This window comes from Podarcis melisellensis (genome assembly GCF_964234715.1).
Source record: "Podarcis melisellensis genome assembly, chromosome: 8".
Lineage (NCBI taxonomy): Eukaryota > Metazoa > Chordata > Lepidosauria > Squamata > Lacertidae > Podarcis > Podarcis melisellensis.
Window position 1 is genome coordinate 67382400 of NC_138540.1, and position 144179 is coordinate 67526578.

General features: G+C 46.6%; 1 protein-coding gene across 6 annotated transcripts; it reads right to left on the reverse strand.

Annotated features, from left to right (window-relative positions):
* Positions 1-22873: 22873 nt before the first annotated feature.
* Positions 22874-69167, reverse strand: LOC309375291 (mitochondrial peptide methionine sulfoxide reductase-like). 6 transcript variants are annotated; one of them, XM_081920962.1, is made up of 7 exons: positions 69026-69138; positions 59834-60107; positions 48036-48104; positions 47262-47381; positions 39581-39685; positions 32611-32717; positions 22874-23597 (listed from the first exon to the last, which is right to left on the reverse strand). In XM_081920962.1, exons 3-7 carry the CDS (start codon positions 48076-48078, stop codon positions 23439-23441), a joined length of 534 nt encoding a protein of 177 aa, XP_081777088.1. In that variant the 5' UTR covers positions 48079-48104; positions 59834-60107; positions 69026-69138; the 3' UTR covers positions 22874-23438. The 6 variants fall into 6 exon arrangements, with proteins under 6 accessions (XP_081777088.1, XP_081777086.1, XP_081777085.1 ...); XM_081920960.1 differs by lacking the exon at positions 59834-60107 and having other exon boundaries at positions 69026-69167; XM_081920959.1 differs by lacking the exons at positions 59834-60107; positions 69026-69138 and adding an exon at positions 59506-59662.
* Between the last annotated feature and the right edge of the window lie 75012 nt (positions 69168-144179).

Genomic DNA, 144179 nt, shown 5'->3' on the forward strand with positions numbered 1-144179 from the left:
TATTTTAATATGTTTATATATTTTATTTAAGAATTCCATAGAGATGCTCTTTTGAAAATTCAGCATTTCCCAAGAAATGACCAGGATAGGTAGAGATTGTGGCCATGCTGCTTTCCAAACTAGCCGAGCGAGCATCTGGCCTATGAAGGTGGGAGATGGCAAGCAGTGTCACCCACTGGGCTAGGTGCAAGTAAGAAGGGAGGTGGGCTTGGAGTTGGCAGTGGGATAGTGTCTCATTTGCCTCAATGGACCAGCTGGCATCACAAAGGCCATCCCCTCTTCACTCACTCTTATGCTGATGAACCTAAAGAGAAATGGTGCTTTTAATGAGGCGACAAGGAAATCACCCTGATCATTTGCCATGGGACAACAGGAATAAGTTTTGGGTTTCTCTCAGCCAATGGGGTCATTGAACCCATGGTGCCAGGGAGAAATGGGCCATTAGTAGCCCATTTAGGCCAATTCCAGTGCTGCAAAGGATGCAGAACAAACCTGCATGGACTTTTCTTTTTTTTTAGAACAGAACAAAGTTTGCAGGGGAGGGGAAAGCACTTTTTGAGGTCATCCCCCCCCCCCAATATCTCAGCAAATGAAACTCATTTGTAAAAATGTTACATGGAAAAATACGAGAGACATTACACATACTTCTGTAAAACAAGAAAATATTTAATAAAATTGGCAATAGGTCAAGTTTGTGTGTGGACTGGGTAGAAGACAAACAAACCAAGACCTCAGTGTGCATGGGCTGTAGACTAAAATATGGACTCAGATGAAGACACACACCACAAAAAGAAATAAGTTTTCCTTTCACCTTCTCTCTGCCATTGTAGAAACCTGCCTTTAACAATTGCTTTATTTCAGCAAGCTTATTCGGTATTTGTTTAACATTTGCTGATTTTATCTGCATATTACAGATCATTCTTTTGTATCATTTCATTACACTGCTTGGATATTTTATTTATTTTATCGAATCATTTCTACTTCTTTTCTAAATAAAATAAATAAAAAGGCAATGTGTATGGAGGGCTGTGGGGTTTTTTTGGTGGGGGAAGCAAATTCAGAAATCAGTTTTTGGTACAAAGTTCTTATCATGAGCAGCTGGATTGGAAATAGTTCAAGGAGAAGGAGAGCCAAAAGTTTCTGGTTTCTGGTTTCTCTGTGCAGCTGATGAAGAGGCCCTGCAGTCCCATCTGTTCTTCTGTTAGAGGCAGCTTCAACAGTGCCTTGGGTTTCAGAGCACATGCAGAGTTCCTTGTAGAAGAGAGGGAGAGAGAGAGAGAGAGAGAGAGAGAGAGAGAGAGAGAGAGAGAGAGAGAGAGAGAGAGAGAGAGAGAGAGAAAATTCTTGCATTCTCCCTGCAGCCAAATGGAAAACGAGAGATCAGGTGTGGCAAACCCTTTACTCTAGTTGCTGCTGGGGACCCACATCTTCCTACAAATAGCCCACATCGACACTCTGGGGAGTGGGTGATAAAGTCTTTTGTTTGACAACAATCCAAACTGATAGCTTGCAATTTTGCAAAGCAGCTTAGGAAAGGTTTATTTAAGGGCAAGGGGAGTTTGAGAACTTCCACCTGGAAGAGAGCAGCTCAACTGACTGTAACACTTTGGCATCCGCCTGACTCCAGCAAGTCTGTTCTGCCATCTGGAACCCATATCAAAGACAGCCAAAGGCTCCCGCTGGAATGTCACCCTTCGAAAGGGGGCTGTGCCCTGCTCAGTCTGCAAACAATCTCCTGCCCCAATCCAAAGGGCTGGGCGGATGGATGGAGAAAGAGCAAGCCTCAACTAGAGGCTTTTTAAAGACACTTCCCCCCCACCCAAGACAAGGTATTTCAGAGCAAAGAAGGGGATGTCCGTCACAAGAATATACATATAACTGTTTGGCATTAAAGCTAGAACCGGAATGAAAGCCAATGTCATACTGAATCACGCAGCTGTTTGAGCTTGCCTAGACATAGGTCACTGGGCAAGTCAGGCATCCACACGGAAACCAGTGGTATAAGTGAGCAGTTATGGATCATCATTATACAGTTGCCTGTCTTACAGCTTAGCTATGAAATTATATTATCTGATTTATATTATCTGTAGGTTCACAAGGCAGTACAGCAGTACCGCAGAAGTTGAACGGAATCCATTCCGGAAGTCCGTTCGACTTCCAAAACATTTGGAAACCAAGGCATGGCTTCCGATTGGCTGCAGGAAGTTCCTGCAGCCAATGAGAAACCACAGAAGTCGCATCAGGCGTTCGGGCTCCAAAGAACATTTGCAAGCTGGAACACCCACTTCCGGGTTTGCGGCATTCAGGAGCCAAAACTTTCAACTCGCAAGATGTTCAGGATCCAAGGTACAACTGTATATGCAGTGCTTCCCCCCCCTAAAAAAAATTTAGAGGTACTCCCATTTTGACTCAAGAAAATCACCATGTTATAGTTCAAATCAGGAAAAATAAATACAGTAAATGGTCGAAAGTACAAAGATTCACAAAATGTTTAGGGGTATGCATACCCCTGGATACGCCCCCAAAAAAGCACTGAGTATATGTAACAATAATAACAATTTTTTAAATCTCAGGAAATCCTATGACACAGCAACTGCAGTTCCCTTCCCTGCAAAAATCCTAGGAGTTGTCGTTTGTTAGGGTATAAATTGCCCACAATTCACTACCATAAAGCAGTGTGTTCAACATGCATTCCTGTTAGACCTTCATCTTGTTCTTGGTTGTTAGCACCATGCTCTCCTTTCGGAGAGGTAAGCCAGGACTGACCCCTCAACACCTTCCACATGTGCCGCGTCAGGAAGATATTGGGCATCGCATGACAGGACAGAGTCTCAAACAAAGATGTGCTCTCCCAATTTCACATTCCCAGCATGTTTGCAATGCTGTCTCAGAGACATCTATGCCGATTTGGCCATGTCCACAGAATGGTAGATGGCAGGATCCCCAAGGGAGCTGGCTTCAGGCATCACCAGGTAGACCAACTCTGCATTACAGAGATGTCTGCAAATGTTTCATGAAGGCTGGCTACCTCAACCACACCATGTGGGAATCCTTTGCAGATGACCACAGTGCCTGAAGAGAATCAGTCAGGTTGTATAAACACAGCAGCGGCCAGAGGAGGAATGGCATTTGGGAGGAGCGCAGAGAGAAGTAATGCCGTGGTGCATCTACAGCAGCACAACCACACACTGTCATCTGCCCCAGCTGCAACAAAACATGTCTTTCCTAGATTGGTCTCTACAGCCACAGCAGGCGCTGTAACTCTCTAACAGTCTGACTTTGCTCCCATTCTTCCATTATCTCCCAAGACAGACAGATGCCGGCAGCAATAGTTCGTTAGTGGGGCTGAGCGTTGTGAGGAGGTCTCTGTTCCCTTCTCAGAAGGGCTGATGGTTAAACCACTCTTGAGAATTGTAGCTCTGTGAGGGAAATAGGGGCATCATAACAACTCACATCCCCCTGAACAAACTACAGCTCCCAGAATTCTTTGGGGGAAGCCATGACTATTTAAAGTGGCATCACAGTGCTTTAAATGTAGGGTATAAATGTGACCTCTGAAGCACATTGGTAAACATAACATTTCACTGACAGCAGTCCTAGGAAACCTTGTGCAAAATGCTGCAATTGCATGTGTAAGCAAGGTAAAACTTCTCCAGATCGGTTGAAATCAGGCAGGTGATCTGGATAAGCTCCCCTTGGATCTTCTTTAGATTTCACTGTGCTGCCCCAGATCCTCTGCATGTCAATGGAAGCTGATTATCCACACTGTGTTCTTTCCTGCTCCCTGTGGAGCAAAGGTTCCCAAATTCCAAATGCTGTTATTAGGGAGGCCTCTAGTGGAAAGTCGACGATACAGTCCAGTGCAATCAGACATTTGGACAAACTGGATAACTAGAAATGGCCTGGGAGGACCTGTCTGTCTCCTGCGATGGGCAGCATGCCTTGAAGAGAAATAAAGCGTTTACAACGCTGATTCTCAATTGGGACCCACCATTTTGACTGTATGGGCAGATCCACACCATACAGTTAAAGCACATCCAGCACACATTTAAAGCACATGATTCCTATCCCCCCCCTCCCGATAATCCTGTGAACTGTAGTTTGTAAAAGGTACTGAGAACTGTTGCACTGTTATGGGGAAACTACAATTCCCAGGATTTTTGGGGGGGGGTTGATCATATATTTAAAATGTGTGTCTTGTGTCTTTTCAATCTGTGTAGTTGGTCTACCCCCTGCATCAATGGAGGTTTCTCCACAGGAAACCTACTATACAGCAATGATTCATTTCTGCACCTGCCTTAGTTCAGTAACTAACAGAAACACACAGAAAGAAAAGAAATAGTTTAAGGGTTTTTATTGGGATGTGATGAAGTGTTACCTGCCTGGGGGTGAAGATGAAGAAGAGGAAGTTCTCACCAAAAAGAAAAAAAGGTGTTTTAATATGATATCAGTGGTATGTGTTAAATATGAGAACTGAGTGTGTTTTGCCCAACAACAACAACAACAATTTTATTATTTATACCCCACCTATCTGATTGGGTTTCCCCAGCCACTCTGGGCACCTTACAGCATATATAAAAACATAGTAAAACATCAAACATTAAAAACTTCCTGAGCTTGGGGGGTCGCATATTAATTTGTGTACATCCTGTCCCAGACACCACCTGTCATTTAAGTGCTTAATAAGCACATAACTTAACATGTCTAATTCCCCCACCTCATTTGTCAAAATGCACATTATCAGCTTTCCAATAGCACAATTTTCTTCCAACGTCACACTTTGTGTCTAATAGTGTTCTAAATATCTAGCGTACACAACTAGTTAGGGGGTCACTTTACCTGTCATAGGCTCTGGTTCCACCTCCTATTGGCCACCTGGCTTTTACTCTAGTAGTTCCAATAAGTGCTGCCTGCCACAGATTGAAGGGGACACTGTGGAAGTTTGCCCAACATTAGTTGAACGGCATGTGTGAACAGTCACGAATGAGTTTACCTGCACGCACTCTACTCAGGTGACCCTCCCCCTTCACCCCCTCTTTTCCCCATGGCAGACAGTGTACCTGAGGCATCCCTGCACAGAGAAAAAAGGACTTTTAGCCTTGATCACACATGGGTGTTCAGTGCACGAAGAAAGTAGCTCTCTGTGTGCCTTTGTGCATGGCGGTGGAATCGCCAGAAAGCAGCTTGCATGACAGCCCGTCAACCCCTGCTCTGAAAGGCAAGGAACCTGCTCCCCCCTCGGCTTGTGGGGACAAGGCCCAGGCAGCGGAGTGAGCAATCATTTCCTCGCACCTGGGCAAGCGCTTGAAAGGTGTGTCATTAGCAAAGTACTAATTACCCTGAGAACCTTGAAAGGGAAAGTGCAGGCAGAGGAAGGGAATGTGGGCTGGCTGCTTCTCCCTTGGGAAAGCGCTGAGTTGCCAATGTGCTAGTTTCAGTTCTTTGTATTCGATTTCCCCACCAACCCCAAGTCCTCCTTCAGGTCCAGTGGCCTGAGGCAGCAGGCCTGCGCACAAAGCAGGTGGGAATCAGAAGGGAGGATCTATGTTGCGGTTGTTGCCCCGGGGGTGGGGGGCAAGCTGTTCCTTTTCTACAGCCCAGGAGCAAAGCTTGCCATTAGGCATTTATGCTTTTGCCTCCCACCCCCCTCCAAGAAGGATGGGGCTTCTGTGCCTTCAGCGGTTGCCTAAAAAGCAGGAATCAAGAATGGTGAAGTTTTTCTAGGCCCGGCAATGCAATGGGGTGGGTGGGGGAACATCCCCTCTCTTGATGATCAAAAGGACTGTAATTTATTAAGGGTTACCAGGAATTGTTAGCTCTGTGATTCGCTACACTGTGCAGAATTCTTGAGGGAAAGGATGTGTTTTGAACATGGAGTGTTATATACAGTGGTACCTCGGGTTACATATGCTTAAGGTTACACACTCCACTAACCCAGAAATAGTGCTTCAGGTTAAGAACTTTGCTTCAGGATAAGAACAGAACTTGGGCTCTGGCAGCATGGCCACAGCAGGAGGCCCCATTAGCTAAAGTGGTGCTTCAGGTTAAGAACAGTTTCAGGTTAAGAACCGACCTCCGGAATGAATTACGGTAAGTACTTAACCTGAGGTACCACTGTACGGCCTAATTTATTTTCGTTTTATTAATAGATATAGATATACTGCTTGACTGCAACTCGCCCACAAAAAAAGTCTCCAAGTGATTTACAAAAAATAAACCAATGATGAAAGTATAAAACAGACACAACAAAGTTATCATACTTTCATTGTTGTTGTTTCACATTTTCGGGAGAAGAAAATGCCAAGGAATAAACGCTACACAAATCCAGAGTGGAGTCCCTAAAACGGTCGAATGGCACCTTGTTCGCCTCCTTCTGGCAACTCCTGCAGCCAAGCTGGTGCCAGATGTATTGCTCTGATTTCCTTTGGCCCACATCAGTGAAGCTGAAAAACCGGGCCTTGCCATCTGGGCAGCCCAGGACCTCCATATACACTGCCCAGGCTTGTGCCCCGGGTAGGTCACTTGGGTGTTGCAAACGATTGTATTACTTTGCACAGCATTTTCATTTTGGTAACCCAGCCTGGGCTTTTGGGGTAAGAAATGCTGGAAATAAAAATATTAATTAAATATTTAATTAATTGGGTGACTGGGTATAGCTGTTGCACTGTGAACGGTGAGATCCCTTAGAACTGGGACATACCATCTGGTTTGGATGCAAAGGCTCCCGGGTTCATTCCTGAGCATCTCCAGGTAGGGCTGGGAACGCCCTGGAGAGCTGTTGCCCATCAGCCTAGACAATACTGTGTTAGACGGCCCAACAGTCTGACTCAATATAAGGCAGCTTCCTATCTTCCAGAAACTGTAATGGCCCAAGGCAGTCTCCCACCAAGCCTCAACCAGATCAGCTTCGCTGCAGCAAGTTTGTGGCTTCACCGTGACTTCAGAACATGCCCCAGGACCAGTCCTCATGCTCCAGGGCCTGCCATGAACTTTTGCGATGTTTTGCATGCAAACTGAAGGCGGCAGGGAAAAGCTCGGAGAGCAAGATAGAAACCCTCTGGGGCTGATGAGTCATCAAGATGGGCCACTTCCTGTGAGTCAGCACACCTGCCAATGCAACGCCTCTTTGACAGGGCCTGACCTTGCCCCAGAACAAAAGCCTCCCCACCAACCATTTCTCATTTGCATATGCTAATTCAATTATACACCTGCAGTTTTATCACTCTTAATTACTGTGAGTCAAAGGAACTGGAACTTTGTAAATCAAGATCCCTCCAGAACAGCAATTAAAAATATAAACAAAACAAAACCCTGCGCAGACTGGCCTGAAGATAATTTTTGATACTGCTGACATGGTAGGCAATGCGCAGGGCAATATATAGCATAAGATATTCACAAGGCATTCCTCATGACCAAACTAAATGATATGACAGCGACCTATGACTGCTGTTGTCAAGATCCCTGAATCTAGCAGTGATCCCTTCACGACCTAGGACCCTCGTACCTATGGGACCGCCTCTCCTGGTATGCCCCACGGAGGACCTTAAGGTCCATAAATAGCAACACCTTAGAGGTCCCGGGCCCTAAGGAAGTTAGATTAGCCCTCAACCAGAGCCAGGGCCTTCTCAACACTGATTCCGTCCTGGTGGAACGCTCTGCCTCATGAGACCAGGGCCCTGCAGGATCTGATTTCTTTCCACAGGCCCTGTAAGACAGAGTTGTTCCGCTTGGTCTTTGGCTTGGAGCCAATTTGATTCCCTCCCACTCTTCTTTTTTTCCTTTCCCCTCTTGTGATGGAACTCTTATTTGGGGACTTCCCTGGCTTTTTTCTGGCCCATGTAGGACCAGTCTGGAAAGTTAGCCTTGGTGAAGACTTGATGTTTTCATCCCCAAAAAAGTTTTTGATTTGAGTTTCCATTGAAATGAGGCTATATTTTAATATTTTAATGTTGTATTTTAATCTTGTTTTTAAGTTGTATTTCAATCAATTTGTTTTTATATCGGGTGTTAGCCGCCCTGAGCCTGGTCTTGGCTGGGGAGGGCTGGGTATAAATAAAAAAAATTATTATTATTATCCAGGCATGGAGTTGTAGACTGCAGGGTCACCAGGTCAGATTCACAGCTCACAGCTAAGTGCAGAAAAGATGGAGACCAATGCACCTGAGTCTGTTGGACAGCAGCACCCAGAGGAACCTCCTAGACCACCAGGGCCTATGGGACCAGAGCCCTGACCCTCACGAGGACCTTCCCCTGAGGAACCAGGTGCCTCCTACTGCCCATTATCAGATTGTTGTTGCAGGGAGAGCACCAGGAGGGAGGCTGTGGGGCGGAGGAAGAGTGTCTGACTTCAGTCCAGGGGGTTGGCCCTTTAAGGCTCTGCAGTTTTCTAGAAAAGGTGTGTGTGTGTGGAGGAGCTAGACTGGAGATTCACTTAAAAGGCCGAGTCTGCTCCCAACTTTCTTTGGAGCAAGTTGCTCACTGGGAGCTATCCATGGTCTAGCAACGTTTGACCTGCCTCCAGCCTTGCTGCTTTCTCCTTGGGATCCAGGACATGATGTTTTTTTTTTTGTTAAAAAGCAGCTGGGCTGGGGGAAACTGTTCACAGAATCACGGAACATGAAGGTGTCTTAGGGGTCATCAAGTCCACACTACTGCTGACTGTCACAGCTGTAGTTTAGGGTGCAACCTCAGCATCCCTGGCTGGCGGCCGTTTGTTCTCCTTCAGTTGCTCCACTGAAAGAGCAGCTTGCATCACTAGGAGGGGTCTCCTCATACTCTGCCAAAATCTTCCACCCTGCAGTGCCAGTCTGTTGATCCCTGCCTTGCCCTCTAGGGCAACAGAGAACAAGTCTGCTCTTGTTTCCCACATGACAACCCTTCTGATAAGAACAGGTTTCCTTGGGAGCTAGTGGGCTCTCGTTTGCTGGAGGCCTTCAAGCAAAGGGTTGGTGGCCATTGGTCAGAGATGCTGTAGTTGTGTTCTGCAGTACAGTGGTACCTCGGGTTACATACGCTTCAGCTTACATGCGCTTCAGCTTACAGACTCCGCTAACCCAGAAATAATGCTTCAGGTTAAGAACTTTGCTTCAGGATGAGAACAGAAATTGTGCTCCGGCGGCGCGGAGGCCCCATTAGCTAAAGTGGTGCTTCAGGTTAAGAACAGTTTCAGGTTAAGTACGGACCTCCGGAACGAATTAAGTACTTAACCCGAGGTACCACTGTACAGATAATTTATTGAAAGGGGGGGTGGACTAGATGACATCTAAGATACCTTTTAAAAAATTGCATTGGTAGCCCATTTTGGGTCTGGGATGCTCAATTTGTCTCTGTCATGCAAGACAATACATTTGCAAACATGGATATACTTGCCGATAGATCCCACCACTTGTTGAATGGGCACTGATGCTGTTCGTTTCCCCACAAACACACACACACACACACACACACACACACAAGATGCTCCAAAATGTACAGGAAGACAGTGTTGATCATGTATGTTCAGTGTAGCCGACTTGACAAGAGAAAGATGAATGGCTTGTGCTTTCTTTTCCTCCGGTGTTGAAAGGATAGCTGAAGCCCTGGCTACACATGATGCAAAACGCATGACTTAAATCTGCATAAATCTCCTTTAAAAGAAGCGACAGCCTCTAAACCCAATGGTATGTAGGGAAGAGGATCAGGATCAGGACCACAGCATGTGGGTAGGAGAGGGTCACCCACCATAGGCCTGCCAAGGCTACTGTTTGCCCTAAGAAAGCAAGCCACACATTGGCACCAGCAGGACCTTCTCTAATAGCCCCTTCAATGAGAAGATTAGAGCCGGCCCTGTCATTAGGCAGAGTGAGGAAGCAGGTGCTGAGTTATTTTTATTTTTATTATTGTTTATGTCCCACTTTTCTGCCAAGGAGCTCAAGGTGGTGAACACGAGTCTCTTCTCTTGCCCGTTCATGGGGATTTGAATTCTGACCTCCCAGGTCCAACCCTCTAATTATTACACCAAGCTAACTTTCATCTTAAGCGCAATTGGGAATTCCCCTCTGTGGGAGGGCAGAGCTGGCAGGGCTGGATGACATGTCTTGCCCATCCTGAAACTGCAGTGCCTTGTCAACAATACTAAAGTAAGTTTAAAATGTCAAACCAGTTGACCTCTGAACCTAGAATGGGGGAGGGTGTCATCTCTTCCTTTGCCTCAGGTGGCAAAATGTATTGCACACTGCCCCAGAGAGGGAATTTTGGTTGTGAGACCATTATGTGGGAGGAAAAGTTTCTTGGGTTTTTGGGGTTTTTTTATGCAAACCTGAGGGATGGAGGAGAAAGTTTTGTTTACATTTTAATGAGAAAGTGCTTCATTCGCCCTTCTCAAATCAACTCACAAACTGAAACATAGCTATCCTAAGAAATCTGTACTTCTCAGAATTTTGTGGTGTAGCTCTCCGGCCAATGATGTAGTACAAATATTAGTATAAAATACTTGTGAAATGACATACAAAAAGCCATCCTCCTGGGGGAAATTGCTTGTAAAAATATGTACAAATGTGAATAATTTGCCCTCAAATGCTAATGAATTTCCATCAGGATTTTTTTTGTAATGCACGCCATTTTTTCAGAAAAGTAGAGAACTGAATTTAAGATAGGGAAAATGAGAAATGTAGAGAATGAAAAACAGCAGTTTTATCCATCCTAATAATAGGTCTCCTCTGCCTCGTATTTAGAGGTTGTTAAAAGATTCAGGGCAGAGCCACCCCATATATTTATAGCACATCCATTGCACATTAAGATCACATGACTTCCTTCAAAGAATCCTGGGAGGTGTAGTGCAGTGTTTGATTGGGTATATCGGGGCGACACAATCTTTCAGGTATCCTGGTCCCAAGCTGCATAGGGGTTTGGAAGGGCTGTAGCTCTGTGGTAGAGAAGCCGGCATCTCCAGGTAGGGCTGGGAAATATGGCTGCTTGAAACCTTGGAGAGCTGCTGCGAGTCAGTGTAAACAATAATGAGCTATATGGACCAATGGTCTGACTTAATACAAGGCAGCTTCCTATGTTTCCTAAAACCAGCACCTTGAACTTAGCCTAGTGGCTAATAGGCAGCCAAAAGAGGGTGGGTATAATCTAACCTAGGGACGCGGGTGGCGCTGTGGGTAAAACCTCAGTGCCTAGGGCTTGCCGATCGCATGGTTGGCGGTTCAAATCCCCGCAGCGGGGTGAGCTCCCGTCTTTCGGTCCCAGCTCCTGCCCACCTAGCAGTTCAAAAGTGCAAGTAGATAAATAGGGACCGCTTTATAGCGGGAAGGTAAACGGCATTTCCGTGCGCTGTGCTGGTGCTGGCTCGCCAGAGCAGCTTTGTCACGCTGGCCACGTGACCCAGAAGTGACTCCGGACAGTGCTGGCCCCCGGCCTCTTAAGTGAGATGGGCACACAACCCTAGAGTCGGACACGACTGGCCCGTACGGGCAGGGGTACCTTTACCTTTTTATAATCTAACCTAGGGATGTGGGTGGCGCTGTGGGTTAAACCACAGAGCCTAGGACTTGCCAATCTGAAGGTCGGCAGTTTGAATCCCCGCAACGGGGTGAGCTCCCGTTGCTCGGTCCCTGCCCCTGCCAACCTAGCAGTTCGAAAGCATGTCAAAGTGCAAGTAGATAAATAGGTACAGCTCCAGCGGGAAGGTAAAAGGCGTTTCTGTGCACTGCTCTGGTTTGCCAGAAGCGGCTTAGTCATGCTGGCTACATGACCCGGAAGCTGTACGCCGGCTCCCTGGGCCAATAAAGCGAGATGAGTGCCGCAACCCCAGAGTCAGCCATGACTGGACCTAATGGTCAGGGGCCCCTTTACCTTTACCTATAATCTAACCTCTGCATAACCTTTGCACCAGCAAATCGGGATACATTTTCAATAAACGGGTCGCTTTGAGGAACCAGGATGCAAAAATAGGTGCGCCGATTACTTGGAAAGCTCTGAAAGCAGAAACTGTTCCCCTGGAATGCATGGTCACAGAGGCATGGTGGTGTTTCAGCAAAACAAGCCTCACTTGAACCCAGCCCAGAAGCACAATCCTCACTTTTAAGATGTGCAGCTGGGGACTTGTGCTTCAGACAGGACGTGAGTAGGTGGCAGAGACGACAACATACCTAGCCGCTCTCGGTGCCGGAGCTGGGTCGGCGGCTTGTTAACAGCGAGCAACAAAGCTTCTGGGGGAACGTGGGTGGAGAGGAGAGGAAGGGTGGCCCGGGTGTGGGTGTCGAGATCAGGGTGAGCTGCAGGCTGGTCCGGCACCAGGTGAACCGGGATGGGGTAACGTGGCTTGCAGCAGGAGTGGCAAACAGGACACCGCAGAGATCAGATTACTCACCTCCAGCTGCGAGGCACAGCACAGCAGCTAATAAAAGACCCGAAATGCTTCCTGTTGTTTCCTCATTAACACCCGCCCACCTGACCAAGCATGTCCCAGTTGCAGCAGGGAGGGCAGAAAGCACACAAGCCAATGATGATAAGATGACAAGAGAGATGAGGCAGTGGGGGAAGGAAACAGCTTTGCTACCAGATGCTTCTCCTTCTCTCGACCCAGGTGGCCCAAAGAGCCTGGCTGTTGGGTCGTGTCAGTGGCCCATCTAGTCCAGCCTCCTCCTCTCACGGTGGCCAACCAGATGCCCAGAGGAAGCCCACAGGCAGAGAGCAACTCTCCTCACTTGTGGCTCCCAGCAACTGGGTTTCTGACGCCTGTGGCCTCCAACAGTGGTGGCAGAACATGGCCACTGTGACAGGCCCCTCCTGTCCTGTTGGAAGATTCAGGACAGATAAAATAAAATCCCTCTCCACACAGAACAAAGTTAAACTATGGAACTCGCTCCCACAGGAGACTGGGAGAGCCACCAACTTGGGTGGGTTCAAAGAGGATCGGACAAATTCATGGAGGAGAAGGCGATCAATGGTTGCTAGCCATGTGGAAGTTATGCTCTACTTCCATTGTCAGAGACATTATGCATCTGAAAACCAGGTGCTGGGATGTACAGCTGGGCAAAGTGGTCCTGCCTGTGGGCTCCTTGTGATTCAGAAGGTCTATTCTTACATTTTTTTCTAAACTTGTGTGTGCCTGAGAAGGCCTGGCACTGTTACCTTTTGGGAAGGCTCTCTTAGCTACTGTTTTTAGGCGGCTAATTGGAGGGCAGGATTTCAGCTAAAACGATTAGAGGAAGTCAAGGGCCTTGTGGATTTTATCACATGCTAGACATATGCTCACATTAAGGCTGGGGGAGAAATGTAATTCGGTTAGCATTTGAAGGTGAACTACCTTATCTGCACTTTCTGAAGCACAGCCATCCTTCAAAGTCCGCACCTCTCCAAATTTTGCAAGGGAGGTTCTTTGGTCACGTAATGTGCGCAAAAAATGCACGTGCTTCAGCAAAATGCACATAGAAGTGCATATCGTATGAAAATAACATAGGAAGGACATCATTTTAGGTGAAACTGCTCTGCAAAAAAATGTGTATAGTAGCCAAAATTCCATACAAAAATTTGTGTTAGGAAAAACCCACACAAAAATGCTGGCAAATTTCCATTTCTTGTTTAAAAGAAAACCCCTTTCCTACCAGATGCTTCTCTTCTCCCCCTCCTCATAAAAAACAGGATCCTTGCTTCTGAGTAGTGGTGTAAAGCAGGGATGGGAAACCTTTGGTCCTCCAGATGATGCTGGACTACAACTCCCACCCCCCCTGACCATTGGGCGATACTGGCTGGGGCTGATGGGAAATGGAGTCTTCTGGAGAGCCACAGCTTCCCTGTTCCTGATTTACAGGACTGCAGGGCTGTAATCCCAAATTTGTTTTTGTTTGTTAATAATGCTTCTAGGCGACCCTTTCTCTTTATAGAGATAGATGCAACAAATAACCTCAATGTAACACAATGTAAAGGTGAAGTATACAAGGGAGTAACACACACAGAGCACGGTTCATTTTTACTTCTGACTGTCCATCTGTCCATTTCAGTTTCACTCCGTTTCTCATTTTCCAGTCTTCGGTCCTCCAAATTTTCTCATCAGTTTGTGATTTTTAAAAACAAAGCCTCATATAAACCTTTTTAATTTCTCCTCACATATACCTTTTTGTATGCAATTTTGCCTTAATAAATGCATCTTTGCAAAGCATTTCCTCCCAGTACATAGCTGTCAGCTTTCAGATTTGAAAATAAGGGATCAGCAGCCTCTCCTGTCTGGGGACTGTCTACGGGATATCTAACAATCTGGGAAAGCAGCGGGAAGCAGCAGGAAACAGTGCTGGAATAAGGGAATTTCCCGCAAAAAAAGGTTGACAGCTATGTCCCAGTATAATGCATTTTTGTATGTTACTTTCACTAACGTGCATTTCTATGCACACCATACCTGTTTTTGCATTTTTGTATCCATTCCTTGGCTGGAGAAAAGTATCACAACATTCAGAGAAGTGAGACTTTTGATGAATGGCTGCACATATTGTTTCAGAAAGTGCAGATTAAATAGGTTTGCCTTTAAGCGAGAACCGGGTGGAATTTCTCCCCCATTCGGTCTTCTGAGTAAACATGCGCAGGGTCGCATTCTCTGTGGGCTTGCAAAGAGCTCCGCTTTGACTCAGCATTTCAGCTCTTGCGAAGCTTATCTTTCCCCTCTTAAAACGTGGGTAAGTCGTTTGTCCAGGAAATCCCAATCATGAAAAAGCACGTGAGATAAAGTCGATCAGAAGGGAAGGAAACTATGCAAGAGCAGATTCAACAGCAAAACACGGGGAGGGTAATAGCAGGTGCTGGCTCCCCAGTGAGGTAAGAACATAAGAAGAGCCTGCTGGATCCAGTGGTGTAGCGTGGGTTGTCAGCACCCGGGGCAAGGCAAGTAATTTGCACCCCTAACCCGTGGATTTGCACCCCCTAACCCTACCCCCCAGATGTTGCGCCCAGTGCGGCCGGCCCCCCCTGCACCCCCACGCTACGCCACTGGCTGGATCAGGCCAATGGCCCATCTGGTCCAGCATCCGGCCCTCAATGTGGCCCACCAGATGCCTGAGAGAAAGCCACAAGCTGGATTCAAGTACAAGAAAACTCTCCTCTCCTGTGGATTCCAGTAACTGGTATTCAGAAGCATTTCTGCCTCCAACCATGGAGGCAGAGCATAGCCATCATGGCTAGAAGCTATCAGTTGCCTTCACCTCCACAAATTCATCTAATCCTCTTTTAAAGCCATCTAAATTAGTGGGCATCACTGCCTCCTGTAGGAGCGAGTTCCATAGTTTGACTTAAGGACTTAAGACTTCCCAATGTGGTAAGCCAGGCCTGCTGTGTTTTTAAGGCCCTTTTTATATATATTATTTTTTTACCAACCACCAAAACACAAACAGTGAAACCCCCCCAGGCAGCTGATACACTCGGTATACAATATTCAATAATATAAAGGTAAAGGTAAGGTAAAGGGACCCCTGACCATTAGGTCCATTTGCAGACGACTGTGGGGTTGTGGCGCTCATCTCGCATTATTGGCCAAGGGAGCCAGCGTTCAGCTTCTGGGTCATGTGGCCAGCATGACTAAGCCGCTTCTGGCGAACCAGAGCAGCGCACGGAAATGCCATTGACCTTCCCGCTGGAGCGGTACCTATTTATCTACTTGCACTTTGACGTGCTTTCAAACTGCTAGGTTGGCAGGAGCAGGGACCAAAGCAACAGGAGCTCACCCTGTTGCAGGGATTTGAACCGCCAACCTTCTGATCAGCAAGCCCTAGGCTCTGTGGTTTAACGCCACCCGCATCCCATTCAATAATATACATATTCAATAATATTCACTAATAACATATTCAAATCAACCATATGTACACTTCTATATACCTTAACACTCCTCTCTCCATAAGGTTTATTTAACTTTTAACACTTGAATTGCCCCAAATTGTTCAAACCTACCCAAATAATTCAATATCTTCTCAAACCAATCCTCTTTCTCACTGACCTTAAGCCCTTTCATTCTATGTATCTTCACAGTTAGGTATTCTAAAATTATAATATTATTCGGTTTATTTAAGGCCCTTTATTATTTTGCAAACAGGGCCCTCAACCTCTGCCCCAGGCCTTGTTTTGATGGTACCACTGGACCAAGGAAGGACCTTAAGAGACAGCTGGAAGCAGGCATTTCTTTCCCTCCCTCCCTGCCTGACTCACGCAGTTCCTGTGTGTCCTGAGCCACCCTCTTGCACCTGTTTCTAAAATAACTTCCTGCAGTGAATCACCTGCAGGTTCAAGGCAGGCAGATTGCTCACTCCACTGAACTTTGAAATAAAGGAGTTCACCAGAGATCTTATCAAACGGTGGCTGGAGCCCATGGTGCTCTGGGAATGTGGACTGTGGATCTGGAGACTCCTGATGTGTCCTTCCAAACACTGCAGCAGCCGTGGGGATGATGATTCATCACAGCAAATGGTTCAACAACATCACCAAGAAGTATGTCCACTGGCTTCTAAAACTGGCACTGAGTTGAAGTAACTTAGGGTCACAACCAATGCTATTTTTACTCAGATAAATTCGCTCAGATTTGAAAAGAGGTAAACTCTACCGTGGGAGCAGGGCCAGGGCGGGAGAGTGATAGAGTCCTGTCTGGTCAAGTTGCATGGGATCAATTCCAATCTGTTATCTCCGAGGATGTGGACAGGCACCCGCCCTGTGGAACGCCCTCCCATCAGATGTCAAGGAAATAAACAACTATCTGACTTTTAGAAGACATCTGATGGCAGCCCTGTTTAGGGAAGTTTTTAATGTTTGGTGTTTTATCGTGTTTTTAATATTCTGTTCTGTTCCCCAGAGTGGCTGGGGAAACCCAGCCAAATGGGAGTATTATTATTATTATTATTATTATTATTATTATTATTATTATTATTATATTTCCTGCTCTTTCCAGCTCACAACAGTCCCAGACAGCATGGACATGATGAACATAGGTCCAATAATTCAGTGGGTCTACTCATGAGGAGAACATGAAAGCTCATACCAATAACAAACTTAGTTGGTCTCTAAGGTGCTACTGGAAGGAATTTTTGTTTTGTTTTTGTTTTGACTATGGCAAAGCAACACAGCTACCTACCTGTGAGGAGAACTTAGTTAGCTACCTCTTAGTTCTTCAGAAATAAATCCAGGAGGGGGGGATCCTATTACAGTGGTACCTTGGGTTACGTACGCTTCAGGTTACATATGCTTCAGGTTACAGGCTCCGCTAACCCAGAAATATTACCTCGGGTTAAGAACTTTGCTTCAGGATGAGAACAGAAATTGTGTGGCGGCGGTGCGGCGGCAGTGGGAGGCCCCATTAGCTAAAGTGGTGCTTCAGGTTAAGAACGGACCTCCGGAACGAATAAAGTACTTAACCCGAGGTACCACTGTATTATTATTATTATCACTGGCTATCCATACACTACCAGGCCAGTATCAAAGTTACCGTAATTCTGTTAAATTACAAGGCCTTCACAAATTGGGTCCATGATACTTCAAGGACCTGCCAGTCACTTACATCCCTGCCCATTCATTGAGAGCTTCGGGTCAGTCACTGTTAGTGGTCCCCCATGGCTCGGATAGATGGTTTGTACTCTCCAGGAGCTGTGCGTTCAGCCAATTTTATGGAATTCCTTTCCAGTCAAGGTCAAGAAAAGGCCCCTCCCTGTTGAACCGCTGGTACCTACTGAATACTTTTTTAAATTCCAGAAGGCATCTTAACTAAATTCTGTTTTTTTACAGTTTTAACTTACTTTGATTTTCATTATTTTGGTGTAACTTGCAGGGCTGGCCTTAGATGTATTACTATGAGAGGTTAAAAAGAATAAAATGGCACGTGCGCCCCCCCACCCGCCGCTCCTCCTCTGCTGTGCACCCAGGTTCACTCACTGTCACAAGCCTGTGGGTGCACCTCAAGGCAACATACAATTAAAAAGCAGTAAACCTTCCAATGCACTGTAAATAGCAATCAAAAACGGAAACACAACATCGCTAACCACTTAATACAAACAATAACAACTCAGAGACACACAAACCATGTAATCACCACCGCCACTAAAATTAATCAGCCAGACTAAGCAATACCAACAGCACTAACAAATGAAAGATTTAAAAATTATTCAAAAGGCTGAGAGGGAAAAAAGGTGGTTAAGTTGCCTTATCTGGGGGGGGGGGGAATTAGCTTATTCATTCGCAGTGCCCTGCTCACCGTCACAGAAAAATCCGATTGCTTATGGATATTTGTCCTGTTCATTGTTGTGAGATCTCTGATTGGCTGGAACGGCCCCCTTTGCCTATACCGGTACAGCAGAGCTGGGGAAACATCTGTGACCCTTCAGATGTTAATGTTGAACTCCATCTCCCATCGGCCCCAGTCAGCATGGCCAATGGTCAGGGATGATGGGAGCTGGAGTCCAGCAACATTTCCACACCACTACCATAAAGTGAAAAAAGCAGCAGCTGGGGGGGCACACGGAAACACACCACATGGAAGAGAAAGAATGCTGTTGCATAGGATGGGGGGGCAGGTGAATATCTGCAGAATGCCTACCCAAGCCAAAATGTTGGTCCGTACCCCAAAACACAAAAATAGAATTTGTAACAGGCAGCTCTAATAGCTATTCAGCTGCTTCCCAGTTCAGAGCCGAAAGTCATTGTTTCAGGGTAACCCTGGTAGGTAAAGATTGTTGTTTAGTCGTTTAGTCTATGACCCCATGGACCAGAGCACGCCAGGCACTCCTGTCTTCCACTGCCTCCCGCAGTTTGGTCAAACTCATGCTGGTAGCTTCGAGAACACTATCCAACCATCTCGTCCTCTGTCGTCCCCTTCTCCTTGTGCCCTCCATCTTTCCCAACATCAGGGTCTTTTCCAGGGAGTCTTCTCTTCTCCGGAGGTGGCCAAAGTATTGGAGCTTCAGGATCTGTCCTTCCAGTGAGCACTCAGGGCTGATTTCCTTCAGAATGGATAGGTTTGATCTTCTTGCAGTCCATGGGACTCTCAAGAGTCTCCTCCAGCACCAGAATTCAAAAGAATCAATTCTTCGGCGACCAGCCTTCTTTATGGTCCAGCTCTCACTTCCATACAACTGCTTCCCAGTTCAGAGCCAAAAGTCATTGTTTCAGGGTAACCCTTGTAGGTAAAGATAACAGAAAGTTCATGCTAGGTCCTGACTTAAAATACAGGTGGTGACTCCATCTGGAATTGCCAGCAGCTGTCCAGGACTTGTTTGGATTTCTCAAGGGTTTCAAGTCATAAACGCACTATGCCTTTGCAACACCTTATTTTATTCAAAGAATTATGGGCACTGTCGTTTGCCACTCAGCTAACAATTCACAGCAGAGGTGGATTTAGGGGAGCCTCGGGGGCACCGCAAGCATGATGCAGAATGGAAAGTGAGAGGTATTGGGGGTGCTGGGTTTTGGTGTTGCGCAGGGAACCACTGAAATTTGAGACCCCAAGGTCTGCCACTGTTCACAGCGATATTTAAACAAGAGCCATCAAATTGTAGAATTGAAGGATCATCAAGTCCAACCCCCTGCAATGCAGGAATATACAGCTGCACCAAATGGGGATCAAACCTGCAACCTTGGCGTTATCACACTTTAACCAACCTAGCTATCCAGGCCATTAGGGCAAATGGGGTGCTGCCCCACTAACCTCACTATGCCCCGAGGCCAACTTCCTCCTCCTCCATCTCAGTGTTGCCCTTGTAGAACTCAGCAGGGAGGATGGCGACAAAACTAGGGTTTAGTTGGTCCTGGAGCCACCTACTGTTGGACTCCGAGCCTTCTGCCCCTTGTGTCCCAATGGGCACCAGTCACAGATCAGGTGTTTGTGGTTTATGACCCCATTTTGCATCATCCATTTCACTTTTGCATCATGTCCTGCCTGAAAAAACCCTTTCCCCTTTGCATGGATTACTTCTTTCTCTTTCATTCTCAATCGGCAGATCGATGCTGACCAGGAGAGGCTGATTTGGTTATGCCTTTTTATTTTTATTTTGGTGCATGCAGCACGCTCTGATTAATGTCGCAGCTCCCCCTGCTGGCAGCCTCATGGAACACAGCTACAAAGGCAGGAGAAAAAAGAGGGCAGACCCAAAACTTTTGAAGGCAGAAACAGTATTGGAAGAAGAACAGGATATAACCAGCTCCCCTTTATACCACCATGAGCACATCATCATGAACGCACAATAAAAACAAAGTCTGTAGGGGCCCTGGGTATGTTTGCGGGGGTCAACATTCTTTTCTAACTTCAGCTATTGGGGGGGGGGAACACTCCTATGCTGTTGTTCTTTCATACTGAGTTATCATTCTTGGCACTCTGGGCTCCTTTTCCAATAGAGAGGCAGGACAAAAATAAGTTTGCTAAATAAATACGGGGACATACACTGAAATACTGATGTGCCAGAGTGTTCTGTATTTCTTCTATTTGTTTAATTAATTATTTTTAAAGGACAGCCTTCTAAGGCTGCTTATCATTAAGGGGGGGTTAAACTGAATTCAGTGGGATGTGCAACACAACCCCTTGCAGGTCCCCCCAGGAGCAAGTCCCACTATGTTCAGTGGAGCTTGGGTTAACTGTATATAAGAAGGCTGCCTTACTGAACTCAGTGGCAGATCAGTTTGTTTTGCATGCAGAAGGATTTAGGTTCAATCCCCAGCATCTCCAGGTACGGCTAGGAAAGAATCATGTCTGAAAACGCAGAGCCACTGCCAGCCAGTGCAGGCAGACCTGAGTTAGATAGGCCAATCATCTGATTTGGTTATAAGGCAGGATCCTGTGCACCTCAATTCTTTCCATGTTCTAAAACGGGTGTGGGTGCTTGCTTCCATGTAACCCAATCCTTTGCATGTGGGACACATGGGAATTAAATGTGGCTCCCATGTAAATTTATGTAGGGCTGCAGCCTTAGACATATCCCCTCCCCACCCCCCACAACACATGCTTCCCCCCACTAAATGCATTTATCACTGTATATGTTGACACATGGATTGCTTTACAGCTGCCTGGCTGGTGTTGTTTTTTTTTTAAAGCACCGCTAGTCACTGGAACAGTACAATTAGCATATGCAGATGAGCTACTGCTCCACTTCTCCCCTTCCCCCTCAATTCTTCTGGAAGCAGTAGCAACTTGAAAAAAGGGCCTGTGTTGCTAGCAGCATTACACTATGATGTTTTGGAGGGTGCCGAAGCGGGAATGTTTCCCCCCAGCTGTGATCTACTTTGAATTCAGTGACAATGCAACACAGAGAAGAGCCTGTATTGGCACCAGTACCACCATGAACATCAGAGGGCACTTCCAAAAGATGGAGATACTATGAGTCCCGTCCCCCAACACACACAAACAATGCTAATAGCTAATCTTTGAGAGAGACTCTTCTCTCAATCCCACTACACGAACTGAAGACATTTAAGCAGTTGATTTGTGATGTAGTGCCATTTCTTCAACCTTGGGTCCCTAGATGTGGGTGGACTACAACTCCTATCGCCATTAACCATTGGGCTGTGAAAACAAAGTGGCGTTATAAATGGTCCCGTGGCCAATCAGGGGACAGGTGCAGAGAGGAGCCAATCAGAGCCCTGTGGGTGTGGCATAGCCTGCCACAGCCAATGGGTAGAAAGAATGGGAAGGAGAGACACAGGGCAGCTGTCTCTCGCTGCAGATTGGTGAAATGAGGAAGGAGCTGCGTAGCTGCGTTCAATAGCAGCTGGCCTGTTGTGTGCCCATAAGACACAGCGGAGGGAGAAAACAAGGCCTTGGCTTTAGTCACAGGTCACAGATGTGGAAAATCCTGAATAATATTTCATAGTTCCAGGTAGCCTCTCTAAGTCACGGTGACCTAAAGAGAACGCTACAAAGGAAAGCACAGGATAGTATTTGATGCAAAAACCATTGCCGAAAGTCTCCAGGCTTGACCACAGTAGCAATTAACATGTGTTTGAAACTCCTGGAACCTAAATTTTTGGCCCATCATCCACATGACAGCTTCCTTTTGAGCATTCAGTTAAGAGTCCCTGGGACAATACGAAAAGGGGAAATAAGCCTACCTCACTGCCATCAGTGAGCTGGACACACTGTAGTGGGGCTGTTTTTGTGGGCTGGCATGTCAGAACCTTTCCTGCTTCCACATCTCCTGCTTCCTCTATGGCTCTTGTCTGTCTTCCAGTAGTTCTCCCGAAAACTTTTGGTAAGAGTCAAGAGTTTCTTTAAACACAACTGCACTGTAATTGGTTTTTTCCGCTGCCTACAACCACCTACTTACATTGCAGGCTGTCTCGGTTGTCTCCAGTAGAGCTGAAAATGGCTTCTTACTGGTGAGGGCCAATGGGATTGTGAGCATTGTGCCAAGGACACCCACCCTTTTCCTCTCTCTGCCCCACTGGAGGGCTGCTCATTAGCAGGCTGTTGGTGGAATCATGCACAACACACACACACACATCTATGTTGCAAGTCTGGGTGCAACTCAGCTTGCAGAAGAGGGGTTTTGCATGGGTTAAAACAGACAATGTTATGGACTTCCAGATTCCCAAACTATCCCTGCACCTTTAACCTCTTGAGCTGACCCACCTCTCTCTCGCTCTCTTTGATGTTAGACTGATGTCCTCAGGTTACATCCTGCTTACAACTTCCTCTTCCTTCTTCTACTTGAACCTCAAGATAACAAAGAAGCAGGTATGGCTGCCCTTCATCTCTAGACTAGAAAATTTTCTATCCAAGTTACAGATTTCCTACAATAAACAACTTTATTGCTTTCTTAGCTGCAAGCACCTCTGTGTGAGCAATGGCACCTGGTACAAAGTCTGCTCTCTAGCCCAATTGTCACTAGCCAAATGCTGCTGACTCTGCATACAGGAGGGTTTCAATAGGTAACTGGCCCAGTTGGTCCCAATAATGTATTTATTTTTTAAAAAACTCAGGAGTCCAGAAGTGATGGCAGTGCTAATGGAAGGGCATAGAGAACAACACACAGCCCCAATCCAACCCAGCCAGCAGTGCCCAACTGTTGTGGATGGGAAACATCTGCAGAGAAAACTGGAGGCACTTGTGTGCGGACAACCAAGGTGCGACACATGTGTTAATGCCTCAGTGTGAACACAGCCTCAGAGCAATGGCAGTCTCGTCTTTCTGCATTGGCCCTCTCTGAGGCAGGAGTGGACATCTGAAGAGGCTGCAACCAGGAAGAAGGCACCACTTTCCTATGTGAGGCCTGTATAGGTGGGTAGCTGTATCTTATCCAAGGCACAGGACAGGCTGGCCGTTGTCTGCCTGCTTCCCCAAATCTTGCAGCATCCCACAAACACAAAGGAAGCAAAGGACAGCCCCAATTGCTAAATTACAGCTGAATTAAGGAGGATGCTAGGCTGCTTTGGTTTCCATGGCAACTGCTGAAGGGTTCCGATCACCATGGTTCCCAAGAACACTCCCCTCTGCAGGAGGTGGGCTCTCATTTGCCAATGGGGCAGGCAACCCCAGTGCCTTTCAGGCCGCAAAACCCCTCTGGGTTTTTGTGCAGGTATTGCTGGTGGTAATCTTCAGCGTAGTAGAACTTGCCGGCCTCCTGGATCTCGGTCGTTATCCGTCCCCTTTGCTTCTTAGACAGCTCCTGCCAAAGGACGACAGTAACAGAAGAGACATTCAGATAGTTAGCACTCCCAGCAGGATGGTTAGAGCAAAACGCAAAGCACAGATAGGTAACATGCGCCCTTCTAGGTGTTGTCAGGACTACAGCTCCCATCATCCCTGACCAATGACTGTACTGGCTGAGGCTGATGGGATTTGGAGTTCAACCATTATCCGCAGGGCCATAGCTCACTATCGCCTAGTACACTGACAGCAACCTCTAGGATTTCAGAAGGGGATCTTTCCCAGCTAGGCCTGGAGATGCCTGGATAGCTCAGTTGGTTAGAGTGTGGTGCTGAGGACACTAAGGTTGCAGGTTCAATCTCTGTATGGGGCAGTTGCATATTCCTGCTTCCTCCTCATGGTCTCTTCCAGCTCTATGGATCTATGCCGGGTACTGGAACCTGAGACCTTCTGCTTGCAAAGCATGTCTTCGACTAATGAGCTATGTATGGCCTTCCCCCACCTGCCTGCAAGATCTTTAGTTACAAGTCTACGCCACCACCGCCTTCGTAGCATCCGTCAAATTTTGGAAGCTTGGTGCTGGAGATGTAAAATATCAAGATGCTTATGCTAATTTCACCACGCGTGAAAAGAACACAAGTTTATGGCCCACGTGACTGTGAAGGTGGCTGCACTTGGAATACTGTGCACAGTTCTGGCTACCTCAGCTCAAAAAGGATACAGGACAGCTGGAAAAGAAAAGAGGAAAAAGCAGCCAAAATGATCAAGGGGATGGGAGTGACTCCCTTATGAAGAAAGGTTGCCACGTTTGGGACTTTAGGGAAAAGGTGACATGACAGAAGTCTATAAGATTTAGAATTTATGGGCACCAAATGAAGCGGAATGTTGGGTAGACCAAAGAAAATGCTCCACACAGTGTGTAATTAAACTATGGAGCCTGTTCCTCCTGCAGGTAAAAGGTAAAGGTAAAGGACCCCTGGAGTGTTAAGTCCAGTCAAAGGCAACTATGTGGTGCAGCACTCATCTCGCTTTCAGACCAATAGAGCCAGCATCTGTCCACAGACTGCTTTCCGGGTCATGTGGCCAGCATGTCTAAACCATTTCTGGTGCAACAAAACACCGTGACGAAACCAGAGAGCACGGAAACACTGTTTACCTTCCCGCCACAGTGGTACCTATTTATCTACTTGCACTGGCATGCTTTCGAACCGCTAGGCTGGCAGGAGCTGAGACAGAGCAACGGGAGCTCACCCTGTCACAGGGATTCGAACTGCCAACCTTCTGATCGGCAAGCCCAAGAGGCTCAGTGGGTTAGACCACAGTACCACCCGTGTCCCTGATTCTCCTGCAGGAGGCAGTGATGGCCACCAACTTGGATGGCTTCAAGAGGACTGAGCAAATTCATGGAGGATGAGACTGCCCAATGGCTGTGTTCTGCCTCCATGGTTAGAGGCTATATGTTTCTGAACACCAGCTGTGGGGAACCACGGGAGGGGAGAGGGTTTTCATGCTCAGGTCCTGCTTGAGGGTTCCCCACAGGCATCTGGGTTGCCACCTTGAGAAGAGCATGCTGGACTAGATGGCCCTGATTGCCCTGATCCAGCAGGCTCTGCTCAGTGTTGGTCTCTGGGCACCCACTGGCATGTGGCCCTGGAAGGTTATCCAGAAAGGAATGAGTCTGGAGAGGGTTTCCCGCCCCTGCAGTAGATGGAGGGCAGACAAGACACAAGTTGTTCCCAGAACACATTTTCAGTCAGTGAAACTCACTGCCACAAGGTTGGGGTCTGGTGAGAACAGAGGAAAGATGAGGCTATCATGGCACATTTAATTAGCTGGGGTTTGTGCATGGAATCTTAAGTTAATATCATTTTTAATCTCGGTGGCTCCTGTGCATTTTGGGTTTGTGGATTTGTTACATGATTGATTCTCCTGCAATCTGCATTAATTGAGTTACTTCTCGGCCTGTCACTTATGTTTTCACATTGCCTGGAAATGTTATGATCTAGTAATTATAAATTGCACGTTTTGATGAATTGCTTAATGGATTAATGCCTAATATTTTTTTTTTATATGTCTGTCTCATCTTATTACAAATTTGTGCTTTAACTACCAAGGTCTTGTAGACTAACATTATTTTTGCATTGTATACAGTGGTACCTCGGGTTAAGAACTTAATTCGTTCTGGAGGTCCATTCTTAACCTGAAACTGTTCTTAACCACTTTAGCGAATGGGGCCTCCCGCTGCCACCGCCGCTCTACCGCCGCACGATTTCTGTTCTCATCCTGAAGCAAAGTTCTTAACCCGAGCTACTATTTCTGGGTTAGCGGAGTCTGTAACCTGAAGCATCTGTAACCTGAAGCACCTGTAACCCGAGGTACTACTGGATTTTTGTCAGTTTAATGCAAACCACCTTGAACGCATAGGGAAGGACGGACTTTGGCAAAGTGAGGTGATGATCAGTAACTCCAATCGCTTTAGAATGGGGTGAGGAACCTGTGGCCCTCCAAATGTTGCCAGAGAACAACATCCCACCATCCCAGTCAGGCTGAGGCTGATGGGAGCTGGACTCCATCAATATCTGTGGGGGTCTCAGGTCAACCACTTTTCCTTTAGAAGGTGATTGGACAAATTCAGGGTGGATGGGTCCACTGAGAGCCTGAAGAGCACCATCACCATTCTGGTAGCCCTTGCAACCTATGGTAACTCACTCTTCAGTGCCAAATTTAGGGTGGTGCTCTGTGCCCTGCTTTCACCTGGGCAGAGCAATAGCTGAAGGTTTCAGTCAGCCTTCAAACCCATGGCTGGCACTACCACTCTGCATCCTCGGGCAGCTTCTGATGCCCCAGCAGAGCCTACTGGCGTTGACGCCTGCTTTGAAATTGCTCCCTTCCCTCCCAGCTTACCGCAGCTGGCCGCCATTTTAAATTTCCCAGAAATGCCATTGTGGATAATTAAAATGGCAGGCAGCTCGCAGCCACCGCCTGCCACAAGACCACAGAACGACGGCGGCGGCAAGCCGTTGCCCACCACTTCCATCTTGGGCCTCCCTGTCAAGCTTGGAGACGCTCAGCAGCACTGAAATTTCTAGGCGAATTCTCAAGCAAGGAGGTAGGAGGAGACAGACACTGTCAAAACGAATTACTTCCGTCCGATGGGCTTAGGAGGGATTGGCCTGCTTCCTCCGGCATCTCCTCTACCCTTTCCCCTTTAGCGATAGAGGTAGCGAGCCTCTTAAGCCTTGGTGCCAAGTACAGCTTCCCCCTCTCCTCCTAGTTGGCGGCCTTCACATAGGGAGGTGATGGTAAGGAGGGAGAGGAGAAGCCAGTGGATGTCTTCAGCAGTGGTGGGAGGGATGTGCATCACGAGAAACGTGGAGTGGGGGGAGAGGGCGGACGCAGCCCAGCTTCCCAGCCATCTCTTTAAATGCAATTAAAGATGCTGCCCACTTCAAAGGCTCTGCCAACTCTGGAGGGCTTCCAGCCAACAACACTGGGCTGCACATGTTTTGGGCGGGGTGGGGGGGGCGGGAGTGCGTAACAGCTGAGAGGGAGGCAGGCGAGGAGGGAGGCGCATGGCTCTCCAGGGCTCAGAACAATGAGGCTTATCGCAGGCAGAGTTAATTCACAGGCATCACGGATGGTGCGTGCAAGAGAGCCGATAAGACAACACAGTTAATTAACTGGAACCCAGCTGGGCCTGGTGCTGGCAGAGAAGCTGCAGCGGGAAAAGAGCAGCGGAAAGCAGGCTTGCAGAGACAGAGAGAATGGGCAGGGTGATGTGGGTGCTTGTGGATGTTACAGGGGTTATAGATCCTAAGGAATTTATTTTATTCCTCCCCCCGCCCCCGCTCCCCAGTTCTCTCTATTAGCAGGATGGGCATGGGTGGAACTAATTGAAAAGCTCACCTCTTTGATCTCCAGCCCCCAGGAACTTTCCCTCATCCAGCACTGCTTTCTCTGCAGCACTTTGGGAGGTACATCCGTTCCCATACAAGCATCACTAGGGCATAGACAAGGGATGGGGAACCTTTAACTATTGAGGGCCACATTTCAGGATGCTGATAGCGGGTGGAGATGAATAGAAGTGGATACATCCACCCTGCTTGCTTGCTGGCTCTCTGCCGCCACTGCTGCCTCTCCCTACCGCCTCTGTGTGTGTGTCAACCCCCCCCTTTCTCTTTCGCTCTGCCACCCACTTTCTCTGTGTGTCACTGACTTTCTCTCTCTGCCACCTTCTCGCTCTCTCCTCCCCCCCAACCTGCTTTCTCTCCCCCATGCCTGTTCTTCCTCCCCACCCCATGGGCTACCAGGGAAGAACAAATTGCTCTTGTCTCAAGCCCAAACTAGATGCTTGCAGAGGCATTTCCGCCCCCACCCCAATAACTCCACCCATGTTTGCCTTTTTCCTATCTCTCCCCGCCCCTCTTGCAACCTTTCTTCCCTCCCTCCAGACTCCTCCTCTGAAAAGAATTAGGCCAAGGGTCCCTATCCTTCTTATAAAGGGTCAGATTTGAAAGAAGAGCCCCCCACTGGACCATATCAAAGAATTGGCTAGTCAGCATTCCATTCCCCACATTAGCCAATCAGATGCTTCAAGGATGCCCACCAGCAACTGGTACCCAGTGGCATGAATGCAGGGCCTGCATTTATGTATCACAATCAGTTTAGAAGCCTTGAAATCCACCAATCAAACAATCCGTATTTTAGCCTACACAGAACACACCCTAAATGGCGGGGGGGGGGGGAGTGCATCACTATTGCTATCCTGGAACATCCCGGAGCAACTCTTTGAACCTATGCAAAGTTCCCATTCCCACCTGAGTGCTCCTGGTGGCAGCTAAAAATGTTGCTGGTTTGCCCATCACTCACTTATCTCTTACCAGCCACCAGGAAAGATTGCTGAAGAGAGGCCCTTTATAGCATGGGTAGGCAAACTAAGGCCTGGGGGCCGGATCCAGCCCAATAGCCTTCTAAATCCAGCCTGTGGACCATCTGGGAATCAGCATGTTTTTACATGAGTAGAATGTGTCCTTTTATTTAAAATGCATCTTTGGGTTATTTGTGGGGCATAGGAATTCATTCATTTTTCCCCCTTCAAAATATAGTCCGGCCCCCCCACAAGGTCTGAGGGACTGTGGACCGACCCCCTGCTGAAAAAGTTTGCTGACCCCTGCTTTATAGGGAGTAAAGAAGCAGCATATAAATGACTGCGATAAGCCCTTGTACAATTAGGCACTCTCAACAGCATAATGCACCACTGGTTCAGACACCAAAGCAACCATGTGGGTGTGGGGGCGCATAGATGTGTGTGTGGGGGGGTGTATGAACCCGTGTATCTTGCATCTTTACCCCAAAGCCAAACAAGGTTGGCTGGTGGAAGCAAGAGGTTTCCATGCCCCCTTTATGCCGAACCACTTAAAGATCCGTGTCTTTTTCACCCAAGCAGCTGCCAATGGGAAACACAGATCCTGCCTCCATGCTGCTGCCTCTGTCATCAGCATCAGTTACCTGCTTTGGTCATCTTTTGAAGACACACCTCCTGCTGCAACCTCAAAAAGCATTTTCTCTGAAAGCTGGAAAGCTTTATTGCTTTTCTGGACTTTACTGCTATCCCTAGTGACTTGTAACGATGCTTTTATTGTAAATTTTGGAAAGATATGTGCGTATGTGTGTTTTAATTCGCAGTACACCGCTTTAGAATTTTATTTTATTTTATTGATATATTAATCGGCATAAAGATGGTCTTAAATAAGTAAGCAAATGAGAGCAGGGTTGGAAAGGCGCCCCCGTAGGAAAAGGCAATGCTATTGAGGCAGGATCCCAGGTGGCTCTGGACAGCAAGGAAGCTCCCTGCCCTTGGAGCTATTAATAAATGCTAAGATGTCTCTTCTGCCACATGCAGGCCTCAGATGAGCAAAGCTCTAGGGGCCCCTCCAGGGAGTAGGGAGCAAAGTGCCTAGTATTTAGGCTCCGCAGAGAACAGAATATATAAATAACAGATTGTTCCTAGAGGCAGCATGCTGTCCCACTACCCTCTGGGATGGGGGCTATTGAATATTTTCTCCCTGGTGGGGTATATCTTAGCATGACTAATGGGCTGTTGAAAGCAAACCTGCCATCAGTGCAGAGCTGAGCGACATGTCATATTTGGGATCACCAAGACGGAGACAGTTTCTGGTCTCAAAGTTATGCTGCTGAGTAGCCAGAGACACATACATACAAACACAAGCGTGAAAAAAGAAGATATTCTGGATGCATCGAAGAGTAACCAACCTGTTATAGCTAGGGTTAACTCGGTGCAGCCCATTGGCACTTAGGACATAGCTGTCAACGTTTTCCTTTTTTTAAAGGAAATTCCCTTATTCCGAATAGGATTCCTCGCAAGAAAAGGGAAAAGTTGACAGCTATGACTTAGGAGCATAGGCTTGCCAGGATTTCAGGCAAGGGTCTCTCCTTTCTACCTGGAGTGGGGGGTATCAAAGATGCATCGTATTAGGGAAAACCTGTTTGAAAAGATGCATGTGTTTGGCAAAACCGCACACAAAAATGTGAATATTTAGGGCAGGGGTCAGCAAACTTTTTCAGCAGGGGGCCGGTCCACTGTCCCTCAGACTAAACTTGGGGGGGGGGAATGAACAAATTCCTATGCCCCACAAATAACCCAGAGTTGCATTTTAAATAAAAGGACACATCCTACTCATGTAAAAACACGCTGATTCCCAGACCGTCCGCAGGCCAGATTTAGAAGGTGATTGGGCCGGATCCGGCCCCTGGGCCTTAGTTTGCCTACCCAAGGGGACATTAAACTGGAATTTGCAAGCTGATGTGGAAATGTGGAGAACAGACCTTAAGATTGAAAATATTAAGAAACTGAAATTGACGGATTTGTCCATCTGTAGTCAGAAACGTCTCACTGTGGCTCCACCTAGGAAGAAGGAAGCTTCCCAAAGTCATCCAGGATGCCCTTGATCTCACCTCTTCCCAACAGCCCACAAATGTGGAGTTTCTTTGCTCACCAGAGGCTGCTGTCCAACCAGCTCTGCCTACAACAACCCCCTCACCAACCCCCTGCGCCCCATCTATCCTCGCACACCTCCCCCCTCCAGTTCAGGCACACGCCGACGTCTGCCCAGCACGTGAGGATTCCAAGCAGGGTTGCCCTTAATTGCCTCTGCAATGGCGGCCGGGGGGTGGGGTGGCAAATGGCTTACGGCAATGAATCACATTGAAAGGGGCGGTGGGTGGAGAGGCTACACCTGCCTGTGCCGCTGACCTTTGCACCCTAGCTGCCAATTGCCGTGGTGGCAAGTTGCCAAGGAAACCAACATATTCTCTCTCCCCGCCCCTGGCGCAACCCCTCTTTTCCAGCCCATAGTACACATATGGCCTTGGAGGAGCAATTATCTGCATGCATTCCCGCTTGCCTTTGTTGTGGGGATGGCTCAGAGGGCAAGTCCTATTCACCGGAGGGCCAAGAAACAAGGCGTGTGTGTGTGTGTGTGTGTGTGTGTGTGTGTCCCCAAAAGCCCCATTGGTATCTCAGGTCCTATGAAAATGTCAACAACGAAACAGCAGGCGAATATCTCCCCTGGGACCCTTTTATTTAAGGGATTTTATAAACCACCTTTCAACACCTGTTTCCAAAACAGGTGGCAACATCAACCTACATAAGGAGGATTAAAATATTAAGCAATATTAACAAGCAAGCAAGCCATGGGGGGGAGGCAGATCCCAGCACCAGGATCCTGCTAACAGGAGCTTTGCTCCCCGCCCCTCAAAGGCACAGCAAAAGAGAAACCTCTTCCCCTGCCTTCTGAAAAGACAACAGACGGACATTCACAAGCTTCCAGAGCAGGGTTTCCCAAACTTGGGTCTGAAGCTGTTTTTGGACTACAACTCCCATCATCCCTTGCCAACAGGACCAGTGGTCAGGGACGATGGGAATTGTGGTCCAGCACCCCTGCAGAGAAGATGCTGCTTCTTACAGCAGCCAGCCTAGCTTCTGCACCTGATGGTTCTCTCAGCAGGGCTTTATTTGCTATCTTAAGTCTCCTGGCAGTTCGGATAGGAATTGTGTTTTCCTGGGATAGTCAGGACACAAACAGTTCAAGGCAGCCTTCCCCAACCTGATGCCCTGTAGAGTTTTTGAACTCCAAGTCCCAGCAGCCCCAGCCAGCATAACCAGGGCCAATCGGGGTGTGGGTCGGCGCATTTGGCCCAGGGCCTCAAAGCTCAAAGGAAGCCAGTGAATGCATGCATTGGCAGTTCACTGTGGGGCAATGGCAGTCCTTTGCAGGAAGACATTATAATAATAAATTATTATTATTATTTATACCCCGCCCATCTGCCACAGAAGCAGCTGTGTTGATGTGTATCAGGAAGTGGCCAAAGACAGAGGACTTTTCACAGGGATGAATGTCTTGAAGGCTCCACTAACTTCCCTTCCCACACACTTTTAAGGCCACCTTCACAATTATAATTGCAAGCAAGCAAGATGGGTGTTGAAACCAAGATCTTACTTTGCACTTGAATGGGCTTCTGCACTGGCATACACAAAGTCCTTGATCATAAATGAGATACATTCTCAGGCTTGCTTTATGGCTGCAGAATAGCTGCTGAGCTCTTTTTTTTTAGGGTTATGGGGCACAACCGCTGTTAAGCAGGTTTCTTCATTAGCACCAGACTCAAGGAGTAACAGCACAGCGGGACAATAGCGGGACACGTTTTGCATACCGCAAGTCCTGGGTTCAGTCCCAGGCATCTCTAGCTGAAAGATGTCAGATAGCTGGGATGCAAAAGAACCTAACCCAGGAGTAGCCCCTCCAGATGTAGCTGGACTACAGCTTCCATGATCCCTGACCAGTGGCCATGCTGGCTGAGGCTGATGGGAGCTGCTGATGACCAACACATGGGCTACCCAGGTCCTAGTCTCAGACCTTAGGGTGCTAACATGGGGGCGAAACGGACCGATCACACAAGGCAACTTAAGGTGTCCTTACCTTCCAAACCTTCCCCCATCCAAATGCCCATACCTGCTCATACATCTTCTTCGATCTCAGGGCAGATTCCAGCTGCTCAGCTCCAATGGGATAGATGGCTGAACGATACTGGGTGCCGACGTCTTCGTACTGCTTCATGCCTGGGAAGAAAGCGGTTGTTAAAGGGAGCAGGCTTGCAAGGCGGCCACCCTTGTTCGGCAGCAACTGGTAAAAACTGGAGTTCTGCACGTTCCGCCAACTATTGAGTCTGCAGGTATAAGCCAGGGCAGCCATTGTGGTACCCTCCCATCAGCCACAGTCAGAATGGTCAGGGATGGTGGAATGAGATTATTGGTTCATCTAGCCCAGGATTCTCTACAGCAGCTTTCTCTACCCAGATGCTCTCCAGATGTTGTGGAACTCCAGGTCTCATCAGCCCTAGCCAGCATCAGCACTGGTAAGGAATGATGGGAGTTGGAGTCCAACCACATCTGGAGGATGCCAGGTTAGAGAAGGCTGGCCTACTGTTCCTCTTCAACCTGAGACCTTCAGCCAACCAAAGGCATACTCTCCCATTGAATGGTGCTCTTCCCCCGGCTGACCGCCCTCACCAAACACTGGCCTGCCCCCATGTATCCATGCAGACGCACTTTCCCCCTGCCCCCTCTGCCTACCAGCCACGAGCAAACAATTGCTATTCCTCTCATGGGAAAGGCTGTTAATCACCTAGGCACAACAAATCCACTGTGCCCGCTCTGTGACATGTCAGCCCAGCCGACCCTGTGTCTGCGTAATGTGAATATATTACGAAGCCCTCATCTGGAACACAGACAACGGAGCCCAGGGAGAAAGCAGTGCCTGAAGGGAGCACCAAACAGGAGACGTCAATGTTACCAGAGATGGGGCAGGGAAGGACTCTTGTGGTGTGATGGAACGAGGATGCTGCTACTGCTCTGTCCATCTCAGTACTGTCTACATGGAGAGGCAGCAGCTCTCCAGGGTTTCAGGCCTACCTGGAGATGCTGGGAATTGAACCTGTGACGTTCTCCATGTAAAGCAGATGCTCTCTAACACTCAGTTACAGCCCTTGCCTATCTGAGACATAGGCAAACTCAGCCCTCCAGATGTTTTGGGGCTACAACTCCCATCATCCCTTGCTAACAGGACCAGTGGTCAGGGATGATGGGAGCTGATGGAAGTTGAGAGTCCCAACAACTCTAGAGGTCCCCACCTCTACTTTTGAGTCCTATGCCTATTCTTAGCAGATTGGTATTCTTGCCTGGTTGACCTCTAGAATGCAGAAGTGTCCCAGGCGACTGGTTTTCCAATCGGCAGGAGATGGAGCCCCAGTCTTCTGGGTACCAAACTGTCACAGAATTGTAGGGTTGGAAGGGACCCTGAGGGTCACCAAGTTCAATGGAGGAATATCAAATAGATCAGGCATCCCCAACCTGCGACCCTCCAGATGTTTTGGCCTACAACTCCCATGATCCCTAGCTAACAGGACCAGTGGTCAGGGATGATGGGAGCTGTAGTCCCAAAACATCTGGAGGGCAGAGTTTGCCTATGCCTGGCCTATCTGGACCAGGGACACAGCAGGCCAATAAAGGAGGGCATTTCATTTCACTTCCATTTCACTTGTAATTTGTACATCACCTTTCTGTATGACTGTGTGTGAGGCGGATTTACAAGCTGAAGAAGCAACAAAGATTGCACACCTCCGATGCAATGCAGAAACGTCACAATAAAAACATAGGTTTAAAATAAACAACTCATACTGCTTTCTTTGATATGAGTAATATTCAATAATCCATTAGGATATAAGAGTACGCAGTAAAATTAAATATCAGCCCCCCCCAAAAAAATAGCTAAACAGAAATTCACTCTTCACAATTACAATAAATAACTTCTAGACTATAAGCAATAAAAATAGCAGCAAGTCACAGTGCATAAAATAACACAATACAAATTGAGCAGCAAAGACACACAACTTGTAAAATTATTATTGTTTTTTTAATCCCCTGAACTCCTCTTCATGGTACTCCTCCTTAAGGACATGGCAATGGTCTGTAAAATTGCTCATGGTAGGGAAAAAGCGGATTTAAAAAAATATTATCGTATGACAAAAATCACTACTTGGCAACTATTTACACAGTATCATTCTTCTTTTCCATAGATTCTAACTCCAAATTTAACACCCCAACCTTTCCCGTTATCACAATAGCATATAATTCTTCTTTTAAAGCCAAATTTAGCCTTATAAACTGATTTACTGAGTCTCTGCTGAGCCAATTTAATCTATAATTTCACACACACACACACACACACACACACACACACAGGCAATTTAACAATTTCAAGTTTGATCCCAATGCTGTTGGGGCTCAAATACCTTTTCCAAGTTTTGCAAACCCTATTCTTGCTCTAGTAAGAATATATACAATTAGGATTTGTTTTTCTACCCATACATAGTTCTAAACAAAAGTTGTTGGGTTTTTTTGTTTTTTGTTTTTTTTTAAAAAAAGGGATATTGTAGAGCTAGAAAAGGTTCAGTAAAGAGCAACCAAAATGATCGCAGAACTGAAGTGACTTGAGAGGTTGCAACACTGGGGTCTTTTTAGTTGAGAGAGAAAAGGCAAGTAGGAGGGGACATGCAAAAGATGACTAAATTGATGCACGATGGGGAGCATTCTTATAACACCAAAATTCAGGGGCAACCAACGAAGCTGAATAGGATAGATAAAAGAAAATACTTTGTCACAAGGCACAGAGTTAAATTATGGAATTCGCTCTCACAAGACACAGTGATGACCTCAATCTTGAGTGGCTTTAAAGGATGATTAGACAAATCCATGGAAGGCAAGGCTATTGATGTCTATTAGCCTCCATGGCTCTGTTTTACTTCCACACTGGCAGAGGAGATCTGAATCCCAGTCACCAGATACCAGAAGTGTGTGTGTGTGGGGGGGGGGGAGTTGCTTCCTGCAGGCATCTGTTTGGACACTGTGAGAAGACGATGCTGAGCAAGACTGGCCTTTGGCTTGATCCAGCACAGCTCTTATTATGTAACAATGGTATTCCTGGCGTGTGCTTATAGCTCTGGACTAAGGAGCTGGGCTCGCTCCTACAAAACAGCTTCCATGAGGAAGAAGCCATCAGCTGGCAGTTTGCATGGACCAGCGTTGCCATTTCCAGGATGCTACTGCACAAATCTGCCTAGGCAAGCGAGGTAAACCCACAGGGATTAGCCTGCCTTTGATTTCACTGGTTGCCATTACATTCCCAGGCCAAATTGAAGGTGCTGTCTTAACACAGCATGAGGGCCCAATATCCTATGGAGAGATTCTCTCCATATAAGCTATCCAGGCCCTAAGGTCATCCATGGACACCAGGCATCCTGGGTACCGGCCAAGGCTGCTGGTGGTGGTGACACAGCATGTGTGTGAGACACACGGTGGGATGAGGACTGAAGGGGCCTGTCTCACCCTCCAAAAGGCCCACCGTAGCCCACTGTTGCTAGAAGAGGGCCTGCCAGGGCCCGCCTGGCTGTGGAATATCGAGGGAGCCTGGACTCCTCATTGAAACTATCCTCCAGGTACTGTTCATGCTGAGATCTGGAGGGTGGCAAAAGAAAAGGGGTCTTTTCAGTAGTAGCCCCCTGCTTGTGGAATGCTCTCCTTAAAGAGGATCGCTGGGCACCCACTTTGCAATTCTTTTTGGCACCAAGCAAATCCATTTCTTTCCTTCCAGACTTTTAAGCAGTTTTTTTTCTGTTTTAATTGCCAACATTTTTTTAAAAAATCGGCCAGTATTTTAATTGGGTCAGCTAATCTGATGCAGTTTTTCAAGGAGATTTGTTGAATTATGATGATGGGTTGCAGATGTATTTGAATGTTTTTACTTGTTTTACTTTTAAATGAGTATCAACAGCGTCCTAGGCCTCATGGCCAAGGATTTATTTAGACATGTCTTAAGGGACACATCAGTCATTCTTATGCCGACGGCTGCTTGAAGAATTCATTTTTTGCAAATCCTGATACTGCACAAAAAAAGTGACCTCATTTGCACTTCCCAAACTAATGCGTGGATCAGAATGTAGCTTTCTCAGGCAAGTGGGAATTTCATACTGCTCTGAATTTTGCAAGGCAATTCTTGACTCAAAAAAAAAAAACCCATAGCAAAATGACTTCAAAATGTGACATAAAATACATTCAAAAATATGTGTTTAAATGCAGGCTTTGTGAGAATCACAGATAAACATGGAAGCCCGAAACCCTGGAGAGCTGCTGCCTCTCAGTGTAGAGCAGTGTTCTGCAACCTTAGTTGAGATTCCTATGTTTGCAGGGGGTTGAATTAAATGACCCTGAGGGTCCCTTCCAACTCTACAATGCGACAATTCCAACCTTGGGTCCCTAGATGTGGGTAGACTACAAATCCCATCATCCTTTATTTACCATTGCGCTAAGCAGACTGTGGATGATGGGAATTGTAGTCTACCTACATCTGGGGACCCAGAGGTTGAAAAACACCAGTGTAGTCAATACTGAGCTAGACGGACCAATGATCTAACTCCATATAAGGCAGCTTCCTAAGTTCCCTGGTGAATCAGCAAAGCTGGAGGCAGCGCTGCCTAGTGGTTAGGTGGTGGACAGGTGTCACAAGGGACCATTATGAGATGCCAGAGTGGGGAGTAACCTTCTCCAAACTTGCAAAGTCCAACAGTGGCTCTGCCTGAGTTCAAACCTGTCTTCCCCCGTAATAAGCTGTGAGCTTTGTCATGTCATATGCTCGTATCATCATATCGTTGGGGGTACTCAAAGGTATGTAGTACCAACACCCCCCCCAAAAAAAATGTTAAAAGTGTGGCACTTACCGCAACAACAACAAAAAAGCACCATATATATGTGTATATATATTAATGCATGTATGTGTCTGTGTGTGCACACACACGCACACACCGCACTGATCTCCTTGGGGAGGAAGAGCGGGATATAAATGGTTTTTTAAAAATAAATAAAGCCATCGACGCAGACACAACTCATTAAAGCACCCACACGCAATTACAAACCCAGAGGAGTGCCCTGCCGGTGACACAGAGAGAATGCTAATCTCCTCATTAAAATTACACTTCATTACAAAAAAAAAAAAAAGAGGCTCAGCCTTCCCCAAGCCTCTAACCCTTCCCCCTATCCCTTGCTGTCACTCAGTGTTGACGTGAGGCGGGTTTCAAACAGGCCTCCCCCACACACACACCTCCCGGTTATTAAACACACATGGAGGGAGGGAGGGAGGGAGAGAACATTAAAAGTCCCCATTGCCCTCTTCTTTGCAACTGATCTCCCTTCTCCTTCCATGGCCCCCCTCCCTTCAACATCCTCACCATTCCCCACCCCACCCCTGTGTTGGGGGGGGGGGAGACTGGAAGGCACTTAAAGAGACAACTACCTTAAAAGCAGAGGGTTGAAAATGGAGGCAGCCTGACAAGCGTAGCTATAGGATTGCTAACAAAACCAAAACAAAACGCAGCCGCCCCTTAGAAGAGGCATTAGCAAAACCTCCCTGGTAAAGAGCTTTGCATGTCCTCTGCATGAAGTTACCCGGGCAAATTGCTGTGTGCTGTTCTGTGGCTCTGCCCAGCATTTCCGGAGGATTTAGCATCGATAGCCTGACTCAAGGGGACGGAGGTGGAGTTCCCAGGCAGTGCCCAACCAGACTCTGCCCAGATCCAGACCCGCACAGTATCTGCAAGCTTTGCCGCATCACGTGTCCTCCTGCTAGTAAGAACCAAGAAAGCTGAGGAACGCAGGGAGTTGCCATAGACCGGGTCAAATCGTTTGTACTTCTAACCCAGCTAGTGTCTGGTTTGACAGACAGCTTCTCTCCAGGGTCTCAGGTAAGGATGCTTGAGGAATCTACGAGTGCTATAGAACCCTCATGCACACCAACCTGTTCTGCTCCTACCCAGACAAATGAGCAAACCACGATGCAACGATCCGCCGCATCTCCCGAATTCTGGAATGAGAGTTCTCTGTTCAAAAAGGGGGGGAAAGGCCACACATACCAAAATGCATTTTAAAATGTGTGATCTTAGGGTGAAACAAAGCTGCGCAATACATAAGGGTACGCATTTAAAGATGCATTTTGATAATAAAAGACGTAAATACTACTTAAAATGAAATTTTAAGTGGGAATATCCATGCAGGTCTTCTTTTAGAGGGGGAGGAAATCACAGATGAGTGGAGCAGAACAGACTTAATGACTTAACACATGCAGGATTGACATATGTCAGAAATAGATTACTCCATCCCTCCTTTGTCTCGGGTAGAGGTCTTTCACATCACCCGATTCTTCTAAGTGGAGATGTCGAGGGTCAAACCAGGGACAATGGGTGTGCTCTACTACTAAACCATGGTCTCTCCCCCTGAAGCCAGGGTTAGGACATCTTCATCAGCTCCATGCCATTCTAGGCACAATGCTCTATTTGGCTTGGGAGCAAGGTATAGCTGAAAGATCTCCCACATGAAGCCAACTATTCCTTAAGTCCCTGCTTTGGCTGCCGCCACCCTGAGGTTAGGCGAGTGGCAACCAGTGACGGGGCCTGCTCTGTGGTGGCACCCTACTTAGAAAAATGGCTTACTTAGCACAGCATTGGTCACGGTTGATGGGAATTGTAGCCTAGCAACTTCTGGAGGGCCACAGGTTCCCTCCAACATTACTAGATTACTGTCCCAGCTTCCCCCTTCATGGTGCTGGGACAGCAAATAACTACAGACCACTGAGATTCTTGCAGATCTAGAAATGGAAAGTCTGTACCTTTGTGACAAGAGCACACGCTTTGCCCATAAAAGGTTCCAGGTTCAATCCCAGGGATCTCCAGGTTACGCTGAGAAAGGTTCCTGCTGGAAATTATTGCAAGCTGATGTTGGTCATGGTACACAATTCCGGCACTGAGTTGGGGAAAGTTGCTCTATCTAGGCCAGTTAGAGCTCTCATTCATTCCCTTTCCTCTGACATGAGACGTTACCTTGGGTTGGATCGTGGTTCTCCCAGAAAAACTTGAGAAGGTCCTCGTAGCCGATGATCTGTGGGTCAAACACAACTCTGACCACTTCCGCATGTCCTGTCATCCCTGGGAACAAAGAAGGTGGAGGAATAGATTGTTATTCCGTACGCCTGAAAATTCCTTTGCTCCTTTGCATTAGAGTGGCTTGTTGTAAGCGCCGTTCCCAGGAGGGATTTTTGTAGTGCCCATCAGCTGATTGGTGCTTACAACTAGCCTAGTTTGGGGCAGGGATCAGCTGCGCTACAGAATTCCAAGTTGGGAAGTCTGACCTGTGGGCCAAAACAGCTGATATCTGCCCCTAGTGGCTGACCAGAGCTTACAGCAAGGCTGCTGGGATCAGCACCAAGAAGCATGAACGTGCAAGCATGCACATTTAGAAAATAGCCGCTTTGCTCTTCCCTTGGTCCAGCTGCCACCGTGATACCGACAGCTATCCCATGGTTTGGCTTAGCTTCATATCTGAACTTAGGCTCATGGTTGGTCTCCAAGTAGTCTCCTGAAAACAAACCATGAGAAGCAAGACAAGGACAAGTCTCAGTTACAGCTTGTGATGTATTTGGAGCAAGACAAACCACGAGCCTGGGTTTGGGCGTGACACTAAGCCAAACCATAGCTTAGCTCTCAACAGCATGGCAGCAGCATAGTTTGGCTTAGCGCTATGCAAGATCCAGACCAGCGAAGGCAATACGGCCATTGTGCTCAGGTCCAGCTTGCCCGCTTCCCACAGGCACCCGACTGGCCACTGTGTGAACAGGATGCTGGACTAAGATGGGTCACTGGCCTGATCCAGCAAGGCCTCCTTCTTCTCCTGCTATGCCTGCATATAGGACTGCATCTGCATTATGCGGAGTAAGCCTCACCAAACTGTTTTATGATCTGCATTATGTTTTGCATTGCATTTCTGCATGCCACCCAGGTATTCTCCAAACCTCCAAAACAAACAGTTAACCAACCAATGGCTGGAAAAACCCCCAAAGCAAAAGAAATCCTGCATCTGCCTTAACAGTACTGAGCAGAATTTTATGCATGCGGGTGGATTAGGGAAGATAGAACCACAGCAAGCAACACTGCAAGGGTTAACCCAGAGCCTCCTTCCCTATTGGTAGTAGCTGAAAAGTCAGGATGGGGGAGAGCGGTGCTCACTACCGCAACACCTCCCCCACCCCAACAGGGCTGGAGATGCTTCTGGGGAGGCCATTTCCCTTGAGCAGTTTCCAGTTAATTTTGCTCAAGCAAACCTGCTGCCCCTCACACGGTAATTAAGAGGAAAAGGAGGGGCTGCCATGCAATGTGATGAGCGAGGCAGCCTAGCGAGCCACTAGCGCCTGCTGAGAGCTGCCCTATATACTGGCGGATGGGGAGGAGCAGATGGGGAACAGCCACAGGCTCTTTCGCCCAGGATGCATTAAGGTGGGGATCACAAGCAGAAGGGAAGGGCAAAGCCTTCCCACCTCCATCCCTGCTCCCCGTCTTCTCCTGCTTGGCAGGTCAAGGTCTGCAGGCAGAGCAAGGAGTTGTGTGGCTCGGGGAGCAGCCATGCTAGCAAAGCACCACTCCTCCCTCCAGCACACACGCAAAAAAAGTGTGTGTGTGTGTGTGTGTTGAGAATCACACTCCCCTGCGGCAGAGAGAGATTTGCAGCTGCAGCCTCAAAATAGGCCTGCATCTCGAAGCTGCTGCAGCGTGCCGATGCGCACGGCCGTGCATCTCTTGCCCTCTGCTGCACCCAAGGAGGCACTGCATAGCTGCACGCCAGAATCCCCACACTGTTGGGCAAAACTTTTCCTCCAACAGCCTTGATAGGCAAAAGCAGAAGGAGCATGGATAGGCACAAGCCCGGGGCAGGGTGGGGTGGGGAGAGCTGATGTCACCACTATGATCTGAAGCACAGCCACAGTTATGCCAGCTTGGCCTGCCTGGGTGTGCTGATTGAGCTTTGCTGCAAAACTACCTGTAGGTAAAGGATGAAGGAGAAGGTCCTACGGTGCATTGCACTGGGGGCGCAGGGGGTAAAATAAACCACCGGGTTATGCCCTGACCATTTTGCAGTGGTAATAAAGAACTAGGCCAAACCCAGATTCTGGGACAGCCCTCCCTACTTTAGTAATCCAGTACTATTGCTCCTGTCATCACCTGCCCATTCATTTGTTATCACTGCCAATTCACCCTCCGAGGCCCAGTCTATCCAGATGGAGAGGTTGCTTGCTGCTCTTGTCGTTGCTTGTACACCAGGAGAGGGCAGTCGAACAGGAATGTGGAGCAGAGGCAATGAAGACAGGGCATAGGGAGCTAAGCTGAGACAGCCCTGCTACCAGAGAGGGGCTTGCAAGGTGCCAACTCATGATGCCAACCCTGCTTGGGGCAACGAGATCATCTGGTTTGTGCATAGGCTGCATTCTGTAATAAGCCAGGTAGCAAAAGCAAGGAGGAAGAGCAGGTCTGTGAGGCCCTGGGTGGAAACAGGAGGACCCCTGTGGGGGTGTGGGTGGGCTTCAGCAGTTGCCCAACAAAGCCACCTCTTGACACTGACTGTACATATAGGCAAGGGAAATGATGCCGACTGAGCCCTTTAGATAAGAAAGCTCTATAGGGTGCTAACACCAAGTGGTTTCCTGCAAGGCAACTGAGCCTCCTTCCCTACTCACTTAACACAATACAGTATGGAATTTAACCATTTTCAGTTGCCATATGTCCTCTTTTCCCAGGACATGTCCTCTTTTTCAGGGGTGGAGTCGTTGCAGCGACCCATAGTTAACAGAAGTCGGCAAATGTTTCCTCTTTTTTGCTCTTCAAAATATGGCAGCTTCCAGCCCAGGGATAGGAAACTGGTGCCCCTCTGTCATGTTACTCAACTCCTATCCGCCTCAGCTAGCGTAGTGTCAGGAATGGTGGGAGTTGTTTTCCAGCAACATCCAGGAGGCGGCCACAGGTTCCCCATATCTGAGTCCTAACCAAAAATAAGACATTTAATCCTGAGCTGGGGATTTTAACATCTGCACCAGTATTACTTAAGATCAGGCCTCGCTTCTCCTCACCAGGGATGCCAAAGGATCTCTTAGTCTCCTTTCCTCCCAGATGGCACCCAGGGAGCAGATACAGACTTAAATTTGGAAAGCAAAACAGGACACTCTTCTCTCTCTCTCTCTCTCTCTCTCTCTCTCTCTCTCTCTCTCTCTCTCTCTCTCTCTTTGGAGATGCATCATCTCAGCCCAGATAGGGAAGGGTTAAGCTCAGAGACAGGTTATAATTAGATGCATCTCTGCTACATTTGCAGCCCAACACAGTATGTATGTATGGGGGGGGGATGAAGAGATAAGAGTCTGTTGCCTTCTTTTATCTGCAGCCAGCCAACCAGCAGAGAAGGAGAGTCAACTGGGAAGGGTGTGTTCAGCAAGGCCGGGCAAAAGAGCTGCTACCCCAAATAGCCAAGCACAGCAATTGCAAACAAGACTACCGTTTCATTAGGAGGGCAAGAGATAAGGACAGCCCTGCTGGATCAGCCCAGCTCTAGACCATCCTGTTCTCACTGTGACCAACTAGATGCCGATGGGGATGCAGCAAGCAGGACCCGAGGGCAGCAGCTCCCTCCCCACTTCTGACACCAAGTGACTGGGATTCCTATTTGTCCCTCTGTCAGGGGAGATAGAACATAGCCATTGTGTGTAGGAGCCACAGAGAGCCTCATCCTCCATTTGTCTAATCCTCTCGTTCTTTAAGTTAAATAAAAATAAAACAAAAATGTTGGTAAAAAAAATATGACAGAACAACACAAAAAGGACTTACAACAAAAAACTGAACTTTTAATAGAAAAAGGTGAAATACTTAGGGGTATGGTTGACAGCCAAGAATATAAATATCTTTGAACACAACTATATAACCACTTGGAAAGAAATAAAAAGAAATTTGGAGGTATGGGGGAGGATGAACGTATCATTGTGGGGAAGGATATCAGTAATAAAAATGAATGTATTGCCAAGAATGTTATTTCTATTCCAGTTGATTCCAGTAATCAGTGGAGCAGGATTACTGAGCCCAGCTTTGGCTGGGGAGGGCGGGATATAAATAAATTTTTATTATTATTATTATTATTATTCAAACAGTGGCAGAAAGATATTTCAAAATTTATCTGGCAGGGGAAGAAACCAAGGATAAAATTTAAATTGTTAACAGATACTAAGGAAAAGGAGGTGGCTTTTCCCTGCCAGACTTGTGATTATACTATGAGGTGTCCTATATTTGCTGGCTTCAGGAGTGGATTGTTCTAAAAATGGTTCTAAGCTGCCCAAATTTGGTGGTCGTCACCACAACCTCTCATGGGAGTGAATTCCATAAATCTATGGAGAAGTACTTTCAACATTCTTCTGCTATTCAGCTTCCCTGGATGCCCTTGAGAAGCCCACAAGGACCTGTGCACCACAGCACTCAATCCTCCTGCAGTTTCCAGCAGCTGCTATTCAGTCGCACATGACCTCCAAACATATCCATGAGGACTTGTAGCCACCGCAGTAGCATAGGAAGGGCTGTGTGGCACCCCAGGGCAGCACTTGAAGCTGCAGGGTGCCTGAGCCGCTGCCTCCCTCCTGGGCACCCTCTGGGCTCAGCTCTGCCCAAAAAAGCAGCACAGAGCATGGGTTTCCATGCTGGTGAACCATCGAAAGACGTGTTCTCCATAGATTTGCCCATGTTGTTGGTGGGCATCCCTGCCTCTTGGGGGAACAAACTCCATAGTTTATCTATGATAGGCAGGTTTGGTCAAGTCTATAGTCGGAACTGGAGAGAAAGAATCAAATTACATTTGTACAAAAATGGCTGCCAACCAGACAGCAGTAGCTGTGGGCAGAGCTCTATCCAAAATCCAACAAATATTTACCGTTGGTTTACATGAAAATTTTGTCAGTCAGGCATTCACTCCGAGTGCTGCATGCCCCACTGTAATCTCTTCAAATTACTCCTTCCAGAGAGGGTGTGTGTGTGTGTGTGTGTGTGTGTGAGAGAGAGAGAGAGAGAGAGAGAGAGAGAGATCCTTAAGGAAAACCTGAGCATTATATCCCATCTTGATCACTGAGATCATCCGGAGGAGCGCTGTAAGCTGATGCCCATGTTACAGAAACCCAAATGGCCTCAGCTGAAAGTTTGGGCATTTAGTGTGGTCCACCCTTTGCTGTAGGAGACAACTTTAGCAGAGATTCAGGACCTATGTTCCCTCTGGACTTTCAGGCATTTTTAAAAAGCATTTTTTAAAAAAGGAGATAGAAGAATTACACAACTTTTAGAAAACATCTGAAGGCAGCCCCATTCAGGGAAGTTTTTAATGTCTGACATAGTATTCTTTTTTATATTTTGCTGGAAACCACCCACAGTGGCTGGGTAAACCCAGCCAGATGGGCAGGGTACAAATTAATAAAAAAATTATTATTATTATTATTATTATTATTATTATTATTATTATTATTATTAATGTCAATGGGCCTTTGCATCTGTTTAATTAGCCAGTCCCTTTAATGGTTATTGTATTGCTTTAAACCATGTTTTTAACACTGCGTCCCGAATGTTTATAATATGGCAGCCTAGAAATACTTTCCCATAAATAAAATAATTAAAGCCCCTCCTTTTCCCAGCTGCATTGTGTTAATACCCAGAATGTAGACAACAGACGTGGATAATATTTCTTGCAGACAGATAATCCCCTGTACCAGCACTCAAAATGTTTTCACAGATAAGCTGCAAAACCGTCTGTTCTGATTGATCCAGGTTGGGGATGTTGCGGGGGAGGGGGATTAACTTCACCAATAAATACATTGGCGTGCCGAGAGGAAAATGGGGCAGCCACACCCTGCACTGATATTACTAAAAGGGTAGTGCTATTAACCACAGGGGGCCCTTCACACCCTTCCGCAGCTGTTCCAGATTCTGATGGGGAGGCCGAAATACGGCCAAGGCGACCTCCCTTTACCAAGCCAAACACGTGAGTTGATGCTAATGTTTCAGAAGAGGGGCACATCAACAGCTTCTTCTCTCCAGCAGGGCTAGCCAATGAGGTCCTGACGTTCCTAGTTTCCCATCAGGACCAACAGTCAGGCATGATAGAAGTTATCATCCAAGAATGTCCAGAGGGCTACCTCTTTGTTAGAGCAGAGGTGGGGCAAAACATGGCCTTCCAGATGTTGTTGAACCACAGCTCCCATCAACCCTGGCCATTGGCTGTGCTACCTTGGAGCTGATGGAAGTTGAGAGTCCCAACAACTCTAGAGGTCCCCACCTCTACTTTTGAGTCCTATGCCTGTTCTTAGCAGATTGGTATTCTTGCCTGGTTGACCTCTAGAATGCAGAAGTGTCCCAGGCGACTGGTTTTCCAGTCGGCAGGAGATGGGGCTCCAGTCTTTTGGGTCATGAAATTGTAGGGTTAGAAGGGACCCTGAGGGTCACCAAGTTCAATGCAGGAATATCAAATAGATCAGGCATCCCCAACCTGCGGCCCTCCAGATGTTTTGGCCTACAACTCCCATGATCCCTAGCTAACAGGACCAGTGGTCAGGGATGATGGGAACTGTAGTCCAAAACATCTGGAGGAATGAAGGTTGGGGGTGCCTGAACTAGATCATACGTGAGTGATGGCCATCCAACCACTGCTTAAAAACCTCAGAGGAAGGGCAGCCTGCCACTTCTCGTGGGCTCTGGAACAAGAATTAACTATGTCAAACATGCAAACATATGTTAATTACCGTATTTTTCGCCCCATAGGACACACCAAGTTTTTTTGGGGGGAAATAAAGGGAAAAAAATATTTCCCCCCCAGGTGCTTGTGGGGCCAGCAGCGGGGAGAAGTGCTCTTCTCCCTGCCGCCCGCCTGCAGATCAAGTCCGGGGACAGTGGGAGGATGCGCTGCGCCTCCCAGCTGTCCCCGGAGCTTGCGGGACTGGCGGCGGGGAGAAGCACGCGTCTCCCCACTGTCAGCCTCCAAACCACATTGGGAGACAGCGGGATGGCGGCGTTCCGCCTCCCCGCTGTCCCCCGACCTTGTGGGGCTGGCGCTGCGGCTCTCCTGAAGCCTGGAGAGCGAGAGGGGTCGGTGCGCACCGACCCCTCTCGCTCTCCAGGCTTCAGCAAAAGCCTGCATTCGCCCCATAGGACGCACACACATTTCCCCTTCATTTTTGGAGGGGAAAAAGTGCGTCCTATAGGGCAAAAAATACGGTATATCTTCCTTAGATACCAATGGAATGAGAGGTGGGTGGCTGCTAGGAAAGCAGCCTTTTTGTCGGCATCTTGCTTACACAATGCCTTCCCCAGAAAGGCTTGCCTGGCAGTGGCCCTGCAGCTATTTCTGGACAACAACTCCCATCTTCCATTGGCCATGCTGGCTGGGGATGATGGGAGTCCAACAATGTCTGGCGGGCCACAAGATTTAAAGTCCCCTACTTTAGAGTCTCAGATCTGGTCTCCTCATTTCAATTGCTTTTGTTTGATTTTATCACAGCTGAAAGCCTGTAAATTTTGATAATAAACCCGATTTGCAATGGGGGTTGAATAATTTCGATTGCAACTGCATGTTGGGATGTTATCTCACAGGTTCACTAGGCAAGAAGATCATAACCAAAACCCTCCACAAGGACTAAGAGAGGTGGGGAGAAAAACCACTCACCACTGCGGACTTCCTTGTAGGTAGGATTGGGGGTAAACCCTCCTGAGAAGCCAACCTGGGTGGAGAAGACACCCGGCAGCTTCCAGAACATTCTCTCCGCTCCCCAGAAATACCCCATGCCTGGGTAGAAAAAGAGGTAGGAGAAAACCCAAACGTTATGAATAGGCTGCAGAAAGAATTCTTGGATTTTTGAATTGTTTCAGCGCTTTATCACTGTTATGAAGGGTGATCACAGGGTTCTGCTGCCATTGCCCCGCCCCAGGCAATGTGTTCACTGAATATGCAGAAGGGGGTGGGACCATGTCTCTTGGCTCCACCCCAACCACAGCAGATTCAATGTCAGGGATGGGAGGGGGTGTCAATACACATACGACTCCTTTCAAACTAGTGCCAACACCTAGGGGCAGAGGAAGTGGGCAGGGCCAGTCAGCATGCTTCATGCATTCAGAAAACACATCATGGCTGTCTCAGGTCACACCTACACAATAAATTTAAAGGACTCTTATGCCCCTTTGAAAAGTCATGGCTTCCCCCCAAAGAAACTGGGGCAAGTATCACAGATTATGGGTGTGAAGAACTGCGACTGCAAGGGTAAGCTACACTTCTCTTTGCAGGGAAATCATAGCTGTCCATCGGTGGGCCAAATGATTTCTGGATTCATTCCATTACTTTCTGTTCTAGGGCAAGATTTGAGGACAGCCAGTACTGAAACCCAACGGGGGCGGAGAGAAATTGTACTCAAACCTGGCCACGAAACAAGAACCAGTCACGTACCAAATATTGCCATCTGCATTCCTTCCGGGAATGGCGGGTACATTGGATTTTTGTTGACGGCATGGCTGGCTGGCAGGGGGAAAGAGAAAGAGATGTGAAAATCTCCTCACTAAGTCTCCAGCTGGGTCATAACAAGGATCACAAAACAGCGCAGTGGGGCTTACAGCACTGAGACTGCACACTGCAATCCTATACACAGGGGTAGCAAATGGTGCTGACCTTTAAAGCTCTAAATGGCCTCAGCCCAGTATACCTGAAGGAGCATCTCCACTCCCATCATTCAGCCTGGACACTGAGGTCCAGCTCCGAGGGCCTTTTGGTTGTTCTCTCACTTAGAGGTTACAGGGAACCAGACAGAGGGCCTTCTCGGTAGTGGCTCCCACTCTGTGGAACCGCCTTCCCATCAAATGTCAAGGAAATAAACAGCTATCTAACTTTTCGAAGACATCTGAAGGCAGTCCTATTTAGGGAAGTTTGATTGTTTGATGTTTTATTGTGTTTTTAATATTCTGTTGGGAGCCGCCCAGAGTGGCTGAGGAGGCCCAGCCAGATGGGCGGGGTATAAGTAGTAGTAGTAGTAGTAGTAGTAGTTATTTCCTGCTCTCTCCAGTTCACAACAGTCCCAGACAGCATGGACCATGATCAGTGTTGATCAGCTTTATTCTGACAACATCTAGAAGTTATCACCTTGGCTATCCTTGCAGTATACACCTACTGTCATAGAATCATGTGTTTGGAAGGGATCTTGAGGGTCATCTATTCCAACCCGCTTTGCCAGTTCAAGATCTCCCGTGCAGGATGTACTGAAGAACGTAAAAAGAGACTGCTGGGCCAAGCCAAAGGCTCACCAACAGCGGAGCCTTATCCTCCATGGATGTAACTCTTACTATTGTTATTATTCCTTTTCTCATGGACCAGCAAGATTTCCTTTACATTGAGTGCTTGGCATCTCCCCAGTTCCCTTTCCAATTTTTGAAATTTATATTTATTAAATTTCTATACCACCCTTCATCCAAGGATCACTGTCTGTCAGAACACTGGAAAGTGGGGGAGCCTCTTTAAATAGTCACGAGCTCTTCCCGAAGAATTCTGGGAGCTGTACTTCGTTATGGGGCTGAGACGAGCTAGGAGACCCCTGTTCTCCTTCCCAGAGCTACAATTTCCAGAATTGTTTAGCCATTGATCCCTTTTTTCACAGGGAACTCTGAGAACTATAGCTGTGAAGGAAATAGGTATCTCCTAACAACTCTCAGAAGGGATGCGGGTGGCGCTGTGGGTTAAACCACAGAGCCTAGGACTTGCTGATCAGAAGGTCGGCAGTTCGAATCTCCGAGACAGGGTGAGCTCCCGTTGCTCGGTCCCTGCTCCTGCCAACCTAGCAGTTCAAAATGCAAGTAGATAAATAGGTACCGCTCCAGCGGGAAGGTAAACGGCCAGAAGCGGCTTAGTCATGCTGGCCACATGACCCAGAAGCTGTACACCGGCTCCCTTGGCCAATAAAGCGAGATGAGCACCGCAACCCCAGAGTCGGTCACGACTGGACCTAATGGTCAGGGATCCCTTTACCTTTACCTTTACCAACTCTCAGCACCTTTTAATAAACTGGAGAGAATTCTTTGGGGGGAGTCACCTCTGGACAATAATGTTTAAAGCAATCTAATAACACTTTAACAGTCATGGCTCCCCATTCCTCCCCCCCCAAAAAAAATGAATAATCCTGGGAACCGTTAAGGGTGCTGGGAATTGTAGCTCTGCAAGAGACCATCTAAGCACCCTTAACCAAAAGCAATTTTTTGCCTGACCATTCCCCCCCCCATTTCAACCAGAAAGCATTTTTCCCCACCAGAAAAGAGACACCCCCCCCATTATTACAACAATTTGGTAGTATGCCAAGAATATTGTTAAGTACTATAACACGGCCATCATCAAAAACTGGCACAGTTAGGAGCTTTCTAAGGTTGAGAGGCCAGCAGAGGGCTCACTGCTGACCCAAGATGCTGAGTCCATCTCTCATTAGCAGCAGGAGAAAGAAGGGTGCCAGAGTCAATCTCCTCTTCCTCCTCCAGGCATCTCCCCACCAGGAGCAATGAGCACTCACACACACACACCCCATACCCCCACTGCCCAAGGAATCACTGCAGAGGTTTCTGGGATGAGCAAATAGATCAATTTCAGTTCCTCGTTTTTCCAGCTCTAAGTTCAGTTTTCCATTTCAGTTTGCAAAAGACTAAAATATGAACAATGGCCTCATTGCAATTCATTTGCATTTCTTGCAATTTCTCCAAATATACACATTGCCCCCCCCAAGAGCTTTTTGCAATACAGTGGTACCTTGGGTTAAGTACTTAATTCGTTCCGGAAGTCCATTCTTAACCTGAAACTGTACTTAACCTGAAGCACTACTTTAGCTAATGGGGCCTCCTGCTGCTGCCGCACCGCAGAAGCATGATTTCTGTTCTCATCCTGAAGCAAAGTTCTTAACCTGAAGCACTATTTCTGGGTTAGCAGAGTCTGTAACCTGAAGCGTATGTAACCTGAGGTACCACTGTATTTTGTATGTTACTTTCACTTGTACATGAATTTATATGCACACTTAGTCTATGCTGGAGAACTGCATAGCAAAACTAGGAGAAGCGCGGATTTCGAAGGAGTCCCATGTGCTTCAGTTCGCATCTTATTTCGGAAAAATGCAAAGTGGGTAGGTCCGACTTTAAATGCAAACTGAATCAAATTTCTCCTCCCACACATCCCTATACAGTGGTACCTTGGTTTACAACCATAATCCGTTCTGGAGGTCCGGTTGTAAAGCAAAACAGGTTGTCACCCAAGGCACACTTTCGCCAGTGGGGCCTCCCCCCAAAAAAATGGGCTGTGATCCAAAAGAAACGGGTTGTAATCCAAAAAAAGGGACATGCGCTTCTGGGTTTGATGTGGTTGTAATCCAAAACCATTGTAATCCAAAGCAGTTGCAAACCAAGGTACCAATGTATCTGGGGCAATCTTGGTTGGAGGTGGGGGGGAGGCACAACCTGGTGACTGCGCAGCCAAAGCCTTTTTTTGCTCTGCTATGTTAGCCAAGAGGGGTGCGGGTGGTGCTGTGGGTAAAACCACAGAGCCTAGGGCTTGCCGATCAGAAAGTCAAATCCCCATGATGGAGTGAGCTCCCATTGCTCGGTCCCTGCTCCTGCCAACCTAGCAGTTCAAAAGCACGTCAAAGTGCAAGTAGATAAATAGGTACCACTCTGGCGGGAAGGTAAACAGCATTTCCATGGCTGCTCTAGCTCACCAGAAGCAGCTTAGTCATGCTGGCCACATGACCCGGAAGCTGTACACCAGTTCCCTTGGCCAATAAAGCGAGATGAGCGCCGCAACCCCAGAGTCGGTCACGACTGGACCTAACGGTCAGGGCTCCCTTTACCTATCTTAGCCAAGAGTCCAAATGGAAAGTCGGGGTGTTGGAAGGGCGCCACAGCATAGGGAGACCCATGGGCACCCTGTGATTTGAGAGCCCACAGAAAACGGCAACCAGCCCCGCTCCACAGAACCCAGAAGAAATCGGCGCCACTAATCGAAGGGCTCACAACGACTTACTCTCCGCGGGACTTTTAAAGGGATTAGACAAATTAATGGAGCACAAGGTTGCCAATGGCTACAAGCCATTCTGGCTATATAACACCTCTAGGATCAGAGGCAGCATAGCATTCCTTTGGATGCCAGTCCCAGGGGAATAACAGCAGAAGGGGGCATTGCCCCCCCTTGCCCTGCTGCTGCGCTCCCCCCAAAGTATATGGCTGGCCTTTGGCCTAATCCAGCAGAGCTCTTCTTATAGAATCATAGGAGTTGCAATGCAGGAATCTAAACTAAAACTCTCCCAAAGCAATTCAGAGGTACACTGCCCCTGATGTGGGACGTGAAAAACAGCCGTCATGGCCAGTAGCCATTGATGGCCTTATCCTTCATGAATTTGTCTAATCACCTTTCAAAAGTTGGTGGCTGTCACCTCTTGCTGAACGCATTCCATAGTTCTAACTACACACACAAAAATTTCCAATACATAATAATTTTTTCTTTCGTTTTGTCGACTTCTCACCCCGTTTTCCAATGGGTTCTTTATTTCTCCCCCTTGCTGCACTCTATCTTCTCTCTTATACCGTAACAACAATTGGCAATCTCCAATTCCTTCTGATGCCCGTAGTTCAAATCCTGTTCACAAATTCATCATGCTATAGTATTTATTTAAATAATCCGGATTTTCCAATGGTTGGTTTCATTGGAAGTTACCGAGTTCTAGTCCAAGCAATCATGCACACGGTGCCAAACCCTGAAGTAGCCTTAAAATGTCACAAAAAAGTCATATAAAGGGGGAAAGCGGGCTTATGTGCACTCTGCCAATGCATGCAGAGCTCCAGGATGGAACTTCCATGCAAAACGAGGATTACATGTGTACCTGAAGGAGCTTCTCCACCCCCATCGTTCTGCCCGGGGTCCAGCGCTAAGGGCCTTCTGAGGTCCAGCACTGAGGGCCTTCTGGTGGTTCCCTCATTGAGAGAAGCCAAGTTACAGGGAACCAGGCAGAGGGTCTTCTCGGTAGTGGCGCCCACCCTGTGGAACACCCTCCCACCAGATGTCAAAGAGAAGAACAACTACCAGACTTTTAGAAGACATCTGAAGGCAGCCCTCTTTAGGGAAGCTTTTAATGTTTAACAGACCACTGTATTTTAATATTTTGTTGGAAGCCACCCAGAGTGGCTGGGGAAACCCAGCCAGATGGGTGGAGTATAAATAATAAATTATTATTATATTATTATTCTAATGAGAAAAGGAGAACAACCTCTCCAGATGAACTTTCTCCACACTGCATCATTTAATAAACCTGTATCATTTCCTCTCTCACTTGCCTTTTCTCTAATCCACTGGTTCTCAACCTCTTTCTGCCCCCTTGGTTCCGTCATCTCATCCCTGGTACCCCTTACCCTACCCTATAAAAACCATTATTCAGAATAAAAGCTTCCACGGCCCACTAAGGATGATAATAACACAACAGGCGTCAAAACAGTAGCAATTAATTTCAGGTTTATTCAAAATCAAATCAAGGCTATTCAACAAAATGGGTGACCTTGATCCCGTGATGCCAACCTTTCCAAGCCTGAAAGACTTTTACATCTCCACCTCCTCCCTGCCACCCGCTTGCCTCTTAGCACTCCCCCTAGGTAACTCCACCGCCCGCCATCCAGAGGGTAGCAGCACCTACTTTGGGAACCACTGCTCTAAAGCAAAAAGCCCCAAACATTCCTTAAAAGGGGGTTGTCAGCAGGAGGGGGACTGGCAGGAAGTTGAACGAGGGTACAGGCCCCAGTGCCAAGAGCCTGGGGTCAGACCACTCATGGAATAGAACCACAGAAAGACTAGGACTAGCTGCCTGAGAAACAGTTTCTATCCAAATGCGATTTTGGTTTTAAACACAGTGTAAGGTATTCTCTATGGGAGTACATTGTATTTAATTATGGGGTATCAGAGTTTTTAGGGGGTTAACCAGGCTGGGATAGCTGGGATAGCAGGCTTGTTGGTTTTTGAATGTCTGATTTATACCCATATTTTTCACTCTATAACACGCACCAGACCATAACACGCACGTAGTTTTTAGAGGAGGAAAACAAGAAAAAAAATATTCTAAACGAAATAGTGGATATATGATTTTTGTGGTTCATGCTGTGGCCACAGACATGTGATCTGACAGTGAGTTTGGAGTAGCCCAATGCAAAAATCCTGAGGATCCATGTGGATCCATGCTTTGTAACCACGAAGGAGGGAAGGAAGGGGAACCATAGATCCTCTGCTCACGACTGCAGCAGATTCCTCCCCCCGCCCCCGCAGGCATTCGCTCCATAACACGCACAGACATTTCCCCTTACTTTCTAGGAGGAAAAAAGTGAGTGTTGTGGTGCAAAAAATACGGTAATTTTTTTTCAATTTTGTTGTTCTGTATGGGACAATGACAATAAAGATTATCATTTTATCATATCGTATTATCGTATTATCGAATTGTAGAAGTTGGAAGGAACCAAAATAGTCCAACCTCCCGCAATTCAGGAATCTTGCCCACAGCTCTCCCTAGGTGGGCTTGAACCACCAACCTTCTGGTTAATAGCCAGACGCACTGACCCACTGCACCACTGGGGAGCAATGCTGTCAGAACAGTGCTGCGCAGCCCCAAAACTAGGCCTCCTGCTAATCTGAATCCACAGGCAAACATCAACATCTCTAGGGAATGTACGCTCAAGTTATACACTCCCTCTATCACAGATTAAGGCTACAAAAGCCCAGGACTGGTTTCTCTCCTCACCTGCACTCCGGCCCAGTCCTCCTTCCGCTGCAGATCTCTATTTTAAGACTCTACCCAACAGCACGTGATCAATCAGCAGGAAGGCTTGCTTCATGAGCAGCTTCCAACCCCAACAGATGGAAGCAGGCTATGTTTATAGACGGCCTGGGACAGATCAGCCGAGTCCTGCCTTGGCTTTAGTGCTGCTTGCTGGGGCCTCCCGAGGTGAAGGGGGAGGGAGGGGGAGTCCGCAAACCTTCCTGGAAGATTAGCCTGGACGTTCTCAATGTGGGCAGCCGCACATAACTCAGCCCTGTGAGTTAGGGCATCTCCGTTGCTTCCTCTGACCTTAAGTGCCATACGGATCAGCGGAGAAGGGGCAGTGCCAAGGGGCACAATGGTTGCTTGCGTAGAGAGAAGCACGAAGTCTTTCTCTAGGATACCCAAGCAGCAGGAGCAGAATGCAATGGTGAGAGGGGGTGGAGGGGAAGGAACGGGCTTTGGCCGAAGGAGGATACGCAAGAAGAAAGTGAAGATCAACAATATTTGGCAGCAGGCATGTAAGAGGGAAACAGCTGATTTGTCAACCGAAACCAGAACACAGCTCTGCAGTCTCATCACCTGCCCTGCATGGTGTAGATGAGTCATAATTGTTCAGTAAATAAACATGCATTCCAGTGTTTTCCAATTATATTTTATATAGGGAGATTGGGGAATCCCAACAAAAATGGGAAATGGGAAGGGAACTCGCCAGAATTTCTTCATCTGCCCCATGAACAGAACAGCAATCAATCCAGCGAATGTGATTGGCATTCACTGTTATTGTTGTTGCTTTCAGTCTACAAACGACACATAACTGATCACGTCCCACCAACCCTTTGCACTGAAACTGAGTTGGAAGAACGTAATGGCAGTGTGATTTCTGTAATTAAATGTAATGTTGCCACAGCAGACCATGAGACGAACAACACAGGTTTTGGTGGAAGGAACAGGACTGCATGTGATGAATATAGGACAGAATGGAAAACTCTTTCTTCTTACATCACTACTTTTAAACAACTACTGGATGAAATTAGCAGAGTCCATGGAATTCATACACCCATGTTATCAGGTTAAAAAAAATTACCATAGGGACTGTTTTAAAGAATTTTACACTTAATAACGGCCATGACTCCAGGAGCCAAAAAGATAGGAGAAGGCTGAGTGCCCATGCAATGTTCGCCTCTCGCACGTGCAGAGAACACCACCAAACATTGTAGTCAGGGAAGAGATGTGGGTTGAGAAACATCAGTGCAAAATATGCATGATTTCTCTTGTTTTTGCACTATTTATTTTGATTTTGAGTCACGGGGGTTTTGAAACCTGCTGGAGGAGACTGAAGCCCACCCGCCAAGCTTTGCAAATCTTCACAGTTGTAGAACACTAGAAACACACACAACACACGATTCTCAAGAAGTTAAGAACCTTTGCCCAACAGCACATTCTGAGCTTTTTTTACCCAGCCATGAAGTTCACTGGGAGAAATTGAGGCCAATCATTAACCTATCTCACAGGGTTGCTTAGAGGACAAAATGGGGAGAGGGACACAGCGGCTGCTTTAATGTCCCTGGAGGAAAGCTAATATTTAAATGTTACTACATAACTAAAAACCTGCATGCTTCCTTTCCTAATAAAAATTCATCCAAGCCGGCTTATATAGTAAAATATTAAGAGATACAGTGTGGTATAACAGTTAAGAGTGGCAGACTAAGACCTGGGAGGCCAGGGTTCAAATCTGCCCTCAGCTAGGAAGCTCACTGGGTCAACTTGGGCCAGTCACTATCTCCTAATCTAACCTACCTTAGAGGGCTGTTGTGGGGCTTAATGAAGGGAGGAGAACTATGCATGCCACATTGAGCTCCTTGGAGGAATAATAAAAATAATAAAATAAGAGTACACCAATTGTAACAAATAAAATAGTGTTTCCCTCCCAAATTCCCAAAGTACAATTCTAATACTTACTTTACTTTATCAAACCTTTATTAGGCATTATGGAAATAAAACCTTAAAAGAGAAAATAACATATAAAAGCCTTGAAATATATATAAAAAAGGCAGCAGTTTGCTAAGTACATATATATATATACATATAGAGTCAGTGGTTTTCCTTGTTAACCTGCTCCTTGGAGGACTGCTGCCAAAAACTCGGCTACCCCCGCCGTTACCCTTTGGTCAACGTCGGATAGGTAGAATCCCACACATTCACCTTGCTGCGGTTCCAGACCACCCAAAAGAGGGGACAGCACGCGTTGACGGAGCGTACTGTACAATGGGCAATGAAGGAGAATATGCTCTACAGTGTCCGGGACATTCATAGAGCATCTGCAGAGTCTCTTGTTTCTAGGAATGTTTTGATATCTTCCCCTGACAAATGCTGAGGGAAAAACATTCAAATAACAAATACTATGTATTATAGAAAAGATCACACAATGTTGAGACTGACCCGCAGTGGCTTTTGAAGCAGTGTGTCAGCAAACTGTTCTTAAAAGCTTTATTAATTTTAAAAATATATTTAATATCAGAATGGAACTGAATGTACTGGGATATGAAAAGAAAACTGGGGGGGGGGAGGAAGCATATATGAAATCAATGAATAGGGATAATCAGCTTCTGTCTTTCATTCGTTCCGAAGCAAATGCATTGGGGAATGAATGGATATTCTTTTCACTGCTTTCATTCATGTCGGTTGGAGGCAGGAGAGCTCACCTGCTCTGGCAGCAAAGGGGGAGGCTTCTCATCATCTGTGCCATTCCAGGCACCGTAGGTAAATAAAGTGGTCTCCCCGCATCCATCAAATGTGGCCTCCCCCTACCCATGCCACCTACCATAATTCCCCCCTCCCTGTGCCAATGTCATAGCACAGGGGATTCTGGGTAAATACAGCAGTGGTTGCAAGAATCAGGCACCCTCCTGCCTCCCTGATCAGCCTAGCTGCTGCCACTGCAGGCAGGGGTTAAAAAAAAAAGAGGCACAAGAAAGAAATGGCAAAAAGAAATGCAAGTAAGGAAATATGCGGTTTCTATGTGTGAATCATAAAACAAATGCCTGAAACGAACAAACAAAATGAACCGAGTACCAAAACGAGAGGCAATACAAGAATTCACTGTGTGCCTCTGTAGGAAACTGCTGCCTTGCCACTGTGTGTTTGGACAGCTAAGAAAGTTTCAATTGAGCCACATCCTGGTCTAGTCATACCATTTTTTTAAAAAACAACAACAACAACAAAGGAACTGTCTGCACTCCCTTTTGGCTATGTGTACATTGCAAAGCCACAGCACACCCCCACTTCAAAAGGAAACTCGCCAGCTGCAGTGTGAAATGGCCCGCTGTACAAGGCGGGATGACGATGCCTTCAGGCAGAGATATGGGATCTGTGGCCCTCCAGATGTTGCTGGACTCCAGAGCCCATTATCCCTGACCCCTTGGCCACAGGGGCTGGAGCTGATCAGAGCTGGAGTCCATCGACATATAGATAGCTGGTTCGCCACCCATGCCTTGAGTTAATGCATGTGCAGTTACATATGTGAATATTAAAGAGTTCACATGAATTTGCACCCTTACCTACCCATTTAATTTCCCAGAAACCTAAACAAGCAGGCTGAAACCTCAAAAAACGAGGCCTCCAGCGTGCAGGAATTCATTGTAAAGGAGAAAATTTAAAGAGACAATTAGGAAGCATGATTTTCCAGAGGCAAGAAAGGCACCAGGAAATCAGAGTTGTCACAGAAAGGTAAGGCACATCCAAAAATATAGCTTGCCCAGCTTCCTTAAATCCTTACTTCGTAAAAGCGAAATTAACATTTCAAAGCATCCCAGCCTCTTTGTACCTCAGGATATAGCATACAAGGCAGGTGGTGGCTATATATAATAAATCAACACTGTGTTAACATGTAAAGAAGAGCTGAGGGAAGGACTGTGGTTCTCTTCTCTTTCTAATGTTCTCCTTAACACATGTCTGCATTGGGAGAATTCCAGCCAACCCAAGCTGCCCTCTAGCAGAGAGCTATTTCCCCGTTTTATCTCTGGCTTTCTGGACCACACCCACCTGATACGCTTTGCAGTGCATTGCACTGGCAATCCAAAACCCAAAAAGATGCAGCCATGTCTGCGGCGCTGCCTCAACTGTCCCTAAACCTCAGAGTGCACAAAGCAAATGGGAAAGGTTGGAAAAATCAGGGTCTGCAAGGTGGAATTTGCCCAGGAAAAGGGCCATGGAGAGAATGATGCATTGCCAAATACAGAAATCAGGAGAATAATGGATGCCAGTCGAGAAATAACAAAGCAGGCTTGGGAAGGGTTGTGGAAAACCTGCTTTGCAAGCTGAAGGTCCCCGGTTCAATCCCTGGCATCTCCAAGTAGGGTTGGGAAGAACGCCATCTGAAACACTGGAGAGTGGTGCTGCCAGTCCGTGTAAGCAATATAGAGCTAGAAGGGACCAAGATTCTGACTCTGTACAAGGCAGCATCATATGTTCCTAGGACTCAGCCAGCCCAGCCCACAACCATACACCCAACCATCTGGCATGCAGAACAAAAAGAAATGGTAGAGACCCAGCGTGTGTGAGTTGGTCCTCGATTTTCCTACCTGTCCCGAGCTACCTGCCACAGACTCCGGACGCTGCCCATTCAGGAGCCCAACAAGCCGGGGCCATGCAGGGGAGCCACAAAAGGGGAGATAGCAGATAACCCAAGGAGGAGTCCAAAGGCACGGAGGCCCGCTTGGATCGGCTTGATGTTTTGGCTGCCAAAGTGGCCAGGCAGCTCGGCAGCTCCCAGCCAACTCCTCCCTGTCTCTCTGCTTTTCTCTCTCTCTCTCACTCCCTTTTCCGAGCGGGAACAAGCAGGCTACATAATTTCCTTGGCCCAGATTCAATTCAATCAGCATAGGAACTGCCACATTCCCTAAACGCAACCCCCCCTCTCCGCCTGAAAATATATTGCAAAACAGAACGAGCCAACCAACAGCCTCCACGAGAAAAATATCAAATATGAAATGGATCCCCCCTCCAAAATAAATAAAAAATTAAAAATGTAGACGCAAGAAAATGTCCAATTCAGTAGCCTGTAATTCCTATTCTCTGCCTTTCTGCGATTCACCATTTTTTCCTCACCTCCCATCCATACAACATCGCCGCGTCCAGGCTGCCCCAGTCTTCCATGGCATCTCTGCCAAGCATCCTTGGCAGACCTCCAGCCCGTGCCAGCTTTATTCTCTCTCTCCCTCTGTCTCACGGCTTCCCTGCCAACCTTCATCCCAACTGTAGTGGTTCTATGCCACCCTCCCCCCCCCTTTTCGCTCTACGCCTGCCTGGCGGAACCCAGAAAGCTAGCCAAAAAAAAAAAAGTAGGCAGATCCAAACATTCACAGCAACTAGTTTATTTATTTTAAAACACCCACAGAGATAAAGGAAAGAACATAGAAGAAGCAAATAAGCTTACCTCCTCTGGTGTGCAGTCCCCCAATTCCTTCAGGCCAGTACCCGCCCTGGACTCCTGTGGGTGCCCGCCTCGTGCCCTCTATCCACAAGAGGTTCTGGGTGTCAGGGAAAGGGGTGGGAGGGAGATAAAGGAAGCCAGAGAATACAAGACAAGGAGGACCTTGTCGGAAGCCTGGCAACTTTCGCCTCCAAACGGTGCCAGGGTTGCTTCCCCCCTTCTGCCATCAGAAGAACGGGCAGGAAAACAGCCACTCTTTTTATATGGCATCAGCTTGCTGAGGTGCAAAGCATCATGGGACCAAGAGAAAGCGAGAGAAAGAGAAAGGGAGGAGAGAGAAAGAACAACTCGGTAAAGGCAGGAGGAGAAGGGGAGACAATGAGCAAATTTACATTCAACATGTCAGTTCTGTGGCAGGATGCGCACGCGTGTTTTGTGTGTCCAGACAACACACACCGAAGAAGAGATCAGGATTAGCCAAGGAGCCAAAACACCAAGCTGCTAAGAGTTCTTCCTAAGGCAGAGGTCGGGAACTCCCATCATTCCTGATCCCTGGCGGCTATGCTGACAGGGGCTACTTCAATAACAAATTCATACCTTGCTTGCTCTAAGTACCTGATATGAATCTCTCCCAGACTAGTAACACTGTTTTGCTTGGCACTGCTGCAAAGTTTTGTACCCAGGAGAACAGAAGGAAATATAAAGTATTTGTTTATTCGTGTGTTTCTTTATACCCCGCCTTTTTCCCATACAGGACCTACCTGAAGCGGCTTACAGGTAAAAATAATAACAACTCAAAACACGGGGGGGGGGGGTGTCATTTTTTAAAAAACACACAATTAAAGCTTGCTTTATTTATTTATTTATTTATTTATTTACATACTGCTGTATCAGGGAAAAAATGTATCAAAGCAGTTTGCAACAATGCAAAAACATAAAGCCAAACAATATCATAAAAAGTTGTTTTTTTAAGTTAAAAGCAAAAAGAAATAAAAAACAAACCAACTATTGTGGGAGATGTATTATTAACTGCCTGCATAGGCCTGGCAGAATAGAGAAGACCGGCATTTAAAAGTTGGCACAGAGGGAACCTGCTGAATATCTAGGATCTAAAACCATATGGATGGTTACAATTAACACTACAGCACCAGCCCTGTCATTAAAAGCAGTCAGTTCCTCAAAGCCTGTGGAAACAAAAAAGTCTTCACCTGCCGTCAGAAGGACAGCAAGGAGGGATCCAGCCCAGCTTCTCTAGGGAGGGAATTCCGAAGTCTAGAAGTACAGATAAGTATATGAAACAAAACGCTCCGTGACTTGCTTGAGAGTAAAGTAGCAGTTTGGCTTGGTTTTTTAAGAAACAGGGGAGTAACCAGAATAGGGAGAAGTTATTGTTTTAAAAAACCTGGACAGTTTGTAAGGAAAAACCTGACTGAGGAGCAGTCGATCTGCAACCAGTTCATCTGAGACGCGATCCAAGATCTTCTTGCACTGTCGAGGTGGCAAACAGGCCATCTGAGTAGAAAGAGCACCGCTGCTGTTTCAAGATTATGAGTTCCAGAGAGTCAACTGTGTTAGTCAACTGCAACAAAAAACTGGCGGCTGCAATCACAGGCACATTTACCTGGAACAAGTCCCAGTGACCACCCTGGGTCCTGCTTCCGTGTGAACATGCCTAGGCTTCCACTAAGTGTTGAGCCAGGAAGCTTCAGAATGCAAAGTACATGCTTTGCCACTGAGCTACAACCCTTCCCAAGCCTGCTTTCTTGTGCCTTCACCAGCATCCCCTTCCATCAGTCTCCATCGTTTTGAATCTGGCAATACATACATCCTCTGCAAGGCTCCTGAATTCACCACCATGCCCCTTGCACTCGGCAAACATCCACTCTGCAGACCCTCATCTTCCACCTTCCCCTTCTGACTTGGGCAGTCCAAGGTGAGGCAGAGCCACACTGTGAGTGATCAGCGGTCCAGACTGAAGGTCTTTTCCAGCCCTATCTATAGATGCCAGGAACTAAAGCTGGGAATCTTCTCCGTTGCAAAGCACAGAATAATCTAACTAGCCACGGTGGGCTGGATGGACCTCGTTCCAATTCAGTAGGGCAGTGTTTCCCAACCGGTGTTCCGCGGCACACTAGTGTGCCGCGAGACCTTGCCTGGTGTGCCGTGGGAGGGAGGCGGGCGAGAAGCGGGGCGGCGGCGGCGAGGATCCGCGTCGAGCCGGGGGCGGCTCCGCAGTGGCGGTGCCGAGGTTTCTCTCTCCATTCTCCCCTCACACACACACACAGGAAATAACACAGGATCAGCTGACAGGACCCGGCCAATGGGGCGGCGGCGGGGCAGCGCGCGCAAAAGGGAGGAGCGCGAGACAGCGGACGAGGAGGAGGCCGGCATGTCCGGGCAGCAGCATGGAGCCTTGCATGTCCTTTCAGCCCCGCACCCACCGCAGACCCCTTCCTATGCCACTGGTAGCTAGGCGAGGCGGGGGGCACTGGGCGCCACACCTCGGCGCCTGCAGCGTGCCTGAGCCATGCGTCTGCGGGCGAACTGCCCGCAAGCTCCGCTCTGGCCTCTGCCCACCGCCTCAGCCTCCCTACAGCTGAGGGGGAGGCTGCAGCGAGGCTCCACGCAGCGCGCCCTGCCATGGCTCGCCCCCATGGCACTTGCCCCTGGCTGCAGGACGCGCGCGCCGCCCCGGGCCCCTGAGCGACTAGCTGCGCCGCTGCGCTGAGCGCAAGGAATACGTCCTCTCCGAGTTCGGCGTCGTCTTCGTGGGCAGCGCGAACCGCATCTCCAGCTTTGGGTGGAACTTTGGCCAGGTAGGGGGAAGCCTTTGGGCGGGGGGGGGGGTGGAGACCGGGGTGGGGAGGGGTTAGGAGAGACGCTACCGGCGCCGTCCAGAAATGCCCAGAGCAACTGGAGCTCAGCTACGCGCACACATGCGCCCTCCAAATCCCGTTTCCCACCCCTTTCTCAAAAGAAGAGAGAAAAAATGGGTCCTGGGTGTGAAACCAAAGGACCTTTCCAGCTCCTCCTCAATTCCAGGTGTGGATGGCAATGCCTCGTGTCTCCTCCCCCGCGACCAGAGCACACTTCCTAGGCTGGTTGGACGGTCCCTGGGGGTCTTCGGGTTGCCATATTTTGAAGAGCAAAAAACAGGACACATTTGTCGACTTCTGCTTTTAGCTATGGATCAGTGGCCTAGCGTGGGGGGTGCAGGGGGGGCCAGCCACACCGGGCGCAACATCTGGGGGTTAGTGTTAGGGGGCGCAAATCCACGGGTTAGGGGGCGCAAATTACTTGCATTGCCCCGGGTGCTGACAACCCACGCTACGCCACTGCGGCCCTGAACGAGCAGGAGAAGGAGCTCAAGTGACGCTGCGCGCTGACGTCACGGGGCTGTAATGGTGGTGTGCCTCGATATTTTTTTCATCAAACAAGTGTGCCTTTGGAGGAATCCGGGCTAGGAGTTTTATAAGAGGGCAGATATCTAGGAAGGGACAGATATCCGGACAAGGAGGGAGGGGGAAAATAGAAAGTTTTAAAACTATTTTATGACTTTTGGGTTTTATAATTTTGACTTATATTTTAATATGAAAATGGGGAAATTTATGGTATAAGAACCTCGACCGATCTTAGAAAAAGAATTTAAGGTATATAAGAAAATGGGATAAATAAGTTGGGCCTAATAAAGGGAATTAAGCTTAAATATAATAAGAAGAGGTTTAAGGAATGAAACAAGAACTTGCTGAATTAAGGTTGAAAATTGGGATGCATGGGTGGGGGTGGGGGGAAGTCAATGAAAGAGGGTTATGAAAGAATCTATTTGTGTTTATTTCTCTTCTTTTTCTTTTTTCTTTCTTCTTTTTCCTTTTTTTCTTCTTTGTTTTTGCTTTGTATTAAAATTTGAAAATTCAATAAAAATTATATTAAAAAAAAAAAACAAGTGTGCCTTTGCCCAAAAAAGGTTGGGAAACACTGCAGTAGGGTACATCTTATGGTCAATGGAACTATAGCAACACCCAGCATCTTCTTCTGCATAGCATTCATAATCTAAAACAAAGGGGCTGTGGCTCAGTGGCAGAGCATCTGATTTTGCATGCAGAAGGTCCCAGGTTCAAACCCTGCCTGCTCCATGTAGGACTGGGCGAGATTCCATGCCTGAAACCCTTGAGAGCTACTACCAGTCAATTTAGACATTACTAAGCTAGAGGAATAGGGATGCGGGTGGCACTGTGGGTTAAAGCCTAGGACTTGCCGATCAGAAGGTCGGCGGTTCAAATCCCTGAGACAGGGTGAGCTCCCATTGCTCGGTCCCTGCTCCTGCCAACCTAGCAGTTCAAAAGCACAAAGTGCAAGTAGATAAGTAGGTACCGCTCCAGCAGGAAGGTAAATGGTGTTTCCGTGCACTGCTCTGGTTCGCCAGAAACGGCTTCGTCATGCTGGCTACACACCGGCTCCCTCGGCCAATAAAGCGCCGCAACCCCAGAGTCAGTCATGACTGGACCTAATGGTCAGGGGTCCCTTTACCTTCAAGCTAGAGGAACCAATGGTCTGACTCAGGCTGCATACACATCATACATTTAAAGAATCATAGGAAGTGTAGTCTTCAAGATCGCTGGGAATTGTAGCTCTGGAAGGGATAAACTACAATTTCCAACAAAACATATTACGGGCTGCTTTAAATGTGTATCTGCTCAGCTTATAGAAGGTGCCCAGTTCAGTCGCCAACATCTTTGGGTAGTGATGGAAGAGACTCCAGGCCTGAAATCTTGGAAAGTCACTGCCAGCCTGTGTAGACAATGGGACTCAGCAGAAGGCAGCTTCCTGTGTTCCTATGCAAGATGCCCCACCACTGGTGAGCACCTTTTCATTTCTTACAGACATGGCAGAAGGTCATATAAGTGCCTTTGTACCAAGCAAGACTACAGGGGTTAATGGCGACTGACATTATTGCATGGTAGATGTGCAAAAAAGAGAAAGAAACCCGGTCTTCAGATGCTCCCAACTCCTCCACCGCCTTGCGCTACCATGTGATGGTTGCAATGACAGTCGCCACGTTTCAGGAATAATCTTGTTCCAAAAGACACTTTGGGGAGAGAGAGTGGAAGACGAGGAGGAGGAGGGGTACGAAGGCTGCTGGGCATCCCTCCCAGCCTTTTATTCCTCCGCTGTCTCCTAGCAACACTTATCTGTTGCCATGGAGAGTGCAGTATACCCCATCCCCAATCAGTATCATTCCATAGCACAGGCCCTTGGCACATGTTCAGAATGTAAACAGGGATGACACTCTCTTGGGAAGAGCAGCTGGGAAATCAGCAAGCAGTTCCCCCCACCCCCCTAATGCATATAACCATCCACCCATTCATTCCAGCACAAAGTAGAATAATAATAATAATAATAATAATAATAATAATAATAATAATAGATAACACAAGTTATGGAGCGAGCATAAAACATGCTCACGCCATCTCCAGGTGATCAACAGAGCTTATCTGAAATGCAAAGTGCATCAAATGATGGTCAAGTCATTATTTTCTTTTATTGCTTGTAAGAACTCAGTTGGACCTTCAGGGTCTGAAGCAATGTAGCTCAGAGCTTTTCCTCTACTGAGAGCACATGTCCAACTCACCCTGTCCAGCTCATAATGGCATTACTTTCACACACAGTTCTTGAGCATGTTGCTCAGTCACGGTGCTAATGAGCGCTATGGAAATATTAAGAGCACTGGAAGCTGCCTCATACAGAAACAGATCATGGGTCCATCTAGATGCATATTGTCCACTCTGACTGGCAGCAGCACTCCAGGGTTTCATGCAGGGGGCAGTCCCAGTCCTGCTGGGGATTGAACCTGGGGCCTTCTGCATGTGAAGAAGACACTCTGTCACTGAGCTGTGGCCGTTCCCCTACTTAATTAATATAATTATAATCTATAATACAAATATAATATACAAATAAAAATTACCATGAATGGGGGGGGGGTTCATTGTTGTGCTTCAATCTCCCTGCTGCTCACCATACAGGAACAGTGACAAGGTTTGGGATTTTTAGCTTAGAAAAAGGGTGAGGAAGAGGGGCATGGCCGAGGCATATACAGTGGCACCTTGGGTTAAGAACTTAATTCGTTCTGGAGGTCCGTTCTTAACCTGAAACTGTTCTTAACCTGAGGTACCACTTTAGCTAATGGGGCCTTCTGCTGCCGCTGCACGATTTCTGTTCTCATCCTGAAGCAAAGTTCTTAACCTGAGGTAAAACTTCCGGGTTTGCAGTCTGTAACCTGAAGTGTCTGTAACCTGAGGTACCACTGTAAAACTAATGTGCCTGGTGTGGTGAAAGTGGAAAGAGAGTGGTTTCTCCCCTCCCCTCTCCTAATACTAGAATTCAGGATCATCCCATGAAGCTGAAAATTCAGGACACAGAAAATAAAGCACCTTTTCGCACAGTGCCGTAGTTCAATGATGGAATTTGCCTTCTCAAAATGTAGTGATGTCCATCAACTTGGAAGGCTTCCAAAGAGGATTAGTCAAATTCATGGACTGCAAGACCATATCGGTGGGCGCTCATCACAATGGCTCATCATACCAAATCCTGGATCGGAGGTGGTATATCCCTCTTGAGTCCCAGTTGCTGGAGAACAACACTGGGAGAGGGCTTTCACATTCATGTCCAGCTTGGCCTCGGTCCAGTATCCGTGAAGGAGCGTCTCCACCCCCATTGTTCTGCCCAGACACTGAGGTCCAGCGCTGAGGGTCTTCTGGCGGTTCCCTCACTGCGAGAAGCCAAGTTACAGGGAACCAGGCAGAGGGCCTTCTCGGTTGTGGCGCCTGCCCTGTGGAACGCCCTCCTACCAGATGTCAAAAAGAACAACAACTACCAGACTTTTAAAAGACAACTGAAGGCAGCCCTGTTTAGGGAAGCTTTTAATGTTTGATGTTTGATGCATTACTGTATTTTAATATTTTGTTGGAAGCCGCCCCAAGTGGCTGGGGAAGCCCAGCCAGATGGGCAGGGTAAAAATAAATTATTGTTGTTGTTGTTGTTGTTGTTGTTGTTGTCTTCCCACAAGTACCCAGTGTTTGCCCGCTCTAGAAACAGAATGCTGGATAAGCCTTTGCCCAGCTCCAGCAGGGCTCTTAGGATAGCCTTAAGGGTGGGATAGAAACATGAGCAAAGGCTCTTACTATTAAAAGAAAAAGAAAAAGGCACACACTTTTCACCACCTTCCTCTCTTTGACATCTGGTGGGAGGGCGTTCCACAGGGCAGGTGCCACTACCGAGAAGGCCCTCTGCCGGGTTCCCTGCAACTTGGCTTCTCGCAGCGAGGGAACCGCCAGAAGGCCCTCGGCGCTGGACCTCAGTGTCCAGGCAGAACAATGGGGGTGGAGACGCTCCTTCAGGTATACTGGACCGAGGCTGTTATGCAGAAATCACAATGTGGGGGAAACTGTGAAGCCAGCCAATGCCTCTACATAGCTCCATCCTTATTTCTGACATCATGATCTATTGGTATATTGTGATGCTTAGCTGGTGAAATATAGAACGATGTTGAAAACCAGGTATTGCCCAGTCCTATACACCATCTACATTTCCTTTGGGGAAAGGTGGGATTTTTTTAAAAAAAATGTAGTAAACATTTGATGCAATGGTCAACTCTTGGAATCTACGACTTCAGATGGAGGCGGGGGGTGGGACAGAGATGAATTACTTTTCTCTGGGTGAGAGATCCAAACTAGAAATCAGGGTGAAGAGTTCTAGCTTAGCCTTCTCCCTGATACTGTTTTGAATGTGTATGATCCCTTCTTTGCCCAATGGGGAAACATTTAACCAGGCAGCTCCTTAGTGCTAATTAGAAATGGAACAGACAAGGAGGCTTTACATTCTTATCTACTGCATGCACAAACTAGAACTTTAGACCGTGTGAGCTTCAGGGAGCAATGAGGTCAAGCATGCAGTCTCCCTTGGACTTCAGCCTTTGCACTTTTCCTGTCAAAAATCACTTTATTACACTGCTTTACATTCCTGTCCCACTTCCATCAGGTAGCTCAACACAGCAATGCACGGTTCTCAGTGTTAATATCACAACAACCCTGTAAGGTAGGTTCTCCCAAAGTCATCCAGTCAGCTTTTTGTGGCTGGGCACGGAAATCTGGACCTGGGTTCCCCATAGTCTGAGGTCACATCCACTGTATAGCATTGGACTTCCCCTAAAGAACCCTGGGAACCTTTGGGTTGTTCAAAGTTCTGGGAACTGTTCTCTGAGGAGTAAACGACAGCTCCCAGGATTCATTGGGGGGAGTCATGTGCTCTAAATGTATGATGGCACTAATGTGACCTGTGAGAAATTCTCTACACCACACTGACTCATCAGTCTTTTATAGGATGAAGTCTTCTACATCTCATATTATTCATCTCCATCTAAAAGTTCAGCTTTGCAGGTAACATGCAAAGGACAAGGAGGGTCCCCTAGACCCACCATTTGGGAACAACCATAGACTCTCAACACCAAGCCACGGGCATAGCCAGGTTTTTTGTTAGGGGGCACGGGCCTTTTGTTTGGGGGGGGGGAATATATTTTTGCTATATATTTTTTATTGATGGGGGGCAGCTGCCTGTCCTTTGGCTAAGCCCATGCACCCAGCCCCTTATTCCACACAGACACGTGAGCAGCTTGGATAACGAACGGAAGCTTGCACACCCATAACTTATTTTGGGGTAAAAATCCCAGCTCCCGATTTCTCTGCCCCGGGAGCGTCATGCGTCAGAGCCAGTTTGCAAACCACAAAACAACGCACATTCCAAGAGCTCCTGGAGGCTCAAAACTTCCTCCGGAGCGCCACGGGAGTGCGCGCGTGTGTGCGCGCAGGATCCCTCCTGCAATCTCCACACTCAGGACCTGGGATCTAACGATCCTCTTGAGCTACATGGCGTTGGATGCCTTCATTCTTGCTCTTCTCTGCCGGTCCCGTGCAGGTCTACGCGGGAGCAAACCCCACGGGGAGCTTCCCTGCCTTAACTGACTGGCGTTCCCTTTTTTCCTAGCAGGAAGGCGCTTGTGCCTTGTGAGATAGATTTGGGCGGGTAAAGGACAGAAAGCATGGCTGATCACGGTGGGTGGGGATTTCTTAAGCCCCTTCCCACCTCGGCTGCACCCACCCCACGAAAATACAGGGACACGCATGGGTCTCCCTCTTCCCGTACCTGACACTACGATTGCCTCAGATCTGCCTAGCAGAGCCTCTTCCCGAGAGGGCATCCGTACAGGACCAGGCATGGCGTCGCAGCTCAACAACGGGGCGCCCCACCGCTACCCACATGCAAGTAAGTTTCCACTTTTTTCTCAGGCACGGGACAAGAGGTGGGCGGGGCCAAGGGGCGGGAAGTGTGACGTAAACTGCTGGGTGGGGCTGATGAAGCTTCAAGCGGCGCAAGGGGCGGGGTGGGCTGCTGGGAGAGCCACCCGCCTCCATCCCATAATCGGTGCTTTCGTCGTCAGGAGCCCACTCGCTACCTACTTTTCTGCCTTTCATTGACCCCCTCGCCTCACCGTTTGAAATTTTTACACCCCACCCCATATATTTACTAATTCTGGACACGTCCGCACTGTACATTTAATACAGTGTCATACCACTTTAAAAGTCAGGGCTCCCTCGCTCCCCAAGGAATCCTGGGAAGTGTAGTTTGCCAATGCTGCTGTTCCCTCCTCACAGAGATTCCATTCTCCGAATTGGTTTAATTCTGGGAGCTGTAGGGGAACAGGGGCTCTTCTCACAACACTCAACACTATTAACAAACCGGATTCTGTAGGGGAAGCCACATCTATTTAAAGAGGTGTGACGCTGCTTTAAATGTACGTATAGTGCTAATATGGGGTCTTATATTTAAAAGAGCTTCTGCGATGCTTAATATTTTAACATCTGTAAGCAGTGTCCCAAAAAAGCACAACATAACAATAAAGGCTGCAAGGTTTAGTTGGTTCATTGATCGATTAAAATCATGGGGCAGCAGGTAATTCTTTTTTAAGGTTAGCTATTTCAAGTGCCCAGGTCCCAAACAGATGATGATGATGATTATTATTATTTTGTTTATTAGCTAATACAAATATAGTCTATAGGCAGCTTACAAACAGAATAACATTACAGAAAATAGCAATAATCAATATACTAACGAACAAAAGCATCAGAATCACAGCAGTAGCACCAGTAAAATGATCAGCGGTATCTGAGCCATGATAAACTCTCACAATCTACCAGATGCCTTGGAAAAGAGAAAGGTCTTAACCTGGAGCTGCAAAGATGTTAGGCAGGCCTCACTGGAGAGGACATTCCATTGCTGGAGTTGGGTGGCAGGTGGAGGTAGACTTTCTCTTGCATTGTCTCTCCCTGATCACCTTTTTTAAATGGAAAGGGGAAATGGTTGCCCCTCCCTTGTGGGTTTGTAAGATCATAACGAACACCTCAGATAGTTCCCAGACATGCACCGGAAGCCAGTGAAGCTCCTTTGACACAGGCCAAATAGAACTGGACAGGTAAATCTCTTGCTGCTCATACCCCGTGTTATGTATTGAAGTTCTCACCCTGGCCACCAGGAGTATTATGTATATAGTTTTCACTCAGGTCCACGTCAGTTACTTTAGGCGGGAAACCCTGGGTTGTTGTTACAGTGTTGACAGCCGGCTGCCTATAAAAGCAGGCCGGCTGAGCTGTTTGCAGTTCAGTTCTGTTCCAGCTTACAAATAAAGAGCTGCTTTGGAGAAATCGCTGTGTCGTCTGCTGTGTCAACCCACAACTTAACACCCCATACCAGGGGTGCCAACTTGGACCCACAACTGTGTGTGCCCATGGTCAATGGCCCTGGCACCAAAATTTGTGGATGCCCGGTCCCTCCATGGGGACTTTTGTGGGTGCTCGGGCACCCAGGGCCCCAGGGAGTTGGCACCTACGTCCCATGCAGTTAAAGCACATGACTTCCCCCAAAGAATCTTGGACCGTGTTGTTTTGTGAAGAGTGCTGGGAATTGTAACTGCGTTGAGTGAACTGCAGTTCTCAGAACTGCATGAAATCATGTGCCTGGAATATATGGGGGGGTGTAGCCCCAGATAATAGGGCCGAACCAACCGATATTTCTGAACAGTCTTCAAGGGCAGCCCCATGCATAAGATAGCATCTTATGTTGGAAAGGATTAAATAAATACAGAGATGCAGTGTTGTGCTTAAGCCACCATCGGCTTTTCTCATTTCCATCTCTTGTTTCGGATCTAAGAGGTATTGTTGCTTGATGGGGGGAAAAAGCTTTGGAAACATGATTTATAAACCTGCTGTCTTTTGCTTTTCTTCCAGTATCTCCTTTATTATCCTCCCCCACGCCCCCCCCCTCCCTGAGTGTGGCAGCCAGGGCTCAATTGTCACCTGAGTGAGTGAATGAATGCACACGTCCTGTAATTTCCTACTTGATGTCAAAAGGCATTTAATAAGGAATCTTTGTGAGTGCCTAATAACACTCTTGCCAGCGGAGAGAGAAAGGGGGAGACACCCCCTACTTCACAGCTCTCTTGCTTTCTTCTCCCTCACTTCCATTTGCTCTGCTAATTGTGCTCGTAACTCCTTTGTTTTGATTTAAGTCTCCTTTTTTGTGTGGAAAGGAGATGAGAAAGAGTGAAATCTGGAGGAGGGAGAAGCCTGAGCAGTAATGAAGAGCCAAAAAGCCACAACCATTGAACAGAGCCAGGCTGAACAAAAAGCCATCCAGAGGAGGATGCAATTCCTTATTGTAATTTCCACCCAGGCTGCAGGGGAAGAGCTCAGGGCAGTAGCTGAGGCTGATCCTTGAGGGTGAAATCACCAGCTTCAGTCTTTCCCACCTGCCTGCCTTCCTTCTTATTTACAACCAGCAGCTTCCTTCTTCTTAGGCGCCCATCTCCACTATACATTTAAAGCCGTATTAAACTACCGTATTTGTCGCTCTATAAGACGCACCAGACCACAAGACGCACCTAGTTTTTGAAGGAGGAAAACCAGAAAAAAAATATTCTGAATCTCAGAAGCCAGAACAGCAAGAGGGATCCCTGCGCAGCGAAAGCAGCAATCCCTCTTGCTGTTCTGGCTTCAGGGATAGCTGCGCAGCCTGCATTCGCTCCATAAGTGGCACACACATTTCCCCTTACTTTTTAGGAGGGAAAAAGTGAGTCTTATAGAGCAAAACGTACGGTATTTTAAACCGTCATGGCTTCTTGCCCCAAAGGATCCCAGGAAGTGTGGTTTGTTAAAGGTGCAGAGACATGTTAGGAGACCCCTCTTCCCCCATCACAGAACTGCACAATTCCCAGAATTCCCATGGGAAGTGGGAATGCCTGTTACACCACTCTGGGAATTGTAGCTCTGCCTTCGGCCCTTTGTCTTCCTCCTTGCTTGCTTTGTTTCCTTTTGGGCCATGGCATCATACCCCAACCCCCCAACATTTCTGCCCCCAACATTATCCATTTCTGCTATGAAAATAGGAATACCCAGCTACTCTGGGTGTCTTCTAAAAGATGTATACAGTGGTACCTCAGGTTAAGTACTTATTTCTGGGTTAGCGGAGTCTGTAACCTGAAGCGTGTGTAACCTGAAGCATATGTAACCTGAGGTACCACTGTAGTTACTTATCTCCGTGGCTCGGGGATTGCATAACTCCATACCCTCCAACATTTCTCTGGTGAAAATAGGGACATCTTAAGGGAAAATAGGTTCAAATCAGAAACCCTGATGGCTTCTGTAAATTTGGGACTGTCTCTGGAAAATAGAGACACTTGGAGGGTCTGTGACATCCACCCCTTCATGGAAACAGTGAATATCCACACAGGGCTCCAGCTTTGAGCTTTACTCTGCAGTCTTCACAAGGCTCTCATTCAAGATCAGATGTGCTCAGGGCTTGGAGCTCCAGCTCCTGCTGGTCCATTGCCCATCCATCTGCATGGCAGATTAGGTGCAGAGAAGGCCCTACCACTTAATGAAATCCTCCCTGATGCTAAGTAGAGTTCAGACTTGCCAATGTTTGCATGGAGGACTGCCTAAGAACTGTGTGCCCATCCTCCTGGGCTGGCTTTTGGGAAGAAAAGCATGCTGTGGAAAGCAATATAAACGACAGTAAGAATGGGAGGCTAATGTGAGCTTCATTGCCAGCACAATCCAAAATCCCCCAGCTATAGCTCAATGGGAGAGCGTCCGCTTTGCATGCAGAACTGCCCAGGTTCAATCCTCGCCATCTCCAAGTGGGGTTGAGAAAGATTCCCTGCCTGAAATCCCAGAAAGCCGTTGCCAGTTAGTGTAGACATTACTGAGCTCGATGGACCAACGGTCTGACTCAGTATAAGGCAGCTTCCAATGTTCCCCACAAACACTCGGGCTATGTACCTATCAAACATTTTAAATATATGTCCCCTCCCTACAAGGAATCCTGGGAACTGTTGTGTGTTATGGGTGCTGGGAATTGTGCCCGCAGACTGTCTTGCCAGAGTGGTGCATGCTCTGGTTATCTCCCGCTTGGACTACTGCAATGCGCTCTATGTGGGACTACCGTTGAAGGTGACTTGGAAACTGCAGCTAATCCAGAATGCGGCAGCTAGATTGGTGACTGGGAGCAGCAGCCTAGACCATGTAACACCGGTTCTGAAAGACCTACATTGGCTCCCAGTATGTTTCCGAGCACAATTCAAAGTGTTGGTGTTGACCTTTAAAATACTAAACGGCCTCGGCCCAGTATGCCTGAAGGAGCGTCTCCACCTCCATCGTTCAGTATAGCGTACATTATAAGCACTGAGGGCCTTCTGGTAGTTCCCTCACTGCGAGAAGTGAGGTTGCAGGGAACCAGGCAGAGGGCCTTCTCGGTAGTGGCACCCGCCCTGTGGAACGCCCTCCCACCAGATGTCAAGGAAATAAACAACTACCTGACTTTTAGAAGACATCTGAAGGCAGCCCTGTTTAGGGAGGTTTTTAAATGTTTGATGTTTTATTGTACTTTTAATTCTGTTGGGAACCGCCCAGAGTGGCAGGGGAAACCCAGCCGGACAGGCAGAGTAAAAATAATAATAATAAGTTGTTGTTGTTGTTGTTTTGTGAAGAGCAGACTACGGTTCCCAAGCAGGGTGTGTGCCTTAAACATATAGTGGGTATGCAGTCATTTTTCCCATGCTAAGTTTAAAAACTAGGCTTGCTCTTTTGTATTGCTTTATACAATGTTGTTTAGTCTACCAGCCTTTCTCAACCTGTGGGTCCCCAGATGTGGTTGAACTACAATTCCCATCACCTCTAGCTAGCAAGGCCAGAGCTCAGGGATGATGGGAGTTGTAGTCCAACAACACCTGGGGACCCACAGGTTGAGAACCGCTGGCTGTTGAATTAATTTAATTTCATTGTTTTTCAAAATCTTGCATGGATTGATTTTTGTGTGTGCACATTTATTTATATTATGATTTGCAATTGTTTCTCATGTTTTTTTAGTTGTTACTGTTTATTTGAGTTGTTGTGGGCTACTTTGGGCACAATCTCATGGGGAAGCAACATACAAATAAACAGGTGAGATGAGATGAAAAAAGAAAATTATGGGGGAAGGCAATCCAAATTATGTGTCATCTAGAGGCAAAAGGAGCCTCCTACCTGTATAAATGAAACCAATTCATTCATTCGTTTCATCTTTATGCCGCCCATCCACCTAAGTGCTCTGGGCGGTTTCTGTAAGGAATAAAATACAGTTCTCAATAAAAAACCTCTGAAATCAAGATAAATTATGAAACCAACAAAAGCCTGGCAAAGCAGAGCACAACTAAAATAAGCATAAAGCACAGCAACTAAATCCCAGCAAGGGGGAACCTGGTGCAGAAACTGAAGAGCTGGGTGGGATTGTGCTGCAAAGAACCTGGGAGAACCAGAAGGTCCTCAAGCTGGCAACTCAAAGATCATAGTGTAGGCCAAGGGTGGGGAACCTGGCAAACCTCCAGATATTGTTGGACTCTAGCTCCCATCTGCCCCAGCCAGCATGGCCACTGGTCAGGGATGATGGGAGTTGCAGACCAGGAATGGTTGCAGAGCCACAGGTTCCCTTTTGCCAGGTGAGCGTCTCTGGGGAGCAGTGGTGGAGGAAGAGGAGGGGGGGAGCGCACCGTCCCCAGCAGCGTGATCCTGGTGGAGTGCCATCATGGCTGCCCCCTGCCCGTGCTGGGCGCCACATATTCATAGATTGTGTGCCACGCCCCTGCGGGTGACGTGCCACGCCCCCAGGACATTCACCACGCCCCTGTGGGCGGAGCACCACACCCCCAGGACGTGTGCCAGCCCCGCCCCCGCCTGCTCTCTGCCCCACCCCGGTGCCTGAGCCTGAAGCTCCACCACTGCTGGGGAGGCCATTCCATAAGCAGGGTGCCATCACTGAAAAGGCCCTATTCCTAGTAGCTGCTCACCTCTCACTTCATTCAGCAGAGGGGCCTGGGGGAAGAGAAAATTGGCCTCTGTTTGCTTGTTTTAAATGCTAAATTCTGGTTCTGTGGCTCATAGGGGAGGGGGCAGCATGGTGCCAAGAGGACTGGAGCCCACTGAAAAACCAATCGCCCGAGACACCTCTGAAATCCAGAGGTGAACCAAGCTCTGGCTGATCTGCTCAAGTGCATGGCTGTGTTTTTGCACCATGCCCACCAGATTACACTTACCGCTGGAAGAATGAGGTGAGGGACCCCTGAGAAGCTAGTGATGCTGTACCAATGACCAGTGGAGTGTGTGTGTGTGTGTGTGTGTGTGTGTGTGTGTGTGTGTGTGTGAAGCATGCAAATGTGTCCCTATGTAAAAACAGAAATAATTCTCTAGAAACCAGCACAGCAGGGGGAGGACAGAACTAGAACCCTTCTCCTTTATGGACTCATTTTCTACTTGCAGTAAATTTTTACTTGAAGGAGTGTTCAGAAATGGCACCTCCTCCATTTGCGTTGGCCCAGCCCACTATGCCACCTCAGTCCCACATTCTGCTGCCTTTTGTACCCAGGAAGATAGGAATATGCCTTACAATGAGCCAGACCATTAGTAATGTCTACACTGGCTATCAATGGCTTTCCAGGAGTTCAGGCAGAGGATATTCCCAGTCCTACATGGAGATACCAGGAGTTGAACCAGGATCTTCTGAAGTACAAATACCTGCTGGAAATGTAAAGAGAAAGAAGGTACCTTTAACCACATGTGGTGGTCGTGTAAGGTAATAAAAGCATTCTGGGAGATGATATGTAATGAATTTTTAAAAATGTTTAAAATAACCTTTATTTTAAAAAACCAGAAGCTTTTTTATTAGGAATTATAGGTACCGATATCCCAAAGGAGCAGAAAAGACTTTTTATGTATGCAACTGCAGCCGCACTGATGCTACTAGCCCAGAGAAAGAAAGAAGACTAAGTCCCTACCGGAGAGGGATGGCAAACCAAGCTGTTGGAGAATGCCAAAATGGCAAAACTGACCTGAAAGCTCAGGAAGCAAGAAGACAAAAACTTCAATAAAGAATGGGAAAAAATTATAATTTGTTTAGGAGACCACTGTAAGCAGATGAAAACATTAGCAGGATTTTAATAACACTTGTAATGTAGCAAATATCATGAATATATAGAGATATAAAACATGGATTATGAAATAATATGCAGTTCAAAAGGTTGACAAAAGGACCTACGGAGGGTGGGAAGTCTGGAGTTTCAGAGAAATCTCTAAGTATGGATATGTATTTTGTATTGTTGTAATTCTACACTTGTAAAATCAAATAAAAATTATTTCAAAAAAGGAAAAAGAACCAGAGACCTTCTGCATGCAAAGCAGATGCTCTACCACAGGCATAGGCAATCTCAGCCCTCCAGATGTTTTGGGACTACAACTCCCATCATCCCTAGCTAACAGGACCAGTGGTCAGGGATGATGGGAATTATAGTCTCAAAACATCTGGAAGGCCGAGTTTGCCTATGCCTGCTCTACCACATGAGCTGAAGCCCTTCCCCAATGTTGATTGACCCAGCCTTGCATTGATCCATAACCTTTAGTGTGTCTTCCAGGCTTAACATTAGCATCACCCGAATTCAAGATCTTAAAAGATGAAAAAGACAGATGATCAGCTGTTTTCTTCTCTTTCCTTATCCAAGTGACAGCTGCCAGTGGACTAGGTAAAGGTAAAGGGACCCCTGACCATTAGGTCCAGTCGTGGATGACTCTGGGGTTGCGACGCTCATCTCGCTTTATTGGCCGAGGGAGCCGGTATACAGCTTCTGAGTCATGTGGCTAGCATGACTAAGCCGCTTCTGGCAAACCAGAGCAGCACATGGAAACGCTGTTTACCTTCCCACCGGAGCGGTACCTATTTATCTACTTGCACTTTGATGTGCTTTCAAACTGCTAGGTTGGCAGGAGCAGGGACCAAGCAACGGGAGCTCACCCCGTCATGGGGATTCGAACCGCCGACCTTCTGATCGGCAAGCCCTAGGCTCTGTGGTTTAACCCACAGTGCCACCCACATCCCTGGCCAGTGGACTACATCAGAAGTAAAAGCACCGACGGGGGGGGGGGGAGATGATGGACCCAGCGACCCGCGAACGAAAACACCTACAACTGAAACAAAACAAAGATGGAGACCACGTGAAGTGAAACCCTCCTCGGTGGCCCGCACAATGGCAGCTGAACCAGATAGCTCCGAGTTCATTAGATTCTCCAATAATGTTGAAATGACATGAAAGGCATAAAGGAAACTCCATGGGGGAGGGATGTGGTGCTTTGTGGCAGGAGCGGCTGTGTCATTAAAAGGATCCATCGGTGGGGGAAATTGCATTGTGGATTAAATTGCAGGGTAAAACTGCGTGTTTGGGAGGGGAAGAGAATCTTAAATTCAAGTGATTACTGCAGCTGAGAATGAATTAAAATCCCAGTGCAAGCAATTTAGGTCACAATCAACGTGCTCAGAAAGTAATATAGATGGGGGAATTGGGGTGGGGGGCAGGGAGAGAACACCAAGCTCCAAATAGGGACATTTGTCGCTCAGTGGGGTGGGAAATAGGTATAGCGTGTTGATTTAGGATCTTAATCAAAATGGCTGCTTCCGCCTTTGATTTTTGCTTTTCTCCTGATCGGCTGTTCTCTTTAGTACTGAACGTGCTGCTGACTTTACAGAATCATCTGCACCAGGGACATGGCCCCTCAGGCCTCTCCACCTCTCCACCTGGCCCTCAGGACTCTCTTCCCAAGCTGCACCGCTTCCCTTACCAGGTCACATCCTTTACCAGCTCTGCTTTTGCCCCTTCCTTGAGGGAAATGCTACACTGCCCTGAGCCCCATGGAGGAAAGGCAGGGTATAAATGTTGTTGTTGTTTAGTCGTTTAGTCGTGTCCGACTCTTCGTGACCCCATGGACCAGAGCACGCCAGGCACTCCTGTCTTCCACTGCCTCCTGCAGTTTGGGCAAACTCATACTGGTAGCTTCGAGAACACTGTCCAGCCATCTCGTCCTCTGCCATCCCCTTCTCCTTGTGCCCTCCATCTTTCCCAACATCAGGATCTTTTCCAGGGAGTCTTCTCTAGTAATAATAACAAAAAGAATCCAGGGAACTGTAGTTTCCCTCTTACCAAACTGCAATTCCCAACACCCTTAACAAACTACAGTACTCAGGATTCTTTGAGAGAAGCTGTGTACAGTGGTACCTTGGATTACAGACACTTCAGGTTACAGACGCTTCAGGTTACAGACTCCGCTAACCCAGAAATACTACCTCGGGTTAAGAACTTTGCCTCAGGATGAAAACTTTAAATGTATGGTGTGGGTGTGACCCACGTCTCCAGTGATCTCTCCTCTGAAGGAATTAAAATACAGTGGTACCTCAGTTTTCGAATATCTCAGAAGCTGAACGTTTCGGTTTTCAAACACCGAAAACCCAGAAGTAAATGCTTCCATTTTCGAACACGTCTCGGAAATCAAACGGCTTCTGCTGCATCCCCACCCCAATTTTCTCCCTTGACTTTGCAGACCGCCCTTTGCACCTTGGTTGTCAAACTTTTCAGAAGTCGAACGGTCTTCCAGAACAGATTACGTTCGACAGCCAAGGTACCCCTGGAAGTGCTAGCCTTCCTGCTGCTGTTGGACTCCAGATTCCATCAGCCTCAGCTGGCATGGCTGATGTTCAAGCATGATTCCTGAATGGGACAGCTGTATATTCCTGCACTGCAGGGGGTTGGACTAGATCAGGGTTTCCCAAACTTGGCCCTCCAGCTGTTTTTGGACTACAACTCCCATCATCCCTACCTAGCAGGATCAGTGGTCAGGGATGATGGGAATTATAGTCCAAAAACAGCTGGAGATGCGAGTTTCGGAAACCATAGACGATCCTCTATGGTGGCAGTCATAACATCTAGAAGACCCTATGTTGGCTATCCCTGCCATTTGCTATAGAATTTTGTTTTGCTATTTTAAGTTCATCATGAAGCCAGTCTAGGAGCCCTTTAGAGTGAAGAAATGGGGTGCAGAAATGCCTGCAAACATGAAAAGTCCTGGAGAGCTGCTGCCAGGCAGTGTTGACAATACAGTGGTACCTTGGGTTAAGAACTTAATTCGTTCCAGAGGTCCATTCTTAAGCTGAAACTGTTCATAACCTGAAGCACCACTTTAGCTAATGGGGCCTCCTGCTGCTGCCATGCCACTGCTGTGCAATTTCTGTTCTCATCCTGAAGCAAAGTTCTTAACCCGAGGTACTATTTCTGGGTTAGCAGAGTCTGTAACCTGAAGCGTATGTAACCCAAGGTACCACTGTACTGAGCCCTGCAGTCCAACTCAGTATAAAGCATCTTCCACCCCTTCGGATACGTGAGAGGGAGGCTGAATCGTGCAGCCTGATAATGGTGGAAACAAAAGCATCATTCCTGCACATGTTTGCTGGCCCAGCATCTCAGAGGGCTACATGGGACTTTGGCCTGGGAGTCTCAGCTGCTGAGGGCTAAGCTGCGGTGAATAGATTAACCAGATATATGTTGGCTTGTTGCCGGAACCTGTTTCAAAGTAGCTGCCTTCGGTATTCAAAATAGGTTTGACACCCACCCATTATGCCACATGCTTAAGCACACCTTTTCCTTTTGCCTTCCTCAGATGCCGTTCCAGCCCCTGACCTTTCACAGTTTGGCTCTTCTGAAACTGTTCCTTATCACGTCCCATTGCCTTCTGTCCCTTAGGAGATGCGATGAGCAGAACCGAGCACTTGAGTTGCACACACCGCCCGCTGTTGACTCTCCGCCTGGTGCATTGCCGTCACTGGTTTGAAGAGTAGTGTGCATGTGACATCAGTCGCGGTCTAGATCTGTCCTCCCTTTTCTTAGGAAATCCTGCATCTGGGTGCATTTCCCCGCTTCACCCCAACCCACCTTCAATCCAAACTGAGGAAAAAACAACGACCTAGGCTGCAGTTGTAGCCAGCTCTGTGTGCCCAGCCGTGATTCAAAGTCTTAAGGCAGGTCTGTGGCCCTCCAGATATTATTGGACGTCAACTCCCATCTGCCCCAACCTGCGTAGCCAATGGCCAGGGATCATGGGAGTTGTGATCTAACCACCTCCAAAGGGCCACTGCTCCCTTGTTCTAAGGCCTGGACCTTTTCTTTTCTTCTGCATCAACCAGCACAAAATGAACCCACTGTGTCATTGGAGGGCTTTTGATGCTGCCTGCTGCAATGTACCAATAATTCTGCTGCCGTTAGCAGAGTGTGTGCAAAAGACCCAACCCCCTTTGTCAATCAACAGGTAACCTGGACTCCCCCCAAAATACTGATGCTTGAAGAAAGAATGCCGTTCCTGCTGGGTATCAGGAACGGACCCTTGCTTGTACGCCCACCAAAATTTCAGCTGCATTGTAGGCTTCCTTCTTCTCCCTCCCAGGACCTTAGGTGCAGAGTCACCTTCTTTCTTCTGTCCTCTTTGGCAGGAGCTGTCGGAAGATGCTTCCACTGCCTTGGTATAAAATGGTTAAATCTACACACGTACACACACACACACACACACACACACCAGGAAAGGGTGGGGTGGAGGCCAGTTAACAACGGTGGTGCCCTCATTCTGGTTGGAAAGGCGACATTGACACCCTGGGTGTCACCCATCAGCTCACTGCTAAGATCATTCCCTCACTTGGGTCTTATTTGTCTGCACGCCACAGCCGTCTCCTCCCTCCCTCCTTCTCTCCTTCTCTCTCTCTCTTTCTCTCTCTCTCTCTTTTGCTCCCTCTTCACCAAGAAGAAACAGCTTGGAGTGTTCTGCAGTTCAAACATTAAGGTAATTATGATGCAGCGGGTGTTGGGGGGGGATGGAAGAAGGGGGGAAGAGGGAGAACAGAGAGGGGGGGGAGAATGGTGATACACTGTCCTGAAATGAATGCCCTATTGTTTCCACTACAAGCAAGGAATTTGGGAAGAGGGCTTGGAGAGGGTGGGTGGGAGATTCCTGATTCCTTGATTCCTGATGGGATATCTCGTGTGTGTGTGTGTGTGTGTGTGTGTGTGTGTCTGCCTGCTATAAGAGACAGGATAAGAGCTGGCATTGAGTGACTAATGTGGGCCATTTTTAAACATAGCCCGGTGATAGGTTTCTTTTTGTGCATGTATTTTAAGGAGCAGCTAGCTGCATACCTCCAGAGAGAGAGAGAGAGAGACCTATGGCTGCATTTCCAAATCTGCCAGCAGTGTCCCCATGCCTCAGATGCAGATTTCCTCCAACTGTCACACTTTCCCTGGCCAAGCTTTTCTCTGCACTCCCATTTCTGTCTGGATAGCTGCATCTCTCCAGGCAGGCAGATCCTTCCCTATAGTGCATGACAACACAGATGCCTCTTCTCCCCACACAGCCACTCCTCTGAATCCCATTGTCCTGCCCGTCTCCCCTCTCCTCCTCACAGCTTCCCCTGCAGGTCCCATTGCTTCCTGAAGCGCATAGAAACCCCCCCTCTCTTCCCAGCTTCGCCCATTCCTTCCGCAGGCAAGTCACCCATTAGCATTAAGACGGCTCCTTCCTCCCACTGCCAGAACAGCCTTCCTTTCCCCTGTCATCTCATCCTTGGGCAAGACCCAGAAATGCCACGCCACCCTCTCCTGCGCATTGCACCTTCAATCCGAGGGAGGCTTTTTGTGTGCCTGCCTACCTGCTCCATCCCATCTGCAAGACACCCCACCCATAGCGCCATCCCAAGCACCCCCATTGTTCTTCCAGAGAGCTCAGCTCAGAGCCAATATTATACAGCCTCCAAATCAGCTGTTATTGGGGTGGGGGCTGAAATGGCAGTGCTGTGAATAATCCTTTGCCCAACGAGCCCTTCTGTTTAAATACATTTGTTGGGGTGGGGGGGGACAAAAGAAGCACGGCTTCCCCCCCCCACACACATACATCCTTCCTCTCCCCCACAACCCCACTTTCTGATATAACCCTGGTTCAAAGATGACCTTCAAGGAGAAAGCTAGGGTAAATTCAGGGCGGTTTTAAAAGAAAAAGAAACTAGCTCATGCAGATGTAGCTGAGGCCATTGGAGTGTAAGCAAGTCCCACAGAGATGGGGGGTTTTTTTTTGCAGATGGGAGTCAGCTGCTGCCCAGACCCATTTTCTTTCTCTCATCTTTGTTAGGAGGCTGCAGGTCAACTTAAAGAGACAGCGATGCAGGAGAAACTGGCCAGAGGGGGTGGGTTGAGGGAGAGCAGAAATGCAATCTTAAAACACAGGCGTGAAAATGGAACGAGCACATCCCTCCCTGTTTTCATTCTTGCTGAGTTCAGTGACTGTGCAGCATAAAATGAACCTACCCTCCCCCTCCCCATTAAGGATTCCAAAATCCATATTAAGGCACAATAACTTCGTTTGGCAGCTCTGTGGCACAGCAGCTGATTTGAGTGTAGAAGGCCCAAGGGTCAATCCATAGCCTCTCTAGGTAGGACTGGGAGAGACCCAAGTAGAGTGGTACCTCGGGTTAAGTACTTAATTCGTTCCGGAGGTCCGTTCTTAACCTGAAACTGTTCTTAACCTGAAACACCACTTTAGCTAATGGGGCCTCCTGCTGCTGCCGCGCCGCTGGAGCACGATTTCTGTTCTCATCCTGAAGCAATGTTCTTAACCCGAGGTACTGTTTCTGGATTAGTGGAGTCTGTAACCTGAAACGTATGTAACCCGAGGTACCACTGTATGAAACCTTGGGGAGAGCCACTGCCAGTCAGTGTAGACAAATAATAATAATAATAATAATAATAATAATAATAATAATAATAATTCATTTATTCATATTGAGCTCTAGAGGGACCATTGGTCTGGCTCAGCAATATAAGGCAGCTTCCTAAAATATCATGAAATGCTTGACTAAAGAAAGGTATTGCCCCATTATGGATTGGGGAGATTCTCCCCCCCCCCCATTCATGGGCTAACACACCTATACTTTTCTCCTGTTAGGAATAGTGTCCAGTTCTAGCAGAACCATTATGCAGGAAATGGAGAACTCCCATCATATCACATTTGATGCTTGCTACATGCAGCCCATCACACTCTTCCCACCCCCGCCACAGCATCTTTGTTTAAATTCCCGAGGTATCTTCTCATTTATTTGCTTATTTTTAGAAGTCCACCAGGGCTAGTTCAGCTGTCAGAGAGCCAGAAATGACTACTGCTCCTTCTCGAGTGCACTGAGTTTTGTGTGTGGAATGGCATTTAGAGCAGAGGTGGAGGTGGGGATCTCAGGCCCCAGGGGCCATATGTGACCTCTGGGCCTGCCTACCTGGCCATTGCGACTCCCCCCAAGTCACATTCCCTCCTCAGCCCCACACTGTCGCCCTAGGCCACACCCCTCACCAGCCCAGCTTTGTAACCTCCTTGGGTGTTTTTGTCTGGCTGGACTGTGTCCTTGAACTCCGAGAATGCCTCTTGCTTGCCTGCATAGAGAGGGATGTATTGGTGTGTGTGGAAACTAGTCTACTGTACAAAGATAAAAGATGCATTATTTGCTCCGCCCACTTTTGCCTCTAGCCCCGCCCATCACTGGTGTTCACATACACCCTCCCTGAAAGGTTGTCCGCATGAGAAAGCAGCCCCTGGGCTGAAAAACATACCCCACGCCTGCCTTAGACCCTTGGTCATCAGTTGCTGGACCAGAGAACAGACCTAAAGGGCCCCTCCAAATGCCCTTCTTATTGCACATTTGTTTTATTTTTATTTATTTCACAATGTTTATATGCCTCTTGATTGCACTAAAACTTTGAAGTGCTTTACAAAAAGAAGAAAAACAATGAAAAGATCATTTGATTTTTTTAAAAAAAGAAGCACTATTTTGGGGAGAAAATAATTTAAATAATCAATAAGCTAAACCAGATGAAAATATGCAACCTTTTCTACATATGGCTTACCAAAACAAAGATGTTTTAAGCAGGTATCAAAAGAAGCACAGCAAGGGCCACGGCCTGGTGTCAAAAAGGAAGGAGTTGCAAAGTGGGGGTGCTGCCACAGGAAAAGGTTGATTTCTCGCAAGGGAGGAATGAGTGGTGTTGGATAACGGTTGAGATTATTGAAATACTGAATGAGTAGGGTCTGAGCAAGTGAAGGTTGGGAAATGAATGTTGCGTTTGCAAGAGAGCCATTAGAGAATTGCAGGGCAGCATAACCACAGGAGCTATGGCTATAACGATAACCTTTTTAAGGAAAAAGGAAGGAGAGAAAGAGAAGAAAGTTGTTATGCCTTGTGACTGAACTAGTAGAAGCTAGCGGAAGGAAGTACTGCCATATATGGACACAACTACCCCTTTGCTTGCAAGAATATATGAATGGTTATGATTTTTTTGTTTTTTTGGTGTGCCACCCCTCAACTACTTGCTGTCACCCATCTGATGATGGGTGTCTGGATTTCACTGGCTGAACCCACAGGGGTATTGAACCACAATATATCCCCAACAGTATTAAATGATGCTTGTAATGGTGCCCATTCCACAGATTGAAGTAGTCAAGTTGGTACATGAAGGCAAACCTGCAACTAAACTGGTCCCAAGCTGTTATAGGGGTTTATATACTAATAGTAATGCATTTACCTTGGCCTGGTAGCAGACCAACAGCCCCTGCAGGTCTCAGAGCAGAGGTCTCACATGCTGACCAGACCTCACTTCTGTCAGCAATCGTGCTGCAGGATTCTGCACTAACTGCAGCATCTGGCTTGCATGCAAGGGAAGCCCCACATAGGGTGCATTGCAGTAATCCAACCTGGAAGGAACCAGGGCATGAACTGCTGTGGTCAAGCTCTCCTTGTCCAGGAACAGTGGTAGCTGTCAAACTGCAGCCAATGGCATCAAAAGCCGATGAGAGATCAAAAAGCAGAAACAATGTCACACTCCCCATTGTCCCATGGTCTGTAAAGGTCCCCCAACATGGAGACCAAGGGCAACCTACTGTAGTTCCATAGCCAGGTCTAAATCCAGGTTGGAATGGATCTAAATCATGGGTAGGCAAACTAAGGCCTGGGGGCCGGATTCGGCCCAATTGCCTTCTAAATCCGGCCCCCGGATGGTCTGGGAATTGGCGTGTTTTTACATGAGTACAATGTGTCCTTTTATTTAAAATGCATCTCTGGGCTGTTTGTGGGGCCTGTCTGGTGTTTTTACATGAGTAGAATGTGTGATTTTATTTAAAATAAATCTCTGGGTTATTTGTGGGGCATAGGAATTCATTCATTTTTCCCCCTTCAAAATATAGTCTGGCCCCCCACAAGGTCTGAGGGACAGTGGACTGGCCCCCTGCTGAAAAAATTTGCTGACCCCTGATCTAAATGAACAGCGCTATCACAACTCTCTCTACCACCCTCCCCTCAAAGGGGACATTTGCTGATTAACCTTCTAGGGCTTTGCCATAGAAGTGTTTGTGGGAGTGGGGTTATTGATTTGTTTTTGTTTATCATGTATTCATTTTGTATTTTTATGTTGTGAATCGCCCTGTGATTTTCAGATGAAGGGCGGTATGCAAATTTAATAAAATGAAATAAATTTGCAATTAGTCAATGACTGTTCCAGCCCAGTGGGTCAAGAACTGGTTCCATTAGTTGCATGAAGCATAATCCTAAACTGGAAGGCATGTGTACCAAAGGGTGGCCAATGAGTTCCCCCCCATATGTTTTAGACTCCAACTTCCATCACCCCTGCCTGTTGACCCTGCTGGCTGGGGCTTATGGGAGCCGTGGTGCAACAACCTCTCAAGGGCACTACCCTAGATATATAAACATGGGGTTGGATTGAAATTAGTCAGTTAAGGTGACTCATTGGGTGGCATTCAATGCTAGCCCCACTGTGAGTCAACCCGTTGAAACTGATGGACATGACTAACTTAGGTAGGTTGATTTCAGTCCCATAAAAGTTTGAAAACAGTTATTTTGAGAAACAGCAATTGGAGCTCCTGAATCCAGATAAGTCACAGATCTTTTTCAAAGATTTCCCTTTTGGTGTGAATAAAGTTTTGAGAGACCCTCAGGGAGGTTTTGGTTTTGGTTTTAATTGGTAAATTAGACAACAAAACCACAATAACATTATGCTTCCTGTATGCCCCCAAATAATTGGCAGGCTAACTTTCTGAATAAAGCCCTTTCTAAACTTAAGGGATGTGGGTGGCACTGTGGGTTAAACCACAGAGCCTAGGGCTTGCCGATCAGAAGGTCGGCGGTTTGAATCCCCACGACGGGGTGAGCTCCCGTTGCTCGGTCCCTGCTCCTGCCAACCTAGCAGTTTGAAAGCACATCAAAGTGCAAGTAGATAAATAGGTAAATGGCGGGAAGGTAAACGGCGTTTCTGTGCGCTGCTCTGGTTCACCAGAAGCGGCTTAGTCATGCTGGCCACATGACCCGGAAGCTGTATGCCGGCTCCCTCGGCCAATTAAGCGAGATGAGCGCCGCAACCCCAGAGTCGGTCACGACTGGACCTAATGGTCAGGGGTCCCTTTACCTTTAAACTTAAGAAATTTAAAACAGGGGGATTATTACTAGGAGGGGATTTTAACTGGAACTTGGAAGGAGTAGACATGAAATTACTCATTTGTCCTACAAAGAAATCTAAAAATAAAAGGGTGAATAAATTTTTGAAGGAAAAGGCACAATTTTATGCTTAGTACAGAACTATAGTCTGTGAGATATCTGGACTGAGACACACACACCCCCACACACAGACCATAGGTTCACATCACATTCTTCTATCCATGGAACGGAGTCTTGGATTGACCATGTGTTTATTTTCAAACACCAGCTTCATGCAGGTAGGGGCAATCAGCATTACTGACCAAGCTCCAATCCTAGTAGAAATTATGGCTTTGAATTCTTTGCCCACACACACCCACACACACCCAGGCGGCATTTTAATTCATCACTTCTCACCTCAGCAGTAGATCCTGAGAAAATAAAAGGCACCCCTGATGGGTCTGTAACAGTGTTATGAAAATCTATGGAAGCTTCTTTTGCATGGAACCTGTATTAAAGAGTTATCTGAATTGGAAAGAAAGAGCCAATCGGTAGAATCTGTGTTGAAATTAGCCCATAGATGGTAACTCGCACCAGTGAGACCATCCCAAATGAGCCCTGAAACCTCTCTGGTGTCCTGGAGAGGCTGTGCCAAACCAGACACCTATTGCCATATAAAGTGGTTGAGTCCATGGACTGGCAGCTTCTGGAACTTAGCATTTGATGCAGTTCAGAAAATTATTACACAACCAATAGACCAGACCCTGCTGCTGAATTTATTAAACTTTTTTTTTTAAAAAAAAAAAATCAAAACAAGGAAATAGAGAGTGACAACAACAAAAATTACTTGGACACCTTTTAATGGTAACTTTGTGAACATGCATAATGTGGGAGCTTATGACATTATTGCAAAAACAAACAATAATCAAATCTCTGCACCTCTCACCAAAAGCGGCAACATTCTGTAAGAACAGAGTCATCTCAGGAACTTACGGTAAATGCTAGGAGCTCTCCATGGTACTGAAGTGGCTGAACTTTTAAAGCAGGCATAGGCAAACTCGGCCCTCCAGATGTTTTGGGACTACAACTCCCATCGTCCCTAGCTAACAGGACCAGTGGTCAGGGATGATGGGAATGGTAGTCTTAAAACATCTGGAGGGCTGAGTTTGCCTATGCCTGTTTTAAAGTTTTCAATACCACGGGGCAGCAGAAGCAGAGTCCAGACTCCAGAGCACTCATACCAGTTCCTGCCTGTTTCTTTTGTTAAGGGAAGGGGGGGGGGAGAGAATGAAATTGGAATAAGCACTTTCCATGCTTCTTTCATTTCTCTGCACAAATGGGGAACCTGTACATTTCCCCCACCTCCACACTTTGCACCAAGGCCACCTTGTAATATGTGGACAACAATGGCAAGGAGCTTGACTTCCTTGCCTTCCTTAAGGCTCGAGCTGCTGGTGATTATGTCCTGGATCAGCAGAAAAGCCACCAAGGCCACAAACCCCTCCACAGCAATACTTTATTGTGGCTGTATCCCGCAACATGCTCTTGACTATATTAATAGTCGATTCATGGCGGATTTATTATTCTTTATTAGTCTGTCTGTGAGGCTTCCCCAACGCTGCCGCATTACTGCTGTCCAGAGGGACTGGAGCGCAACACAAGCAAAGACAAAAAATAAACTAGGGCGATTGTGGTGTAAAATGTTACAGGATTTCAGCAGGGCTATGCACTGATTGGGAGTGAAGCTTTGTGACCACCCAAACGTTTTTGCTGTATTGGAAGCAGGACTGTGTACAACTGCCTTGAGAGCATCATGAGCACAAATTGCCGTTAGTGGGCCAGGAAAAAAGGACGTCTGGAGGGCCCCCGTGTCTTTTCAACTGAGTGCTACTTTTACTGGTCCTTGGCCCTGATGGACCTTTCATCCTCACTTCCTATGGTTGCTCTCTGCTAGCATCCCTGGCAAGCTCTAAGAGAGCCTAGTCAAATTACGATTCTGCCATTGTGCTGTGCTTTCAATCATCCAAGTTTTCTGTGGGCTACGCAAATCCCAGCTGATGCCCTTCAGCCTCTCTGTGCTTCGTTACATAAACACACACACAAAAGTGTGTGTTTTAGACCAGAATAGCTTTAAAATAGAAAGCTGTCAATCATATAGGCGGATTTCTAGAGAGACACCTGATGCCCCAGGAAAGATGGCCTTGATAAAACATCTATCCCCTTTCCTCCTTCTTCTTCTTGTTTTTTTTAAAGTAATTTGTATTAGATTTTCCTAAAGCATAACAAATGTGGGGGCCGGACAAAAAAAATATCATAACAATTCTCATCCATAATGAACAAAACTGCGTTTTGGGGTATGTTGAACAACTACAATTTACCCTGAAATGTGGAGATATCCATGCCGTAATGTTTCATGTGTTGCTGGAGGATGATAAATTTCCTTCTGGCTGTTGACAAAGTAAAGAAACTGAAACCATGTTACATCAAAAGTCTCACATTTAGACAGGCCCTTTATTGCCCTGTGGTGTGTTGGATGTTCTAGTAGGGCTATGCCCATATCCTGTTCATCCACCCCTGCCTAGTGGCGTCATTCATGCCCTACCCATTTCTTGCTATTTCTGTCCTCATTCCTAAGCCCTTAGCCAGCATCTCTATCCATGGGCCAGATCCCACCCACCAGCTTTCTACCTGGAGCCTGCACATGTCACAGTTTCACATGGAGATTCTCAAGAAAGCTGGATTCTGCCCTTGTTTTATCCCTCCTTGCCTAAGGAGCTCATGCTTCTTCACTGTAGCCCTTCAGGTATTTGGCAAAGGCAGAAGTCCTCAGATCAGAAGGAGAGGCCCTTCTCTGTCCTGCCAAGGGTGGAAGCCCAACTGGGTGAGGCAAGAGAGAAGGGCCTTTTCAATGGCTACACCCAGATTATGGAACACTTTGCCCCATGAAGTGCTGGTTTTTGTTTGTTTGTTTTGGCCAGTTATTGAAGACTTTATTCCAGAAGGCTTTTTGCTGTGTGTAACAGGCAGTGTTGTATTTTGACCACTGGCCCAAACTCTTTGATTGGTTGCCTTATTTGCTTATTTATTACATTTCTATTCTACCTTTCCGTCGAGGTGGCATGCAATGCTTCTTACCCTCTCCACAGTGTGGTGTAGTGGTTAAGAGCGGTAGACTCGTAATCTGGTGAACCGGGTTCGCATCTCCGCTCCTCCACATGCAGCTGCTGGGTGACCTTGGGCTAGTTACACTTCTCTCTGAAGTCTCTCAGCCTCACTCACCTCACAGAGTGTTTGTTGTGGGGGAGGAAGGGAAAGGAGAATGCCAGCCGCTTTGAGACTCCCTAGAGTAATGATAAAGTGGAATATCAAATCCAAACTACTACTACTACTACTACTATTCTTCTTCTTCTTCTTCTTCTTCTTCTTCTTCTTCTTCTTCTTCTTCTTCTTCTTCTTCTTCTTCTTTTTCCTCCTCACAGCAACCCTGTGATGTATCACAGGCTGAGAGACAGTGGCTGGCCCAAGATCACCCAATGAGAGGTGATGTGAACCCTGGTCTGTCAAATCCTCGTTGGACAGTGTCTTACCACTCTGCCCCTTGGGCTCCCTTGTTCTTTGTTGCTGCCATTACAAAACAGTTGTTTTGAAGTGTTGCAAGCTGCCTCAGATGGGCTTTGCACCAGAAGGTAGAGATAGAAGAATGACAATAAATAAACAAAGGTGGTACGACGGCAGGAGTGGGAGATTTGGGGGTGCTCTGACTGCCTTACAGTAGAATTCTGCGCATGTTTACGTGGAGATGAGCCTTTGCGTGCACTGTCATGAACTGGTTGGATGCAGAGGAATGGTGGGAGGAACCAGCTGGAGAATCGCCAAGGAAAGAAGGCTCAGAGCCCAGGGAGCAGTGGAGGGACAATGAGTTGTCAGAGGGAAAAGAGAGGAACCAGCTGGGAAGAGGAGGTATTGGAAGCTGAAAGGGTAACAGGGCTAGGAAGGTCTGTAGCAGAGAGAAGTCTAGAAGCAGAAGAAGCTGAAGCAGAAGAGGAGGGAGGCCAAGAGGCAGAGATGAGTCTGGCTGGTGAAGAGGCATGTTGTGTCTCCCTCCTGCTGTGACAAGCTCCCTTTCCTCCTGGTTTCCCAGAATCAGAAGAGGCATGAAAAAGGCAGAGGAGAGGTCGGCCTCATGCAGGCGCAGTTTCCGATTGCTTGGAAAACGTCCTAGAGAGGAGGGGACTTAAATGGCTGCAGGGAGGTGGGACCTTCAGTCTCAGCAGCTACTTCATGGGGACAAGACCTACTGGAGAGGGTTGCTGTGCTCATTGGGCATGACACTCTGCCAAGTCTGCAGAGATTGTGTTCTTGCTAATAAAGAGTGAAGTCCATCTTTGAACTGACTGGCATACTCCTGTGATGTGCTGCTTAGGGGCCCTTTCTAAGGCTGAAAAGAAGCATCTACATTGGATCAACTGTGGGGCAGCTTTTTCAGCCCAGGGGCCACATCCCAGCAGTGAGCGGAGTCAGAAGCAAAAATGGGTGGAGCAATGGATGTTGTGAATGTTACTGTTGTACAGTAGGCTAGTTTCTCCATTTGCACACCCTTCTTTATTCTCCATCCATGACCACAGGAAGCATGATTAGAGTCCAGCCAGGCAAAAACACTCAAGGAAGGTGCCAAGTTAGAGAGAGGCATGTCCTAGGAGGAGTGTGACCTGGAGAACCCTATTCCTACCCCCTCCCGACTGAGATTTCTCATCCTTGCTCAACCTATTTTAAAAGAGGGGGGGAGTGCAAATTATTTAATTGAGCTGACATATGCAATAAGGTTGTTTAAGATTGTAGCCTTACAGTGCAATCCTATCCAGGTCTACCCAGAATTAAGTCCCACTGAGCTCCATTAGTCTTTACCCCATGCAAGTGTGTGTATATGGATTGCTATTTTCATTCATATCTCTTTGTTTCTGTTGGAAGATTTGGCACTGCCCTGGATTACCATTGGTGTTATTTTGCTGTTCTTGGTGTTTCAACATTTGTATTGCGATCTTTTGTGAACTGCCTTGTGGGTTTATGAATCAAAAGGCAGGGGGTTAAAATATTTTATTAAGAAATAAATGGGATTTTAAAAAGAAAATCAATTCTGCACCTTTTGGCTCTCCTGTGGATTTGCAATATGTTCCCCACCCTGTCCACTGGTTTGGAAATATGGAAACACTTCTATAAAGGGGTAGTAAAGAGATAATTATATTAGCCACCTGTGATGATGATCATGGGAATGAATTAATTCAAGCAGGTGGTAACCCTAACATTTCAATTTCTTGGGAATCTGAACTAGATGGGGGCCACTTTAGTCAAAAATAACACACAAAACTGTATTATATTAAGGGAAAGTGCTTTGCAGAAATGTGAATATTAGGCAAAAATGCGTGCAATTGTGTGTATATTAAAATGCTAGTGAATTTTCAGGGGCACTTTTTAAAAACAAAGATGCAAACTAATGTGGAAAATATGAAGCATGGAACTTTAAGATGGGAAAAATGAGGAAAGGAGGGAAAGCAAAATGGACAGATTCGCCTATCCCTATTCTTAGCCCTGACCTTGAGCACTACCCTGAAAGTTTCCACTCCCTTCCTTCTCCATCACAAATGCAAGGCAGACAACAAATCTCATGTTATCTGTCAGGTGGAATCATTTTACAAAGCTATCTTAGATCCCACTGAAGCCGGAGCTGGAGAATTTAGGTCAGCCACCCTCAAACTGTGAGCAGCAGCACTTAGAAGGTCCCGTGTGGCTGGCTCACCAGCCCATCATTAACACACCTTGAAATCACTCCACCTTTCGGAGCATTGCCTCCACTGGAGCAGAACAAGGAGGCTTGGGGTGTGTACATAACACACATTCAAAGCCCGGTCGCTTTATCAGTGTCCCTCTCTCTCACACACACACACACACAATCCTGGGAACCATAGGAGCCAACTCCAGGAAGCTGTAGGTGCTTGGGCACCCACAATAATATCATTGTGGGAGCCGGGCACCCACAAGGTCCATGAGGAAAGCCGGCAGGCAGCAGTGGAGTCTCTTTGCTTCCATGTCTGAGCCCCTCCCTGCAGAAAAGGGTGCCTCACTGGTTGCGGAGAGGGGGAGGGGGAGGAGATACTGCAGGCCGCCGGATCACAGACATGCTATGTCACACACACATACGTCTGCATATAGTGCGTGTGATGCCATGCACTGGTGGGCACCCACAATCCTGAGGGTGGGTTGGTGCCCCTGCTGGCAAGTTTGTTAAGGGTGCCAGAAGATGTAGCTTTTGGAAGGAGCTTTTGGAAGGAGCGGTCTGAGAGTTTGCTCAGCGCACAGTGCAGGTGCAACCTTGGGGTCGAAAAGCCTGAGTACCCTGAATAATAATAATAATAATAATAATAATAATAATAATAATAATAATAATAATTTATACCCCGCCCATCTGGCTGGGTTTCCCCAGCCACTCTGGGTGGCTTCCAACAAAATATTAAAATACAATATTCTGTTAAACATTAAAAGCTTCCCTAAAGAGGGCTGCCTTCAGATGTCTTCTAAAAGTCTGGTAGTTGTTCTTCTCTTTGACATCTGGTGGGAGGGCGTTCCACAGGGCGAGTGCCACTACCGAGAAGGCCCTCTGCCTGGTTCCCTGTAACTTGGCTTCTCGCAGTGAGGGAACTGCCAGAAGGCCCTTGGCGCTGGACCTCAGTGTCTGGGCTGAACAATGGGGGTGGAGACGCTCCTTCAGGTATTCGAGACCGAGGCCGAATACTTGGGAGTGTGAACGTAAGAAAAGTTGCCCTATGGTAAATGGGCTGTTTAGGCTAACCGATGAACAATGGATGCAGGGCCAGCCCTCTCATTTGACAGAGTGTGGCAGGCAGTCAATGCTGTTGGAGGCAGGTAGCGGAGGCGAGGTGCTGGAGAACAGAGCTCTGTGAACCTTTCACCCTGCCCCACACTCCTCCAGCTAGCCTGACGCCCTCAGGTGTGGTGAAGGACCCTGTCCCGTTGCCCTTGCTCTGAAGGACATCCACTATGCCAGCTATTCTACATGGAATAGGAGGAGGGTGTCATCTTGTCCTTTTGCTTCAGGCAGCAAAAGGTCTCGGGGCCTCCCTTACCTGCTGGAAGACCTCAGGGAAGTGGAGGCAGAGGGGAGGGCAGGCCAGCATGCCTGTGAGCATCAGAAAAGTTGTTCTAGACCAAAGTCCAGCATTTATTTATAGTATTTTTAGGGCACCTTTTAGGGCCCAGCCCATTCGGGACAGCTCACACAGCATTTAAAAAAAGAAGAAGAATTAGGACTCCTCCAGAAGACCAATTTATTCAACCCACACTGGGACCTTAGGGTGTAAAGGTAAAGGGACCCCTGACCATTAGGTCCAGTCATGACCGACTCTGGGGTTGCGCCGCTCATCTCGCTTTATTGGCCGAGGGAGCCGGTCATGTGGCCAGCATGACTAAGCCGCTCCTGGTGAACCAGAGCAGCGCACAGAAATGCTGTTTACCTTCCCGCTGGAGCGGTATCTATTTATCTACTTGTACTTTGACGTGCTTTCGAACTGCTAGGTTGGCAGGAGCAGGGACCGAGGAACGGGAGCTCACCCCATCACGGGGATTCGAACCGCCGACCTCCTGATTGGCAGTCCTAGGCTCTGTGATTTAATCCATAGCGCCACCCGCGTCCCTGACCTTAGGGTGAAGGGTGGGTAAATTATAATAATACTGGAAACCTCACATAGGTCAGCCCCATCTGGTTTCCCAGCCTTCTTCCCTCTTTTATTTACATATTTTCAAGCCAGAACTATGAGGAATGTTCATCCCACCCCCTAAGGCCTAGAATGTATGTTCCACAGGGAAGGAGCGTGATTCAGGGTGGCAGCAAAGAGGTTTCCTGTCGGCTGCTGCCCTAGGAAGGCGGCCAGACACTGCTGCATTGGAGGCCCCGCACGCAGACTAACTAAGGGCTTCGTCACATCCCTCCTGGAGAACATGGGCAGAGTTATGACATCACCAGCAGCCAATCGAGAAGCTGGCTTCCAGTTCAGTGACCCAAAGCTCCCCGCAGCATCTTTCGCTTCAGCCATTCCAAGGGTTTCTGGTCCTAGAGCAAAATCTGCAGGAGGCAGTGAAACAGAACCCTTGGTGGCATTAGAATGATTGGATTGTAGAGTTGGACAGGAACCTGCTACATTTATGAGTGGACTCTTACACACAAGCATTCTCTGCTACTATTGCTACTTAGGCCATACCTTTAAAGCACTACAATGTTGCTTTGAACAGCTGTTGCTTCCCCCAAAGAATTCTGGGGGTTGTAGTTTGTTAAGGGTGCTGAGAGTTGTTAGAATGCCCCTAGTCCCCTCTCCTGGGTGCAAGCCTGGGCAGGATGTATGGAGGTCCTGAGCTGTCCAGAGGACAAGACCCAGCTCTCGGCCTCGCTGATGTGATGGCAAGCGAGACATGCCAGAAGGAACAACTCCCAGGATCAACCCCTCCTCACAGAGAAGTCTTCACAGCAGTGGCGTAGCATGGGTTGTCAGCACCCGGGGCAAGGCAAGTAATTTGCGCCCCCTAACCCTTGGATTTGCGCCCCCTAACCCATGGATTTGCACCCCCTAACCCATGGATTTGTGCCCCCTAACCCTAACCCCCAGATGTTGCGCCCGGTGCGGCCAGCCCCCCCTGCACCCCCCACGCTATGCCACTGCTTCACAGTCATGGTTTCCCACAGCTGTAAGGGAACTGTACTTACCCCTCACAATGCTCCAATTCCCAGCGCCCATAACAAACTACAGTTTCCATGATACTTGGAGGGGAAGCCATTTAAATGTGCTTTAGATATATGGTACGGATGTGAGAGAATGGCTCTTTGAAGCCACAGGAGTTAAGCAGCCTGAATCTATGCAGGATTGCGGCCATACAGTGGAAGCTGGTCCATTCGGGCAAAAGGGGAGCTGCCCCACCAACCTCATCCTGCCCTCAGCCAGCCTCCACCTGCCTGCCTACCTGCCTTCTCACATCCAGCCCAGGGAGTTGCACCAGCTTTCAGTTTGCTCCTCCTCAGTCTCAGTGCTGTAGAACTTAGCAGGGAGGAAGACAGGGTCAAAAGTAGGTGTAGTTGGCTCTCACTCCACCTGAGCCAGAGCCACTGTGGGCCCCTCGGCCATCTGCCCTACCAGCCCCAATGAACACCAGCTGCCACCCAAGCCACCGATGCCACAGTGCAGGGCCAAGAGTTCCCTAGCGTCGGTGGTGGTTGGGAGATGACACTGGACCTCACAAGCCCATTGACCTCTGCAAGGGATGCCTTTGCAGCTTGGCCAACTCCTCCTCCCCTTGCTAGATGGGGCAGGTTTCAGGATGCATTCAGGCACATGGGGGCGCATGCATGCCAGATGTGGAGCAATGTGGGTTGATGGGGGGTGGTGATGCCAGGAAGCCCATGAAATAATCCCTGTGCCTTACTGCATTTTTTAATTGAAGAGGTTTTAGAACAGGATTTGCTCCTGGCATCAGATGCACGAGTCTGACCTAAATCTGGAGCAGCAGGAAGCGGGTTAAAGAGACAGCGGCTCTTTTTTCCCCCTCCTCCCCTTTCCTTTCTGTGCCTTTTTTGCATTAAAAATAAATGGGCATGTTATTCATTTCGTTGTCTTATGTGGAAAGTCTTCCTCCCATTATCATTGTCAGTAGCAATGATTAGAGCCTTGGATTCATCACCCATCATTCTTAGATGTTTGTAGGCAAATAAGTCGGGGGTGGCAGCAAGAGGTTAAAATGAATGAGTGAGAGAGAGGGAAAACTCTCCTTCTCCTCCACCTTTGTAATGTGGCCTGATAGGAACACACACTGGAATTGCAGAGGACAATGCTAAAAATAACCTAACTGATGGCCTGCTCTCTCTTACAGAACGATTGACGAAACACTTTCAAAAGCGATGCTTAAAAATAATGGTTGCTTCTGGCCCCTTTGGGCCTTTGCTTTTTAATATGTATTTAGCACGAAGGTGTTTTCATGTCCCAAAGGGAACTTCCAGATTGTTTCTGTTTTTCAAAAAGGGATTCAATCACATACCGGCAAATTCTGGTTGTGCCGTTATAGCACATTGGGGAGTCTTGTGCAGGAAACCTGATTCCCCAAAAGATCTGACATTTTGCGATGGGGAAATGCATCGGAAAGTGTGAGATCGCACTTGCCTTGGCACAACGTCATCTAACCTCCCTGCAAACAAAACAGGGTGAATGCTCACTAAATAGCCTTCAAAGTGTACAATATCAAGCCATTGCAATTCCTGCATTGGAAAGGGGCACTCGCCCTCTGAAAGCATAAACACTAGCAGTTATTCAGATCTCTGGTACAAGGGATCCAGGCATTCTGAAGGATGATGAACCTTTAGTGCTAGAAAAAGATCCAAATAGCTGTTGACTCCAAAGAAATTACATCTACTGCCTGTAGCTCCAATGGTGCAATCCTTAGCGTATTTACTCATAAGTAAGTGGCCCTGAGTTCAGCAGGACTTACTGCCTACAGTGCAAAGGACTGGAGTCTAATTTTTTTTTGCACCCAGTATGGAAGCCTGATTGAATCTGCGGACCATCCCCTCTTCTTTTCCTCTCCCAACCCATTCTTCCTTTTACAAACTGCAGAGCGGGTCCTTTTCGACATGCTCAGAAACGTGTGCAAGTGTGGGCTGCTCTGGTCTAACCAAATGGGGGCAGGGAGTGTGGATTAACAGCTACATAATGCTCAAAAGTTGGCACAGCCCAGGTTCAAACGTTTACAGTGAATTCTGTTGCCTTGGTGTAATGAATCCGCTTTTTAAATAAAACGAAAACAAAAACTGACTTCTTACGGCTAGGAAAGTGATAGGGAAATGCAATCAAAAGTGTGGGGGTGAATGGGAAGATGCATAGACAACTTGTAAGCAAATCAGGATGAATGCTCACTGTCGTATAACATCCCTGCAAACAAATTGGAATGAATGCTTAATACAGACCAGACATGGCCTAACCACTCTGCAAGCTTTGTGTGAATATTCAGTAAGATCCTCTGGATGAGTGCCTACTGACTGGAGGGGACGTTCCTTCCATGTGCAAAGCCCCATCGTTAGGTGGTAGACCATTACAACTTCAGGGATTGCATGAGCCATGTGAGTAGCGAAAGATGTGCTGTCTCTGGCCCTCCAACTCTGAAAGTGCTCTGAAGCACTCAGGGTCTGGCTAAGTGGGCTTCAGTCAAGGGGGGGTTCTAATGCACTCCAATTCCTTGCCGCTTCACGTCATGCTTTGTGTTTCAGTTTTGCTGCTAAGTGGTTCTTCCGACCAAAGAGAACTTGGCTAAGTTATGGAGAGACTTCTATTCCCTACACATGAAAACAAAATCTGTTTCATTCTCCCGAGAAAGCTGGCTCTAAAATGGCATTGCTTTCTCCCCCCCCCCCAAAAAAGGGTGCTTTCTTTCCTCCCTGCCTGCCCCCTTTTAACTGAACAACTACAGAAGAATATATTGAAACCTTGGAATAAAACATTCATTCCCACTCCTCTGCTTTTGTGGGGACGGCAGCCTGTAATTAATGAAAGAACCAAAGAACTGCAGTCACTGAAATTCCCATCAAGCCTTTCCATTAATAGTCTGATGGAACATATCATAGCCCTACCTGGGAGGTGGGGGACTTCAGGCTCAAAGGCCACATGTGGCTCTCCCCAGGCCACACCCTGTTTCTCCAAGCCACTGGAGTTGCTTCACATCTTCTGCACGTGCATAACAGAAGCATGTAAAATTTTGCATGGAGGCTTCCGGTCCCGCCTGCCTTAATGGAGGCAGCCCCTACAATAGTGGGGGATCGTCGACAAACAAAAAACAAGGATGACAGAGGGTAAACCATCCTTGCAAATCCCCCCCCCCCCCAGGGATGGGAGGAATGATCTTCACTTTCAGTTCGTCTCAGCACCTGACTCTCGCTCCAGTATGGATTGTGGGAGGCAGGGAGGCGCTGAGTGCAAAAGCACTTCGCCTGGCGAAAACCCTCCTACGCCACCATTAACAAGCAGAGGTTCTCCGTTTAATCGGATCTTTAATTGGCTTTAAGGTACCAGCACGTGATGGGAAAGGGTCGCAACAACATATTGCCGAATATACCAGCTACTTGGATCAAAGGTTTGAACTGAGATAAGATTTTCTTCGGCATGAGAGTCGGTTGGGAAGAGGGAATCCCATTGTTTGTTTATTCTAAGCTTCTTTTATATTTTTATGATTCAGCAACCATCTCCATAATATAAGATAAAAAGATATTTACAAGTGAGGAAGGGACATTGGAGTAATATTGATATTAACAAGCAAAAATGGAAACTGTGTGTGATCTGAAATGAAGAAAGGAGGGCGAGGGGAAGCTCAAGTACGACTACCAGTATTTTGGAAAGAGAGTAATTCCCCTCACCTCCATTTAAAAACAACAGACAAGGGAAAAGAGACTGAGATTTGTGTGTGCTACTGACGGAAGGTAATCTAAGATAAAGTTTAATTGGGCCATAATATTTTTGCTGGAAAGAAAAGAATTTGGGGGCTGTGATAAGAATGCTGCAGATTTCCCCAAGTTGGAAAGGAGTATTAAATCTTCAGCATGTTCGAAAACTGCCAACCTTTTCCTAGTCTGAGGGGGAAATGGCGACGATCTGCCATGTTTTACTAGTGAGACAGAATGGTTTCTAGCAGACTGTAGCCTGTTACAAGACATCGAAGCAAGGGATGGAGAGATAAGACCTCTGAGAAACTTTGAGATTCAGTTCCGCCCCAAGGCACAATGGGGGAAAACAACAGCTGGGAAGTGAAAGAGACAACACTATATATGGACAGAAGGAATCTCCATGGACATAACAGTTTTCACACACAGGGAAGAATGAAGATAATAGTTTGAGTTCCTCACTTGAAGCTTTATAAATTTATATATTGTAACATCACGAATGGAAATAATTATGTAGCTGTTGACTAAGGGATTATTATTATAACTGAAATGTAACTGACGTTAATTAAGATAAAGGAACGCAGTGATATAAGATCAGAAATGCACCCAAACCATCATGCGGGGAGCCACTTTAGCAAAAATGTATTAATTGGAAGTTGATTGTTGTTTTGATAATTGTATAATTTGGAGATTAATTGTTATTGTTATAATTTGGCTATTATTGGGGGTATATTGGAAAACTAATAGAAATATTTTTTTTCAAAAAATAAGATAAAATTATGCATGGAGTAAGGGAACAGAGCAAAGGTTTTCCCTCCTCTCTCAGGACACTAGAGCTCAGGGACATCCAGGGAAGCTGAATGCTGGAGGATTCCAGACAGGCAAAAGAAAATACTTCTTTATTTCATTTATTTATTAAATTTGTATACCACCCTATACCCGTAGATCTCAAGGCGGTTCACAACATAGAATTACAATATTTTTAAAAACCACAAAATACATAATAAAAATAAGAACAAAAACAAACCAATAATACACACACACCCCGTACCTAATTAAACAGAGGAACTCATTGCCACAAGTGGCAGTGTTGGCCACCAACTGGAACGGCTTCAGAAGAGGACTGGACAAATTCGTAGAGGGTAAAGCTATCAGCGGCCACAAACCAGGATAGCTAGGTTCCACCTCCACTGTCAGAGCCAGTATGTGTCTAAATACCAGTTGCAGGAGGGGGAGAGCTACTGTTGTGCTCAGGTCCTGATTCTGGGTTTCCCATAGGCATCTGGTTGAGAACAGGATGTTGGATGGATAGACATTTGGCTCACATCCACCCCATGTATTTCAGGCACTCTTACCCCACTTTAATAGGCTTCTCCCCAAGAATCCTCAGGATTGTCATTTGTTAAGGGAGCATAGGAACAGAGACAGCTGCCTTATACTGAGCCAGACCACTGGCTCATCAAGCCCCATATTGTCTGCTCTGACTGGCAGCAGCAGGCAGGGGACGTTCCCAGCCCCGCCTGAAGATGCCAGGAAATGGGGCCTTCTGTATGTAAAGCAGATGCTCTCCCACTGAGCTATGCCCCTCCCCACATGCTGAGAGGATGCTGAGAATTGTTAAGGGACGTTCCCCATGCTCACCAAGCTACACTTCCCAGGATTCTTTGGCTGGAGCTGATGGGAGTTGTAGTCCAAATCATTTAGAGGGCATCAGGTTGGCAGAAGCTTTTTGTGTGTGATCAGCACCAAGGCAGTTTCCAAAGGGCAGCTCTGTTGCAATCACATCTAGTTAGGGGACAGATGGATTTGAAGAAGGCACAGATAGGGGGGAAAGGATGGGTATAGAAAGCTTATGAAAGCCAAGCCTGTGAGGCTGGGTTGATGGGAAATGGCACAGATTGCTTTAAGTAAGAAATACAGAGGGCTGATCATATTAGAGGCTGTTTTCAAGTACTTATGTGCCTGCTATTCAGTTGATAGAGATCAGTTATTAACGTTTTCCCGAGGGTGCAAAAATCTGCATGGCCAGAATTGTGCTGCAAATTGTGGAATCCATCTTTTTAGCACGGACTCAGCAGAATCTGATCATCTCACTTTTCATGATTTATTTTAAAACGCACACACAAACTCACACACACCCTGACACAATTTGGGATTATAGTAAAAAGGTAAAGAGAGTGTGTGCTGGATAGTTTTGGCCAACATTTCAGAAACCAGTTAGTAGGACTTTGGAGAGAGGGAAGTAATATAGCAGCTAAGGATCTAATCTGCCCCTAAGATTGGATCTAGGTAATTTCTACTCAAAGTAGACCCAACTGAAAGGAATGAGCCTAAGTTGTTGTTGTTGTTTAGTCGTGTCTGACTCTTCGTGATCCCAAGGACCAGAGCACACCAGGCACTCCTGTCTTCCACTGCCTCCCGCAGTTTGGTCAAACTCATGCTGGTAGCTTCGAGAACACTATCCAACCATCTTGTCCTCTGTCGTCCCCTTCTCCTTGTGCCCTCAATCTTTCCCAACATCAGGGTCTTTTCCAGGGAGTCTTCTCTTCTCATGAGGTGGCCAAAGTATTGGAGTCTCAGCTTCAGGATCTGTCCTTCCAGTGAGCACTCAGGGCTGATTTCCTTAAGAATGGATAGGTTTGATCTTCTTGCAGTCCATGGGACTCTCAAGAGTCTCCTCCAGCACCATAATTCAAAAGCATCAGTTCTTCGGCAACCAGCCTTCTTTATGGTCCAGCTCTCACTTCCATACATCACTACTGGGAAAACCATAGCTCTAACAATAAGGACCTTTGTTGGCAAGGTGATGTCTCTGCTTTTTAAGATGCTGTCTAGGTTTGTCATTGCTTTTCTCCCAAGAAGCAGGCGTCTTTTAGTCAGGTCCATTAATTTCAGTTGGTCTACGCTGAGTAGGCCCATTGAATGTAGCACATGGCTACATTCCCTAGATTCAGTTGCTAAAACAGCAATGGGGAACCCATGGCCTAGATGTTGGACTACAATTCCTATAACCCCTGACCATTGATAATGCTGGCCAGGGGCTGATGGGGGCTGCAGTCCAACCACTGATTCTTGTAGTACAATCCATTGTGCAACCATCATTGGCAACGCGCTTGTGTTTTTCCATTGCACAACCACGTTCCACTAGTTCAGCAATGAATATCACTAAGTCACTTCAACAAAAGTGGAGACGTTATATGTACCGTATTTTTCTGTGTATTAGACGCCCCCATGTATAAGACGCCTCCTATTTTGGGGGACTCAAATTTAAGAAAATGGGGGGAGGTGGCTCAGAGTTGTTGAGATTTTTTTGGTGGGGGATTACCCAGGGTTGTTGAGTTTTTTAATGCAGCGCCAGCAAATCAACACCATTGACGCAGCAACCAATAAGAAGCCCAATAGCCACTGACAGCCACAGCAGCATCCAATCAAATGTCCACCCCATGCACTATCCATGTATAAGACAAGCCCAACTTATAAGCATGATTTTTAAAGAAAGAAACAGAGTCTTATACATGGAAAAGTACGGTACTTCCTCTTGTATATTTGTATATTTTGTAACACAAGATAACGTTCAATGAAAACTTAGCACTGCATTGGGCACCTCCCTAAGTGTTAAATAGAATTCCTCTATCCAGAAACATGGATAGATGTTTGCACAAACTTTGCACTGAATGTGCCCCCACTCACACCATACTCCAAGGATGAGGGTGATGCCCCTGAGTGGTGTGTCCAAAGCAGTTCGCAACACGAGAACAGCACTACCAGAACGGAAATTCATTTCAAAGCATTGTTACAATAAACAGTCAAGGGCCAATTCATTTCAAAATATAATAGAGTAATCCCAAACAAAAGCCAATTATACTAACATTATGACATTTTAAATTCATTACAAAACAGACAGCATCGAGCATTAGAACACTTATCAATTGAAATTATTTTTCCGCTGTTAAAATAATTAAGCCCAAGTCAGATACAATTAAGATGTTTTGGTGCAATAAAACATTAATGTAAACGGCAGTCAGTTCCTCAGAAGTGCACAACTGCTCCAACTGTCCCTACTGATGAGGGAGACTCCTACTAGCTCTTCCGTGCCCCAAGTAAATCACAGTCTTATATTTTGCCCTCCATTTTTTGCCTTGAGGAAGTGTCTTGCTAATATATTATGGGACCAGTTCACTTAAGGGACCATCTCACTCCATATGGCCCTGGCCAGCAACTGTTCCCTTCAGTGCTGTGGATGCCCCAGAGGTGTGCTTAGTTTGTACTAGAAACCAGGCTTTTAGTGTTGTGGCTCGAGCCCTCTGGAATCAAATGCGTCAGGCTCCCCTGTGCTAAGAGTCAAACTACACATGACACATAATACATCATTAGAAACTACATCTGTCAGCACTGTTGCTTTCCTTTAGTTGATTACATGTGCAGAATCACCTGAATTTAATCAGGAATACAGCATGTGGGTAGGTGAGGTTTAACCCTTTCCAGTTGTGATCCTGATAGAAATTGCCTGTCGGGCGCAGCTAGGAAACACAGCTGGGAGCTTCAGAGATTACAAAAAAGCAGGGCTGCATTTACACTGTATCTTTAAAGCATGTTCTAAGAACATTCTTTCCCCCCACAAAGAATTCTAGGCACTGTCATTTGTTAAGGGTGGCTGGGAATTGTGACTTGGTAAAATACAGTGCCGAGAATTATGTCATGGGCTGTGTGTGCATGCAGCCTAAAAAATTGGTCCTTTGCCTTTGGCTCACCCTAGCTAGACACACAGCCTACTATTGCTTGGAGCTGCAGGGTGCTGTTCCTTTTTAGGGTCATGTGCTTTTCCAGCATCCCTCTCTGTGCAATGGGCTCTGCTGCAATGCAGATGGCTTTTGTTCCCCTTATTAGGCATTCAAGTGACTTCCTCTGGAGCCCAGCTGAGGGTTCGCTTCCCTTTCACGCTGGGCCTTGCACACTTCCTGAGAAGAAGACCCCTGGCTGCTGATTACATTCCTCACTCCCCGTTTCCTCTAAGCTGGCCTGCAAAAGGGGCTGCAAGTTTTCAAGGTAGCAAGTCATAGACTCTGAGAGAGCTCCCATGTCATCTCGCTGTTTCATACAAGGCCAGAATTTTTCCTCAGTGCATCTCGTGACTGAACTAGATGCCTGTGCAGAGCTTGCAAACAGGACCTGAGCACAAGGGCACTTGTGCCCACCTGTGATTCCCAACAACTGGTATTCAGATGCATATACTGCCTCCTACAATGGCACTATGGGCAGTATCCTCGATGGGATTTGTGTAATCCTGTTTTCAAGTCTTCCAACTTGATGGCCATCTTCTGAATCTTCTGGGAATGAATTCCATCGTTTGATTATGCTCTGGGTAGAGTAGTGCTTTCTTCTGTGCTGAATCTTCTAACATTCATTTTTATTGAATGGCCCCAGGTTCTACTATTATGAGAGAGAGAGAGAGAGAGAGAGAGAGAGAGAGAGAGAGAGAGAGAGAGAGAGAGAGAGATATGTTTGTAGGTGTTTCCCATTTGCAACTGCAGGGAGGGAGAGCAGTATTGTCATCTAGATGCAACCCGATCCAGTACACAAGGAGGGGGAACTGGGCATCTGCTCAAAGAAAGCCACTGAGTGCATATGAACAAAGCAGCAACTCAAAACTGGATTGCAATTTTACATTCCAAGATCTCCCTATTATGTGCTAGCAGTTGCTCTGCAGTAGTCTGAAGGGCAGAAGGAAAGTCAGGAGCAGCTCTTATGATCAAGAACCCTTGGATGAGTTCCTAGATAGGTTTCTTTTCTAACCAACTAAAAAATAAAAAGAGCACATTCAACTGAAATCAAAGAAACTGAATTGTAAACTTAGCGTATTTAAGATTAGATTGTAAGGCCCTCAAATCCATGTATGCATTTCAGGAGTACGGACCCTGAGCTTACCCTCATAAGACTTTCTCCCTTGATTTCTGTTGCAGAAACAATCATACTTAGCATTTATAACGAGACCTTTCAAGCTTTCAGAATGCTCTCTATATTTATTATCTCAGTGAGCTGCCTTACCAACGCCCTTAATGGCAGGTCAGTATTATTGCCTCCATTTTGTGCATGGACACATAGCACTGCTTTATGGTGCTCATGTTTAATCCATTACTGTCTATGGCAGGAGAGGGCAAAAGTTCAGCTCGGTAGTTTTTGGTAGAGAAGGAGAAACAGGACATGAACCGATATGTAGTCATCCTTCCAAATTTTGCAGTCCTCCAAATTTTCCAAATCCCCCAGCCAAGTAATGTATACAACAATGCTCAGGGGAATTGTGCATATATTTGTGGAAATGACATACAGAAATGCATTTGCAAAAATGTACCTATTATGCAAATTTACATACAAAAATACATATATTAGGATAAATTTGCACTAAAATGCTGGTGAATTTTGATGAGGACTCTACTCTGAAGAAGAGAAAGAAGAAGAAGTGGAAGAAGAAGAAGAAGAAGAAGGGCAAACTGTTGTGTAGGAATGTGCAAATCTATCCATTTTGGCTTATCTCCATTTCTCATTTTTCCAGCTGAAATCTCAAAATTCCACACCAGTATGAGGTTTTTTTTTCTTTTTTAAAGTACTCATGAAAATTCATCAACATTCAGTGTGAATTTTCTCCTAATACATTACATACGTATGGAATTTTGCCTAATGTATGCATTTTTTCAAAGCCATTTCCCCTAATATAATGCATCTTCATATGTTACTTTTATGCAGAGATGCATTTTTCTGCACATCGTAGCCCAGTATATTCCTTTTTGTACCCATTACTTGGTTGGAGAATTGCATTGCAAAATTCAGAGAAGTGCAGATTTCAAAGGATGACTGTATTTTGGTTCTTGTTTTGTTTTAGAGAGAGCAAATTAGATCACAGACCATAGAACTGTAGAGTTGGAAAGGACCCTGAACGTCATCTAATTCAACCCCCTGCAATGCAGGAATATCCAGCTGTCCCATACAGCGATTGAACCTGCAGTCTTGGCGTTATCAGCACCACGCTCTAACCAGCTGATTTGAACCCTGCCATCCCAGGGCCTAACCCCCTAACCACTATGCCACACTAGCTGTTAATAATACTTAGTAGTAGTAGTTAAAACAACAAGAAGCATCCAGCATTATTAGCATAGATAGACAGATTTGTATAAAGTCAGGAACAGAGAACTGGGAAGGTGTCCTCTCTTATATATAACCTGCTTGCTTTGAGACTTTAAAGCAGCAGGAGCCTTTATAAGCGAGCAAAAGAAATATGAATGAGCTGGAGAAGTGTTGAAGATCATTAAAGCAATTTCCAAAGCATGTGTAAAAATATCATTACGCACCCCCTTTCCTTTTATCACCTCCAGAATATCTACCCCCCTTGTGCAGGGAGTTCTCAAGAAAGCATTTTATGGAAACCCGGCAAATGTATGCAATGTTATTGCTTTGCCTGGTTTTGATTCTCTGTTTTCCCTGAACACAGACTTTATGCTTACCCGGGGAAGGGGGCTGTAAAAAAACACACAACAGAACTGGATTTGTGTTTTTGTGCATGATATGAACTGACCTATATAATATAAATTTGCTTGAGATCTTTCCTCCCACTCGTTCCCTCTTGTCTCTTTGCTCTAGTAGAGAAATACAACTGCGGTGTTTAGACTCTCAGGCTGTGTACAGTTGTACCTCGGGTTACATACGCTTCAGGTTACATACGCTTCAGGTTACAGACTCCACTAACCCAGAAATAGTACCTCAGGTTAAGAGCACAATTTCTGTTCTCATCCTGAAGCAGAGTTCTTAACCCGAAGTACTATTTCTGGGTTAGTTAGCAGAGTCTGTAACCTGAAGCATGTGTAACCTGAAGCGTATGTAACCCGAGGTACCACTGTATATAGAAATGAGCAAACCAGTGATATTATAGGGAGCAGGCTAGCAGGCGGGGCCCATTTACATCATAGGAACCTACACAACACAAAACACTGTTGCTGTATGTAGGTTGTATTTTATTTGTTTTTTCTCTTATATTTTGGAAATGTACATCCAGTTTTTTCCCCTTTAAATTTTTTTGGGGTCCCCAAGAGAGTGGGGCCCTAAGCTATAGCTTGTTTAGCTTATACGTAAATCTGGCATTGGGTGTGTATGAATAAGAACTAACATAAGAACTGTTGTCTGAAATGCAAAGTGTGCGTGTGTTTCTCTTTCCAAATCTGTATTTCCATCAGAACCTGGAGACCCTGATGCAAATAAGGCTCATCCAAATAGGGATGTATTCATTGAGATTCCTGTATTGCATGGGGTTGGACTAAATGATCCTCAGGGTCCCTTCCAACTCCACAATTCTATGAAAAATCCAAAGCAGCCTTCCCCAACCTGGTGCCCTCCAGATGTTCCAGCAGTTGCACTTGGAAAGTCACTGCCAGCCAGTGTAGACAATACTGAGCTAGACAGGCCAGCAATCTGACTCAGTTTCCAGCGGCTTCCTATGTTCCCAGGGCTGATAGAAGGTGTAGTCTAAAACATTTTGAGGGCACCAGGTTGGAAAAGGTTAAAAGATGTTTGCTTTGGTACAACCATCAACAGGGAAGCTTTTTGCAGAATGTTTATATTCGGTTCCTAAGTGCTGCAGTCAAAGTGCTGTTAAGGCAGTGGTGCAGTTTGGTAATTTTAGGCTCTCTGTATTTAATGGTCTAACCAGAGGGGGTGGGATGAGTCTGGACTTAATGCTCTTACAAGGGGCCAGCTCTTTAGACAGTAATGCATATCATTTCGCTTCAAAGCATGGCAAGCCAGCATTTTGAATCTGTGAGTCCTCTTGCTCAATTCCACTGAATGAGGCTCTGGAACTCTGCTCCAGTGTATTAGAGGAGGGCAGCTATTAGGGCTGAATAAAAAAACAGGTCATGCTAAACTCAGGTCCCGAACCTTGGCCCTAATTAGTGATAGGGGGGGGATTTGATTCAGTTCTCATTTAAAGAAGAACTTAACCAAATTTGCACTTTCGAAAGCAAGATGGGAACCAGAACAAAGCCATCCTTCAAAATCCACACTTTTCTGAATTTTGCAAGCCAAAGCAATGTAAGTAAAAATGCATCTATTTGAGTAAAGTGCATATAAATGTATGTATTAGTGGAAGAAGTGCAAAAAAAATTGCAAAAGATGTGAGGGACGAAATTGAAGATGGAAAAAATTAAGGAATAGAGGACTGAAAATTGATGGATTCGTCCACCCTAATATTGATTGAAATGGAAGCTTGGTTGCATTTCAGGGCAGTATGAGGCTAATCCTGCCAGCCTGCCCAGGGACCACCCCTTCACCATGCACAGAGCTTTTAAGCGGGCACACACTCTTTGCCCAGGTCTGACCCAGCCGTTGCGAGTCTGATCTTTTCCCTATTGCAGTAGTGAGATGTTAGCTGTATTAATAATGATGGCAATGGTCCTTTAAGACCCATAATCTCTGGTTTCCCAAACAAGCAACAAACCTGACCTGAGCAGCAGGCGCGGTTCACAAACACAAAGCCATGTGGAGCAAGCAGCACATGATGGTGAAGGCTGTGGGATAATGCACTTTCATTTCCATTCATTAGGCATGAGTAAGCATGGTGCATCTCACAGCTGTGCCTCGCCTGACCCCTGTGAGTTATGGATGACCCCATAGGTTGTGAAATCAAGAAGCGTATTTATTACCTAACCTTCCACTGTGGATCCCCGGGTCATCCTCTTGTGTATAATGAAGGGGGAAGACTTGAATGAAGCAAAAAAGGCCCAACGCTGCCTTTTAGAACCAGCTTTTACTTCTAAATATTGGAGTATTTGAAGAGCAGATTCTGCCCAGTGGTGCCATTGGGATAGGGCTTTGGGGCAGGTGTCCAGAGCCCCCGTCAGCAGAATGAGCAGGAGGAACACACACGCCCCACACAGCAAGGCTGCCTCACCACATTGCAAACAAAGTGAAGCCATACACATTGCCATCTAAAGAGAGGCCTCTGTAAGACCATTAACTCTGGAATCTGCAATTCCGGTAGTTTAGTAAACCACAGATTTTGCCTTCCATATCCCATTCCTTCTTGCTTTGCTCCTTTCATTCCGGATTCTGGCTCACCTAGGAAGATTTCAAAAGAATTAATTACGAACTTGGATCATGTGCATTTTGCCAGTTTTTGTTTCGATCTCACAGGTAAAACTGTTTTAGGCAGTGCTTTCCCCCCCCTAAAAATGTTTAGGGTTACTCTCATTTTCCTAATTGTATTGAAATACTTTCCCTCAATGAGGCCAAACTTAGATTCACAAAATATTGAGGGGTATGCTTACCCCTGCGTGCCCCCAGAAAAAAGGAGTGGTTTTAGGGACATGAGCTCAATGAACCCATTTCATTGGTGGAACGCTCTGTCACAAGAGACAAGGGCCCTCCAGGACTTGACATCTTTCCGCAGGGCCTGCAAGACAGAGCTGTTCCACCTGGCCTTTGGTCAGGGCGCAGCCTGACTCCCTTCTTTGGCAATCTTTACAAAACTTTAGTTTATGGTTGCCATCAATTTTGATTTTAATTCATTTTTATAATGTTTTATAATGTTGTACTATTTTAATGTTGTTAGCCACCCTGAGCCCGGCTTCGGCTGGGGAGGGCGGGATATAAATAAAACTTATTATTATTATTATTATTTCCCCTTAAAATGGATGCATGGATTCCCTTGTGTTTCTGAAACCTTGAAATGTACCATCATGACACACATGTAAGCACCAACTTCCATTGATTCCTTTCTGGCTCTTTTCTAAGGCACACATATTTGGGACTCAGCTTTGCTGAAGGTAGAAAACAGGGATCCCAGATGTGTCTTTTGAACTGCAGAGGGAGCCTCAAGGTGGCTGCAATATACAGCATATCCCCCCCCCACACACACACATTAGTTCATTAATGGGTGAATAACCAAGTTGCAAGGGATCATGTTCAATAATGTTGCAATGTGTTTAGCATTAGCATGCATGCACTTGAGCAAAAAAGAGGAGTCAGGATCCATAAACTAGTAACTGATCAAAGTGAAAATGAAGACCATTCAACATGGAGACTTCACACATGTGAGATCTGCCACTAACTGAAGCCTGGTTGGAAAAGACATATATTTTCAAAATTGAAGAATCCTGAGCCCAGGGATTTGTTTTGCGTACCAGAGCCAAACAGAGCTCACAGCCCTTCGACATTAAAAAAAACCAAACCAATCCTGATTTCCTCAGGCTTTCTTCATTCTTGCAATTAGGAGGGGAGTCTGTTGTTACAATGTATGCATCTGAACGCATGTACATTGCAACACTACCATTACACCTTGTACATTGTAACATTTTCCAACGTACTGCAAAAAATCACCTAAAGATCTGCTGGTCAATCCAGGTCTACCTACTTCTGCTCATTCTTGATAGAGAACTTTGACTATGTAGTTGACATGGTGTGATGCTGTTGCACTACAACTCGCATTCACCCCTGCCAGCATAGCCAATGGTTAGGGATGATAGGAGTTGTAGTCCAACCACATTTGGAAAGGAACCCCCTGGGTACCCCAAACTACAGTAAGCAGCCTTTTTTTTTTTTTGTCTGATCATGGAGTGGTGGCAAGTTTGAGCTCTCCTATCCAATCTTAAAGGGGGATCTCTAGGCTCTGAACAGCCTAGCAATAATTACTTCCAAATGAACACATGCAGAACTGGGCTGCGTGTCTGCAAAGGAAATGACCATTTACAAACTCAAATTAATCTGGTGTCTTTCTCTGCTTCCAAACATCCAACTAGATAGCTTGTGTTTGCCTTAACCCTCGTTGCCCTCCTCAGAGTAGACCCATTGAAATTAATGGCCCAATGTCCATTCATTCCAAAGGGTCTACTCCACACAGTGTCAGCACCGGAGACAACCCATCACATGCTTTTCATCAGGGTAGCTCCATCAAGCTTTCTGCAGCGTAAACAACAAAAGAATCTTGTGACACCTGGAGGAACCAGGCATTTATTATGGGCCACATTTTTTGTGCATCTGATGAAGTGGACTGCGGTCTGAAAAAAAGCTTCTGGCATAACAAATCTGCTCAGCTTTGAGGTGCCACAAGGCTCTTTGTTGTAAAAACAGCTTTATTATTTGCCCTAGTGTTGCCCTAAGAACTGAAGTGAGAGGCTACCCACTTTATAATTCCCCTTTTAAAGAGGGGGGAGGGAGACACTCTCAGCTCATCTGCACCCCCTTGCCACATAGACACCATGCTTATCTTAACCCCCACCTCAGAATAAATGGCATGCTGGATTTGTGTAATTAAAAATGCAAGTGTTCGTAGAAGGTAATTCTGAATTTGATGCCAATATATGCAAATCCCCTGTTCCATCCATCAGATTATGTCACTTTTCTAAATCCAACCCTTGGTGGGGGCGGGGGCGGGCATGCAGAATAACTGATGAGCAATGCAGAACAATATATGTTTCTTAACTCCTCCAAAAAAAAAAAAAACACCCCTTCTGATTACAGAAGGAAATTGGCCCTGGGCAAAAGGCAGTAACAGAAGCAGAAAACCCTTCCCTGTTCCTTGATTGTTTGAAAGAGCTTCCTGCTGGACAAACCAAGTGTCCAGGCAGGTCCTGCCACAACACGTCCAGTAGCCTTGTTGGTGAGGCAGGCACCTAAGTTAACCATATCTGAAGAACTATAGTGCTCCAGTAGTTTTAATAGCTTTGTAAAAAAAGGGGGGGGTTCAGGAGGCTTAACTCTTCAATATCAATTGAATTCATTGGGACTTACTCTCCTAAGTACGTGTCCTGGGACTGCAATCTTTCGAATATTGAGTATTTGCTTTTTATTTCATCCAGTTTAGTGCTCAGAATGTCCAGCTGCTTATTTTTCTTCTTCTCCTCGCCCAATGAGAGAAAGCATGCAGAGAATGGCGCAATGTCATGACGCTGCCCAGCCAATTCCATTTGGTTGTGTGTTGCCATCGCTAAGGGCAAGTGAGGGTGCTGGCAGATGAGGGGAAGTGAAAGGAATCGAAACAGATACAGTGGTACCTCTGGTTACAAACTTAATTCATTCCAGAGGTCTGTTCTTAACCTGAAACCGTCCTTAACCTGAGGTACCACTTTAGCTAATAGGGCCTCCTGCTGCCACTGCACCGCCACCATGTGATTTCTGTTCTCATCCTGAAGTAAAGTTCTTAACCTGAGGTACTACTTCAGGGTTAGTGGAGTCTGTAACCCGAGGTGTTTGTAACCCAAGGCACCACTGTATCTCCCCTAGAAGCGCTGAAACGTTGTCCCAAGAAAGTGAGGGGAGAAGGAGGCTTCCTGGTCCTCCGTTTGCCAAAAAAGAGAGGGAGAAAAAAAATAATAATCCCATCTCAGTCTTAGGAAAGTACAATGCAGTGCAGCATTACAGAAAGTCCTTTTCCACCAGCCTGAGCAGCCTCGTGGGTTTCTCGCTGTTCTTTGGGCCCTGGCAGAGGGGAGGGTCCTGTGTCCGTGGCAGCATGATTGATGGTTCTGCACTCCAAAGAAATGAATTACAAATATTGATTAGATTCTCATCTGTCTGGGCCTGGCCTGGGTGCGGAGAGGCCAGTCGTGGGGGTGGGGGGTGAGGCAGAGAGAAAGGAGGCCACAGCCACGAGGAGGAGGGAGGCAGTTAATTCAAAAAATTAATTGCTGTCAAGTGGATTTGGATCCCAATCAATCAAGGTCAGCCCGGTTGTGATTCCCTGCCGATAGATGCTCAGGGTGCGGCAGTGCAGCCCAGCGCCAATGCTAATTGGCTGGAGGCAGAGAGGCCCTGCCTCTGCCTTGCCCGCAAATTCAAAAGAAGCAGGGGGGAAATGGGGAGAGCAGCGGGTGCGGTGCTGGCTCCTCTGGCCTCCTACAAGCAGCCTTCCCACCCAGCTAAAACACACACGCTCCTGGGCCCACTGTGTCCCATGCAAACATCGGCGTTCAGCTTCTTCTCCCCACCTCCTCATTCGTCTTCCCACACATATGTTTGACATTGGGGTGGAGAGGGAAGGAGCAGGAAGAAGTAATAGCCAGGAAGGAAACCAAACCAGGGCATTGATCTGCAGTTTGCTTTTGGATCTCCCATACTATATTGACAGATCCTCCAAGTGTCCCTATTTTCCAGGGATAGTCCTGGATTTACAGAAGCTGTCCCGGTTTCTGATTTGATCCTAGAATATCCTGTTTTTCCTTAGGGCATCCCTATTTCCATCAGAAAACTGTTGGAGGGGAATGGAGTTATGCAACTCCCCGAGCCAAGAAGATAAATAATGATACAATGTTTAGAAGACATCTGAAGACAGCCCTGTATAGGGAAGGGTTTTTTTTAATGTTTAATGTTATATTATGTTTTTATATATGTTGGAAGTCAACCAGAGTGACTGGGGCAACCCAGTCAAATGGCAACGTATTATTATTTAGGATGCACATCCCTATTTTCATCAGAGAAATGGATAAATGTTTGGGGAGGAGTATGATGCCATGGCCCAAAAGGAAGCCAAGGAAGCAAGGAGAAAGACAAAGGGCCGAAGGCAGAGCTACAATTCCCAGAGTGGTTTAACAGGCATTCCCACTTCCCATGGGAATTCTGGGAATTGTGCGGCTCTGTGATGGGGGAAGAGGGGTCTCCTAACACGTCTCTGCACCTTCAACAAACCACACTTCCTGGGATTCTTTGGGGGAAGAAGCCATGACTGTTTAAAGTGGTGTAATACTGCTTTAAATGTATAGTGCAGATGGGCGTCTAAGAAGAAGGAAACTGCTGGTTGTAAATAAGAAGGAAGGAAGGAAGGAAGGAAGGAAGGAAGGAAGGAAGGAAGGAAGGAAGGAAGGAAGAAGGGAGGGAGGGAGGGAGGGAGGGAGGGAGGGAGGGAGGGAGGGAGGGAGGGGCAGGCTGACACTGGTAGGACAAAGTTGTTGTTGTTGTTGTTGTTGTTGTTGTTGAAGAAGAATATGACATCCCTATTTTCTTCGGAGAAATCTTGGAGGGTGTGCATTGGTCCCTGTTTCTTGTTGTTGTTTAGTCGTTTAGTCGTGTCCGACTCTTCGTGACCCCATGGACCAGAATACGCCAGGCACTCCTGTCTTCCACTGCCTCCCGCACTTTGGTCAGACTCATGTTTGTAGCTTCGAAGACACTGTCCAACCATCGCGTCCTCTGTCGTCCCCTTCTCCTTGTGCCCTCCATCTTTCCCAACATCAGGGTCTTTTCCAGGGAGTCTTCCCTTCTCATGAGGTGGCCAAAGTATTGGAGCCTCAGCTTCAGGATCTGTCCTTCCAGTGAGCACTCAGGGCTGATTTCCTTAAGAATGGATCGGTTTGATCTTCTTGCTGTCCATGGGACTCTCAAGAGTCTCCTCCAGCACCAGAATTCAAAAGCATCAATTCTTCGGCGATCTGCCTTCTTTATGGTCCAGCTCTCACTTCCAGATCCCCTTCATGGATCACTGCCTTGCCGTGGCGAAGGGGCTTGAAGAACTCAGAGAAGCTATGAACTATGCCGAGCAGGGCACCCTGTTTCTTACATAAGTGATTTTGTGAGACTTGTCCCTGCAAAGCAGGTGGGAGGATCACTCTACATCTTCTGTTCTTCTTTTGCCTTAGAGGGGGTTTGCTGCTTCCCAGATTTGTGGCAGCATGTGCACAGATGAAACAGGCCTGCCATTCTTCTCATTTCAGATCCCTTCCTCAGGCTCTCTAGAAATCAAAGTTCAAGTTGGTTCTTGAATTGGGGGGGGGGCACACGGATCAAATGCTCCCCTGCACATCAAGGGGTCTTTTAGTTCACTGCAGCTTTTACCAGATGTTTCGGACTACAACTCCCATCAGCCCCAGCCAGCGAGTGTAGTCTAAAACACCTGGAGAGCACCATCAGCTTGACAAAGGCTGGTTTGCTACATGCAAGTTATTTTTATTACACAGGGGAGTAGCATACCAAAAAAGGGGTCATCTCCCAGTTGCGTTCTGAAGTGGTACAGTCCACTATTCTTCTGTGGTCTAACACACATTCTGTGTAAGGTTTGGATTGGCTTTGAGACATCACATGCTGCGCAACCCTACCATATCACCCACCACAGCTGGGGAGCTTCGTTTTGAACTCTTCAGTTTGATGTGAGGGCAAAGTTATGCTTTTCTCACCTGCCCTTTCACTGAAAGAGCAGGCATCCTTTTGGTTCTGAATCTGCACATGGTGGGCTTTTGTTTATGCCAGGTGTGAGGAACTGATGTCCCTCCAGATGTTGCCTGACTTCAACTCCCATCATCCCTGACTATTAGAGGTGGCTGGGACGGATGGGAGATGTCACTCAGCAACATCTGGCAGGCCAAAGGTTCCACACCCCTGGGCAAGGTGTTTTTAAACAGAGGCTAGATGGAAACCTATCAGTGGCTGTTCTGCATCATCCTTGGGGTTGGCCTAGATTATTTCTGAGAGCCGTCCTAGCTCTGTGACTCCATAATTTCCAACCCTCTCTATTCCCCTACCCCAAACAGCGGCTGACCTCGCAGGCAGGGTTCTTAAGAATGATCAAAATGCCTGGAGCATTAAATTGTGCAGTGTAATGAACAAGGACAACAACAGCATTTCACAAGGTGGGGGCCAAGCTCCGGGTTTGCTGTTTAATCCTCAGATTATTCCATCCCCAATAGATTAAGCAATCAGTTTCATTTCCCTCAGCTTCTCATATTTCCAATCTTAAATTCAGGTCTCCATATTTTGCAGCCGTTTACAATTTTATCTTTTTTTATAAAAATGTTTTTTATTAATTGCCTCCCAAAAATACAGTGCTCTCAAACAGGATCTGATTATGAGAGATAGAGGGGGGGCATTTACAATCATAGATCACTGAAAAACAGGAACAGGAATAAACTAAAACCAAAATAAGAAAACAGCAGATTTGTGAATGCCTGGAAGGTAGCGACTAAAGGACTATTTATAGCATAGCCGTAATGGTTAAACGAGACTGGGTTACAAAACATGGACCCTCTTGTACTAAGGGAAAGTAATTAAAGTATGTGAATGCCCTGAGTCACTGTATCAGCCTTATTCGTTCGTAGGCCAAGGGAGCTCCTCGGCCCTGTTCTTCCTTGCTTACAAATGAAATAAAGTCAGGCTAAGCAGGTATGAAACCATCCATCAGCATTTCAGTTATTCTTTATCTTAATAAACCCATTTGTATATGCAGTTTTGACTAACACACACATTTTTTGCAAGCCGCTTTCCTCAGTTAATAGTGCACTTCTGTACATTATTTTCACAAATACCTTCCTTTTTCTGCACCCCCCCACCCCCCCAATATATGCGCGAACATTGTTTGGATGGCAAACTGCATTGCAAAATCCCATTAGGGGTCCATTTTGAAGGATGGCTGTGTTTCAGTTTGCATATTGTTTCAGAAAACGTGGGTTTGATAGCTCTGCTTTTAAATGCCTACTGAGCTGAATTTCTCCTCCGTCCCTAATGCACACACGCAATGTCAAATCATAGAAAATGACCGTTAGTTTATGTTTGTTATTTTATTTTAAAAAATACTTTTAGAGTTGTGATTATCCCATCTTCCTTTGCCTTGACGTGGCTAAAAAAAATAAAATAAAATCCATAAGCTAAAACAATCCAGCTATAAGGACAATGCAAAACAACAATCAGAGAAACACCATTGTCGCTGGAACACCAGTGTCCAATGCCTGTTCTCAAAGCGCACATCATAAAATTAAGTCATAAGCATTGCAGCTGTGACTCTCCCTTGGCCCCCATTTCCCCCTCTTCATTTTGTTTTAGTGGACGATGAGGCTCCCATTTAGGGGAGGGGAGGAGGAACCAGCAGCGACAAAGAGAGGGACCCAGGTTTGATTGAGCAGCAGCTGGGAAGGGGGTGGGCTTGGGAAATGGGGATCACCCAAGACATTCCTCCTGATTGTGTGCATTGCATGGAGGAGTTCAATTCAGTTTGCATTTAAAGACAAATCTCTCAGGTTTGCACCTTCTGGAACAATATGCCAAGCCGTCCTACAAAATTCACACTTACCTGAATTTTGCAGCGCGGTTCTCGAACCAAACCATGCTTACCAAAAATGCACCTATGAGGAGAGAGTGCACGTAAAAATGAACATATTGGTGGAAAAGAACGTTCAAACATGCAAGGCAGTAGGGAAATTGCTGGCAAGAATGTATACGTTGGTCAAAACGGGGTACAAAAAAAAAGGGCTTTATTGGGAGAAATCCACACTAGAATGCTGAAGGAACTTCATGAGCCTTTTATTAAATGCAAATTGCTACAGAAAGGCAGGCAACAATTTAAGATTTTAAAAATAAGGAACAGAGAGAACTATAATCAACAGATCCTTCAGCCCGAATTGCATGTCTACATCTATTTTTTAAAAATTAAATGTTTATTATAAGAAACAAGCAATATGATTTGTTTATTATTATTATTTATTACATTTATTCCCCCACCTTTCCTTCAAGGAGCTCAAGGTGGTGAACATAGGTCTCCTGCTCCTCTTTTTCTCCCCACAACACCCCTGTGAGGTAAGTTAGCTGTGATTAGCTCAAGATCACCCCACGAGTTTCATGGCCGAGTGGGGATTTGAACCGTGGTCTCCCAAGTCCTAGTCCGACACTCTAACCACTATGCCACATTGGCCCTTCTAAAATAAGATGGATAGTATAAACATATCAAAACAGTATAGCAATATAGAGCAATGGATGATGACATCAAATCCCAGCTGCAGGTGAGGAGAAAGATTTCTCTGTCAATTTTTTGGTGTCTTTCTCCAGCATTTAGTTCATCTTGGGGACTATCCTTAAAATCAGCATCTCACAACTCTGGACTGCAGTTACAATTTTTTTTAAATTTAAATTTTATTAACATATAAAACACATACATATACATTTACACAATAGATGTACACTACACACTACCTTATTTTCATAACATAAAACATACCTACATTACTCTATATAATACCTACCTATACTGTACATATCAACATACCTACACACCTACCCCACACGGACACCCACCAAGTGACTTGACTTCCAGCCGTTCTTGTTATGCTACTTTATTTTTCCAACTAGCTTAAACGCATTTCATTATTTCTTTAATCTCTTCTTCTGTCTTGACTTTACTCTCCTTTCACTCTAATCATTTTCTGAATTCACTCAATATCTCTCAGAAATTCTACATTTTCCAAATAAATTTTGATGTATTCCTTAAAGATAGCCCACTCCTTATTCACTTTTTGTATCGTATCTCCTCTTTTTTTTAAAAAAAATATTTTTTACTTTTAAAAATTACAAGAAAGGAAAAGAAAAGAAAAGAAAAGAAGACAAGAGGAAAAAACAAAAGAGGAAAAAAAACAATACAATACAATATATAGACAATACAAAACACAACCTAAACACATTAACCTAAACACATTAAACTAAACTAAACAAAACAAAACCCTATCCCTAACCCTAACCCTAAATAAAACAAAACAAAAACAATTTAAAAACATACATCACACCTTTTCCATACTCTATCTTTCATTCCCTTGTTTTCTCGACCTCCTCACACCTCCCTTTTTGTATTCCACTTCTATTAATTGCTTCAGCAAATCCTTTCCATCTTTCTCTATTTTCTATCATATTATAAATATCTTAACATATTTTTTAACCTTATTCCATTAAAACTAAAGTACTTATATCTGCTTAACTCCTTATAACATTTCTGCTAAGGCCATAAAATTTCATTCCACCATTTTTCTATCACTCATTAATTTTACAGTATTTCTATATATAAACTTTAAATTTTCCAATCTTCTTCCACCATCTCCTCTCCCTGGTTTCGGATTCTGCCAGTCCTTTCCGTCAATTCCATATAGTACATCAACCTGGAGATCTTATGTCCGAGGCTCTTAACTCTTTTCCAGGTCCCTTCTGCAGGTCTTCTTCATATTCTTTAATGCTAAAGAGCAGATCTCGGGAAGACTCAAACCTAACAATACTTTTATTCCTTCTGCACAGGTCAGCCAAATTTCCATAGTATCTCCTCTTATCCTCCCTGTTAGTTCAGCAACATGGAAGTATAACCCGTCTGTTTTAGTTGGGATGCTGCTGCGGACTGCAGTTACAAATTTTAACGAACCTTTTATGGGTCTCCAATCTGTGGACATCTGGCTGAGACTTGTCCCTTGCCATCTTTGAAAGTAAGATGCCCAAATGTGAACTCCAAGTTGTTGGAAATGAGTTTGTTGCCTTTGGGTTTCTAAGTGACTTAAGGTAGCATGTTACTTTCTCCACTATTCCCAGCTCCCAAAATTGGGTGTCCCAATTCTGGGTATTCAGTCCTGAGGCATTTTCACAAGGCAGTGTGATAATCAAATAGACTGCAACAAACAGAAACCTAACCAAGCCCGCTTCTATGTTTTCGCTACAAAATATGGATAACTAACACAGACTGGGTCTACTTTGGAGGAAGGGTCGTAGCGCAGTGGTAGAGCATCAGCTTAGCATGCCTAAAGGTCCTGAGTTCAAGTCCCAGGGCTGCAGGTAGAGCTGGAAAAGACCCCTGTTAGAAACAGTGGCCAGCTGCCTCCAGTCCATTTTGACTCTCTTGAGTGGCATGAATCAGTCCCCTGAATCGGTATTAGGAAGCTTCTTAAGTTCCTAGTCAGAAGTGCATGGAGAGTGTGGCGATCACACAGGGTCCCCGGACGTTTGACGGTCTATTGATCCCTGTGCCACCACTATGATCACTTCCCCGCTGCCACCAACCCGTTTCTCTCAGGTACACACGGAGTCCAGACAGTTGTTAACATCAAAACAAATAATCAAGTTTATTTTATAAGCATGAACAAGTTTATGGTTTCAGATAATTTTTCTGGTCAGTTTCTTATCCTTAGTTCCTATACCGGCCTATACCTTCATATTAACTTCTAACTGATTATCCCAACTGTTTATCGGACTCCTCCTAACAGTTTCTCTCACTCTCACACATCAAAACTAGACCAACCCACAGACTTATCTTCCCTCTTCCTTCTCAAACTCCCAACTGACTTCCCAACAACTCCAGCTCTAACTCTAACTCCTCCCCTTGGGTTCCCACTGGCCAATCACTTCACACGCATTTAACCCTTTCCTTATGACCCACCTAGGAGGGCAAACGCCACAGAGAGGGACTGCATGTCTCATGATAATGGCAGTGACCTGAACAAACGTCTCCCTGAAATTCTTAAGCTTTTCACACACACACACACACACACCAGGCATGCACAAAATCATCACCTATGCAACCACATTTCCGACAGCAGTCCTCGAGGTTTGCATAAAATCTTGTTAGTCACTGGGGTGTTAAATGCCAACGATGCAGTAACGTATAGTTATTCTCGTATTGCTTAGACAGGCCAAGGGAATTAGTGGGGAAGGGAGAGCTTTCCTACTTTTCCCCTTCCATGTTTTAAGCATGGGTTGTGTGAACCTGTTTAGTGTTGTGGGAATTTTCCTTAGTTTGTTTTGGAGGAATGGATGCTGTTGTGGGTGATGGGCCAGTAATGGTTAATTGTACATTTATTCTAAATCCAATTAAAACTATTCAGTTAATTAATTCAACAGAACAAGCTTGATCCAGTAATACCAGCTTTTCAAAGGCTGGTAGTCATTCACACCTCCAGTCCGTCCCGTCCCCCGTCCCCCCCGACCTTGGCCTCTTAGCACCTCCCACCACCCCTCCGCAGGTGGTACTGCCCACTTTAGGAACCACTGATCTAGACTGTTCCTGCTAGTTGCCTGGTTGCAGTTTAATTAATTAGCTATTAATATTAATTGCCTACATTTTGCTCTACATATGATTACGATGCCTTGTTCACTTTGATTGCTGTTTTAATTTGCAGTGTGGGTTTCCTAGGATTTGTGAACCACTTTAGAAATCAAAAGGCTGGGGTAAAATGGTTTAATAAGCCAATAAGCAAACTGCCAACAAAAGCATAGATATAATGTAGTGTGGAATAGGTCCAGAGCATAATTTTCAACAATATTTTTTAAAATAGAGTTGACTACCCCGGCTTAGTCTATCTATATGGATGTGAAGAGGTATATTTGTTCCACATCTGCCTTTGGTAAACAGGTTTTGCAGGCTTTCGTTTTATTTCCAAATCCCGCAAACCCTGTTTTTGCAGAGACCAACAGGGAGACGGTGGTGATTGTAAGTTGAACTACACCCAGCAAATCCAAAGACCTTCCTTCCAAAATAGGGCAATGTATTCAAGATAGAACACAATAGCACATATGTTATTGCACTTCAATTGTGTTATCAAATCACAGCCTCTAATAGTGAACTCAGATGGTTACTAAACAATAGGACTAAAGCCAAATCAGTGGCTATTGTGAAATAAAGGAAGTATCAACTATTGAGAATTACAAGAAATCCTTAAAAAAAAAAAAAAAAATTCAACATTATGCTGCTTTCAACCAGCTGTATTTTTTAACGCTCTTTGTTTTTGGTTTATTTTGTTTATTAGGAAAGAAAAAACTGGGTATGACTTCCCGCACACACACAAAACCCCCCCGTGAGGTCTAAACATGCTCAGAAGTCATGAAATGTAGCAAGTCAGCTGAAAAATAAAACTGGAAAACCAGAGGGTGGGGTGGAATCTTGGAGAAGTGTACGGTTGGCAAGAACCCTGAACAATAGGGCTCCAGGTCAGGATAATATTGTTGCAGGTCCCACTTGTCCTTAATATTCCAAAGCCTTGGTATTTTCTTGCCTATCCCTTAAATTTCCCTAAAGAGAATATCTGCTTCAGCAGGTTCCTTCTTTCCCACACACCCCACCCAGGCAAATGCACCCCATGGTTAGCCATTCAAAACCTCTAAACAAAACCCGAAATCCAGCTGCAATCTTGCAACATCCATCTCGGATGAAAGCAGGGACTGATCTTAAGCCCTAGAGGGATCTCTGGGCCGCATTAATGTGCCCCAGTTATCTGCCCATCAGATGCAGAAAGCAAGATGAGCAAAGAAGCTGAAGGAACTGATTAGACAAGTCGATGCTGAGTAACTGAACATTGGGGCTTTCTGTGCTGCAGTTCTGTATGCTGCTTCAGTTCTGGGGTGGGGGTGGAGAATCCTTTTCAGATCCCTGCTCCTGCTCCATTGCGGGCAATCATAGGTTTCAGCAGGGACTGCCTCCGCCTTTCTGTGTCCTGTGTCCATGAAGATGGGAGAGAGGCAACATGAGCAAGACTGGGGAGATATATCCTTGGTCCTGCCCTGTGAAAATCATCTAAGAAATATCAAAGAAATCTTTGAGAAGTAGCGTACATTATGAATCTGCAGCAAGGTTTATAAGGCCACTTCTTCCCACTTCTGGGTATAAATTAAAGCTGAGGCATCTTGGAAACGAAACTGTCCTTTATTTCACAAGCAATGGACAAGGGATAATGCTTAACAGTTTCACAGGTAAAGGCACAATACACGATCCGTCATAAATACTATGGTAGGTTTTCATGAAAACTTTGCTTAGGAGTCTCTTCAACTATTTCTGTGATATCTATTTCTCCATAGAATGGGTATCTGTCTTGCCCTGCCTATAACACTTTCTAGTCACTCTACCTGGGGAATTTACCAAGTGATAAACCCTTAAGTCCCACTAGCTACTTCCCTAGCCAGTGCTTGAATTGTCAAAATCAACCTTTTCCAGCTTCTTTCCCTCCTGATTGGGCATTTCCTATCCCAGCCGTGCTTGGCTAAGAGTCTCCAGGAGGTTGATCCAGTGTTCTGCCTATCACAGCTCGATCTACATGAAAATGCAGCAGAAGAGTTACAGGGAGGATATTCAAAACAAAACAAAATCCTTCCAGTAGCACCTTAAAGACCAACTAAGTTAGTTCTTGGTATGAGCTTTCGTGTGCATGCACACTTCTTCAGATACCTTTCGTGCATGCACACGAAAGCTCATACCAAGAACTAACTTAGTTGGTCTTTAAGGTGCTACTGGAAGGAATTTTTTTTGTTTTGACTATGGCAGACCAACACGGCTACCTATCTGTAATAGGGAGGATATTATTATTATTATCATTACTACTACTACTATTAATGTTTCTATACCGTTCTTCATCCGAGGATCAAAGCTTGCCTATATTGGATGGACATGCATATAGGGCCCTGAGCATCATCTGTTAATCCCCAAGTGCCAGCAGCAGACCCTCAGATCATTTTATTGCTAAGGGCAAAAGAGAAGCAGGATAGTTTCCTTCTGCTTTGTTATGATGATGGCTGGGAGGGGAGCTGATTCTTGTCCTTGGGATATTCTTGGCAGAGCTAATTCTAGTGATGACCTCATGTCTATTTTTTAAAATATTTTTTGAATGAGGCAGGAGAGTGAGTGGGGGGTTAATTTTTGTTCTATTCTAATTAATTACCTTTCTATCTCACCTTTCCAAAGACTAAATGGTGGGATATGTGGTTCTCTCCCCCAACCCGTTTCATCCTCTAACAACCCTGTAAAGTAGGCTAGGCTGAGAGATGTCCACTGGCTGAGAGTCACCAAGAGAGCCTTGTGACTGAGTGGGGATTGGTTTGTAAAATACCAATTGGACCACTTAAGAGTTTGCATACACATAGATGTAATTATCAGAGCTGCATCCCAATGAAAAATGTTCTATCTACATTTTTCTACATCTATCTAGATCATTAATGAATTTCTAGTTGTTTAAATTTGCATGCATTTGCACAAACTATATTTCTGGCAGCTGGTCTGTTGCTATATTTACTGCTGCATTTGTACCTTTTAGATATTGGCGTTATTTTAAATGTGTCTTTCAGCTGATCATAAGCTGCCTTGGAGAATCTTTAGGTTTGGCAATGTAGAAATCCTTAAAATATATTTGGGTTTAGACAGAATGTGTGTGTCACCCTTTGAATTTTTTTAGAAGAGGTGTTCTATATTATTTGTGAGGGGGGGTCCATCTTCAGTTTTTAGAAGCACTTCTATTAAAAGTATCTCTCACGCACTTGATCTGCTTCTGGGTGGATATGAGTCCCATTTTTAGATGAATTTTTTATTGATTCATCTAATCACTTATTCAAATACATGTTGCAACCCTAGTATCTCTGTGTTTATACTGCGGAATCAGTGTTAATAGTTTCATAGGCTCTCGGTGCATCATAAATCAGATCTTTTTTCTGGAGTTGTACCATTGACTATGGGGTGGGGTGGGGGGTTGTGGGGGGGGGGGAATGGAGAGGGTTGCCTACAGCTTAACTCTCGGAAGGGAGGGCACAAATACCTTACCCCCTACATCCCTCCCCCACCCACCCGCCGCCGCAGCAGCAGCATTGCTAGATTACTGCGTTGACTTGGAAAAAGCTCTTTTCACATACAATTTATTCTAACCAAATCACAAGCTGGAAACTAAACTAAAAAAAAAAGGCATCGATCCTAATCACGCTTACTTGAAAGTTAACTCCATCAAAACTAATTAATCCTCCCCTATAGACCCTCCTAGGTGCTAAGATCCAGTGGCGTAGCGTGGGGGGTGCAGGGGGGCCGGCCGCACCGGGCGCAACATCTGGGGGGTTAGGGTTAGGGGGCGCAAATCCACGGGTTAGGGGGCGCAAATCCACGGGTTAGGGGGTGCAAATCCACGGGTTAGGGGGCACAAATTATTTGCCTTGCCCCGGGTGCTGACAACCCACGCTACGCCACTGCTAAGATCACTCGAGCGTGGTCTTCTTGGTAGTTCTGCTACCCACGGAAATTAGAGGGAGGGGTGGCAATCCCAAAGCTATGGGATTCCCTATCCACATAGGTGCGTCTAGTACCTTCATATTTTATTTTGGTCATATATGCTGAAGTCGCATCTCTTTACCCCTGGCCTTTTGACCACTGGGAGATACATAATTTTAGGACCACCTCCCTACTCTTTGGATTGCAGATTGCTTTAACTGATTTTAATATAGTATTTGGGGGAGGTTGTTGTTTTTCCTTTGTTGGGGGTGCATTGTTGTAACCTGCCCTGCCACCTTAGAGCGAAAGGCGGTTAAGAAAGCTTAAAAAAAACCAGGACTGACCTCAGAGAAAACGCGTGTCGGGGTGGGATGGCGGCATTCGTGTGAAAGACACCACGATTCCACTTTCAGAAATCAAACGCGTGGGACAAAACTCCAGAAAGGCACTTTGTTCCATCTGAGCTCACGCCCCCCCCCCAAAAAAAATTTCTGGTCCCACCTCTGTCCCCAGGGCTGCATTTTCCAACTACAGAACCCTGGGTTGATTCAGAGGAGTCGCGTGCGCGCGCTGGGATGGGGCGGACGAGGGTCCTCTGTGCCAAGCAAAGCTTCTCTAAGGCGAGTTTGCAACGCAGAGCCAGAGAACAGGAACCAACTTTTGAGGATTGTATATATTAAACGAGGGTTTTCAGAGTCTGGTAGATTTCCTCTAAATAAAAGTGGGGCTTTACATCGGGTTTTTCCCCTTTCAGCTTGCGCCCAGCACGGCGGGACTTCAGTGGGTCCATTCATTTATCCAATAAATAACAAGGGCTATTAAATAACAAGGTGTAAGGGAGAGATGGAGAATTTTTAAAACCATATCGAAAAGGGGACGATCCCCGCCCCGGTCTTCTTCTTTTATCTTTCTGGGGACTTTTTTCGCCTCCCGATTTCCGGTCTGGGGAGTGGGGACTCACTGAGAGAATCAATTCGATTTTTATTTTATTTTTATTTCTGGAAAGGGGAGGGGGTGGTGATGTCGATGGTTCTTGGAAGGAGGAAGAAACCCCAGCCTTTGAGGAGAGAACCAGTTGCTTTCGATGATCCTACATCTCGGAGTGGACCGGGCCTTGCACCGAAGCGAAAACGATTTAAACGGATTCCGAACATTCCCTCTCCCCCAGGCACAAGCAACCTGACCGCTGATTCCCAAATGACAGGGCCTGTGATGACGCGACAGGAAGATCATTCCCGCCCTCTCAGCTGAGGACGTTGCTTCCCCAGGAATAACCTTTGCTCAAAGCCATTCTGCTTGCTTGTTTGGGGGGCTCGTGGTTCCACCGCCACCACCATCTCAGAGACAAATTTTTAGAACGAGACCCCGCCCCAGCAGTGGGGAAAAGTCACTTGGTCTGCAAGCTCCTACCCACTTACCTAGAAGTAAGGCCATTTAACTCAGTGGGCCTTACTTCCGAGTAGGCATTGATGGGATGGTGCTATTAGGATCGTCTCCGACGAAGTCGTACTCTGAGTAGACCCATTGACATCTATAGACGGGTTGTCTAGGCTACTGGTTTTGTTAGATGTGCTCGAAATACGACCCTTAGCTTATACCTGACCGCAAAACAAAAACCCAACTATTGATAATTTGGCGATTAAAACAGGAAAGTAAGTGGATAAACAAATAGGTGCGGGAGAGAAAGAGACGCTGAATTTCCTAACTTTCGTATTTCCTATAGGGTGAATTTTTGCACTCCTGTGTTTGTGTGGATCGGAGAATCTCATACATACAAACACACATTATTTGAAATTATAGAATCTACTTTACTGGGGTGGACACAGAAAAAAGAAATTTCCACAAAAAGGGAAGACAGAAACCACTAGAAAATCTGGTGAAAATGTTTGTTTATGTTTATTATAAAATATTTGTGTTTACTATAAAATAAAAATGGAAATGAAAGGCGGATAGAAGCAGACACCGGGGTCCCTCCTGTTCACCCTTCAGCAAATGGGTTTATTGTTTGTCTGAATGCAGACCGCTAGAGACAGAGGCAGATATACCTACGGAATCTATCTCGACCCAAAGTCCGTGGTGATGGCATTTTATTTCACCAAGGCAGCGATGAAAACAGTCGAGCGAAAGCTCGCCGCCAAAGCCCGCCCGCCCGCCTCCTCCTTGTAGCGCTTGGCTTTAAGCCGATTTGATGCGCGGCAACGCTTTACCTTGCGTCGAACGACTGGGGGCCTTAACTGGGTTGTGGGTGAGACCACCAATCGCCCACGGAATTTCCTCCGCCTCCCTTGGCTCAGAATCCCTCCCTCCAACCACCGCCACACGCGACCCCCAACCCCAGTCCTGACCACAATATGCTCCAAAATCTTCCCAAATTCTTCTATCAAAGGGCCGAGGCGGGAGGTAGTAAAAAAAATAAAGCCATTTAAAAAATCTACCAAGATTCCACCGCAGATTTGCCATTATTAACATATTAGGGGGTCTCACCGCTGCCTGAGTGAGAGCCTTCATTTGGCAAACTTTACGCCTAGGAAAGTGTCTCTTTCCCTCCCCTAAACTTAAGAGAAGGGTGAGGACCACCTGGGCTCGGCGCATCCTTCTCTAAGTCGCAGCGGGCGGCTTGCCCGAAAGGGTTAACGTCTTTCTATAGGGTGAACCGGCGTCTCTATTAATATTTATGCGAGGCTACTGAAGCCACAGCACACACGGGGTCGGAGGTGGGGGAGGTGGGGGCTCAATATTTGATATAGGCAGGCACATATGTGCATCTATGGGTATTCGTTTGCGTGTGTGCTGATGATAGATAGATAGACAGATAGACAGACAGACAGACACACAACTGGGAGGATCGGAGGAGGGGTGTCGTATGTATCCCCTAGCAAAGCCTTTTTATTTTTCAGGAAGGGGAGGGAAAAAATGTCTTTTCGAAACCACAATTCGAAATACTCCCGTTAGCTAACATCTGCTTTATAGCTACGCTCTCGGTCAATAGAACCGACGGATCTATCACACAATTTTGTACCATTTTTGTGCATTCAGTCAAAAAAAAAGAGTTGCTCCTGGTTGTTTTTCTCTTCCACCCCCCACGCGGCGGGCGGGGGGGGCGCAGTTTATACACATACACCATATATATATATATATATATATATATATATATATATATATATATATACACACATATATATATATATATATAAAATTTTCGGTCATGTCAATTTCACTTCCATTTCTGGGCTTTCCATAGATCGATCGATCGATAAAGATATGGCTGTGTGTGTGTGTGTGTGTGTGTGTGTGTAGCACATCAACATAGGAGCAGGTTGTGCTTGTTACACTGCTATTTTTAAAATGTACACAATGTCGCTGCAGGCATGCCTTACCTACATATCTGGATTTATTTTTAGAACAGAACGCTGCAAAGGGTGAATTTATTTTCAGGTTGGCTTCCTCTGATGTTTTCGGTGGGTCAGCCTCCCCCCCCCCCCACTTCCCATCCCGCATTGCCTTATCCTGCACGCACCTCAAGGCCCAACTTCTTCTCCTACCCAACAGTGTGGGGGCGGGGAGGAGAACCCTTAACATATTTTTTCTCTTTAATTGCTTTTCTTTTAGCAAAATAATTTAAGTAAATATAGCTGACGTGTTTTTCATGTTTGAACGCACAGAGAGACTCGTTTCATTAAAAAATATGTTTGGGGAGAAAATTTTGGAAGCAAAATTCATTGTTTTCAATGGAAATGTACTGGACAGACAGACAGACACGTGCATCAGAAGACAACCGTGAAAAGGAAACGCCGTTACAATTCACAGTATTTTGCCTCTGCTTTCTATGGTGGGAGAGAGTCCTCCCTTCCGTATATATAATATATATATATAAATTTACACATGCATATATGAGCTCCAAATGGCCCACGGTAGTTTATGCCACATTAGCAGGAAAGAGATTCCTAAACGGATTTTTCCTCCGAAGTAAATCTCCCTGTGCTCAGTGGGCCTTACTCCTTAGTAAACGCCTTTAGTCCTTTGCAGGTTGCGTAATCGGTTATGCTGCAGTCCTGTCTACGCTCGTTTTACCAGGACCTAAATCCCGGTGGATTTGCTCCCGAGCAAAACGCTGCCTCAAGAGAACTGCGCTGGTTAAAGTCTTTGAAAGGCTGCAAACTTACCCGGAAGTCAGTCCCATGGAGCGCAATGGGACTTACTTCTGAGTAGACAAACACGGGGCTGCACTGTGAAGGTGCCACTTCAAGATGCAACACCCTTGGAAGTGAAAAATGCTAGGCGCGTCTACTCAGGAGTAAGAGCCGCTGAGTTAAATGGAACTGACTCCCAAGTTCAGAGGACCGCAGGCTTGTTTTTTGTTTCATCGCTACACCTTAAGGTTTGTTTCCTCCTCCACGCGCACTTCTCCCCACCGATTATGAAATAAACGGGGGGGGGGATCGCCCTTAATCCCGAAGAGCTCACCAAGGTCAAGAGTCCCAGTCCTAGACAACGACCCCTTAGCCTCCCAGCACATATACACCTCTCCTCCAGATCATTTGCTGGCTTGCTCGCTTTACTCTGATTTTCCCCTTCATCCCCCCCCCCCCAACACACACACATCCTTAGATGCGCTTGTTTCCTCCCCAGCAACCTAGCCAGCCTTTGCCAAATCAGGGGTTGCGGGGCAGTGGAACTGGGGGGTGAGGTTGATATCGATCGGCCCTTCTCTGATTTTTTTCTGCAATAATTACACACCTCCAAGAGGTTAATGTTGGGGGTGGGGAGGGCGCGTCCAGGATGCCCCTGTGTCAATAAACCTATCTCCAAAACTGCAAAGCGCTCCTCGCTCTCATTCTGGCTTCTAGTACAGGCCTAATCCGAGAGAGAGAGAGAGAGAGAGAGAGAGAGAGAGAGAGAGAGAGAGAGAGAGAGAGAGAGAGAGAGAGACTCTCACCGGACAAGGGAAGGAAGGTGATATTATTGGATCCGTTCATAATGCAGACTAATCATTCCTTCGCTCAATTCCCTTGGAATTAAACGGAATTGTAAATACTGTAGCGTTGGGAATTTTTACGTTATTTTATAAGATTCTCTCTCTCCCTCCCCTCTCTTTTTCCTCCCTCCTTCTTTCCTCCACTTGGCCCTCCCTCCATAATCCTGACCCATTTAAACAAGCTTCAAGCTTCTCGGTTTTAACTGGACGTGGATTTTTGGCATCAACCCTGTATGGTCAACGAGCTTTCAAAAAAGAAAGGTTTTTCGGATGGCCATATAGTTTTGCCTCTGCGGTCGTCTCACACACTGATAAGGAGACACAGAGAGAGTGGGGGGGGTGTTTGTTCGTGTTCTGCTTGGTTGATATGTAGGTGCCTATAGACTCTGCAGAAACCAGACAGAGAGGTTAAATTGAACCGACGTCTCTTCTTGGCGTACTTCTGGGGCGTTTATGCTGCCATATTTTGTTTTGTTTTAAAAATAAGAACCGCGCCATCACAGTATGTAGGTCGCTTCAATAATAATGAAGATGATTAAAAAAACCCACGGACTCTCTCCTCCAAGCCTGCTGCTAACAGGCGACCTGCCTTTACTTACCTCGAGATCCTCCTGAGTATTAAATAAAAAGAAATAAAACGCGTCCTTGACTCTCGCTCTCCCCCCGCCCCCACCCCCCGGAATAAAATATAGTGCAGGTTCCCTAGATAACCGCTTCCTCCACCTCGGAAACATCATAAGCCCTCAGACCACCCCCGCCCCACCCCAATGCCTCTCCTTAAATCCCCCCTCTTGAAATATGGCATCCTCTCCCCCCGCACCCCCTCCCAAAAGAAGGTCCCGTCCTCCTGCTCGTTTTGTGCTCGGCCTGTGAGTCCCTGGGGCTTCAGTAATCTGAGGCAGCTGAGGCTCTTCTACTAATCCTGCTTTCAGCATCATTTGGGTTGCGGGGGGGGCGGGAGGGGAGTGAGAAGAAGGGAGGGAAGAGGAGGGCGGGAGGGAGGGAGGGAGAGTGTAAATTGTACATCACAAGGCATTTTCCGCACAGTCCGCGGATGCTGGTCGCTGGATGCACAGAGAGGGAGAGAGAAGGACCAGGAGGATCCCAGGACGTTTGTTGTTTTGTTGATGTCAAGAGATCTCCCTCTGGCCGCCTCCCTCTCACGCCCCGCCGCCGCCCAGCAGAGGAGATGAGGATTTTAGACTCCTTCGCTCGCTCGGCTTCAGATCCGCAGGGAGGGATGTTGCGCAGTGGTCCAGGGGTCACTGCTGAAGAGCTGCATCCGACTCAGGAAGTCCACCGAAAGCCTTTCTTTGGCCCGCGACGGGGCTTCAGGGGTAGCGGGGAAAGATGCTGGTCGCTTTTGCGCAAAGAGAGACAGGAGAAGAGAGGAGGAGGAGGGACGGACACACACACACACACACACACACACACACACACACACGTAAATATATTCCTTCCACGGAAGCCTGCAAGGCACTCATCCTGCCTTCCACTCCTCCCCACCCCCCGCGGGGAGGAAAACCCTCTTTCTAGAAGATCTGCCCTATTTTCCTTGTTGACTGAGCCATAAAATTGCATCTTCTTTTTTTCTTTTCTTTTTTAAAAAGAACCTCTCTCCCTCTTGCCTACCGCCATTTGTTTGTTTGTTTGTTTGTTTGTTTGTTTGTTTGTGTTCTCCCTCCTCCCCCTCCTCCCTGTTCTGTCCCTCTCTCTCTCTTCCTCCGTTGACCTCTGCTATCAAGACGCAATTCGGTTCCCGAGCAAGCAAAGCAGCAGGGATTTTGGCTAGTTGATGCAAAGCTGAGAGGCGGTGGAAGAAGAGGCTCCCTCCCTCTCCCCCCCCTCTCTCTCTCTCTCCCTCTCCCCCACCCTCGCTCTCTCCCAGGCATCCATATGCACACGCGCACACGCACACACATATCCACGCCGCCCTCCCACACACTTGATTTCAAGCTGTAGATTTGAGGGTGGGGAGGAGAGAGAGAAGAAGAGCAGGGAGCAGCCTCGCCGCCAAGAATTAAGCAAGCAAGTCACAACAACTTCGAAAAGAGCTGGAGAAGAAAATGGGTGGGGGAGAGGAGGGAGGGAGAGAGAGAGAGGGTGGGGAGGGGGGGAACCCTCTGGAAGCGGGTGCCGCAAAGACCTGGAGAAGAAGCGACGGCAGCAGCAGAGAGAGAGAGGACAATTAAAAAGCAGCGACGGCAGCAGCAAGAACGCAGCAGCTCTGGAGACAAGAGGAGACATCATCCTCATGCAGCAAAACGGCCCCCTCCCCGCAACAGACACACACACACACACACACAACTTGGATCGCAGCGTGATGTTCCCTGTCTATTTCTGCTCCAGAAAAAAGAATAAGAATAAGAAACGGTGCAGTTCTACCAAGAGGAGAGAAGAAATTAAGGGTATACGGGGATCCGGGCTAATCCGCCCACCAGCAGCGCATCACCCAGACACAGACGCAGAGAGACGCAGATGCCAGTTTATAATAAGAAGAGCCTGGGCTTGAGCGAGCCTTCCGCAAGATTGGGGGGGGGGACGTCCTTCGTGCTCCCTTGCGAACGTGCGGTGGTGCCGTTTCCCTCCGCGCTTGGCTTAAGCCCTTCGTGTTCACAGCGGACCTTGATTTAATTTCAATACAATTAAGGCACGCGGTGAATGCCAAGAGAGAAGCCATTGCCTGCCTGCCCGCCTGCCTTCACTTGCTGCCTTCACTGCTGGCCGCGATGCGCTCCGCTGTTGCTGGATGGGACCCGCCGAGAGGCTTTCGCTACCTATTTTCCCGGGGATCGAACTCCAATATATATATATGTATGCAATTAAAGAGATCAGATCCTCCCTGGCTGGTAAGAAAATGAGAAAATAGAGCACTTTTTCCTTTTTATTTTGCTGCGTGTGTGTGTGTGCCCGCGCGCGCGTGCCGCAAAGAGCGAGCAATAAATATTGTCTCTGTGAACGATTTCAGAGAGTGCGGGTTTTGCTTCTTGCGCGAAGACTCCGGGCGGGAGGGACCTTCGAGTTTGTAAGGCGTTGCGGTGCTGGCAGCGATCGCTTGCATTGAGGTGGTCGCGCTAAGAGGCTCTCGTTACTCCCCCGTCCCTGCCTCTCCCTCTCAGGCACAGATGACTAAATGTAGGTAAAGGAAAGGAGAGATTATTTGGAGGGGGGCAGAGAACCGGCTGTGCCTGGAGGTGGCTGGTCCCCACTCCTCTTGCTGTGGGCGGCAGGTGCGGAGGGGAGGCGAACGCGTAAATGCAGTTGAAAGAGGATGTCAATTCCAGGCAGGTTTTTTGTATATAGATAGATAAGCGGAGCAACAGCGCCTGCCCGCAGGCTGCGTATTGTCCTGCGCATACAGAAAAAAAAGTCGAGGGGGTGTTGAGAGGGGGAGAGAGCGAGCTGGCTTTGTGGGTCTCTTGAAAGAGCAAGGAGCAGCTTGAAACGGGGCGTCGGTGGCGCGTGTGTTGAGGGTGGAATAGTAAATGCTGCAGTGAGAAGTCTTCTGTCTGTTTCTTCTACCTGATCGGGTTTCTGTAGCCCTCACAGAGTGAGGACCGGGCCAGGTTGGAGGGATGAGGGGATGGATGGATGGATAGATGGATAGATGGATAGATGATAGATAGATAGATAGATATAGATAGATAGATAGATAGATAGATAGATAGATAGATAGATAGATAGATAGATAGATAGATAGATGATAGATAGATAGGCAACGGGTTTTCTCTCTCATTTGTTTAAATGGACTTAACAAACAAACAATCAAAACCTTTTGGGGGGGGGGGGGAATCCACGACTGGAAAAAACAAAGATTGGCTAAGCAGGAAGAGAGAGGGTGAGATATTTCTTTCCCCCCCATCTCAGCTCCATTTTGTCACACGATCTGGAGACTGGTGAGAGGGGCCGTGGAAGACCCGTGTACATGATAGCTTGGATTTAGAAGAAACGTGGGTCTCTTGTGTGTTTTTAAAGTCTAACCTGCCCCCAAACTTCACACACAACCACGATTTATTTCATGAGAGGCAGCGACCCTAACCCCAGGCTCAAATGTGGTCCGATCTCGGTTTTTAGCAAGAGACCCAAAGAGGAGATTCTAGTTTCAGCACCACGGAGAGCTCCTCGCGGGGACCTTAGCAGCGCTGAGATAACAGGTCTTTGTTGACTTCGCTTCTCTACCCCCCCCCCCCAATTCCTAAGCAAAAGAAAGAATGAGAAAACCGGGCATCATAATCCCGGGTGGTTAAGGTTGCAACCCGACCTCCTATTTACCTGGGGGTGAGCCTCTTTTTATCTCAATGGGACTTGTGTCTGAGTAAACACGTGACATAGGACCGGGCTTTAAATGATTCCGAAGAGCCTCTCTGCGTAAAATCATTTAAGCGGTTGCTTGGCGTCTGTAGGGCAGATATATACAGATATAGACACTACAGTTGATTGAGGTCCCTTTCTCTCTGTCTGTCTCTTGCAGCATCAAAGATTGCAGTAAGGAAAAGATAGAGTTTTCTTTCTCAATTCCGTTATTTTATTTTTATTTATTTTTTGAGCATAATGATGTTAAACCAGCGTTGCTTTGCCTCTCGGTGCCGGGCGCTTTTGCCCATTACCGTAATGCCCCCGCTGCGCGCATCTCTTGTGCTCATTTCTGCAGGAAGGGGAGGAGCAGCCGTTCCCCCCGCGGTCCGCACCATCTGCCTGTGTGACCTTTAGCTTTCTTAAGGACAGAATCGCGGGGGAAGGCGCGCGGGGAGGGCGGAGTGCAGAGATGAGCGAGCAGCGCCTGACGGACTGGCTTAAAAAAAACACAAAAAAACAGGAGCAGATTTTGGACAGCAGTTGTAGGATTTCAGCCATGGAGCCTGGGCTTCAGTTCTAACGCGGAACATTTTGCTCTGTTCCTTCTCTCGCTCGTTCTTCCTCGCTCCCTCCTCCCCCGCTTCCCTCCTACCCCCGGCCAGCTGTTCAGGGGATTCCGCCCAGATTATGCAAAAAAGGGTTTTAGCTCCTTTCCTTGCCTTTCCTTTTGTTGATTTGAGCTGCAGCCCCACACCCTCGTCCAGAAGGATAGGGCCCCGATCCGCGGGGCTGAGATACAAAAGCCATTGGTTGCTGTCATTTACCTGGGAAGCTCAGGGAAACTGACTTCTGCTTAGATCTGCATAGGGTTGTTCTGTTGCTTGCTTGGGAGTAAGCGCCGTTGAACTCAATGGGACTGACATCTGAGTCGACACGCACAGGATTACACCGTTAATCCAGCGGAAGCCGAAGGAGCAGTCCCAGCTCCTGCTTGGTGCAAAGCAAGGGGATTAGTCTGCCCAGAGAATGAAAAAAACCACCAACCTGCGTTTCCCTTCAAGGGGGGAATTATTTAATTATTATTTTTTTTAATCATCATAGCCAAACCATCTGAACGAACTGGATTGCCCGCTCGGGTTAAACTACACAATCAGATAAGAAATCAGCCTAGAGTCCATTCATCATAGGAGGCATATGCAGCGCCCCCCCACCTCCCCAGCACATGCTAATAGCTGAAGACTCGGCATATCGCCATCTTTACTTCTTCTTTAATGGCTCTTTATTTAATCACTCATTGCTCGGTGCTAGTTCCATACTGGGCTGAGGGGGGGGGGGAAAGGCATTTTCCCACTAAGTGCTTAAAAACAGGGTATCTATGTGGATGGGAAGAAATGAAAATATGTGGTGGGGAGTGAAAACTATTGTTGTTCCTATTTATTGCATTAACATTTCCATCCCGTCTTTCTGTCAAAATAAGCAAGGTGACAAATAATATAGTCATAAGCACTCATACTGCAAAGTTATTAAACTTAATAATAATGACAATCGTCATCATCATTAGTATTGCTGCTGCTCGTAGTAGATTTGATAGAAGGGGATGCATCTAGCAAATCTGCATTTGAACTTTGTTGCCCTGTTAATTCGGGAGATGAGGTCTCTTTTTCTCTCAATAAACCAGGGCAATGTGCTGACCTCTTCACTGATCTTTCATAGATAGATGGATAGATAGGTAGATAATAGATAGATAGATATTTTAAAATTAAACTATGGAAGAAGAAAAAGACATCCAGCTCAATCCTATGCATGTTTTCTCAGAAGTAAATCCTATTGTGTTCAGTGGGATTTACTCCCAAATATTGTCCACAGGATTGTTTGAAACCTATGCACCCTTATGTGGGAGGAAACCCCATTTAACACCAGAAGAGTTATTTTTGCATAAACATGCTGTTAGAAGTCCTTCTGCGGAGGAGCCTAATTTGTGTGTTGGTTATCATAAAGCATTAATCTAAACCTGGCACAGATAAAAAGGCAGTGGGTGGGTAATCTTTCTTCTTGATGAAAACCAGAGTGTTTTCTAACTGCTTATTTCCAAGAATCACCTATTTTTTACTATTTCCCTTGCAGATCTGGATTTCTAGGGATCCCTTTATAAGCACAATCTTTTATCATGTACACGGGTCTCCAACTAGGTGCCTATGGGCACCATGGTGCCCATGAAGGCTTTCACTAGTGCCCCTGTGCCACAGAATCTGAGCCTTTTAAAATTTAAAGTAAGTCTCTAGCCCTCCTAGAAAGAAAGTTATGGGACAAAATGTGCAGGTACCTTTTAAGTGAATTTTGTGAAATAAGGGGGAGTGTGGTGTGGTGACCTTGTATCTTTTCCCTGGTACTGAGGAATGTTTCCTGGTACTATTAGACAGCAATAGCACCTCTGCGTATCTGTGTGCAATCAATATTGTGTGATGTCCACAATCAGGACCTGCAGCACATAGCTGACTTTCCACGGTAAGCATTAGGTTGTTGGGGGAGGGAGATGTCTTCCTAATTTTTTTATACCACACCCCTCCACAGCAGCTGTTTTACAACTGGTACCCCCAGCATCCACTCACAATTTGAAATGTGCACTGCAAAAAGATTGGCGGCCCCTGATATAACATCGTCGCAGCCTCTTGCAATACAACTGATGCTCCTTGCTTGTTTTGTTGGCTTTTTAAACTCTTTAAAAATTGTTTCTGTTTTAGAACTTCCAGGTTAAACAGCTCCATGGGACAAATAGGACAATCAATCTTTCTTGGAGTCTATGTGGATATTTTCTATTCGTTCACAGGACTTTCCCCTCCAAACAACTTTACTCAGAATGAAAAAGGCAGTGGTGAGAAAAGAATCAGGGGACCAGTTATTGCACACGTGTGTACATGTACACACCCACACTCATATACATATTCTGCAGTCTTTATAAATTGCTAAAGAACTCCACAGGAATATATTTCATCCCACTACTGAGGAAATCTGTCTAACAAACCATTCAAGCATGTGTCAAGCCATCTGCATCCTTGGAGATGGAGTGACAGCTAATTATAACCCTCCTAAATGGCTTCCCCTTCCCTTCACTTCACTTCACCCCAATATAGGGCTATGTAACTGGCAATCTTTTGAGAGACATTCTTGTGTTAAGGTCTTTTCCCCTCAGCCATGAAAGAAAAACCTTGGTGTTCGGTGTGGTGCACCAAACCACTGATATTTTCACCGCAAAGTGAAGTCACTAAGACACAGCCTTGGTTTCCAAGGGCAGCTGAGTGTTTGCTTGGTTTTTATATTCAAAAAATGAGCTTGGGAAAGATGGCGATGTATAATTTTGCTCCCTTGAGTGTCTTTCACAAAGGACAGGGGCTCTAGCTCAGCGACAAAGCACGTGATATTCATGAACACAAGGACACAAATTTTGTGTGTCTAATGAAGAGATATTTGAGGCCAGGATTGAAGAAACCCTTTTGCCAGAGCTCTGGAGAGCTGTAGCCCAAGCTCTGTTGTAGCTGTTGCATAGTCCGTTGAGAAATATCACATCATGTATGTTTTAATTCTCTGTCATTCATTAACTCCCTGCCCTTTGAAAGCTAGCATGGCAAGGAGAAGAATTGTAGCCTAGTCTTCTCCCTGATACATTTGGGATTTTTTGTTTTTCATGCACAGGGAGGTTTGCCTGTTTTTACATATTCGGCAGTGCAGCACAAACATGCTGCCTGCAGCTCATCTATCGTATGATATTGCCTGAACATGCCATTCGCCTCTCAGTTGCTGAATCAGATCAGATGTCTATTTATCCACCTGCTTGCTGTAAGTCAGGACCTTCCACAGACTACCACTACTCCAGCAAGATGATCCATATAATCTAGACCTCAGTGTCCCTCTGGCAGAGAGCCAGAAGGAAATTACACATACAAAGAGAAAATAGGCCAAAACATTCGAGTAGGGGGGTGGACCTGTGTCCCCCCATGATGTTGTTGGAGTACAGCTGCTATCATCCCAGACTATTAGACATTCCAGGTGGGAGGTGGAATCCACCAACATCTGGAAGGCCACAGGTTTCCCATCCCTAAATGGGGAACCTGTGGCCTTCCAGATGTTGGAAGCCCAAGCTCCACACAGCAAGGCATCTCCTCTATCTCCAACCATCAGCCAAAGTGACCCATTGCAGGAGGATGGGAACCTGCAGCTGCCCAGATGGTGTTGAGCATCAGCTCCCATGAGCTCCAGCTGGCCAATAGTCAGGAATGATGGCAGCTGTAGTCCAACAAGAGCTAGAGGCCTACAGCTTCCCTTATCCCTGATCTTCCTGGAAATTTATTTCCTTCCTTATACCTTGGCTGTGGGCAAAAGCAACACACTTGAATCTTTTCAAGAGGAAAGTTATCAGGGCAAAACTCCATACCACCCAAACTCACGTCTCCAGTGGTATTTCAGCACTGCACCATTGATGTAAAACCAATCGGCCTTCTTCAACCTGGTGCCCTCCATATTCTTTTGGGCGACGACTCCCATCAGATACAGAGATCATGACTGTGTGTTGGCTGGGGCTGATGGCAGACGTAGTCCAAAACATCTGGAGGGCACCAGGTTGGAGGAGGCTAGAGTAACTTCACCATCACAACTGTAGGGCGGTCTCCTGCAACTGGAGTTATACTTTACAGTATATAATTAGAACCATGTTTAATATCGCCTTGATGCTCCACTTCCATCTCCTGGGACATTGGCTTGGCTTTCCTTCCTCAACCATTCAAAGGCATGGTGTTTTGGGACTGTGAAACAGACGCATTGGACCATCAGGAGAGAGGTACTACCAGCCAGGATTGGTAAATATCCCATTTTCTCCACTTTGCATACCTGGGGTCTCAACCAAAATTCTTCGTCTTTTATTGGTATTGACTCATAGAATGCCACATGCCTGCAGTCTGTGCTTCTGACAACCACTGGCAGTTTAAGGGCAAACTTCACATGCTATAGGAGATCTGTGATCAGGTTCACTGTATATTTTGAAGTAAGTTTAAAGCTATTTCAGGGTTCTGATTTTGATCAGAGCAACTATACTGAGAGAGTGGAAAACTGGAGGGAGGGAAGCTTAAGCACCCCGATCTCCCCTGCCCCAAGATGCTTTGTGAAATTGGGATTAAGTCTCAGCATATATACTTTTTCCTACTCCAGTGCTTATAGTAGCTTCAAGGGATGACGTAGATTGAAACCAATAACATGGGCTACTTCTCTGATCAACCCTGAGACCCAGCATGGCTGCTTTGAAAAATAAACAAAGAAACAGACAGACATTGGGAAATCTGCTCACAGAGCACCTACGTCATGTATGGCCTGTAGATTCCAGAGATGATCTTATTATTGTTATATATTTTTCTGATTATATTCTTCTTGAACTGTACTCACACGACAGATGAAGGAAATAAAAACACAGTTCGGCCTCAATTTCTTTTTACACTGGTGTTATTTAATCGGCTTGAAATGCAGCAAGGTGTGTTCAGAAATAAAATTTAAAAAATTCCTTCCAGTAGCACCTTAAAGACCAACTAAGTTAGTTCTTGGTATGAGCTTTCGTGTGCATGCACACTTCTTCAGATACACTTCTTCAGATGACTATGACAGACCAACATGGCTACCTATCTGTAACCAGAAATAAAATGTTACTGTCTTTCCCTGGCTAAAGCTGATTTTGACCATGTGTCCAAACTGTTCCAGTTCGAGTGACAGTAGGACCACTGACATCAAAGAAGTCTATCTCCTGGTGTCCTCAGCACAACTAAAGGTAAAGGTAAAGGTACCCCTGCCCGTACGGGCCAGTCTTGACAGACTCTGGGGTTGTGCGCCCATCTCACTTAAGAGGCCAGGGGCCAGCGCTGTCCGGAGACACTTCCGGGTCACATGGCCAGTGTGACATCGCTGCTCTGGCGAGCCAGAGCTGCACACGGAAACGCCGTTTACCTTCCCGCTGGTAAGCGGTCCCTATTTATCTACTTGCACCTGGAGGTGCTTTTGAACTGCTAGGTTGGCAGGCGCTGGGACCGAGCAGCGGGAGCGCACCCCGCCGCAGGGATTCGAACCGCCGACCTTTCGATCAGCAAGTCCTAGGCGCTGAGGCTTTAACCCACAGCGCCACCTGTGTCCCCTCAGCACAACTACAGAGCAATAAATGCAAGCTGGCATTAAGAGTCGGCCTGAGGAGGCATCTGCTGAGCATCCACGGATTCAGGTTGTTCTCCCACTCCTTGCTTTGGCCTGGACAACAGCTGATGGTGAGAAGGAGGAGTCACAGATGCCATTGCCTGCTTGCTCATTGGTTCTCTGCCTGGCAGGCAAGCAAGCAGATGGGAGAAATGATGGGGAAGAGGAGCAGGAGCATCAGCTGGGGATAGTGGCAGTGAGGAAGTAGACTCACTGATGGAGGGGATGGTGGGTCCATAGAGGGTGTCTTCCCCAAGGGACATCTGAAATTTGGAGCCACCACTGGCAATAAGAGGAAAATGTCATTATCCATCTTTACACTCTAAGGATCAGTGGCGTTCACTGTCTTCACTGCATTCATCTTCACAATAGCCATATGGTGTGAGAGATGGATTCTTCTTATTCCCATTTTACTGAAGTCGAACTGATAGTGAAAGAAAAGGTTCCAACAAGTCATCAATGAAGCCAGGCTTCCTGAGTATATAAAAATCAACAGTCTCATGCCTGGGCTCTGAAAGAGCTAGAAACTCATTTGAGAGATTTTCATCCTGTTTGGTTCCAGCATGCCACACAAAGTTTTGCCTCTGAGCCTCACAATAATGAGGCAAAATGCTATCACTGGGGTAAAGAAGGACCACAACTTTATTAACCTATAGACATTATCTGCAACAGATTTCCTCTAATTAATACTATAACCCTCCAGTATGTGTTCAGGCCATGACAGTGTGTCTCATTTTCTCACCAGCTGCAGCTCAACAGGACAAGTCAACCTGATACAGTTCCACTGATCAGTATGAATGTAAAAAGGGTCTTTCTGGTTTGGATTGATACAGCCAATCTAGCTCAGCATCCCATTTCCCACAGTGGCCCATCAGATGCCTCTAGGAAGCCTACAGCCAGGGCGTGACAGCAATGGCGCTCTCTCGTTGTTGTTCTCCAGCAGCTAGTATCCTGGTGCATATACTACATCTGAAGTTAGAGGTTAGAACATTCCCACTATGAATTTGTCTAACCCCCCACTAAAGCCATTCAAGCTGGTGGCCACCATCACATTCTGCACATGCCCAGCACCTCCTAGCTTCCTCTGTCAAGATGTCTTGAGAGCGCTCTGTCCCCAGCATCACTTCCCTGAACTCTTAATACCTGAGTTGGTGAGTTGGGCAGCTCCCAAGGGGTTCTAGCCCTTGTCCCCCAAGCCCAATGGCCCTGAGATGTTGGTTTAGAGTGGGCATCTTTGGCTCTCTAGATGTCATTGCACTACAGAGCCCAATATTCCTGGGCCTGATGGAAGTTGTACCGCAGCAATATCTGGAGGGCCAAAGGTTCCCCACACCTGGTTTAAAGAATCTCCTTTAACAGCCAAGGTACCCCCTTTTCCCCTGCATTGGCCCTGCCAATGAAAGAAATCTGGGAGGACTCAACTGTCTTGGATAACTACCAATAGGTTGTGTTGCAGATCCTTAAGAAATATATTATAACCCATATCCAAGAAGTGGACCCCCATCTGTCCAATACAATTGTGACATGGAATACTTCAAACCCAGGTAAGGAATGGCTACACACACCATGCTGCTCTCTGCTGCCTTGCGAACTTTTCTACAGCCTCAAAAAATGCACCTAGGAACACAAGGCCTCCTCAAGGCTCTCCTTTTAATCAACTCATCACACAATCCAAACCGTGTGCTAGCACTCCACTATGGGCCAGATGCCCATCCTATGCTAGGAGGCTCAAAACCTTCCATGATCTTACCTGGTTCATTTTCCTCCAAATGAATCAACAACGGGTGACGTGGAGGACAACTATGCACATCTGCATACACACAACCCTGAAAGATGGACAGGACCATTCCATGGGACCCTTGCTGAAGGGAAGGACTGGAGCTCCATGGTTGAGAATCCACATTGCACCCAGAATGTCCCGGGTACAATCCATGGCATTGACGACTCCTTGCCTGAAATCATGGAAAGCCACTGCCATTCAGTGTAGATAATACTGAGCTAGATAGGCCAATAGGAGAAGTTCCTGGGTCGTTGGCCCTTATAGTTTAATACTGCTATAACCAATCCACATTCAGATGCCTAGGTTTTGTGGCTGAAAGATTTTGAGGGTTAAATAATTGTACTAAGCCCTTTACACTCTGGGCTGTTTTGGGGGGACCAGGGGGTGGAGGCAGGCATATCCAGCAATGTGGCATAGACTTAATAACCATGCATAAGTGGTAGATTGACTACACATCATTCTGCTTTATTAGTTGTTCTGTGATTCTTCCCCAACATCAGCTTCCTGTTTACCATCTGTAGGGGCACCCTTGCTCTGTAGAGTAACAAAAGTGGGACAATAAAATAAAATGAATAAACTGGAACATTTGTGGCATGGAACCTCACAAGACTTCGGCAGGAAGTTAAGGGAAAATACACTGATTAGAAATAAACCAATGTGCCCTTCCCAAGACATTTGCAGATGCCAACAGGGTTGAAAGTGGAATTGCATAAAACACACCACCCTCCCCCAGATACCATCATGAGCATAAATAATCAGGAATGTGCAATAGATAGGGTGCCAGGAGGGGCCCTTGGAAGATTTATAACCCACTTTTCAGTTTGCAAGTCTGAAAATGAGGTACATGGTTAAACAAATACATTTTTTAAACAATCAATAAAACAGGCAGAAGAACAGGTCAGAGCTATGGAAGCAGTTTCCAGCTATTTATTTATACATACATACATACATACATACATACATACATACATACATACCCTGGCTATCTGGCTGGGTTTCCCCAGCCACTCTGGGTGACTCCCAGCCAAAGATTAAAAACACAATACAGCATTAAACATTAAACACTTCCCTACACAGGGCTGCCTTCAGATGTCTTTTAAAAGCAAGATAGATGCTTATTGCCTTGACATCTGATGGGAGGGTGTTCCACAGGGCAGGCGCCACTACTGAGAAGGCCCTCTGCCTGGTTTCCTGTAACTTCACTTCTCGCAGTGAGGGAACCACCAGAAGGCCTTCATCGCTGGATCTCAGTGTCCAAGCTGAACGATGGGGGTGGAGACGCTCCTTCAGGACTAAGGCCGTTTAGGGCTTTAAAGGTCAGCACCAACACTTTGAATTGTGCTCGGAAACCATAAACAGAACAAGTGACCTGTTCAAATAAAGCAATGGCCTGCTTAAGAGGGGGAAGCAGCTGGAATCATTTGAACTGCTGGTTCCAGAATGTAGGGGCCACCAAAGCGAAGGTGCGCTCAGTGGTCATTGGCCACTCACAGTGGGACTATCAGAATATCCTATTAAAGAGCATGAAGACACATCTGGAAGAAGGCATCTGCTCAAGTATCCCAGGGATTTAAAGGTAAGATTTCCTGTACTGTATACAATAATTGGCCTAAGCAGCTAAGCCTTTTTCCTGCTTTGTGGAGAACATCTGCTAAGGCAGACTAAAAACAAAGACAGACCTTCTTGCTTTACCTCTATGACCCTGGAAGACCACAAGTGCAACATCATTTCCTATTCCCCATTGAAATCAGCAAAAATGGGACTAAAAGATAAATTCACACCTTCCTAATGGTAGAGATTAAACGTAGGCAACCATTTCACCACAAACCTTCCTACATATTTTACATGTTCATATCTGACATGTGGTGATGGAAGCCATCCTACTGCCTGTCAGGGTGATCAAAAAGAGGAAGTGACTTCATAGTAATT

What these genes read in the sequence shown, in the direction of transcription:
- LOC309375291 (XM_081920959.1), bottom strand. Translation starts at nt 59,647, where the DNA reads ATGAAGGTTGGCAGGGAAGCCGTGAGACAGAGGGAGAGAGAGAATAAA. An exon ending in AATGCAGATGGCAATATTTG is followed by an intron (nt 47,382 to 48,035) that starts GTACGTGACTGG and finishes TTTTCTACCCAG; the next exon opens with GCATGGGGTATTTCTGGGGA. An exon ending in GAACCACGATCCAACCCAAG is followed by an intron (nt 32,718 to 39,580) that starts GTAACGTCTCAT and finishes CTTTCTTCCCAG; the next exon opens with GCATGAAGCAGTACGAAGAC.